The sequence below is a fragment of the Lampris incognitus genome, chromosome 6 (genome assembly GCF_029633865.1).
Source record: "Lampris incognitus isolate fLamInc1 chromosome 6, fLamInc1.hap2, whole genome shotgun sequence".
Taxonomy (NCBI): Eukaryota; Metazoa; Chordata; class Actinopteri; order Lampriformes; family Lampridae; genus Lampris; species Lampris incognitus.
The window spans coordinates 30,940,339-31,083,815 of NC_079216.1; the positions used below are offsets into that span (position 1 = coordinate 30,940,339).

At 43.3% G+C, this 143,477-nt stretch overlaps 1 protein-coding gene across 1 annotated transcript; it reads left to right on the plus strand.

Moving 5' to 3' along the window:
* Positions 1-3,131: 3,131 nt before the first annotated feature.
* Positions 3,132-99,801, plus strand: siah1 (siah E3 ubiquitin protein ligase 1). Its single transcript, XM_056281793.1, has 5 exons — positions 3,132-3,252; positions 61,554-61,610; positions 90,196-90,377; positions 91,749-92,045; positions 96,909-99,801. Exons 2-5 carry the CDS (start codon positions 61,601-61,603, stop codon positions 97,278-97,280), a joined length of 861 nt encoding a protein of 286 aa, XP_056137768.1. The 5' UTR covers positions 3,132-3,252; positions 61,554-61,600; the 3' UTR covers positions 97,281-99,801.
* The last annotated feature ends 43,676 nt before the right edge of the window (positions 99,802-143,477 follow it).

Genomic DNA, 143,477 nt, shown 5'->3' on the forward strand with positions numbered 1-143,477 from the left:
TACAGCATTGCAGACCTTTGGCATTCTAGCTGTTAATTTGTTGAGGTAATCTGGAGAAATTGCACCCCACGCTTCCAGAAGCAGCTCCCACAAGTTGGATTGGTTGGATGGGCACTTCTTTGAGCAGATTGAGTTTCTGGAGCATCACATTTGTGGGGTCAATTAAACGCTCAAAATGGCCAGAAAAAGAGAACTTTAATCTGAAACTCGACAGTCTATTCTTGTTCTTAGAAATGAAGGCTATTCCATGCGAGAAATTGCTAAGAAATTGAAGATTTCCTACACCGGTGTGTACTACTCCCTTCAGAGGACAGCACAAACAGGCTCTAACAGGTACTATTTAATGAAGATGCCAGTTGGGGACCTGTGAGGCATCTGTTTCTCAAACTAGAGACTCTAATGTACTTATCTTCTTGCTCAGTTGTGCAACGCGGCCTCCCACTTCTTTTTCTACTCTGGTTAGAGCCTGTTTGTGCTGTCCTCTGAAGGGAGTAGTACACACCGGTGTAGGAAATCTTCAATTTCTTAGCAATTTCTCGCATGGAATAGCCTTCATTTCTAAGAACAAGAATAGACTGTCGAGTTTCAGATGAAAGTTCTCTTTTTCTGGCCATTTTGAGCGTTTAATTGACCCCACAAATGTGATGCTCCAGAAACTCAATCTGCTCAAAGAAGTGCCCATCCAACCAATCCAACTTGTGGGAGCTGCTTCTGGAAGCGTGGGGTGCAATTTCTCCAGATTACCTCAACAAATTAACAGCTAGAATGCCAAAGGTCTGCAATGCTGTAATTGCTGCAAATGGAGGATTCTTTGACGAAAGCAAAGTTTGATGTAAAAAAAATCTTATTTCAAATACAAATCATTATTTCTAACCTTGTCAATGTCTTGACTCTATTTTCTATTCATTTCACAACATATGGTGGTGAATAAGTGTGACTTTTCATGGAAAACACAAAATTGTTTGGGTGATCCCAAACTTTTGAACGGTAGTGTACATACATGCATATATAATCCAGTTAGTCAAGTACATTTTCTATGAGACCGTACAAACCTGTTTAATGCTATAAGAAATCATCAGTTTGATATTGCTTATAGCATCAACTTTATGGCAATCTAGCATATATATATATATATATATATATATATATACTCTGCCAACCCGTCCTTTTTCCCCAGCCTCCTCTTTCAAATAATTTCATTCTATGCTGAGTCAATAGAGTTTGTTGCTCTCATAAGCTTACATTTCATACTGCCAGTACAAGTGAGGACAAAAGTACAATAGTGTTACATTTGAAAGGTGGGTGTAGAGACTCTCTCAGTCTACTTTCCCTTTGTGTATTCAACTCTAATAAGAGCTTCATTAGCAATATAATTCTGTGTCTCACACTTTTAAAACAAACAGTGATGACATTGCAAAATCATTAAATATACAAGAGTCGAAAATCAACTTTTTTCTCTGCCCCCCCTCCCCAGGCTGCTGCTGGTTTACTGTGACAATACGTTTACATAACCAATCCTCAGTGTGTAATCCTGCCTATGTAACCCCCTTCTCTCTCTCTCTCTCTCTCTCTCTCTCTCTCTCTCTCTCTCTCTCTCTCTCTCTCTCTCTCTCTCTCTCTCTCTCTCTCTCTCTCTCCCTCTCTCTCTCTCTCTCTCTCTCTCTCTCTCTCTCTCTCTCTCTCTCTCTTTCTCTATAACCTCCTTGTCTATTCTTTTTATTTGAATATTTTGCTCTCTATATTAACTATTTCCTCCATTGCTCTCTATTTCTGATTTATTTCTCTAGCTTTCTTCTCTTTCCTGTTTTTGCCAACTGCTTGTCTTTATCATCAGACTATCTGATATGGTAAAGCCCTGCTCTGTTGCTGAATTTGTAAAGTCCCTTATGTCCGGATTACTATGGAAGCGGTGGCATGACCTCTTAATCTTAATTACATTCGGTTACATGTACACTCAACATCACGACGGCGTCACACTTCCGATTGCAAATGCTAAACCACTGATTTAGCCTTTAGTTATAGCTGAGAACATATATATCATGAAATTAGCATTTTCATCTGTATGAGTGCATTACTCAACAGCTGAAATTAAATCCCCTATATGGTAGAGTTCCAACCATACTCCAGTGTCCATAGGAAGGAAATAGTTTTTATGTTGCGTTAGCATCAAACTGTCAGCTAATTTAGTTCGACATCTCTGGTGTTCAGTGGTGGATCTAGAGATTTTTTCCTGGGGTGGCAAAGGGGTGGCAAGACTGTGTCCCAGAGGTGGCAGCTGCCACCCCTTGCCACCCTGTAGATCCGCGCCTGTGAGGGGGAGTGGGATTCTAAATCGGCGACTTCTGTTTGAGATGAGTTTGGTGCGGGTTTCATTGACCTTCACCATGCATGTACATAAAATATACTTTAAAAACATATTATCTGATTTATAAATGGGGTGGCAACAGGGGTGGCAAGACTGTGTCCCAGAGGTGGCAGCTGCCACCCCTTGCCACCCTGTAGATCCGCCCCTGCTGCTGTTTTATTCTTGATTAATTCCGAGGCAACTTTAATTCCTGGGAGTTTGTATTTTAAACTTGTAATTTTGCTCAGCTTTCGTTGTCTTTAGCTTTAACAGGACGAAATGGACACCCCTTTTATTTTGCGTACTCAGTGGTTGCATTTTACATACAGAACAAAACTCCTATAAGGATCGCACTTTGAAACAGTGCCCTGTTTGTAATGATAGTGAAAAGGAAGTCAAACAAGTGAAAGGGAAACAACAAAAACAAAATCCTTATTGTATTCAGACATTGCCCAGATTTCTGTTGGTAAATCTATTCAGAAAATGTCAATTCACTACGATGAAAACGATTAGACATGGAGTGGGAGTCTGATTTTCGCCAGTTTTAGACGTGAAAGAAAATATCACATTCGACAAAAAAAGGTTAAAAATGACGATGTGATAGGATTATTACGATAATAACGATACGATGAGGGTTCTTTATAACTTCCACAGTCCCCGAGCTATGAAACCTCGGAGTGGACTTCCACATCCGCGGCCAATCGCAGCAGTCTCGGACGCGTCGTGCGGAGCTCGCTCCCGCGACAAACTCAACTACCGTGCGCGAGCCCGACCGTTCCAACACCGAGCGTCTCTGTGGACGACACCAAGCTAACGCGTTAAACACGGCACAGAGGAATCCTTCGCGAATCGCCTCGCTAAGTAGCTTAAATTTCCTGTACTACAAATCGAGGGATATTTCATCCAAGGTGAGCGGGGTTGCGACATAATTCGTTTTCCAAGTGCGCTGTATGTTTGGGGAAAACAACAACCGCGCTGTAGCTAACGTTAGCTTCCCTCGTTAACGTTGGGCTAATGTTTTCTTTTAAGCTAGTTTTGCTTGGCAACAAGCTACCGATTACGCTAGCTTTTTGGGGGTCTTTCGGCGCTACCCCCTGAAGGTGCACAGTTGTTTGCAGAGGACATTGACTGTGATGAGAAGTGATCAACGGGGGGAGGTTAACTGATGTTGAAACTATGCACTCTTAACATTTAGATGTTGGTTTCTCCGGCTGCTTGGTTACTTGCTAAGCTAACTGGCTACACTACCGACTATCAGTCGGTTTACTGGTCTTCGGGAGTACGAGGCCTTGCTTAACTGCAACGTTAGCTAGGTTATGCTGTTGTCGTTTCTGCAAGACTAGGCCATTTTGCTTTCGAATCAGATTAGTCCAGATCAAAGAAAACCTAACGTAACATTCTAATGGTATCGTAACGGCACTGTGATTCCTAGACGAGCTATGGGAAAATTACAAATACTGTTTGGTTAAAGTCACACTGGTTGATGACTGCAGGTGAAGCTTTCTGTGTATGTGAGAGAAAGCGAGGGTCAAAGGTAGTACAGCAGAAATCAAGCTTTCAGGTGTGTTTTTACATTCATGCTCCAAGCCATTTTGTTTTTTCTCAGTAAACACCAATAACTGTTTCATAGCAAGTAGGTGATTTCCATAGTAAAAACGTTAACAATCCTGGACAGCTGGAGAAATATTTGTTTACGTACATGTAAGTTACTACTACAGTCTCAAACTTCATACATGTGAAATTTGGATGATTTTCAGATTGCCCTGAAAACACTCCACAATGACATTGATGGAGCTTGACTTTCTGAATTTATATATTATTTGTCTGAGGTTTTCAATCTAAATGAGTGTAACATCAAACGAGTACTATCATTTACAAATGCTAAGGTGAACCAGCATCTCCCAAAATCTTTGAGCACTTCCGTAACCACACATTCCATCATTTCCTGTTCATTTTTATGGACTTTTAGGGCTCCATTGCTGTAATGTTTTAGTTTTGTAGACTATGGAAACTCTAATGCCAAGTTTTCAATTTTCATTGGCTGTGGGGTGCCAAGAATACAGCCCTTGCAAGTTTCATTTTGATTGGATCTGTGGGATTTGGATTGCTCAAACAACGATCTCGTTGCATTCCATTGCCCGTAGGTTTCAGGTTTTGTATTGTGGTGACAAGTTGGCTCTGGCAAAGAGCACAAATTTGAGTTGCAAACAGAAATGCACATTTCACATTTTTAAGATGGAGAATATCCATTTGAGGATTCAATTTATGGTGTGCTATGTTGGTCCATTAAATCTCTTTGTGTATTAACAGTGCTGTCCTCATAACATTAAGGCAGAGAGAGTGCACTTCACTGACTTGCACAGTTTTACCCTCAAAAAAATCTAATTTCTAATAATTTCAGCAATTTTATTTGATTTTAGCCTTATCTGTCCATGTTCTTTATGATCAGGGAAGGAGTAGAACCTCACTTTCCAAAACTATTTATTCCTGTTACCTCAGCAATTTAAAATGTGGTTTCTATGGTGGCTACTCTTACAATAATTTTTTTCCACATTATACACAAATGATTGTACGAGAAGCCACCCTAGAAACCACATTTAAAAATTTTCAGATGACACTGCTATCCTCAGCCTACAGCACAAAGACATAAATCCCTCAGCCCATTTCACTGAAATTAAGTTTTGTGCTGTGGTGTGATGCCAACCATCTTGTTTTAAATATGAGAAAAATTGAAGAGATGGTATCACAGAAAGTTGAATCAGTTCATCTGGAAGTAACGTTTATTGGGAGAAATGCTTCATCACTCATCTAAGTGATTTCTTCAGTCTCCACTGACTGCAGGTATCCCCACCCTTATAAACAGCACAATTGCATAACGACCAAACCAATGATTTGATTCATATGCAAATCGCTGTGACCATTAACTAGAGTTACAATGGCCATGTGTACTATTCGCAGAGGATTGGGGAATAGTTGCAGTCACAGCATAGTTCAGTGGCGACAGATGTACTTCTATGTTGAAAGTTTGTGTTCTCGTTTACAGCAGAGATAATACCACAGAAAGTTGAATCAGTTCATCTGGACACAACATTTATTGAGGAAGTGTGGAGGATGAAAGAAAGGAGATGAGACCATTTCTCCTTTTGACCACACATCCGTGGGGTCGTTTATTTCCTCCAACAAACTCTAAGTCCACAGTTCATTATACTCCAAACCTCAGCCTTGTGTCTACCCACAATATCCCTTGCTGACCCCCTCCCACTGTCTTAAAGGGACCGTCTCTGGCCGGCATGGTGAGTACTTAACCTGCAAGTAGGTCACTACAAGAGAAACGTTTCATCACTCATCAAAGTGACCTCTTCAGTCTAAACTGATTGCAGGTATCCCCAACCTTATAAACAATACAGTGGCATAACAACTGAAAAAAATGATCGGTTTCATATGCAAATTGCCGTGACTAGAGTTTCAGTGGCAATGTGTGTTATTCACAGGGAATTTGGGAATGTTTGCAATCACAGCATTGTAAGATGACGACAGATGTACTCTTAGACCCCCCCACCCACCCCCTCGGTTCAGTGGTGGTTGTTCCCTCTTCCAATAGATGGCCTCTTTGACTCCCTGTTCAAATCAGCGTTCCTCCCTGTCAAGGATGTGCACATCCTCATCCTTGAAAGAGTGGCCACTAGCCTGTAGATGGGTGTAAACTGCAGAGTCCTGGCCTAACGCGTTGGCTCTTCTGTGTTGTGCCATCCTCTTGGCTAGCGTCTGTTTGGTTTCCACGATGTACAACTCACGGAAATCTCCCGGCACTTAACATCATATACTATATTGCTGTTTTGTGCCGGGGCACCTGATCCTTGAGGTGGACCATTTTCTGGTGCAGCATGTTTTGGGGTTTGAAAGCAACTGAGAAGCGATATTTGGAAAATACGTATCTCAATTGTTTGCCACTCCCAGCACTTATGGAACCACCCATGGTTTATGCTTCGGCAGCTGTTGTCCTTTTGGGACATTCATCACTTTGATGAATGATGAAACGTTTCTCTCAATAAATGTGTCCAGATGAACTGATTGAACTTTCTGTGATTTTCTTACCTGGGTTATTGAGCATGCATAAAGACAGCAGAGATTGTACTTTTTATGTAGACTCGGGGTGTTTGGGGTGGATCAGAGGATTATGTTTTTAGTCCATCAGTCTGTTTTACATAGGCATGGGATGTCCACATAGTATGGCAATCTCTGTACAGTTAAAATCTAAGCTTGCTCATCTGGGAAAGACTGCAATGAAGTAGGGATTGGTATCGTTGAGGTTTTAATGGTACTACTACTGTTACCGATACTGCTTATCGATCTGGTACTTTAACGGTACTCTTATCGGTTCTTTTTGTTTTTTTGTTTTTTTTTTAAGAGAAAAAACCACAAATTAAGATCAGAATTAAAGTTGCATTATTTTCTAATGTCTGGATAAAGCGTTACTGTAAATCATTAACCCATGTTTGTATAATTTAGTTAACTCCGTGTGGGCTCAAGGCTGCTAGCATACATAACATACCTGATGTGGATGGGGCAATGAGAGATGAACTACGAGGTAGGCAGTCAAACTGCATTTCTCCATCTGTATTTAATGCACTTTTGGTAGATGTTTTGAAAGATTGCTTGTTTCCGCCCTTGCCTGCAAGAGACTTGTTGCACTTAGTGCAAGGAGCATTGTCAGCATCTACTCTAGTGAAATATAACCAGACTTTTGACCGTTTAGTTCTGTTTGGCATTGTTACTAAGAGCTGTGTGTGTGTGTGTGTGTGTGTGTGTGTGTGTGTGTGTGTGCGTGCGTGCGTGCGTGCGTGCGTGCGCGCGCGCGCGCATCTGAGAGAAAGAGGCGGCGAACTGGCTCCGCCCCTCTGTTCGCACATGCGACAGGCTCTGAAAGGGAGATCTCTCTTCTGGGTTGGGAATAACGAAAATGCATCATAAACGAATGTCTTAATCTTATTGCAAGTTAGAAACGGAGCTGGTGAGATAAATGGTGCAAGATAACGTTTTTGTAGCCTAGATAAATAAGAAATTATTTTCTTATTTTCTCCAATGCCGATAGCAGAACTGTTGACGTCGGAGCTTGTCAGTACTACAGTCTTTAATAATTTAGCATCGGTGCTTGTTTAAGAGTGGGTTTCGGTACCCATCTCAATCATGAAGGTTATGGGGAGGAATGAACACCACTCCCTCCAGTCAATATATTGGCAGTCTGTTCTCAGGCAAGCACAGACAATTTTGTCTGATCCATCTCACATTCTCCACGCCGAGTATGTGTTTTTACCCTCTGGCAGATGATATTGAGTACCCCAATGTAAACGCAACCATTTTAGAAACTCATTTGTACCAACCTCAATTAAAATTTTAAATGTTACTGGAGCTGCAGAATTGTGCAGTAACTTTTTAAGCAGACTTTTATGCAAGAGGTGTGTAATAGATTTTTTGATATGATGCGAGGGGTTGTGCAATATGTCGCTTGTGTAATATGTGCACAGTGTTTCCCACAGGTCTGAAATATACTTGTGGTGGTAGCTGGCGGAAAGGGCCGGCACAAAAATGGTCTACTGCTTGTGACAAACAACAAATACGTGTGACCTTTAACACAATATTATGATTAATTGAATATTTCACAATACCTGTTAGGGCTGGGCAATATGACTTCAAATCAATATCATGATTATTTAAAACTTTTACCTCGGTTACGATTAATGAACGATTATTTATTTTATATGCTTTTTTTTTTTACACTGCCCTCATAGTTCTCTGACAAGGTCTGTACTGTAAATATGTTGAACTGCTGGGAAATTTTTTCTAATGAAGCATATCTTATGTTTGTGATTTTTAAAGAGAGACAGACGTGCCCTTTCTGAGCACATTTTTTAACATTGGGAGTTTGAATCATAACCGAAAATAGGTGTGGTTTTATGAATTCAAAGCTATTGGCTACTGTCTTCCTGGGTTGGTGGGGCTCGGTACCGCTCGTCACTTGTTATTTACAAAAAATGTCGGAGAGCGAGAGGGAGATCCTCTGCGAGGATTACAGTTTCGAGGAGGAGGATTCGGTGATACAAATAACTGTTAGATAGATGATAGATATTTAGATAGATAGATAGACGGATAGATATATAGATAGATAGCAATACGTCATAGCAAGATCGATAATAAAGTCTCAGCAAAATAGCACAAACTCGAGCCAAGTAGTTAACAGGAGGGGGTGAAAGAACGGCTTCTCCGTGGTTTTATAGCATCTCACTACGGACACACCCTATATTGACTGGTGTCTACATATCTACCGGCACAAGTTGTCATTGGACACCATCTACAGTCAATCACAGATCTTTCTCGGGTGGCCGCAGACGCCCCGTTTTGGCCACTGAATTTCTCTGTGTTCACATTCCAACTCGGAACATAGCCTATCAATAGGAATTTTCAGATTTTGATGTCAGTATCACTTTAAATAATTTAAGGAAACACACACACATGAACTATTTATGGCTATTTATTGAATATTTCAAACAGTTGAAATCAAAATCAGTTGACATCGCAGGTTCCGTTCATCGTCAATGTAGTGCAATGTAAGGCTCAAGTATGGCTCCATCATTCTCCCTGACCAGAGATCAGACGTGGCTGCAAAGTACCGAAAGGATTTTAGTTCAGCAACTACCTTCTCATGACTTGTTTTGTTTGGGAAAAAAATTTTCACGATGGCACAGCGTATCTTTTGTCAAGGGTTTTAACGAGATGTTTAAACCTACTATGTTCCACAGTAGCTATGGGAGCCACATCCTTTGCGATATAATATGCAATGGCATCAGTCATTTCTTTCCATCTTCTTGAATCCTTTGCATATTATGTGGCATTTGTAAATGCTTGTGTTAGCAACAGCTGCTTTGTGGAAGCACTTTGGTGTTTGTCGGTCTCTTTTCTTTTTTTTTTGTTGAGCCATGCACTCCTCATATTCGGTAATGTGATTGTGTTCCAAGCGATTAAACACATTGGTGGTGTTACCTTTGGTGCTGAAATTGTTTTTCCGCAGTGTTTACACTTGACTTTTTTTTGTTCTGTGTTGTCTTCACTGAAGCCAGAATGTGTCCAAATGATGGAAACCGCATTCTTTGTGGGTATAAGCTGCTCAGGTTGGGGCCTATTTGTTGGCTCATTGTTGGCGCGTGTGTCATCCATGCCACCAGCTTGCTTTGAGTGACTGAACACGACGTCGTATTTTTTTACAGGAACAGTTCATGAACGCACGCATTAGGGAAATTATTAACCGAATTAACCAACATGAGCAAGATTAAGTCGGTGAGACGTTCTCAGTGTTGGTTTCGATACATTTTCAGTTAATTGTCCAGCCCTAACGCCTGTGCATTTGGGAACGCCTCTGGTGCTGGTCCATTTATCGATATTTGCAGACATGCAGCCAGGTGCTCCCCTTTCAGTCTGTTTCTCAGGTCAGTTTTGACCTGAAAAACAGGCACTTGTCTTTAAATTAACTATACAGAAATTAGATGCAAAATATATTTAGTGCTGAAAGAAAGATAAAATTCATTTACCCTACTGAATAAATGCATGAAAAATTAGTAGCCTAACCTTAACTAAATTTAGTCTGTCTTTCTAACTGCCATAGCCTGAAGAGAAAACAAATTATAATCTTTCTTATATTTGGCCAGGACAGCTTTGCTGCATGTTGCGCAATGGTCAAGTTACATGTGCTGAATACACTCTTAAGTCTTGTAGCTACCAAGTTAGCATAGTTGCTGCCTTCTCTCATAGAATTCGAAGCGACTACCAAAGTCAGAGAACAATTACACAATAAGGAGAAAAGGGAGCTGGCTTACCCGGTCCATGCTTGTAAAATGGCCACCGTGTCCGCGTCTTTTAACGTAATACCAGAAAACCTCTCCTTTTCTTTGCAGAGCATGTGCGAGATTGTCAGATTGTCTCGTGATGGTAGAACAAACGGGTAAGAGAGGTAATAAAAAGTGATAAAATGGGTTGCCAAATATACTTTGGCGGCCATTAATATACCTGGGTGGCCCGCCCAAGTAAAGTCTGTGTAAGAAACACTGGTGCAACACTATGTAATTTGTGGTTGTGATGTAGTTAAGTATTTATGTTATGTTATGTTGTTTTTCATCATTATTAATACCATGGAGGCAGCTTACATGATGTGCAGCACTGGATTCCAAGACATTTACCTATGGGGAAAATAAAGTATATCACATCGCATCACCAATGAATCCCCTCATCTGGAAACTACAGGGGAAAAAAATTTAATTAAATGCGAAAATTCATTACCTGGCTTTTTGCAGGAAATATAAAGTATGCAAGTTGTAATGACCCACTTTGTTGTTACATGACTTCTAGAGCTAGATGATATTGATTGGTGACAAATATTGCATCGGTTGCTTTTACTGATTGTTTCAATACCATAGGAATTGCAGTAAATGTGGCCACTGTTATTCTACGCTTATAGTTTAACATTTAAAAAGTCAGATGTAAGTAAATATAATTTTATCCTCTGTGCAACTTGATTTGTGTTCCAGACATTCTTTGTAGTTTCAGAGTACATTGTTAGCCATGAAGACTTTAAGCACTTGCAGTTTGGAAACTAAATTGCAAATATCGCAGTCCAGATTATACAAAATCAATCTTGGAACCCAGAGGCTAAATTGTCTAGTGACGATTTAGCTCTGGGTATAATGGCCAACATCATACTCAGAATCATGTTAATTGGCCATGGAATTTGACTCCAGTTTCATGGCTCTCTGTACTTAACATGGATTAACAACACTACAACGCAAAAATCTTCCGTTATACAGTGCATCCGGAAAGTATTCATACCCCTTCACTTTCCCCACATTTTGTTATGTTACAGCCTTATTCCAAAATGGATTAAATTCCTTTTTTTCTCATCAATCTACACACAATACCCCATAATGACAAAGTGAAAAAGGTTTTGTAGAAATTTTTGCAAATTTATTAAAAATAAAAAACTGAAATATTGCATGTACATAAGTATTCACACCCTTTGGTATGACACTCAAAATTGAGCTCAGGGTCATCCTGTTCCCACTGATCATCGTTGAGATGTTTCTACATCTTGTTTGTAGTCCACCTGTAGTAAATTGAATTGATTGGACATGATTTGGAATTGCGCACACTTGTCTATATAAGGTCCCACTGTTGACAGCGCATGTCAGAGCAGAAACCAAGCCATAAAGTCAAAGGAATTGTCTGTAGACCTCCGAGACAGGATTATATTGAGGCACAGATCTGGGGAAGGGTGCAAAAAAATGTCTACAGCTTTGAATGTCCCGAAGAGCACAGTGGTCTCCATCATTCGTAAATGGAAGAAGTTTGGATCCACCAGGACTCTTCCTAGAGCTGGCCGCCTAGCCAAACTTAGCAATCGGGGGAGAAGGGCCTTGGTCAGGGAGGTGACCCAAGAACCCAATGGTCACTCTGACAGAGCTCCAGCGTTCCTCTGTGGAGATGGGAGAACCTTCCAGAAGGACAACCATCTCTGCAGCACTCTACCAATCAGGCCTTTATGGTAAGAGTGGCCAGACGGAAGCCTCTGTTCTGTAAAAGGCACATGACAGCCCGCTTGGAGTTTGCCAGAAAGCACCTAAAGGACTCTCAGACCACGAGAAACAAGATTCTCTGGTCTGATGAAACCAAGATTGAACTCCTTGGCCTGAATGCCAAACGTCACGTCTGGAGGAAACCAGGCACCTCTCATCACCTTGCTAATACCATCCCTACAGTGAAGCATGGTGGTGACAGCATCATGTTGTAGGGATGTTTTTCAGCGGCAGGAAGTGGGAGACTAGTCAGGATCGAGGGAAAGATGAATGGGGCAAAGTACAGAGAGATCCTTCATGAAAACCTGCTCCAGAGCGCTCAGGACCTCAGGCTGGGGCGAAGGTTTACCTTTCAACACGACAACGACCCTAAGCACACAGCCAAGACAACGAAGGAGTGGCTTCGGGACAAGTCTGTGAATGTCCTTGAGTGGCCCAGCCAGAGCCCAGACTTGAACCCCATTGAACATCTCTGGAAAGACCTGAAAATAGCTGTGCAGCGACGCTCCCCATCTAACCTTACAGAGCTCGAGAGGATCTCCAGAGAAGAATGGAATAAATACCCCAAATATAGGTGTGCCAAGCTTGTAGCTTCATACCCAAGAAGACCTGAGGCTGTAATCGCTGCTAAGGGTGCCTCAACCAAGTACTGAGTAAAGGGTGTGAATACTTATGTACATGCAATATTTCAGTTTTTTATTTTTAATAAATTTGCAAAAACATTCTACGAAACCTTTTTCGCTTTATCATTATGGGGTATTGTATGTAGATTGATGAGGGGAAAAAGGAATTTAATCCATTTTGGAATAAGGCTGTAACATAACAAAATGTGGGGAAAGTGAAGGGGTGTGAATACTTTCCGGATGCACTGTATACACAAGAATTGACATAAACAGGTGAAATAAGAGGTGATGAAGTGCAATGGTGCAGAGATTATACCAAGAGATGCTGAAATAGATGTTAGCAAGTTACTTACATTCATGCCTGATGTAGATAGACATGATAGAGCGTACCAGTTCAAAGTACAGTACAGTATATACAAAATGGATTTATTGACGGTGTTAAGTGTTCATTTGAATTACTGGCCGCAGAAAGAAACTGCTTTTATATCTGGTTGTTTTGGGGTACAGTGCTCTGTAGTGCCTACCAGAGGGGAGGAGTTGGAACAGGTTGTGACCATGTTGCCTGCCCATTTCCAGAGTCTGGAGGTGTATACGTCCTGAAATGCGGGAAGGTTGGCACCAATATTTCTGGGCTTCCAATGTTGCTGCTGGCTGCTCACGTCCGTTTGCTATGAAGATTTCCTCTTCCGCACGCCTGTCATTGTTTACAGTCGGATTAGCAACTTGAGACGTGAGAATGGAGTTGAGAGACGACGTCTACGAGTGGATTGTCAACACAAGACGGAATGATTCTCCACACAATACACAAGGCTGAACGTTTTCGGTTTTTATTTTTCAAAGCCATCCAGCATGCCGAATTTCGCCAGAAGAGGACACTGTTACATAACCTCACACGAAAAGGAACAACTTTGGATCTGTGGAAACATATAATCCGGGTGAAAATTAGTTTAAAAATCTGGGTATTTTTCTGTGAAATTCGGTAAAAACCGAAAACGCTGAGCCTTGAAAATACACAAACAGCGATACTTTTTGTAGACGTTTTAGCTCCAGATGACATTTCAGCCAGTGGGTTCCGCCTCTTTCGCTCCCCTCACAGACTGTTACCAACATGCAACCAAAGAACATTCCTGTAGAAATTCGCCACCTACTCAAATGTGATTGGTCAATACTCAATAATAATAATAATAATAATAATAATAATCAATTGGGTGGCACGGTGGTGCAGGGGTTAGAACTGTCGCCTTGCAGCAAGAAGGTCCTAGGTTCGAACCGCATGGTTGTCCAACATTGGCAGGTCATCTCAGGCCCTTTCTGTGTGGAGTTTGCATGTTCTCCCTGTGTCTGCGTGGGTTTTCTCCGGGTGCTCCGGTTTCCCCCACCACCAAATAGACGTGCATGTTAAGGTCAATAAAGTCTGTGCCCCTGACCGAGGCAGAGGGTTGGGTATCATTTAAAATTTTCGATACCGATACCAAACCCAATACCTCCAATTCGATATGATACCTAAACAATGCTTTCTCGATACTATATATTATGAAAACCTTATAGGATTATCAGCAAACTACTTTCTATACAGCAAGCACCGTAATTCATTGACACATTGTGTTATTTTGGTTTTGTACTCTAGCACTTTGAGATTGAAATGATACGATGACAATGAGGTCAACGTGCAGGCTGACATCTTTAATGTATGTTTGCTCGTTCTCATTCAGCATTCTTATGCAGGAAGATAAGCATATCTGCCCTTTCTGGCAGGAGACGGCCCCTTTCTACACTAATTGTGTCCCCAGCTGTTGAGAATGTTCGCTCAACCGGAGTGGAGGATGCTTGGGGACACAAGTACCTAGCACTTAGACCAAACAAGATTGGTAAAATCTCCTTTCCTCTCAAACCACTAGATTACTGGATTTGTTGAGGTCAACACATTCGGTAGGCTTCTATACAGCTCCAACTCCGTTCTTTCCCTCTCTGCTTAAGTCTGCGCATTTGTGCTGACACCCTCCACATTTCCGCTGATGGTTAGGGCCCTGTCTTCGTCCTCAAAGAGTTCATGTATTTACTGTTACTTTTCCTAGTAGATCGTTGCAAACGTAACTTACCTAAAAGATGGAGATTCAACTGTATTGAAGGGCTGCAACCCCTTAACTATGAAGCAGGTTACAGCCCGGTGACATTCCTCTCTCTTTTCTTTCCTCATCTTAGCATTGGTACTAGCCAAAGAGAATGGAGTCACGGAGACTTGACTTGGCTCGACTTGGCAATCTACACTACTGCAGGCTTGGAGCAGGGACGAATGAAATTGGAGATAAAGTCAGGAAAATGCAGAGCTAACATTATCTTTTTTCTTTTTTCTTTTTTAACCTCAGACTGCTGTTAACTAAAGCTAGCCACGTTAGCTTCATTTTTATAACCTAGCGTAGCTAACGTTCTATGATGTTAGACTAGCTTCATTTCTTTTTTACCTCAGACATGCTAAGGTTAGAACCAGAAACTCTTGTCAGAACTGTCCTTACCTGTTTCATCATTACTAGCAGTGGCACCAGAAGACCCAATGGCAGTCGTCCCAGAGCTAACGTTAACGTTGGCAGCATTGGAACAATAACGTTATCAAACACCGAGCAGTTGTCCACTTGTAAATTTATCTCATGCGTGACCAGATGTTTCATCATATTTGACGTATTCCCAGACTTGCATTTGATGATCGCTTTGCAGCGGTTGCATTTTACTGTGTCAGGTTTGCTGTTTATTTTTACAAAGTGTAGCCACGCTTTGGAACGCATCTTGCCCACGAGTTTCAGCTCCAACCAGTCACGAGACACACGCGCGTACCAAATAGCTTCATGCTGATTTGTCAGTCTGTGTACAACAACACCGTCAGTGATTGGCTGGCTGCGATAGCGTTCACATCGTCTACCGTTAAGTATCTAAATTTGGCACCGTTTTTTTCCAAAGAGTTTGATACTTGGTAGGACCGAGATATTTTGGTCGGTGTTTTCGATACCCAACCCTACCGAGGCATGGCAAGATGAACTGGAGTTGGTCCCCGGGCGCTGCACGGCAGCTGCCCACTGCTCCTAGCTACACAGCTAGGGTGGGTTAAATGCAGAGGAAGAATTTCCTCACGGGGATTGACAAGTAGTACAATAAAAAAAAATATATACATGCTACTCGGACTAAAATGGAAACCCGAACATTTCCAATGCTAAATTCTTGTCCCAGGCCTGCAGATCATATGTGTGTGTGTGTGTGTGTGTGTGTGTGTGTGTGTGTGTGTGTGTGTGTGTGTGTGTGTGTGTGTGTGTGTGTGCGCGCGCGTGTGTATATATATATATATATATATATATATGTGTGTGTGTGTGTGTGTGTGTGTGTACATATGTATGTATATATATATACACAGACGTGTGTGTGTCATTGTATATATGTGTGTGTGTGTATATATATATATATATATATGTATATGTGTGTATGTATGTGTGTATAGAGAGAGAGAGAGAGAGAGATTAGGGATGTGCAGAGAATCGATTCACATAAGAATCGCGATTCTGTCTATGTCGATTGAGAATCTATTCACAAATTCCAAGAATCGATTCATAGTTTTCCATCTTGCAACAACACTGGTTTCGATTTTTTTCCCGACGTGTTAGCTCGCTAAATCTTATAGACAGTGCAATGATGCTGCGCGGTTTCCGCCCAGACACACCTACTTGGCATGAGCAAAATGGAAGTGATGTGTGTAATGGAGAGACTGCGATCAATGGAGTACTTGAGCGAAAAACATACAACCTGCCCCATCGGCAATGAAGGCAATGATTTGGACATACTTTGGATTTTATGACTCAAGGGGGGGAAGAAGGGGCTTGACAAGACTAATGCAATATGCAAGCTTTGCAAAGCGAAGATGAAGTATTTTGGAAACACTACAAACTTGAGGACTCGTGTGGTACGCCGTCATCCAGAAATAGATTTGAAACAACAACCCCCAGCAGCAGCAAGCATTTCGGTGAACCAATGCACGCTGCAACAATGTTCTAAACTTCCAGCCAACTCAGAACGGGCAAAGAAAATAACTCAGTCTATCGCCTATTTCATTTCAAAAGATCTACGACCCTACAGCATCGTTGATAATGAAGGTTTTCGGTACATGATGCACACAATTGAGCCCGAGTATACTATACCTCTAATACATAATATACTACGTATACCTCGATACTATACGTTGCCTTTTTACAGAGAAAGTGGTGCTTTTATTGAATATTGAATATAAGTTATTATTTGAAGTTTGAATTTAAGTTATTATTTGAAGGTTTGCACTTTGCAGTTTATCTTTGCAATCATTTTTATTTGTGTATTAAGTATTCATTTTACTTACCCTTTGTCTCAGGGCTGCCTTGGTTTCCTATTGACTGAGTGGACTAATGGAAATTAATCTTACTCAGGGTTGACATTGAGTAGTAAACGTTTACATTTGATTTAGTGTGATGTTTTTTTCTTTGAGACCTATCAAAGTGTCTACCACAGCCAAAAGGGAAAAGTAACTCAAAACGGCAATCTAAAATCAAATCTATGAATGTATGGGCTTGAGAATTGATTTTGAATTGCAAATCGTTTTGAATCATGAATCAATTTTGAATCGAATCATGACCGCAAGAATCAGAATTGAATTGAATCGTGAGATTTCCTGAATCGTGCACCCCTAATATATATATATATATATATACACTACCGTTCAAAAGTTTGGGATCACCCAAACAATTTCGTGTTTTCCATGAAAAGTCACACTTATTCACCACCATATGTTGTGAAATGAATAGAAAATAGAGTCAAGACATTGACAAGGTTAGAAATAATGATTTGTATTTGAAATAAGATTTTTTTTTACATCAAACTTTGCTTTCGTCAAAGAATCCTCCATTTGCAGCAATTACAGCATTGCAGACCTTTGGCATTCTAGCTGTTAATTTGTTGAGGTAATCTGGAGAAATTGCACCCCACGCTTCCAGAAGCAGCTCCCACAAGTTGGATTGGTTGGATGGGCACTTCTTTGAGCAGATTGAGTTTCTGGAGCATCACATTTGTGGGGTCAATTAAACGCTCAAAATGGCCAGAAAAAGAGAACTTTAATCTGAAACTCGACAGTCTATTCTTGTTCTTAGAAATGAAGGCTATTCCATGCGAGAAATTGCTAAGAAATTGAAGATTTCCTACACCGGTGTGTACTACTCCCTTCAGAGGACAGCACAAACAGGCTCTAACAGGTACTATTTAATGAAGATGCCAGTTGGGGACCTGTGAGGCGTCTGTTTCTCAAACTAGAGACTCTAATGTACTTATCTTCTTGCTCAGTTGTGCAACGCGGCCTCCCACTTCTTTTTCTACTCTGGTTAGAGCCTGTTTGTGCTGTCCTCTGAAGGGAGTAGTACACACCGGTGTAGGAAATCTTCAATTTCTTAGCAATTTCTCGCATGGAATAGCCTTCATTTCTAAGAACAAGAATAGACTGTCGAGTTTCAGATGAAAGTTCTCTTTTTCTGGCCATTTTGAGCGTTTAATTGACCCCACAAATGTGATGCTCCAGAAACTCAATCTGCTCAAAGAAGTGCCCATCCAATCAATCCAACTTGTGGGAGCTGCTTCTGGAAGCGTGGGGTGCAATTTCTCCAGATTACCTCAACAAATTAACAGCTAGAATGCCAAAGGTCTGCAATGCTGTAATTGCTGCAAATGGAGGATTCTTTGACGAAAGCAAAGTTTGATGTAAAAAAAATCTTATTTCAAATACAAATCATTATTTCTAACCTTGTCAATGTCTTGACTCTATTTTCTATTCATTTCACAACATATGGTGGTGAATAAGTGTGACTTTTCATGGAAAACACAAAATTGTTTGGGTGATCCCAAACTTTTGAACGGTAGTGTATATATATATATATATATATATATATACAGTGCTGCTTGAAAGTTTGTGAACCCTCCAGACACGGTCACTGTTTTTGTAAAAAACATTAAAATAAGCTTATTACACATACATCCAAATCCCAATTTGTAAAGCACACCTTCCAAATAATGGACACACACACAAAAAGAGATATATTTTCATTATTTAATTCAACAAAGGTGGTTTATTTCACAAAAACTGAAAATTTAACATGTGCAAAAGTATGTGAACCCTTGTATTAGTAGCTTGTGGCTCCTCCTTTCGCAGCCATTACTTCAACCAAACGTCTTCTGTAACCACTAACCAGTCTCTCGCATCTGCTTATGGGGATTTTTGCCCAATCCTCCTTGCAGAACTCAGCCAGTTGAGAGAGGTTGGAGGGACATCGGGTATGTACCAACTTCTTCAGGTCTCGCCACAACATTTCAATTGGATTAAGGTCCGGACTTTGACTGGGCCAATCCAGAGTACGAATCCTCTTTCTCTGAAGCCATTCCTTTGTAGTTTTGCTGGAATGCTTTGGGTCATTGTCTTGTTGCATAATCCATTTTCGTCCCAGCTTCAACTCCCTGACTGATGGCAGGAGATTCTGATCAAGAATTTGTTGATATGCCAGAGAATTCATGGTTCCTTGGATAATATGGAGTCGTCCAGGTCCAGAAGCAGAAAAGCAGCCCCAGACCTTCACATTTCCACCACCATGCTTCACTGTTGGGAGGAGGTTCTTTTCTTCATATGCAGTGTTGGCTTTTCTCCAAACATGTTGGTTTTGATTGTGACCAAATAATTCTATCTTGGACTCATCTGTCCAGAGAATGGACTTCCAGAAGGCCTCTGGTTTGTCTAAGTGCTCTCTGGCAAAGTTGAAACAGGCAGCTTTGTTCTTTTTTGAGAGCAGAGGCTGCCTTCTATTAACCCTCCCATGAATGTCATGGCTATTCAATTTCCGTCTGATTGTAGACGCATACACATTTGTCCCAGATGCTACCAGAGAGGTGATGTGTGGGTTGGCCTTTACCTGATTTATTATTTTTCTGGTGCTTCTGGGTGATATTTTTGATGGGCGTCCACTTCTAGGCAGAGTTGCTGTCATGTTGAAGGCCCTACATTTGTAAATTATTTGTCTTACAGTGGATGGATGGAGCTGGAATCTTTTGGAGATGGTCTTATAGCCCTCCCCAGACTGATGGGCTGTCACTACCTTCTTCTTCATGTCCTCGGATATCTCCTTTGCTCTCGGCATTGTTGATTTGTATGGGACCACAGTGGTTTGGTTGGTTTCCTCGGTCTTTTAATTAGTGCAGGCCAAACCCTTTCCCAAGGATGTCTCATTTCATTGGTCTGCTTAAATGATTAATTAAGCACCCAAATGTGTTTCACCTCAGTCTGTTACCTGCTTGACTTAACCAATGCAGCTGGGGGTTCACTTACTTTTGCACAAACACTAATTCCATGTTTCGTGTAGTTTTTGGGCTACTTAAACAAGTCCCACTAAACAAGCACATGCAATTGATAAACATATATCTTGACATTTCATACATAAAAATTGGTGATGATAAAATAAGGAAATCGTGGTAAAACAACAGAAACATCTAAACTGCTCAAGGGGTTCACATACTTTCAAGCAGCACTGTGTGTGTGTATATATATATATATATATATATATATATATATATATATATATATACACTACCGTTCAAAAGTTCGGGATCACCCAAACAATTTTGTGTTTTCCATGAAAAGTCACACTTATTCACCACCATATGTTGTGAAATGAATAGAAAATAGAGTCAAGACGTTGACAAGGTTAGAAATAATGATTTGTATTTGAAATAAGATTTTTTTTACATCAAACTTTGCTTTCGTCAAAGAATCCTCCATTTGCAGCAATTACAGCATTGCAGACCTTTGGCATTCTAGCTGTTAATTTGTTGAGGTAATCTGGAGAAATTGCACCCCATGCTTCCAGAAGCAGCTCCCACAAGTTGGATTGGTTGGATGGGCACTTCTTGCGTACCATACGGTCAAGCTGCTCCCACAACAGCTCAATGGGGTTCAGATCTGGTGACTGCGCTGGCCACTCCATTACCGATAGAATACCAGCTGCCTGCTTCTGCTCTAAATAGTTCTTGCACAATTTGGAGGTGTGTTTAGGGTCATTGTCCTGTTGTAGGATGAAATTGGCTCCAATCAAGCGCTGTCCACTGGGTATGGCATGGCGTTGCAAAATGGAGTGATAGCCTTCCTTATTCAGAATCCCTTTTACCCTGTACAAATCTCCCACCTTACCAGCACCAAAGCAACCCCAGACCATCACATTACCTCCACCATGCTTAACAGATGGCGTCAGGCATTCTTCCAGCATCTTTTCATTTGTTCTGCGTCTCACAAACGTTCTTCTTTGTGATCCAAACACCTCAAACTTGGATTCATCCGTCCACAACACTTTTTTCCAGTCTTCCTCTGTCCAATGTCTGTGTTCTTTTGCCCATCTTAATCTTTTTCTTTTATTGGTCAGTCTCAGATATGGCTTTTTCTTTGCCACTCTGCCCTGAAGCCCAGAATCCCGCAGCCACCTCTTCACTGTAGATGTTGACACTGGTGTTTTGCGGGTACTATTTAATGAAGATGCCAGTTGGGGACCTGTGAGGCGTCTGTTTCTCAAACTAGAGACTCTAATGTACTTATCTTCTTGCTCAGTTGTGCAACGCGGCCTCCCACTTCTTTTTCTACTCTGGTTAGAGCCTGTTTGTGCTGTCCTCTGAAGGGAGTAGTACACACCGGTGTAGGAAATCTTCAATTTCTTAGCAATTTCTCGCATGGAATAGCCTTCATTTCTAAGAACAAGAATAGACTGTCGAGTTTCAGATGAAAGTTCTCTTTTTCTGGCCATTTTGAGCGTTTAATTGACCCCACAAATGTGATGCTCCAGAAACTCAATCTGCTCAAAGGAAGGTCAGTTTTGTAGCTTCTGTAACGAGCTAAACTGTTTTCAGATGTGTGAACATGATTGCACAAGGGTTTTCTAATCATCAATTAGCCTTCCGAGCCAATGAGCAAACACATTGTACCATTAGAACACTGGAGTGATAGTTGCTTGAAATGGGCCTCTATACACCTATGTAGATATTGCACCAAAAACCAGACATTTGCAGCTAGAATAGTCATTTACCACATTAGCAATGTATAGAGTGTATTTCTTTAAAGTTAAGACTAGTTTAAAGTTTTCTTCATTGAAAAGTACAGTGCTTTTCCTTCAAAAATATGGACATTTCAATGTGATCCCAAACTTTTGAACGGTAGTGTGTATATATATATATATATACACACACAGTGTATCCGGAAAGTATTCACACCCCTTCACTTTCCCCACATTTTGTTATGTTACAGCCTTATTCCAAAATGGATTAAATTCCTTTTTTTTCCTCATCAATCTACATACAATACCCCATAATGACAAAGCGAAAAAGGTTTTGTAGAAATTTTTGCAAATTTATTAAAAATAAAAAACTGAAATATTGCATGTACATAAGTATTCACACCCTTTACTCAGTACTTGGTTGAGGCACCCTTGGCAGTGATTACAGCCTCAAGTCTTCTTGGGTATGAACCTACAAGCTTGGCACACCTATATTTGGGATATTTCTCCCATTCTTCTCTGCAGATCCTCTCGAGCTCTGTAAGGTTAAATGGGGAGCGTCGCTGCACAGCTATTTTCAGGTCTTTCCAGAGATGTTCAATGGGGTTCAAGTCTGGGCTCTGGCTGGGCCACTCAAGGACATTCACAGACTTGTCCTGAGGCCACTCCTTCGTTGTCTTGGCTGTGTGCTTAGGGTCGTTGTCGTGTCGAAAGGTAAACCTTCGCCCCAGTCTGAGGTCCTGAGCGCGCTGGAGCAGGTTTTCATCAAGGATCTCTCTGTACATAGCTCCATTAATTTTTCCCTCGATCCTGACTAGTCTCCCACTTCCTGCCGCTGAAAAACATCCCCACAGCTTGATGCTGCTACCACCATGCTTCACTGTAGGGATGGTATTAGCAAGGTGATGAGACATGACTGGTTTCCCCCAGACGTGACGTTTGGCATTCAGGCCAGAGTTCAATCTTGGTTTCATCAGACCAGAGAATCTTGTTTCTCATGGTCTGAGAGTCCTTTTGGTGCTTTCTGGCAAACTCCAAGCGGGCTTTCATGTGCCTTTTACTGAGCAGAGGCTTCCGTCTGGCCACTCTACCATAAAGGCTTGATAGTTGGAGTGCTGCAGAGATGGGTGTCCTTCTGGAAGGTTCTCCCATCTCCACAGAGGAACGCTGGAGCTCGAAAGGAGTTGAATCAAGTGCAACTGGACTTGGTATACATCCATGAAGACGTTTCACCTCTCATCCAAGAGGCTTCCTCAGTTCGTGCCTTTCTGACCAGACCAAGCTAGTCTGACCGGCTGGTGATGAGACTCAGAATTTATCCTCTAGGAGTCGTTGTCAGAGCTGTTGATATCCGTGGCTCTTTGTGACCCGATCTTTACCAACGCCCATCGCTAACAGAGCCATAGATATGAGTGGCTCTTTTGTGTACCAATGATTGGCCGCGCCTGTTGTTATCGGAGCTATTAATATGCGTGGCTCTCCTGTGCTCCGATGTCCAGCCGCGCCCGTCGCCATCTTAGCTATTAATTTGCATTTGTTTAGCAGGGACGGTCGTTGGGGGTGTTAGTTTCGACTTCATTATTCAGTGGTCATGAGGGTCGTTGGAGCCGTTAGTGACCGACTGTTGTTCTTGGAGGCTAGGCTTCTTGAGTCTCCTAGGTAGAGATGAAAGGACGGCATTGTAAGTGGGAGATAGTTGGTGTCGCAGACCTCCTCCTCTGTTGAGGGATCGTTTTTCCAGGTTCGCATAGATGGCTTCCTTCACCCCTCTTTCAAACCATCTATCTTCTCTGTCCAAAATGTGTACGTTGCTGAAGGAGATGGTTTGAAAGAGGGGTGAAGGAAGCCATCTATGCGAAACTGGAAAAGCCATCCCTCAACAGAGGAGGAGGTCTGCGACACCACCTATCTCCCACTTACAATGCCGTCCTCTCATCTCTACCTAGGAGACTCAAGAAGCCTAGCCTCCAAGAACAACAGTCGGTCACTAACGGCTCCAACGACTCTCATGACCACTGAATAATGAAGTCGAAACTAAAACCCCCAACGACCGTTGCTGCTAAACAAATGCAAATTAATAGCTCCGATGGCGACGGGTGCGGCTGGACATCGAAGCACAGGAGAGCCACGCATATCAATAGCTCCGATAACGACGGGCGCGGCCAAACATTGGTACACAAAAGAGCCACACATCTATGGCTCTGTTAGCGACGGGCGTTGGTAAACATCGGGTCACAAAGAGCCATGGACATCTATAGCTCTGACAACGACTCCTAGAGGATAAATTCTTAGTCTCATCACCAGCCAGTCAGACTAGCTTGGTCTAGTCAGAAAGGCACGGACTGAGGAAGCCTCTTGGATGAGAGGCAAAACATCTTCACGGATATATACCAAGTCCAGTTGCACTTGATTCAACTCCTTTGGATAACCATGACCTGGATGAATGAGAATATTCACAGACAACGCTGGAGCTCCGCCCGAGTGACAATCGGGTTCTTGGTCACCTCCCTGACCAAGGCCGTTCTTCTCCGATTGCTCAGTTTGGCTGGGCGGCCAGCTCTAGGAAGAGTCCTGGTGGATCCAAACTTCTTCCATTTACGAATGATGGAGACCACTGTGCTCTTCGAGACCTTCAAAGCTGTAAACATTTTTTTGTACCCTTCCCCAGATCTGTGCCTCGATACAATCCTGTCTCGGAGGTCCACAGACAATTCCTTTGACTTCATGGCTTGGTTTCTGCTCTGACATGCACTGTCAACAGTGGGACATTATATAGACAAGTGTGTGCCTTTCCAAATCATGTCCAATCCATTGAATTTACTACAGGTGGACTCCAATTAAGATGTAGAAACATCTCAAGGATGATAAGTGGAAACAGGATGAACCTGAGCTCAATTTTGAGTGTCATAGCAAAGGGTGTGAATACTTATGTACATACAATATTTCAGTTTTTTATTTTTAATAAATTTGCAAAAATTTCTACAAAACCTTTTTCACTTTGTCATTATGGGGTATTGTGTGTAGATTGATGAGGAAAAAAAGGAATTTAATCCATTTTGGAATAAGGCTGTAACAAAACAAAATGTGGGGAAAGTGAAGGGGTGTGAATACTTTCCAGATGCACTGTATATATCGCGGGGAAATTGGGTAATATATATTGGATTTTATATATATATATATATATGATCCAGTGATTCAAGTAAATTCTTTATGAGACGGTACAAGCCTGTTTCATACCATAAGCAAGATGATTGCTTATGGCATGAAATACTATGCTTGTACTGTCTCATAAAGAACTTACTTGAATCACTCGATTATTTTGCTCCCTATTTGTTGAGTACTTTTCCCTTTTCCTATCGTCGAGTGTTTCGTTTAACAAATTATATATATATATATATATATATACACACACACACAGGAAAAAAAAGTTTTAATACATTGCAGTACAGGCCTGTTTCGTGCGTCGCGCACTCATCAGCTGATGGCCCTCATCAGTATTCAAATATGAAAAAAATAGGAATGAGAACAGCAGGTAGAGGACATGGGCTCCAGAACCAAAGTGAGTGAAATTCTGGCAAATTTCCTCATCTTCTCGTCTTCAGGGTCCTTTATTATTCCCCCCAAATTGGCCTTTGCTTTGCTTCAACTGCCTGTGCGCAGTCAGTTGTTGGTAGACTGTACTGTAACAGCAGAATTGAACCTGTTTTGACCCCAGGGCTTTCCCTAGCTTTTAAAGACTTACTTGGTAATGTAGCCAGTGCAGTGGGTTTCAAAGGGAAATTGATGTTTACAGATCCTGAGATGACACAGTATTGTACAGGAAATTAGAGCTAGCATTAGGCCATTAAAACTTTGTGTGGAAAAGATTTGATACAGACCCATTATGAACCCTTTGTGTATGATATAATTGAAATAAATAGTTTGGTTCACTTTTCCACATTTTTATTTGGGTTGGAAGAAGAAACATCGGGTGGGCTGAGCTGACATTATTTTAACTACCCAAACCGAGTGACTGACTGTAATGTGCATAAGGTGGCAGGCTTGTAAGACTCACAAAACAAAAGCTGCAGCAAGTAAAAAGGTACTTAAGTCGCTGGGTCTGTACCCTTTCATGATTTGTCTGCTAAGTATATAGTATCAGCAAAAACATCTATCTGTGCCTAACCATCAAGGGGTACATTTATGCCATTTTTGTAGCCTTTTTAATGGAACGTAAACCTTTTTACTTATTAGCTATCTGGCTACACATACACTCACTGGCCACTTTATTAGGCACACCTGTCCAACTGCTTGTTAACGCAAATTTCTAATCAGCCAATCACATGGCAGCAACTCAATGCATTTAGGCATGTATACATGGTCAAGACGATCTGCCGCAGTTCAAACCGAGCATCAGAATGGGGAAGAAAGGTGATTTAAGCGACTTTGAATGTGGCATGGTTGTTGGTGCCAGACGGGCTGGTCTGAGTATTTCAGAAACTGCTGATCTACTGGGATTTTCACGCACAACCATCTCTAGGGTTTACAGAGAATGGTCCAAAAAAGAGAAAATATCCAGTGAGCGGCAGTTCTGTGGGCAAACATGCCTTGTTGATGCCAGAGGTCAGAGGAGAATGGCCAGACTGGTTCGAGCTGATAGAAAGGCAACAGTAACTCAAATAACCACTCATTACAACCGAGGTATGCAGAAGAGCATCTCTGAACGCACAACATGTCGAACCGTGAGGCAGATGGGCTACAGCAGCAGAAGACCACACCGGGTGCCACTCCTGTCAGCTAAGAACAGGAAACTGAGGCTACAATTCGCACAGGCTCACCAAAATTGGACAATAGAAGATTGGAAAAATGTTGCCTGGTCTGATGAGTCTCGATTTCTGCTGCGACATTCGGATGGTAGGGTCAGAATTTGGCGTCAACAACATGAAAGCATGGATCCATCCTGCCTTGTATCAACGGTTCAGGCTGGTGGTGGTGGTGTAATGGTGTGGGGGATATTTTCTTGGCACACTTTGGGCCCCTTAGTACCAATTGAGCATTGTGTCAACGCCACAGCCTACCTGAGTATTGTTGCTGACCATGTCCATCCCTTTATGACCACAGTGTTCCCATCTTCTGATGGCTACTTCCAGCAGGATAACGCACCATGTCATAAAGCTCGAATCATCTCAGACTGGTTTCTTGAACATGACAATGAGTTCACTGTACTCAAATGGCCTCCACAGTCACCAGATCTCAATCCAATAGAGCACCTTTGGGATGTGGTGGACCGGGAGATTTGCATCATGGATGTGCAGCCGACAAATCTGCAGCAACTGCGTGATGCTATCATGTCAATATGGACCAAACTCTCTGAGGAATGTTTCCAGTACCTTGTTGAATCTATGCCACGAAGGATTAAGGCAGTTCTGAAGGCAAAAGGGGGTCCAACCCGGTACTAGCAAGGTGTACCTAATAAAGTGGCCAGTGAGTGTATGTAACAATTGCCTAACTACCATCTCGCAAATTGTAAATATTGTTGTGAAGAAAAATTCTAATTTTAAGCATCTTTTTGGCCTCAAATTTGCAGCGTGTCATGGCACTGAGGGACAATATTCCAAAACCAAATAGCCTACTTGGTGTTGCGCTGTTGTTACTTGCAAACTCGTATTGTTTTTAATGGTGGCATTTCTATAAGCAGCGTTGATATGTAGCACAAAGCTTTTTAAGGCAAAATGTGTGCACTGGCATTTGGCACAATGATACACCACAATGATAACATAGTGGCTAATTAGTGACAAAATTTTAAACTCCAATTTGTGTTTTGTTGCTTCCCTTAATGATGACTAAATTAGTTTTGTTTGGTGGGATGTTGGTGTAATACCTAACCTTTGCAAATGTTGCTAATGCCTGTGTTTTGAGCTGTGTGTAAGCTGATCCTCAGTTGTTCCAAATTAAGGGGATGGAATGTCCTTTATGACAAATTATTCGAATATTGTTGCCTTGTCATGCTGCCTGCAGTGTTTTTTTTTTAAGAAAACTAATTTCAAGGCTTTCTTCTTTTTTCTTTTTTTTTGTAGGGTGATGTTTCAAACAGCAGAAATAAGAAAAAGTACTGTATTAATATCCAGTGTGGGGAGATAATTTGGGGAGGGGGACTTACATAAATTAAACAGTGACTGTAAAGGGTTATGGTAAAAGTTTAAATTGAAACCAACATGTGACAAAGCTTTAATCGAAAGCACCTTCCTATCGCCTTGCATTAGCTAGCAGTGAAATAAAACTGCTAAAGAAGAGATGATTGGTGAGACGCTTTATTTTGAGTAAGCCTAGTTAGGGAAAGATGTGGTGTTTGGTTGGCTCTTGAAAAGCAAAAACTAAGCAAAATAAGTACTGCTACTGCAGTGAACAAACTGATTTTCAGCAGTTAATTTAGGCTTTCATTTGTTTTTAACAGAATGGCTTTTCTGCATTTTCCACACTAACCTTGTTATAAAGATGACTGATTTGATGTGCCTTATGTTTCTATTTGTTGGAATTAAAAAGAAAAGCTGCAGTTAATGTAGTTGGTCTGCTGTGCTTCAGTCTTGGAGCAGCCTTGTTCTGTGTGAATAAGTGCTCATGCACAATTGTGTGCCTAGCTTGCTAGCAGACTGCCCCTTTGTCAGATATTCCTCACAAGAGTGACAGCTGTCTCTGCCAGCCTGCTGCAGGAAAGGTGTTTGAGTGAGAGGGAGACTGACTGGGAGTGACTCATTTGCTTTAGATCAGTGAGGTAATTCTAGATCTGTTAGTGATGCTGAAGGGAGTCCCTGCTTGCTTACTTTCTGTGTGTGGGTGCACACGTGACACACCAGTGTGTGTGTGTGTGTGTGTGTGTGTGTGTGTGTGTGTGTGTGTGTGTGTGTGTGTGTGTGTGTGTGTGTGTGTGTGTGTGTGTGTGTGTGTGTTAAGAAACATGGTGTGGAGGTGGCCTTGCTTCTGCCCTGAAGTCCCCACTGTGTGGCTTTTCCATGGTAAAAAGCCTCTGCTGCCCCCTCTTTCGTGGTTGTTGTGGAAATGGGGGTTACTGCTTATATTTACATAAACAAACCAACATCTTTACCCATGAAATTTAAGCCGTTCTTCGTTTTTTGAAAGCACGGAGTAAGTTTGGCAGAAGGGTTAACACTTGAATCCCTTACCACTACCCGACGTGTCGTCCACAAACCTGAACCAGTGGCTAGGTGGTGTCCCTGGATAGGACATCAGAGCCTTTTTTTCCCAGTTCCTCCATATACAAGTTGGCCACTGTAAGGTGAAACTGGGGAACCCATAGCACACCCATGCTTCTGCCTATAGTACTACCCACAGTACAGGGATAGACGCTAATATTTTTAAGCACTGGCCCCATGGGCCACCAAGCCCCTCAATTTGGTGGCCAAAGTACATTTTTGGTGGCCCAAATGTAAAAACACAGAAAAGACAATTTAACACAACTTAACACTGTGACACATCAACAAACGAAAAGACATCAACAAAATGAAAATATATAACTATTTATTTAAATTGAAAACTCAAGTTCATTTGTAAACATACATACATAGTCTCTGTCTCTTAGTTCAGTCTGTTTTTCGCACACACCCCCTCCATGCCTCTGCCTCATACACACTCTCTCTCACTCCCTCCATCCCTGCCTCCCTCCCTCCCAGCATTGTGCCTGTCAGTCATGTCTGCAATAAAAACATTACAAAAAGCAGTAGAAACCCTATAACACATACTTCTAACTGTAGCCAAAATTGTCAAAATACATGGACAGAATGAAATTTTTTTTGATAATTATTTAAATTGAAAACTCAAGTTTTTGTAATGGTACATATATTCTCTCACAGTCTCAGTTCAGTCTTTTTCGCATCCCTCTACCTCATACACTCTCTCGCTTGCTTGCTTGCTCCCTCCCTCCCAGCATTGTCCCGGCGTCAGTCATGTGTGCAATAAAAACATTACAGAAAGCAGTAGAATTATAATCTGCAAGAACCGAAATATAGCAGGCTTGGTACAGCTTCTTCAGTGTTGGTTCCCAGATGTCATTGTAGATGTGGCGAATGAATCTACAGCAGTAAAGTTGCCGACAACGTTGACACCATTAATAGTCCATGAGCCAGACGATATTTCGGTACACTCAAGGTGGCAAAACTTACTTATAATTTTTGAAAGGATCCATGTCTGTAGATGATATTTTGGTATGATAACCATTCCTGAGTGGCAGCTGTATCACAGTTATCAGCTCATGAAGTTAACCACCCGCTAAACTAAATTGCATTTTAGACGCTGGTGCATATCCTGGTTTAGCCTCATTGTCAAGACATTTTTCAATGTTCTATAATATTGTCTTTGGTATCATTTTAAAGGGGACCTTCTTAGCTTTCATTCAAGCCCTGTTGTGGATATTTCTCACAAATATAGAGGTCACTTGAGCTCTTCAACCCGTCAATAACACACATCTTTCTGCAATGTTCGCCTAAACTATATACTTTCTTTTAGCCCTGTGGCATCTAGGAATATCAGGGACACAAAACACAAAAACTGGAATACTCACAGGACTGTAAAGATTCAGGAAATGTATAATATACCCATACTATATCATTGTGGGAGGTGATTGTGAGCCTTAAATGAGTACTAGACCAAAGCCAGTTAGGTCACAAACTGGTCTCTATACATTTGTTTAAATACACAATCAAAATACATGATAAAAAGGAATACCATAGTGAGGTAATGAACTATTTTAATATTTTAAACAACATTGACATTTACATATACTTAGTCAGTGATACATGTAATCCCATATCATTAGTGGGTATATGTAATGGTAATGGGTAGGGTAATGGGTATATGTGAATATGGTTACATTATTGTTATCAAGCTCTGGGTAACCAAGTCCAGAATCAACATCCTGTGCATCAATAGACTACTACCACAGTAATACCATCAGAATCATCACACTGTCATTCATCAAACTGCTCGTTTCTCTCATCATCTGACTCCCCAAGTTCAAAGTCCAGTTCTGGACCATCCTGCTGTTTTTGTTTACTGCAGGTCTGTAACCTGCACATGTCTGTGCATGGAAGTCCATTTGACAGGCACATGCAGCTTGGCATTTTGCATGAATGCACACACTTGCATGTTAGCATTTCCAAGACCACATCTGGTGCAGGTGGGGAGCACATCCAGTAAATGGCCAGCTTGCCTTCATCGTCTGTCCATCCATACTCAGAAGGGCTTGGCACCACAGGGTTAGCCTGCAGACAGCACTTCCATATTGCTGCCTGATAGTTGGCTCGTTGAACATGCATAAAGAGACAGTCTCTACATGGTGGCAGCTGGCTGGACTCAACCTCTCCCCTTTTGGTGCAGAAGAGCTGGTAACGCAGTCTGTTCACCTCAGCAGTGCTGCTATTAGCAATATACATCCAACAGGTGAACTGCTCAATTTTCTGGAACGGCTCATCACTCACATTCCATGTCTGTCCCAGTTGACTAAAAGTCTTTTGGCAGGAAGTGTGCTTTCTCACTATCTTCAGGGCATTCAGCTTCCCTCGACCAGCGAATGCACTGACAGTGTCGCAGCCTGTGAAGGCATGTAAGCCAATTAGGCTGTCACAGATGCTGTCTCCAAGTGAACTTGCCAGTTTGGTGATGTCGACAAACCGTGTGCAGTTCTGAGTCCCACACTTCTGGTAGATGGGACAGGTGATGTCCTTCTGGAAGCCAAGACAAAGCACCATGACATCAGTGTCCTCAGCTGTGATGATAACTGACTTTGAGCCCGCATTTGCTGCATGCAATGCATGCAGGAGCAGACGGGTGTCAGCTTCTTCATGTGTGGAGTGCAGTTCTGCTGCTTCCTCACACCCATCTTCTGTCAACTTGTAGCAGGTTTCCTCACAGGTCATGTACAACACCTTGCCATGCAGCATAGCTCTGTATCGTGGGAGTTTCCACTCTTCCACCAGAAACTTGATGAGACTGGTCTTGTTGGAGGAACTGCACAGACATTTTCTCCACTGCTGGACGTGGTGTCCCCCTGCAAGATTCTTGTACTGGAGAGTGATGTCTCCACCCCGGTTCAGTCGTTCAGCATCTTTGATCGAAGTCTGGTGATAGACATCAAAAACAACATCAATCCTCCCACTCTGTGCTCCCTCATGGAGGACCTGGGTCAAGGCTGACTCTGCCACCTGTGCAAAGGTTTTGTTGTTGCCATTCATTTTTTGGACCAGGCTCATCCCATCAATGATGGAAGTAGATGGGATTGGGATGTCTTCTGCAGGAGATACATTCTTTTCAAGCTCTCTGGCAAGTGCAGCCTTGTTTGTTTTTCGTAAGGACCCATCAGCATTTGCCAGTGCCCATGGTAGTGGGCCCAATGGGTAGGCAAGGACATCCTTCAGATTCACCTTCCTGCTTTCAGCCACCAGGATCATGTGACTGAAAAGGTTTCTATCTGCCTTCAGAACCACATCCTGTGCTTTCTTTCCATGAGCTTGTTTTGTGCTGACATTGGAGAATGTTTTCAGACTTTGCTTGGTCATCTTGTCGTGGAATTTCACAGGTGGTGGGTCTGCATCTAACCTTGTTTGCTGGAATGCTTGGTAGGCCTCTTCTCCTTTCTCAAGAGCTCTCAAGAGATCTATGGTCACATCAGGTGGAGCCATGTTGCCAGTGGAGAGGCTAACCAAATCAATCTCATCAGGGGACATAGGATTGAGCCAGTTATTCTCCATAAGGTCCATGAGAGACTGGACATCTGCTTCATCTCTCTTGATCCTTGGACTCTGTAGATCTGGATGAGACCATTTGCACCTGCCTTGACCCGTCAGGTCTCTCAGCTGTCTGAGGTACATGCTTCTATACTCAGCTGTGAGATAATATTTGGTCACAGCTCCTGGCTTCAAACTGAATCCCTTTGTCCCTCCAGCTGTTTGGGTGTCTTTGTTCACCGTTTCTTCTATAGCTTGGTCAACAGGGATTCAGCCAAAGGGATTGGTGGAGCCCAGTTGGACTGAGAAGCCTCCTTCCATGAATTCTGTGTACACATCTGGGTGTGTGATGGGCAGCTCAGACATCTGGGCGTAATAGTAGGGGAAGTAGCGTGCATAATTCATCCTGTCATAAGCAAAGCACCATGGGATCATTGCTCGAATGCTAGCCAAGTGTAGCATCCAGTCTCCCTCTCTGGATGCTCGGATGAGCCCCAACAAGATTTCAACCATGTCCAAATAGGACATCCAGAAGTTCGAGAGGCTGCCGTTTCCACCTCTAAGGAACTCACGGTAGACTTCAAATAGATCCATGATGCGTGTACAAGAGCTGTTCTCGAGGACCTCCTTCAAAGCATGTTGTGAGACTTCTTTCCCAAGGCTGTCAATGGTCTTCAGTGTCTCATTCAGGTGAACCATGTCATTCCTGTGAGTTTCTTCCAACCAGGACAGGAAACCATTCAAGGTCAGTCGCATGAGAGCCTCATACAGGAGCTTGTGTAGTCGCACTGCCCTGTTGTACTTGCGGCCATCCATAACATCAGCAATTGAGCCTTCTGCAATCATGCCAGACTCAATGCAGAGGTCTTTGAGTCCAGCATCTTGGAAACGCTTTCCTATTATTGCCAGCAGTGTGCAGATGGTGTGGAATACCCCAAGCCTAACGATGATATCATGGAACTTGTCATGGTGTTTCCATGTGATCTCAACAGCCTTCGCATACAGGGCTTGGTCAAAGACACAGACAATCTTCCTCAGGCCTAAGCACTGCATGATGCTCAGTGACTGGTTAAGCACCTCGTTGACAGTAGACATTTGTGTCGCTGGAGCATTGATGGTAGGCAGATAGCCTATATTGTCGGGGATGACCGTCATCTCTCCTCGAGTCAGGATGTTGAAGCCTGTCCAGCTGCTGACTGACTGTTCTTCTTGTTGTGACATGCGTGCTAGGACCCAAAGAAGGTTTTTCTCTCTGGCAAGCTTAGTATTGGCTGCAGTATCGGCATCTGACTTTTTGCTTTGTGGTGGCCCTACCCGTTGTCCAGCATTGTAAGTTGGTAACATTGGTGGGGGTCCATCAATGCTTCTCTTCTTTGTTTTGGGAACAGTGGGCATGGGTTGGACAGGAAGTGGGTTGACTGGCTTTGCTTGCACAGCAATCCCATTGACTCTGTGAGATGTTCCCTCACCACTGACAGTTTCTTCAAGACGGTCGATATTGTCCCAGGCTAAAGTTGTGAATATGCCAGGATGGATGTTAGCTGGAAGGGCAATGCCACTCCCTGATGATGAGAGTTTCTGGAGACACAGGGCAGTGTTGATCTCTTCCATCTGTGAATAGGACACGCTGTGACCAAGTCGGTTGAGGATGTTTATCAACTCTACATTTCCTGTCAACGATTTGACACTGAATGGCAGAACAATGTGCTTGGAAGGCTTGGTATTTCCACATGTCACTGCATATACCATGTCATGGCCAAATGACTGCAGAAGGCACTGCACTCTCTGGGATGCATGATCAGGATCATTTGAGCCTGTGAGTAGAGAGTACAGGAAGATAATGAGCGACTCTGGAATGGTAGGACATTCTGCTTCTGGTTTGACTTCAGGCGGCCAGGTTTGAGGAACATCTTGACGTTTAATGTCTGCTCTCAATTTGATGGCTGCTTTGGCTATAACATCTTGTGCACTGACACTTTTCAGGGTCTGCAGCTCCCTTTTGAGAGACTGATTTTCTTTGGCAAGTTCCCTCATGGACAAGTTATCGGGATAGAGGAGGAATTTTCCTTTCTCATCAGGGAATATCTGCAAGGCTCCAGCAAACTCACTCTCCAGGTTTCGCCTTATGTGCTTCTTGGTTGATTCCTTGACTTGGGCAATGCCTTGGGAGTTCATTGAAGCTAGCAGTCTAGAAGAGAGATCAGTCATTGTCATCACTTGAGGATTGCCAAAAAGCTCCATCCTGATGAAGAGGAACAGCTCATTGTATGCCTTATTCACAGCAGCTTCATACTGGGCTGCAGCATCATCATCTTCATTGCTGGCAACCTCTCCTTTGGAAACCTCTTCTTTGGTGTAAAGTCTATAGCATGACCTGTGGTAGTGCCCTTCAGCTGCTACAAGGTCTCTACTCACAATGGCAAGGATTCTGCTGTCCCTTTTCTTTGTGGCTGCACTCCTGATCTTTGCATCAGCTCGCAGTTCTCGACACTGCACCAGTACTTCTCTTGTATTCTGTCTCTTGGAATATTTGCTGTTTTTCTGACAAAATATGCACTCTGCATCATAAGTCCTAGATGTACTTGGAGCATGTCGAGCTACTCTCTTAGATTGTTTCTCTTCAGCAGAGACACAACTTTTCTTTTCTTTTGCAAGGAGGCCATCAAGAATTTGCTTCATAGTGAAGATACTGCGACACTTTCTGTGGTAGTAGATTGCTGGAATCTGTCCCTCAGGAATGTCTTTTGCCAGTTTCAAAACTGGTGCATGATTTCGTATCTGAGCTGCCCTGAGCAGAGTTCTCCATGAGTCGACACTTTGTAGTGAAACCAGCTTATCTGTATCATCAGAACATTGGATAATGCACTCCACCCGTGGGCGCTTTGGTATTGGGTAAAAACTTGCTTGTTCACCAGTGGCCATATTCAGTCAGTTTTCACCTGCCACATACAAACAAATACATGTAACTTAGGTGTATGAACACTACTAAAACAAAGTTTACTTTGCTTCACCAGCGTCATATTACCATTATTTATCTTACATAGCCACAAATAGATACATTACCTAGTTGCTATGCAACAGCTGTATTTTGTCCACATGAGGCTGCTAAAATCAACACAAGATGAAAGTTCCTCGTAGCGACTTTAACTAATCATATTAACATATACATTAAAAGAACATGCTAACATTATGGGAAATTAGCTTACAATCTTCTCCAGAGTGAGACAAGAAGATAGATACCAGTTTCCTCTATATGTGTTTAGTAGAAAGCTATCTGGCTGCACGTTAGCCTAGCTTAGCACAATGAATGGAAGTACACAGTACTGGTTATCCTTGGTTGTTGGCCAACTAAGAACTGTCCCAGAGTTTAAGCTAGGCTAATCAGTACCAGGGATGTTGAAATGCTATATTTGTAAAAATCTGGGCAAATACACAATCGTGAGAGGCACAGAAACAGGTTTCCTGAAAGAAAAATGAAATAGCTGCTCATTTGGAAAGGTTATCATGTATTATTTTACTTCTGTTAGTGTACCAAATAAAATGGCACCAGTGAAGTTGTGTCACCTTGGGTGATATCGATATCTGGTCTGACCCATGGACTAACTGGCTTTGGTCTAGTTAGTTTCTTAGTAATAATGCCCTTCTAATTTAAGGTTCACAATCAACTCACACAATGAAATAGTATGGGTATATTATACATTTCCTGAATCTTTACAGTCCTGTGAGTATTCCAGTTTTTGTGTTTTGTGTCCCTGATATTCCTAGATGCCACAGGGCTAAAAGAAAGTATATAGTTAAGGCGAACATTGTAGAAAGATGTGTGTTATTGACGGGTTGAAGAGCTCAAGTGACCTCTATATTTGTGAGAAATATCCACAACAGGGCTTGAATGAAAGCTAAGAAGGTCCCCTTTAAAATGATACCAAAGACAATATTATAGAACATTGAAAAATGTCCTGACCATGAGGCTAAACCAGGATATGCACCAGCGTCTAAAATGCAATTTACTTTAGGGGGTGGTTAACTTCATGAGCTGATAACTGTGATACAGCTGCCACTCAGGAATGGTTATCATACCAAAATATCATCTACAGACATGGATCCTTTCAAAAATTATAAGCAAGTTTTGCCACCTTGAGTGTACCGAAACAGGAAATTTTGGGCTCTGGCCCATGGACTATAACTATGAGCAACTAGCCGCAATGCAAACAGAAAATATGCTACGTGAGCTAGCCAACAATAGCCAGTGCTGATGAAGCGTAGCTCACGTTACATTATTTATCCAATAAATTTAGGTAGCTGCTCTACTTAGTAGCATTAGCACTACGTTAATTTGCAGCATATAAAGCTAACCAGCTAGCCAGCTAACTAAATTAGAATTAAACCAACCCACCTTGTTGTGGCATGTCGTTTGCATGTCCATGCACCATGTCCTAGCCGTTCTTGATATGGAGTTCGATAAGCTCAGGGAAAGCATTGAATGCGATTTTGTTGCGTACAGACGAGGCTCAACGTTTTCGGTTTTTATTTTTCAAAGCCATCCAGCATGCCGAATTTCGGCACAAGAGGACGCTGTTACATAACCTCACACGAACAGGAACAACTTTTGGATCCGTGGAAACATCAAATCCGTGAAAATCAGTTTAAACCGATCTGCTTCTTTTAAAAAAAAAAATTGGGGTATTTTTCGGTGGAAATCGGTAAAAACCAAAAACGCTGAGCCTTGCGTACAGAATAATATGCAATGTTGAAATTTTTAATCATTTTCTCCCATTATTCGCTCAGGTGTATTTTCAGGCGATTTAACTGCAAGTTGTGCAACTGTGCACCTAAAGTGTTGTCCACTTTTTCCATGAATTGTGATGTGGTGTTTCCTGAAGGCATTGTTTCCGATGAAAAATGAGCTAGACTTCTCGGCTTGTTGAGGAAATTGGCGGCACACCGAGGTACATTACGTCCTTAGATGTGTCATATTCTAGCCACTTAAACTCTCGCTTACATCCACTCCTAAATTTTTGTTGCCATTCCATTTTTTCATAGTCCACATTTTGTGTTTCTGGTTCTTCTGTAGGCATCGTGTTCGCAGCCTGAGTAACGTTAGGCTTAGTAAACCCATATTTTAGCAGCCCCGACATATCGGCAGCTAGCCGATGATGAGTAAAATTAAGTTATTGTTAGCTGTTTTCGTAGAATGTTGAATTAAAAGGCACAAATGAATCGGGATGTTTGTGGAACTGTGACATTGCGTTTGCAAAGGGTAATGTTTTTTTTATTTTTATTTTTTTTATTTAACCTTGACTTATATCCCCAGTAGGTATATGGTGGCCACAGAGTAACTTTTTATGGCCACGGGCCATCAGGCCATGGTTAATGTCGAACCCTGCAGTATGTGAAGTGCATGGACTGAAGACACAGCTTCAGGAGCGGACACACTTGTTCAGTGTTAAGGGTGGTGCGATTGCTAAGGGTGTGGCTGTTTTGTAATTTCATATGTATTACCTCCACTGCTTCATCAACAGGAATGCATGAGAATTAGAGCAAGAGTTTTGTCCAGATTAACTGATTCCACTTTGTGATTTTCTTACCTGAATTTTTGAGCATGCATGAAGATACTTTGCTTCAAGTTAAAAGAAAGTTGAATCTGTTCATCTGGACATAACCTTTATAGAGAGAAACATTTCATTGCTCATCTAAGTGACTTCTTCAGTCTCAACTGACTGTAGGTATCCCCACCCTTATAAACAATACAGTGGCATAATGACTGAAAACAACGATTGGCTTCATGTGCAAATCACTGTAATCATTAACTAGAGTTACAATGCCCATGTGTACTATTCAGAGGATTGAAGAATAGTTTCAATCACAGCATTGTAAGATGGCAACAGATGCACACTTAGTCTCCCCGCCCTCCCCTCCGGTTCAGGGATGGTCATTCCTTCTTCACATAGATGGCCTCTTTGACTACCCATTCAAGCAAGCATTATCCCTATCAAGGATGTATGCACATCCTCATCCTTGAAAGAGTGGCCACTGGCCTGTAGATGGACTGTGGAGTTTTGGCCACACGTATTAGCTCTTCTGTGTTGTGCCATTCTCTTGGCCAGTGTCTGCTTGTTTTCCCCGATGTACAAGTCATGGCAATCCTCACGGCACTTAACAGCGTACGCTATATTGCTCTGTTTGTGCTGGGGTACTCGATCCTTGGGGGTGGATTCATTTCTGGCACAGTGAGTTTTGAGGTTTGAAAACAACTGAGACGTGGGGTTTTGAAAATACGAGTGAATGGGAAAAAGAAGTACATCTCTCAATAAACGTTGTATCCAGATTTCCTTACCTGGATTATGGAACATGTATAAAGGCAGTTTGCTTCAAAGTGCCTTGTTGTCACCATTTAGACAACAGAACCCTTTGCCAAAGCTTACAATCTGTATATCCCTCAACACTTACTTCTATTGACCTGACTCCTGTCAAATAATTCACGGATCAAGTAGTGGACCCACGACCAGGCTCAGCAAGCATCCACTGTGCTGAAGTTAGCAAGACATTGAATCCCTACCAGCTAGCTGACCCTATGCTGGGCCCTCTCTTGGGAAATGAAAGTGCTAGAGTTTGTCATTTGCTTGGTTAATTGGCTTACTCATTTTTTTAGTAGTAGTAGTTAGTTTTAGAAAGGAACTTGCAATAAGGTTTAAAGGAAATGTTGATGCAAAAACTACATTTAAAACAACCTTTTTTCTATCAAGGAAAAATGTAATGATTCACTGTTGAATCATTCAGTTGTTCATTTTAATTGTTGTACACACTGTAAAGTTTAGTGTTCTCAATTTAAAGTAAGATTCAGACATGGTTCACAATTACAGTTCAAGGTCGACTGATCCCACGTTTCCCAGTCCAGTCCTCAAAGTGCCCCCTGTCCTGCAGACTTTTGTTGTAACCCTTCATAAGTTGGCCTTATAAACAGCTTTCAGACTCTTGATATCATTCAAATTACCTTAGTGTCTATTCGGATGGGACTAAATTGATCAGGTCACCCAAGAGTTTCCTGAAAAACAGTATTACTGGCTGGAATTATTCATTGGATAGAAGGGAAAAAACATTGACGTAACCCATCTGCAACAGGGGCAATTTTATTGGGACTGCATTCTATCTGTTGTAGGGAACAGAAATCCTCAGTTGCAAGACTTTGAATGAACTGTCCGTGCCACAATTTACAGGTGACCATGTTATTTGTTTGGGGTGCTCCCAAAAACCTGGTTCTAAATGAGAACATATTCTAAAGTAGTAAAACCCAGAGTATTGATTAAGGTCTGGCTTTATTGTTTCAACAATGGAGAAATTATGGAGTGAGATCTCCGAAGCTGCAAATATGGTTTTCAAAGGAATTTATATAATGTTGGTTTTTCTCTCCCTCTCTAGCTCTCTGCTTGTCTTTTAACGAGGGGCAGAGCTGTGCTGTTGCACACAGACAGTACCCAACTTGAGAGGTGTTTGTATCATGGCAGAGAGAACCAAACACCCTGAAGTGTGATTGTTACACTTAAAGCAAGTCAATGATGATAATGCTCATCACAAGTGAAAAAGTGAGGGAGGCAATAGGGGCAATTTATCCAAACATCTGCTCACCAAGCTTAACATAAATCTGCAAAAATGTGCAGTTTTGACTGCTATGCCATCCCTCGCATCTTTCTCATCCACTGCAGGTATGCCAAACCAGAACTGTAGATACAGAGTTTGATATGGTAATAAGAAAATATCATGAAGAGGCAATTTCTTAGCTAATTGTCAAGCTGTGAATATAAAACAAAAAAATAAAAGAAAAAGTTTTTTGTAGCTCGTTAGGGTGAGGCTGCTGCAGCCACTATGATCCAACCCACCCCTCCTCTTTCCACCACTTATCCCAAAGTCCCTGTACACTTGCTGCTAGAGAATGATCAAGCAATGTAGATTTTGTTTAGTAAACTGTCTTTTCTTCTAAAATATTGTAAAAGAATCTATAAACAGTATTAATAAGGGTGGTAGTATTGATAAAATTCTAACTATACCATATACTGTGGGCTATGGTCAAGATGTTCTGTTTTGTCAGATGACTTGCAGTTGGCACAAAAAATCCGATTTCATTCTTTCTTTATCATCATTATGGATTTTACCTCATCTAGCTGAATTGAATTGTGTAACATCTTAATGTTAATGGCAAAATGTTCATAACTTCACTTTTGGGCTGGCTATAAATCAATTTTCCTATCCAGGCAATGGAAGCTGGAATTAAATTTCTAAATGATAAGAGGAGAGTCGTTTCAGATGTAAATGTAACCCTGTTTTGCCTTGATCCCAGTTAGTCATATTTTATAACCTCTAAGCAAAGGCTCCCCTTTGCTTTTCATCCTCCTTCTGCTTTGTAAAGCTGTTGTTGTAGGTAATTAAGTGTTTGGTTCTCTATTAGCATTGTGATGAGCTGCTGCCTGCTCCAGATGTCTCATTGTTATTGTACTTTTAATAAAACTGTGCATTGACTAGGGTCACCAGAGCTGTTTTATAGCAGTCCATGTATGTGTTTACATTTTGTCTAGATTCGTTTGTGATGTGGTCTGGCTTGCCGTGGCCATACCTTTGACTGTGTGTGTATATTGTCTCGTGATAATGTGAACAGATGCAACAGAGAGGCACTGAACATAATATAGTGGTGCCGCTGGCTGTAGTAATAGAGCCAAGATGCTCATTGGAATGGATAACTGGTGTGCTTTTATTTTCCTAATTCAAAAATGATAAAACTCTGTTGCAAAAACCCACTGTAGTCTGACCTAAGGGGTTATCTAAAAAAAAAATGACTAGCCAGTGTAGCTTGTCAAAATATCTAAACCTTCAAATAGTGGTGCCTTCAAGCTTAAGTTGAATGTATGAAGAAAATGACCAGACAGCTGCTACTGAAAGGTCTTGGTTTTAATTCAGTAGGTCCTCCCAAGGAATGTTTTATTGGAGTGGAGTCCCTTATTGGTTAGTTGATTAATTGCCAGAGCCTACATATTTTGGCAAACTAATGATGACATTCTTCATGTTGAAATATGAAGGTTATACTGGACCTGCCATCTTCTAGAGAGCAAATGCAGTGAAAATAAGGATGACCTGGTAACTAGTGGGAGCCAACTGCTATGTTCAGGTTGGATGTTTAGGTAGGATGTTGGGTATGTGTAGCCATGTGTGTTTGTGCCTAAGTTGTTGTATGTGTAAATAACTGTTTGTGTGTGAGATGTAAAGAAAGAGAAGGGGGCAGTGCAAGTGATACGTTGGCTCAAGAAACTGAGAAAAAAGTGAAAGTGGGCTAGCTTGGAAAAACATGGAATGAGAAAGGAGAGGGAGGAAGGGCTGCTTCTTAAATGGAACATGGTGAGTCAAGTTGAAACGGAGAGAAAAAGAGGGAGGGAAATGTGTCAGTGAGGGCAGCTGGTGGTAAAAGCCTGCTGCCAGACAAGGCTGAAATCTGAGACCAGCACAACCAGAGCGAGGGGTGCTGGGATGAAGCAGAAAGAAAGAATGTAAGGGATCATGCAGAGCAAGAGACATAAGGACAAGAAGCTCAATGTGAATATTTGGGGCGAAGGGGAAAGAAATGAGCAAAAGATCAACAAAGAAAGCATTGGTTAAGTATTGATGGTTAAGTTTGGGGGCCAGTGAGAGGGTAATGAATGTGTGGAAGAGAAAGGTGTTGTTGAAAAAAAGTGAGGTAGAGAGAAGAAGAATGTTGGGGAGGGGGGCATTGTAGGTCATGAATGAGCATGGTCTGTTAGCTGACATCGGACTCCGGCTTGGCTCGTTCTCCCTTCAACAAACAGTGCAGTGATGACACCTACCACGCTACAGGGGAGAGAGGGACTGTCCCTTGAATAAAAAACTGATAAGCAAGACAGGAAACTGTCATGTCCATCCACAATCTTAGTGAGTTTGCTGAAAGCTACAGGTCGAAAACCATCTAAAGGTTAAAAATATGCCAGGCTGGTCTTGAACTCTGTTATGTTAGCATAGCAGGATACACACAGCTGCAGATAATAACACTAATAATGGATTTGTTGGATTTAGGTAGTCCAAAAACTAATATTGACAGTACTTTTGACACTGGTTAGTGCTGGCTGTCTTTCAGTGTTGATAGGTGTGCTGGCACATCTAAAAAAAATGTCCATTATTAATGTTCTTAGCTGCAGCTATGTTTATCCTACTATACCAATATTACAAAGTACCAAGACCAGCCTGACATATTTTTAACCTTTTGGATGTATTTTACCATGTAGATGTTAGACATCTCACTAAAATGGTCTAGGATTTAGTTACAATCAACTTTTTGTCTCAGAGTTTCTCTTCTCTTCCTCATCCCTGCACTACTGATTTTTACCATTTTATCTCTTCCTTCTACCTGTGAGAGCAGCACAGGTGGTGTCTTCTAATCAGTTAAGATTATTTGTGTGTCTCACAACCTAAAAAGCGAGTTTTTCTCCATGGAAAAACTTGGTGGTGGGATTTTTTTTAAAGCAGTGCTGCAAACTTCAGACTTAAAAAAAAAAAGTCCTCATGCGTTTTTGATAAGTCACACGTGAGCAAAGAGAAACTATTTCCCTTTCCTGTTGCTCTTGCACTGTGGAGAACAAAGTTGTTGTCATGTTGAACTTTTAAAAGGATAATTATTCAGTGTTGGAATATTTTAGCTTAGCAGCTTAGTTTAACTGTTTCATATTATCTGCTAAATCCTGTATCTAGGTCCCTTCTGGCTGATTTGGACACATCCAGTGTGGCAGGTTGGCCACATGCTATTCAGACTCATTGCTTACAGACTAGATTGTGCTGGCATAATTCTACCCAAAACTCCTAACAAATGGCATTCTTTTTGGCCAGATAGTTTGTTTGCTGGTTAGGTGCTTTACAGGTGCAGGTCTATGACAGCTTTTCTGGTAAGCAGAATGACTTTAGGATCAAGGTACTGTTCATAATTGTCTTTCAGAAAACTTTGGGAATGCAGTGACATGCAATCTTAAAATTTCCTTTATTTTCTTATCTTCTCTACCTCCAAACTCTTGTCCCATCCCCTCTGGATTGCTCTACATTTTGCTGTTAAGGCTGCCCATGTGCAAACACAACAACTGTTCCTTTAAAGTGGCCTGCCCTGGACTTTCAGTTTTTGTTCCTCAATGGGACAAGTCACAGAAGAAAGAAAATATGATGTAGGGATGGGAAGGTATGAAAAGTTAATATCATGGTTATAGTGACCAAAGTTATCAAAGTTTACAATATTATGGTGGTATCATTTACACATGCTGAAAATGATTAAAAAGTACTACTAATATACACTGAAATAATTTCCCCAAAAACCATATCGAAACCATTTGTTTCTTGTAATTTAGTGTAATGCTAGCAAAATGTCAACAATTTGGGAATGTTTTACACTGCAAAACCCCACCAGTAAAACAGCAACATGTACAGTGTGCAAAGGCTCTAATTTCAAGGGGAGGCACGAGTGTTGCCAATTTCAACACCAGCAATCTTATAAAGCATTTGAGGACGCATCACGTGAAAGAGCATGATGGTGGTGCACGAAAGGCTACTATCACAGCAAAGTGAGCGATGCGCTGGCAAATTCTAGAAAGATAATTGGGCACTTTAAACACTCTCCACTGGCTACTACATGCCTGGAAGATATCCAGCAAGATTTCCAAATGCCCAGCAAACGTCTGCTCCAAGACGTAGCAACGAGGTGGAACAGCACGTTTTATATGGTCGAGAGTCTACTGGAGCAGAAGCAGTCAATTTCATCATATCGTAGCGAATTTGGGGGGCAGCCGGGAACCAACACAGCCGGGACGTGAACCCGGATCTCCCACACCACGGGCGACTACGTTAACCAGTCGACTAAAGGGTCCGACCCATTAGCCAAGGACTAGTGAGTCTACTTATCCATGATCCTCGCATTTCAGCATATCAGCTCCTTCACGCCTCTGGGCGCATGCGCTTCCAATGGCCTCACGTTCTCACCATCCCACTTCTGACATCAATGTAGCAAATTCAGAGGCAGCCGGGAACCGCCACAGCCGGGACGCGAACCCTGGTCTCCCACACCACGGGCGACTACGTTAACCAGTCGACTAAAGGGTCCGACCCATTAGCCAAGGGCTAGCGAGTCTATTTTTCCATGCACATTACAATATGGAGCTGACCACAACCTGCCATTGACCCTGAACAATATGGAGATGACCACGACCTGCCAGCAGTGGGCTTTGCTGGAGAAAACCATTGCTGTTCTGGCACCATTTGAAGAACTGACCAGACAGATTAGCTCCGCCACCTCCTCTGCAGCTGAAGTTATCCCCTCGGTCACGTTGCTATAATGGCTGCTTGCTCGGGAGAACCGGAACATAGCTATAAAAACGCTGAAAACTACTCTTCTTGAGGCTGTCAAGAAAAGCTTCGGAACCATTGAGGATGAGCCATTGTATGCAGTTGCCACTCTCTTGGACCCGCGTTTCAAAGACAGGTATGTCTTGTTTATTTTTGAACGTTTAGTTTTTTTAAGTTGATGTTGTACTACTGTTTACTGTTACTGCGCGATTTTAAATTTAAAAAAAAATTATTTTACTAAACTGTGGCTGCACGTTAAGAGTGTTTTTAAAGGAGTTATTTATTCCAAGATTTATTTATTTGTGCTCTTTTTCAGTTATGACTGTCAAACTAGATAATAAAAGAAAGTTCTATGGCATTCATTCTCTGTATGTATGTATGTATGTATGTATGTATGTATGTATGTATGTATGTATGTATGTATGTATGTATGTATGTATGTATGTATGTATGTATGTATGTATGTACACTACCGTTCAAAAGTTTGGGATCACCCAAACAATTTTGTGTTTTCCATGAAAAGTCACACTTATTCACCACCATATGTTGTGAAATGAATAGAAAATAGAGTCAAGACATTGACAAGGTTAGAAATAATGATTTGTATTTGAAATAAGATTTTTTTTACATCAAACTTTGCTTTCGTCAAAGAATCCTCCATTTGCAGCAATTACAGCATTGCAGACCTTTGGCATTCTAGCTGTTAATTTGTTGAGGTAATCTGGAGAAATTGCACCCCACGCTTCCAGAAGCAGCTCCCACAAGTTGGATTGGTTGGATGGGCACTTCTTTGAGCAGATTGAGTTTCTGGAGCATCACATTTGTGGGGTCAATTAAACGCTCAAAATGGCCAGAAAAAGAGAACTTTCATCTGAAACTCGACAGTCTATTCTTGTTCTTAGAAATGAAGGCTATTCCATGCGAGAAATTGCTAAGAAATTGAAGATTTCCTACACCGGTGTGTACTACTCCCTTCAGAGGACAGCACAAACAGGCTCTAACAGGTACTATTTAATGAAGATGCCAGTTGGGGACCTGTGAGGCGTCTGTTTCTCAAACTAGAGACTCTAATGTACTTATCTTCTTGCTCAGTTGTGCAACGCGGCCTCCCACTTCTTTTTCTACTCTGGTTAGAGCCTGTTTGTGCTGTCCTCTGAAGGGAGTAGTACACACCGGTGTAGGAAATCTTCAATTTCTTAGCAATTTCTCGCATGGAATAGCCTTCATTTCTAAGAACAAGAATAGACTGTTGAGTTTCAGATGAAAGTTCTCTTTTTCTGGCCATTTTGAGCGTTTAATTGACCCCACAAATGTGATGCTCCAGAAACTCAATCTGCTCAAAGAAGTGCCCATCCAACCAATCCAACTTGTGGGAGCTGCTTCTGGAAGCGTGGGGTGCAATTTCTCCAGATTACCTCAACAAATTAACAGCTAGAATGCCAAAGGTCTGCAATGCTGTAATTGCTGCAAATGGAGGATTCTTTGACGAAAGCAAAGTTTGATGTAAAAAAAATCTTATTTCAAATACAAATCATTATTTCTAACCTTGTCAATGTCTTGACTCTATTTTCTATTCATTTCACAACATATGGTGGTGAATAAGTGTGACTTTTCATGGAAAACACAAAATTGTTTGGGTGATCCCAAACTTTTGAACGGTAGTGTATGTATGTATGTATGTATGTATTTGTTCATGTTTTACAAAGGGTTTAACCTGAGCCAGGCCATACAACAATGACAGCAATCATTACATTCATACAGGGTTAGTAGTATACAGCTGTTAAAGACAGAAAAAAATATATATATACACGCACTGGTATGAGATTGGTACTCAGTATCAGCAGATATGCAAGTTCAGGTATCGGAAATCGGTGTCAGGACAGAAAAAAATGGTATCAGAACATCTCTAGTTGGGGCCATTTTAAAATTTGTGCAAAAGTTAAAAATATAAGAGAAAATAACCGAAACTGAAGAAGTAGCTTTTATTTGTCAAGTATTGCATTAATTAGCAAAGAATAAGCATTGCCATGTGGTTATTTTGAATCAAAAGCAGCGTTTCTCCTACAACTGTATAAGCATAGTGCACCGCTGATCCAACAACACCCCACCACTAGGGCAACAAAACTTCTGAGAATTTTTGAGGTTGGATGCAATGATTCAAATTTGTGAAACTTCTTCATATTATTGTGAAACACAGTCATAATAGAAAAAGAGTTGTTGTTTTTTTTTTGCCCCATATCTGATGGATGCAGACTACGCCAATATGCCATTCTGCATGCAATGCCTGCTAAGAGGGTTTTGGTTCACACCACTGGGCCTGAAATAAAATTCAAGGGGAAATACTATTAACAATTTCGTAATTGAATTTACAGAAAAAATATATTGTGATATATATACTGCTACAATGATATCAAATATCCTATACCATGATAAAAGGTTTTGGACATATCACCCATTTTAGATCATTAAAAAGAGTAGTAGTATCAATAAAATTCTAACAATGCACATTCTTAGCTGCTACCTGATAAAATTTTATGTTGTATTGGAGGTGCTTGGCCTGCACCAACCTTATTCTCTAGGGTTATTTCTCGGGTCGTGCCTTTGTTTATATCCGTGTTGGCGACCAACGTGACTGTGGCAGAATGTCTGAAAGTGCTTGTGTGAAGTCTGAATGTTTTTCTGTGTGTGTGTGTGTGTGTGTGTGTGTGTGCGCACAATTGTGTTTGTCTGCTGTGAATATGGGTAGCTTGGAGAGATGGATGCTGCACATGTGTTGAAAACAAAGGATAGTATGTTTGGGAAGCCTACTTTTCTGCTCTTCCACTTTTATCTCTCTTCTCCATTTTTTATCACCCTGTGTACATCTGCACACCACCAATTTTTATTTTTCTATCTTAGACTGGTTTATGCAGCATGTGGAATGGCTGTGAAATTCAGTATATGGACATTATAAGCCTATGCACATCATATCATAGAGCCATACAGTGCATCCGGAAAGTATTCACACCCCTTCACTTTCCCCACATTTTGTTATGTTACAGCCTTATTCCAAAATGGATTAAATTCCTTTTTTTCCCTCATCAAGCTACATACAATACCCCATAATGACAAAGCGAAAAAGGTTTTGTAGAAATTTTTGCAAATTTATTAAAAATAAAAAACTGAAATATTGCATGTACATAAGTATTCACACCCTTTACTCAGTACTTGGTTGAGGCACCCTTGGCAGTGATTACAGCCTCAAGTCTTCTTGGGTATGAAGCTACAAGCTTGGCACACCTATATTTGGGGTATTTCTCCCATTCTTCTCTGCAGATCCTCTCGAGGTCTGTAGGGTTAGATGGGGAGCGCCGCTGTACAGCTATTTTCAGGTCTTTCCAGAGATGTTCAATGGGGTTCAAGTCTGGGCTCTGGCTGGGCCACTCAAGGACATTCACAGACTTGTCCTGAAGCCACTCCTTCTTTGTCTTGGCTGTGTGCTTAGGGTCGTTGTCGTGTTGAAAGGTAAACCTTCGCCCCAGTCTGAGGTCCTGAGCGCTCTGGAGCAGGTTTTCATCAAGGATCTCTCTGTACTTTGCTCCATTCATCTTTCCCTCGATCCTGACTTAGTCTCCCACTTCCTGCCGCTGAAGAACATCCCCACAGCATGATGCTGCCACCACCATGCTTCACTGTAGGGATGGTATTGGCAAGGTGATGAGAGGTGCCTGGTTTCCTAACGTGACGTTTGGCATTCAGGCCAAGGAATTCAATCTTGGTTTCATCAGACCAGAGAATCTTGTTTCTCATGGTCTGAGAGTCCTTTAGGTGCTTTCTGGCAAACTCCAAGAGGGCTTTCATGTGCCTTTTACTGAACAGAGGCTTCCGTCTGGCCACTCTTACCATAAAGGCCTGATTGGTGGAGTGCTGCAGAGATGGGTGTCCTTCTGGAAGGTTCTCCCATCTCCACAGAGGAATGCTGGAGCTCTGTCAGAGTGACCATCGGGTTCTTGGTCACCTCCCTGACCAAGGCCCTTCTCCCCCGATTGCTCAATTTGGCTGGGCGGCCAGCTCTAGGAAGAGTCCTGGTGGATCCAAACTTCTTCCATTTACAAATTCTGGAGACCACTGTGCTCTTCGGGACCTTTAAAGCTATAGAAAATTTTTTGTACCCTTACCCAGATCTGTGCCTCGATACAATCCTGTCTCGGAGGTCCACAGACAATTCCTTTGACTTCATGGCTTTGTTTCTGCTCTGACATGCACTGTCAACAGTGGGTCCTTATATAGACAGGTGTGTGCCTGTCCAAATCGTCCGATAATTGAATTTACTGCAGGTGGACTCAAATCAAGATGTAGCAACATCTCAAGGATGATCAGTGGAAACAGGATGAACCTGAGCTCAATTTTGAGAGTCATAGCAAAGGGTATGAATACTTATGTACATGCAATATTTCATTTTTTTATTTTTAATAAATTTGCAAAAATTTCTACACAACCATTTTCACTTTGTCATTATGGGGTATTGTGTGTAGATTGATAAGAAAAAAAAGGAATTTAATCCATTTTGGAATAAGGCTGTAACATAACAAAATGTGGGAAAGTGAAGGGGTGTGAATACTTTCCGGATGCACTGTATAAACCCAGGCTTCATACTGTGCCATCTAGCACTCTGTACTTGTTTCTTCTTGTGGTTATTTGCCGTTTATCATGACAAGTCTCCAGACTAACAGTTTACACTGATGGTACTGGCACCACTAAGTTTTTCAGTTAGTGCCACATTGCTTATTTAGTCACCCGAAAGATTTGTCATGGCACCAAAGGTGCTACACAACTTAGTGATGGCATCTCTTGAGTGTGCATCTGACCCCCCCCCCCAGTTACCCTGATTGCACACATGCCATTACATTATTTTATGTTGGATTTACCGTAGGGCTGAACAATTTGGGAAAACAATGTAATTGCAAAAAAAAAAATTTAGACCAAGATTGTGATTTAGTACACGATTTTTTTCCAAAGTTGATTATCTTCTGTTTTATCCACTAAACACAGCAATAACAGTCAACATATAAACTGCTCTTTCTTGTAGACCAGGCCTCCGTGTTATGATGAAATGAGATTAATTGATGCATGTATACGTGAGATCAGAATGTTTGTAAACAAAGAGCGCCAAGCTACTTCCGGGTGGATTCTAGTAGCTGGGTAGTGCCTGGTCGCTAACGTACATAACGGTTAGATAGCACTAGTTGAACAGACAAATTAATTTTCAAAATGCCGAAATCGTGCTGTGTGTGGGGCTGTAATGCCAAATGTACCCCGGGAAACAAGTTTTTAGGCTTTTTCCGTTTTCCATCAGATAAATCTAAATCTACCCAGTGAAGTCTGTTGGTACAGGGAGTAAAACGGACAAAGAGCACTGCTAACGTTACAAAGTTAGTGAAATTGCCAGGAGGACTTGCTTGTGCTGAACTGGGAGGAGGATGGAAACCATCCATTCATGACTGGACGCGTCATTACTAATGAAAACAACATATAATATTGCTCATGAAACACCCAGCTTTCTATAGCTAGGCCTACTACTTTATTTTTGTTTCAACAGAATTATTAATTAATTAGTCGCGAACACTTCCTTACCTTCTCATTCAGCTAGGCGATCCAAAAATGCCCCAAATGTCCGTTAGGAGCAAAACGTCCAGAGGTGGACAAATGTCTCGAGAGATATGTCATGAGAGGGGACATAGGCATATTTTGCTTCGAGACCGGTTTGAGCTGAATGTCCCACTGTTGGACTAGGCTCCAACACAAATAACGTTAGCTAGGCTAGAGAGCATAATCGAACAAACTTTTGTATTGATGTTTACACGTGTTATTCACAGCAAGTTGAAGATAAAATGAACACAAAAACAATAGTTTAATTTAATCTGCACTCAAAATTTCTTTATTATGCTCTTTATTTCATACACACATGGGACAAACCTTACAGACCCCTTGCTACAGACGCGTTTCGACTCTGCCTTCTGTGTTGTGTAAACATTGCACTCCGCAAAGCTAGGCATCCGGAAGAAGGTTGTTTGTTGTTGTTACGTCACGCTGATCTCTCGTATTGATATGAATAACATATCTTGATTTAACTGTTTAATTGTAAAAAGAAAAACCTTCAATCACAGTAGAATATTGACCGATTTAACTTTAAGCCTTGTATACATGTAATATAATTATCATGACGTAAAATCTGAAAGACAAACAACAAAGCACTGCAGAACCAGCAGGCCTGGTGTGAACATTGATGTGAAAATAAATACGAGTCTTGCTGAATTCCAGTCAGTAACTAACAAATCACACAAAGTGCAGAAATATAAAAAATAACAAATCTGTGGCTCTACTGCTCTAAAAATATTTAGATAACTCAACATGTAAACATGTGGATTGCAGTTTTTAATAAAAATTAAAAAGAAACAAACAATGTGTGAATATTAATATATGGGCTTCTTGCACAGTCCCGTTGCTCTTGACAATGTCATTTTCCGTAGCATTTTTTGAAAGAGAAAAACAAATTGGTGTACTTCATACAGTTTAAATTGATTGTTATTAGGCTATCATAAGCAAGCATGCACACACACACACACACAAACACACACACACACACACACACACACACACACAGCTACATTAGAAAATTATTAATTCAACCATGGTTCTTTATCTTTCATGTTTTTGTCTTATTGTCTCTCTCTCTCTCTCTCTCTCTCTCTCTCTCTCTCTCTCTCTCTCTCTCTCTCTCTCTCTCTCTCTCTCTCTCTCTCTCTCTCTCACACACACACACGCACACATTTTAAAAAAAACACAAATTTTCCCTTTTGTATCTGTCCAAGTTGGAGAGTACTGCTGGTGTCCTGTGTGGCTGCCGCTTCTCCCTCTCGTAGCCCCCCTTCCCATCCACCCCTGTATGTCTGTGCTATGTTTATCTGTTGTCTTGTTTCACCCCGTTTATTGTAAAGCAACTTTGAGTATTAGAAAAGCGCTATTTAAGTTTAATTTATTATTATTATTATTAGATATTGAAAACAGCTTAACAATGGTACGATATAATCGGTGGCCGAAACTTGTTGCTTGTTAAGCTTGTTAAGCTGCGCTGCCATTACCATGTTTGATGCATTGTCCGTCGTTAGGCAGACATGGTTTTCTTCATTGAGGTCCCAGTTGGCTAGCCCCTCTCTCAGGCTGACTGCAATATTCTCCCCAGTGTGGTGGCCCGGGAAGTAAGTAGTCTGAAGACAGTGAGCTTTGAGTTTGAATTCTTCAATGATGAAATGCGTGCTCAGACTCTGATAGGGTTCCACTGTACAGCTAGACCACATATCTGTGGTAATAGCAAAAAACTCCGCTGTTTTTAGCTCCACTGTGACTCTGTGCCTGCACATTTTACTCCAGTATGGCAACCTGACTAGAATATGTACACTACCGTTCAAAAGTTTGGGATCACCCAAACAATTTTGTGTTTTCCATGAAACGTCACACTTATTCACCACCATATGTTGTGAATAACTTCCTGGTTAGGCTCTAACAGGTACTATTTAATGAAGATGCCAGTTGGGGACCTGTGAGGCGTCTGTTTCTCAAACTAGAGACTCTAATGTACTTATCTTCTTGCTCAGTTGTGCAACGCGGCCTCCCACTTCTTTTTCTACTCTGGTTAGAGCCTGTTTGTGCTGTCCTCTGAAGGGAGTAGTACACACCGGTGTAGGAAATCTTCAATTTCTTAGCAATTTCTCGCATGGAATAGCCTTCATTTCTAAGAACAAGAATAGACTGTCGAGTTTCAGATGAAAGTTCTCTTTTTCTGGCCATTTTGAGCGTTTAATTGACCCCACAAATGTGATGCTCCAGAAACTCAATCTGCTCAAAAAAGTGCCCATCCAACCAATCCAACTTGTGGGAGCTGCTTCTGGAAGCGTGGGGTGCAATTTCTCCAGATTACCTCAACAAATTAACAGCTAGAATGCCAAAGGTCTGCAATGCTGTAATTGCTGCAAATGGAGGATTCTTTGACGAAAGCAAAGTTTGATGTAAAAAAAATCTTATTTCAAATACAAATCATTATTTCTAACCTTGTCAATGTCTTGACTCTATTTTCTATTCATTTCACAACATATGGTGGTGAATAAGTGTGACTTTTCATGGAAAACACAAAATTGTTTGGGTGATCCCAAACTTTTGAACGGTAGTGTATGGGATGGCATGCTATACAGTTTATTCGGTGTCTTTACCAAAGCCGCAAACCTGTCCTATGAACTCCGCTATCACCTGAGTAATTTTGCGATGTCGTGTTGAGATATAGTGTCAAACATTTCAGTCGGTGATCCCTGCCGGGGGGTATTTAGCCAACTTGACACATTAGTGGTCAGGTTTTTAGTAGGGATTGATCGATGTGTGGATGTGTGTTTTTTTTTTTTTTTTTCAGGACTGATCCTGATTATTGATAAGTTATGGAAGCCAATAGCTGATATTTGGGACCAATATTCAGTTGCGGTAAATGTGAAAAATGTTGTGCCAAAATTTACAACACAAACCCCAACATATGGCTGCCTTTAAATTAACATAAGTTTCATTGAATTTGTGTAAAACAGAAAATATTTGAAAAAAATAAAGTGCATGATATTCAAGGCACTAGATAACAATCTGAGTGGAATTATTTTTGAATTAAAAATAAATAACTTCCAAAACATAAAAGTAGAATGAATTAAACTGCATGGACGGCAGGAAATAAACTTTGATCAAACTGAATAACTATAATCTTAAAGTAACTCCACATAAATTGGTTAAAGTGCTCCCAGCAGGCTTTGACTGAACTGAATGGAAAAATGTACATTAGTGTCATTATTTTCCCCATTCTGTTATCTTTAAAGTGATAGTTTGGGTTTTTTGAAGTGGGATTGTATGAGGTACTTATTGATAGTCAATGTATTACCTGCAGTAGATGGGAGTCTGTGGGCCCCCAGTTTGGAGATTCAGCAGGAGTAGCCGGGACGGAAGCTGAGGAATGGGACACAGACAAAAAGCATTTTAGCCACTTAAGAAAAGGCTCACCTAAAAAAATAAAATCGATTTAAGTGTACGCTATGTTTCAGATATTTTCACCGCTTTATCTTGCCATCAAGCGGCCCTTTCATGTGGAACTAAATTCTCTCAACCACAATGTCCGTATTCCTTCACATAAGTGCACCTATGCAGCGCACGTTATTACGCCGTAGATCAGCAGAATCAGATGGACGTTCTGCAGTTGAGAGAATGTAGTTCCATGTGAAAGGACCATCTGACATGTTCATGCACAACACTGAAAATAACACTATATGTAACTAAAATATCACACATTAGCCTAGTTACATGTAAAGGTTAAGCACAGCAGTGGAAACTGTTCTCTGTTGTCGAGTTCATGTCGGACCGACGTTGTGCCCTTTGGTTTGTGTGTCGGAAGGGGAGAAAGACGAAGAAACTAATGTTACGGAGATTAAAGTGAACTAGTTCACATTCATTATTTTGAAATTTACACTAAGTTCACGTTCATTTCCTTTTGTCTTTTTTTTTTAAATTAGCTGCTCTTAGCTTTAAGAGCCTCCTCTTACCCATCCATCCCCAGCCTGCAATCACTGCCACCAGTACATAAGTAACAACATGTCCCTAATAGGATTTCAGCGTTACCAGCCGACCTCGTTGTCTGGAATTAACGATGTTGTATAGGACATTCAAATATGTTGTACATGATACCACGTTTAATGACCACCGCTCTTTTAGCAACGTGTGACCACCCAACGTCGTCATCTGGGATTACCGATGTTGTCTATGACATCAAAATATGTTTTACATGATACCATGTTGAGTCAGAATCAGAAATAATCTCTGTCACTCCCTCCAGGAAATATACAACACCGTGGTTCTTCTGTTACTGATGGATTTATTCATATTAATTGTACTTCATTCAAAATCACTGTCATCACATCCACCGTTGAATTGTTCAAATACATGACAATGTACAGAATAAACACGTCTTCATCGTCGTCGTTGGCGTCTCTCGTGTCCGAGGATCCATTCCAAGAGATTAGGTGTGTGCTTGAAATGAAGATGGCTTGATAGTCCAAGGCGAGAATAGAAGAGACGGGAACAGCGTGGACAGGAGATAGGAGGGGGTGGACCTGTTCCTGCGGCTCTTTGTTCTTGGTGGATTTTTCGGTGGTGGCACTTTTCTTCTGCATGCGTTCTTTTGTCAGTTTCAGCCTTAATGGAACCAGCCAGGCAGGCAGCTCTCCAGTATTTTCGATTTTCCGCTACTTTTTCCCAGTTCTTCGGGTTGATGTTGAAGGTGATCAGCGTTCCCTTGATACAGTCCTTGTAGCGTATTTTGGGAGCTCCTCTTTTTCTTTGACCTTCAGTCAGTTCGGAATATAGGGTTTGTTTCGGGAGTCTGTCGTTTGACATCCTCTGGATGTGGCCAAGCCACCTCAGCTAGTGACATTCAATTGTCGTCTCGATGGAAAGGAGATCAGCTCTTTTGAGAGCTTGATTGTTAGTGACCCGTTGTTGCCAGGAAATTCCCAGATTACTTCTCAGTTTTTGCTGGTGGAAGCGTTCCAGTTTACGGATTTGGTACTTCACAGCCGTACAAGAGGGTTGGAAGAACCACTGCATGGTAAACCATGATTTTGGTTGATGTCTTGAGATCACAATCATAGAAGAAAGGCTGAGAAAGTTGGCCAAAGGCAGTGTCAATCAATCAATCAAGCTGCATTTTATATAGCGCTTTTCTAGCTGGGCAGCTTTGAGTCTGGTGGTGAGATCCAGTTCTAGACTGCACGTTTCTTCGAGGATACTGTGTTCTTTGTTGTCGAGTTCATGTCAGACCGATGTTGTACTCTTTGGTTTGTGTGTGGGAGGGGGAGAAAGACAAAGAAACTAACGTTACGGAGATTAAAATGAACTAGTTCACGTTCATTATTTTGAATTTTGCATTAAAATCACGTTCATTTCTTTTTCTTTTTTTTTTTTAATGAGCTGCTCTTAGCTGTAAGAGCCTCCTCTTACCCATCCATCCCCAGCCTGCAATCATTACCAGCAGTACATAAGTAACAATGTGTCCCTAATAGGATTTCGGCGTTACCACCCGACCTCGTCTGGGATTAACGATGTTGTATATGACATCAAAATATGTTGTACATGATACCACGTTTAATAACCACCGCTTTTTTAGCAACACGTTACCACCCAACGTTGTTGTCTGGGATTAACGATGCTGTATATGACATCAAAATATGTTGTACATGATACCACGTTGAGTCAGAATCAGAAATACTCTATATCACTCCCTCCAGGAAATATACAACACCGTGGTTCTTCTGTTCCTGATGGGTGTATTTATCTTAATTGTACTCAAGGCTCAGTGTTTTCAGTTTTTATTTTTCAAAGCCATCCAGCATGCTGAATTTCGCCACAAGAGGACACTGTTACATAACCTCACACGAACAGGAACAACTTTTGGATCCGTGGAAACAAAATCTGGGTGAAAATCAGTTTAAACCGATCTGGTCCTTTTAAAAAATCTGGGTATTTTTCGGTGAAAATCGGTAAAAACCAAAAACTCTGAGCCTTGTTCATTCAACATCACCGTCTTCAAATCCATCATTGAACTGTTCAAATACATGAAAATATACAGAATAAGCACGTCTTCATATCACACACAAACTGTAGAAACCTACTTATAAATATACATAACGAAACTAAAACACGTAAATGAACATACCTCGCTGGCTGCACACAACCAAGAGGGAATGAGTCCACTTGAACAAACATAAAATCTTCAAACGTTCAATGCAATATCACTTTTAAACTTTTAAGTGGAGTATAAAAACGTCTCCCACTTCATGTTTCTTCTCGGAGGATTGCAACAACTAAATGTGTCCCTGTACAACATAGAATGTAAACGTACTTCCTGGTTAGTTTTAATACAAAACACATTAATATACATGAAAATAAACTACATAAACAATATATGCAAACAAAGCACATCAAACAATGACACAAATAACATTTTGGCAGTCAAACTTTTTTAATCCCCGAGGGGAAATTGGGTAGCAGTGACCACTGCTTTCTTAGCAACGCGTTACCACCCGACGTCGACATTTGGGATTAACGATGTATAAGACATCAAAATATGTTCTACTTGATACCACGTTTAATGAACACCGCTCTTTTAGCGCGTTCATGCACAACACTGACAATAACACTCTGTATGTAACTAAAATGTCACACGTTAGTTTTTTTCTTTTAGCCTCGTTACATTTGAAGGTTAAGCAAAGCAGTCGAAATTGTGTTCTCTGTTTGAATTGACAACCTGTTGTCGAGTTCATGTCGAACCGACGTTTTGCTCTTTGGTGTTTGTGTGGGAGGGGGAGTGAAATGGAGAAACTAACATTACGGAGTGAGTTTTGTAACTAACGTTATGGCATGCTTTTCTTACCAACCGAGTGGGTCTTATGGCATCTGACATGCTCCACTTACCTTAGAAAAGTGGTCTGACTCCTTGATGCTTGCTTCTCTTCTGTGTTTGTGTTGTTGGAGTGAGTGTCGTGCTGTACTTCGGGAGAGTGAAGGCTGCGTCGGAAGCGCGCATGTTGCGCAGCAGACTTTTTTTAATAGGCTGGCCAATAAAACATATGCCGATAATATGAAAAATGACGAATATCTCAGCCGATAATCGGCCATACCGATAATCTGTCAATCCCTACTTTTTAGCTATGCAGTTGTCATACATGGCCTCGTGATGCTTTCTTAAATGCTGGAACAGGTTTGTAGTGTTGCCCCTAAATGCTGGAACAGTTTTGTAGTGTTGCCCCACATTATAGCTACGGTAACAAGGCACGTTCTTGCACAATACCTGACTCTGTGCAGCATCTTCTTTCCTAAATCCAAAATAGGTCCAGACAACCAACGTTCTGCTCCTCTTTGACAATAAAGTCACCTTTCCATTGTTCGGTTCTGCTGAGGCCATTTCCACGAGATAGTAACAATACTGCTAGAATCAAAGCGTTGCGTGGCAAGTTGTTTTCTTCATTTGCTGCTCTCATTTGCATGTCACATGAGCATAGAGTAGCGTGTGTGTACACGAACCTCACATGGCCAGGTGTTTCCAACCCTCTGATTGGTTAGATTGTGTAACAAATTTTTTTTAAAAAAAACTTCTTTTTTTTTTAAATTGCAGCCTTTGCGATTTTGAAAATAGCATTCTATTACATTGCGATGTCGGTGTGAATTCGATTAATCGTTCAATTTACAGTCAGCCCTTTTTCTTTTTTTTCAGTGTTTGTTCAAAATTTTGTGAATTACTTTAATTTTTTGGTGATTTTGTATGCCAATTTAAACCTTTATCACCTCTGTCTCATGAGATCTGTTGGCCACTTCTTGGAATTGAAATTGGTATTGCATGTGCTTATGGCTTTTGTTATGAAGTTTTAGGGTCTCGTGCTTTTGACTGTGCAGACACAAATATTGAGTTGCCTACAACGGTTAGTCCTAGCTGGTAGATTATTTGAGCCACTTGGCTTTGAAAGGTTTAGCTCTACTTGAGCTTTTTAGTTGAAGGTGGCTCATCAGTTTTCTTAACCGACTGCCCTGCTGGCTGTGCTTTTTCCTCATGGTCAGGATCTGTTTCCCCTGGGTCTGGTGAAATATCAGCCTCCAGTCAGAAGTAAGTTGTGAAGTGGGGCCTCCATGGATCGGACTTGTTTTTCCAGCACATCCCACAGATGCTTGATCGGATTGAGATCTGGGGAATTTGGAGGCCAAGGCAACACCTTGAACTCTTTGTCATGTTCCTCAAACAATTCCTGAACAATTTTTACAGTGCATGGCAGACCACATTACCCTGTTGAAAGAGGCCACTGCCATCAGGGAATACTGTTCCCATGAAGTAGACAAAAGCCACTTTATTTTGTCATTGTACAGTTAAAACGAAGTTTGTTCTCTGCATTTAACCCATCCTATTATATAGAAGCAGTGGGCAGCTTCAGCGCCCGGGACCAACTCCAGTTCTTTTTCTTGTTGCCTTGGTCAGGGGCACAGGCAGGAGTATTAATCCTAACATGCATGTCTTTTTGATGGTAGGCAGAAACCCACACAGACAGGGGGTGAACATACATCTCCACACAGAAAGAGCCTTGGAAAACCTGGGGTTCGAACCCAGGACCTTGTTGCTGTGAGGCAACAGCGCTAACCACTTGGCCACCATGCTAAACAGTCAGCATGGGCACTCTGACTGGTCTGCAGCTACACAGCCCCATATGCTGCAAGCTGTTATGTACTTGTTTTCTGGTATCTGTCTATCATAGCCAGCATTAACCTTTTAAGCAATCTGAGCCACAGTAGATCTTCTGTGGGATCGAATCAGATGGTATAGCCTTCACCCCCCATGCGCATCAATGAGCCTTGGGCACCTATGACCCTGTAGCCGGTTCACCAGTTGTCTTTCCTTGGATAGCATATTTCCGAAACTTGAAATATTAAATATATTTTCACAGCCTGTCAACCGACAGATTTAATGCCAGATAAATACGAGCAACCAGCCTTTTATGAAGTTATGCTTATACATAGTAATGTTAGTGTAAGGGACCAAGCTGGTAGGCAAGAGGAATCGCAAGTCGTTTTTTGAAAAAATACGTTTTTATTTATCCAAAACCATTCCCCCGTAATAACAAAAACTCTGGGCCCATAAAAGAGGTCAACTAAACAGAACTTAACTCACATCATGCCAAAGAAAAACAAACTCAACATACCAAACTGAGCTAACAAACTGAACACAAGGGGGACCATATATACTGGCTGGTCAGACCATTTTGAAACAAAAAGGGTAACACACAAACAACACTACCAACTAAACTACAAATAACAAAAACAAGACAATTCTTCAGTAAGTTAACCCATTTAAATAGTAACCAAAGCAAAAGAACCAAAACCTATCATATTCCAGAGAAACAAACAAAATATCTAAATTTAATAAGAAAAGCACTCCCCCCTATGACATGGCGGGTAGTTGGTAGAGCCCAATTGACCACCCTGTATTTAACAGCTCTGCTTTGTGGAGTGCATCTTTTACTCAGGCCTGACAAGATGTCCTCCAGCAGTGACAACCAGCAGCGGCACCCCCAGCACTGGTAATTCAACAAATGAAAATCAAAACAAAATAAACTACAAATATACGTATGGCTGTGAATGCAGCCATTACAGTTAGTTAGTAGTTTTAACAGCATCACAAAAAAGATGACACCAGCATGTACAAGCAATAAACCAGTTTTTCCACATCTGCTCCCCATCTACCTTTCTGCTGTTTATTATAAATCTGTTATTCTAATAAAGCTAACATTACACTAGCTTTCTCTCTATCTCAAGCTGGTGTCTGTGACTGCTGCTGTTGTGCACCTGCTTAGTGCTGGACTCAGACTACACGAATTCAGCCCGATTTTGACACGATTTGGTCATCACTGACAAATTTTCAGCGTTGGGCCCAATTTATGAAAGTCAGAAGCAACTTAACAGGCGTCTTAACTCCGTGTACTATGACATTATCGAAGAACAGCAATCTGGCATCTGGGACACACCTCAACACCCTGATGAAAAGTCTTAACATGTCCGAATTTTTTGTACTGTCCTGCCTAGTCTGACAACTCCTACGACGTGTTCCTTGATGTAGACCAGGGGTGGCTAACCATGTGCCATGGAGAGCCATGTGTATGCAGGTTTTCATTCCAGCCGGACTCCACACCAGATGATTTCACTGATTAGCAACCTTCAACCAAAGAGGAAGAATGTATCAGTGAAATCACCTGGTGTGGAGTTGGGTTCATTGGCTATGGGCAGGTTAGGAAAGATTTGTATCCGCTTTCTTGATGAGCATTTGAAAATTTCTCAAGTTGCAGGGAAAATGTTCAAAATTGTAGCTGGCTGATCATTTGTAAAGCTGGCAGTCTACACTTATAGAGAACTCTGGGTTTTGTTAGTTTGGTCTAATGTATTTTGAACATTGAAGGACACTGGGTGAGGAAAGTGTTTGGAATTCAGTATCCGATGATGCTGAGCCCTTTTCTGTCAGTAGAATCAGCCTGGGCAGATAGGGCTACTCCTGCTGAGGACCGAGGGCTACTCCTGCTGAGGACCGACTATTGCTCTGAAGATATGAAAATAATGGAACTGCTCTGCAGCCTGTTGTAAAATGCTTTCATCACTGTTCAGTCATTTGATGAGACCACAAACTGCCCTCAAGCGCTGTGAAAAATGTAACTCTCAATCAAGCACAAGGGAGCACCCCACCCCAACAAAGTGTAATTACTGTGAAAAATAGATTTTTCAAAAAAATAACCCAAGATTTTGTAGATCAGGTGTTTTGTTGGGCAAATATTTAAGATGTAAAATGGCTTCTTTAGTGAAGCATCTGCCAAATGTGTTGAATTTATATTAACATCTTTATCCACGGCAAAGGAGAATTAAGTTGTAATTTTTGTTAAATAGATGTAATTTGTTTCATAAAAATGTCTGCACTTAATCTCTTTTTTGCTTGATTGCTAAATTAAATTGCCCCTCTAATGCTATTGCTACATGGTTGATTTTTATTACATTTGTAATCTGTCACATGCAAACATTGAAGTTAAACCTTGTGTGGATCTCTTAAAGGTAACAATTTTCAATTTGACCTCACGGTTGGTGTCTTTCTATGACAATATGCTGCAGCCCAGGATATACATTTTTAAAATTGTTGGTTTACCCAATATTTTTTTTTTCCCCAGTGGTCCCAACATTTCAAGAGGAGAAGAGGGTCTTATTTGGGAATCATATGGACGAAGGTGTGTATTTATTGCTCTTTCTATCAGTCAGTCTGCTAGTCCATTACAAATTTTGTTGAAGTGCTCCCCTTTTCTTTTTCTGCATGTCTTTGACATTCCTTTTAGTTGTCTTTCTTTGTCATATCTTTCTTCTTTCATCTCTCTTTTTGTCTGTTTTTCGCTAGCGTAGCCTGCTGGCGTGTATGAGCCAAAGCCTGTGCTGTTTCCTGTGTGCAGTCGGGTACTTCCAATATGTTCCACTAAAGCAGCACTTAGAACATTTACCCCTCCCAAACCACATGGAGCTTTGTGCCCACTGCCATTACTCCCTGCTGTTAGGTTTCTTGCTCAGGTTTTCGGCTGTTGTAGTAGTATATAAATTCCTGGTGATGCCTGAATGTCTCTTTTACACTTTCTCTATCTCGTCCCTCACCACAGAAAACTGTAATTACTTCCCCTGCCATCTGTCTCCATTTAGCTGCTCTTGAATGCAGTGCAGGAGGCCATGTTCCCACTAATCTTTGTCTATCTCTCTGTCTGTGTGCTTTTATTTTGTACATAGTCACACAGTTTCTTGTGTGCTGCTTTTCTTCCTACCTCCGATTGAACTATTCAGGATGGAATGTGTTTTTATGGTCAATGTATGAAGCCTTCATGGGGGCAGCATTTCCTCTCTAAAGGACCACAGTGTCTCTCTCCCATTTCAAAGCATTAAATCCCAGAAGTGTTAAAATCACAAATTCAAACCATGGCATCTATAAACCTTTTCAAAGCTTGACAAAATCTTGACACCAGAAGGTTCCCATGTCTTGTCTGTTGGTCTTTTTGTTGTTATTGTGATATCTTGTTTCATGTGTTCCACCCTGTCTGCTGCTATGTTTATCTGCCTGCATGCTCATTTAAACTGTACATGTTGGTACTTGTGTTGATAGCTAGCAGCCAAAGCTATTCCATTGTAAGCCAGCGAAAATTCAGACCTGGCAACATGTCCGCATTTTAAAATCAAAGTACGCTGGTACAATTTTTTTACACAAAAATACACAAAACAAATTGGCGAATTTTTTAGGAAGCAAGAAGGGTTTTATTGTCTGCCAAATGTGTTGAATTTATATTAACATTATCTTAATCCATGGCAAAGGGGAGTGCCTCCATGGATGAGCACATCACACAGTGCAGAGGTAAATGGGGTGATGGAAGGTTGATATGCTTCAGTATTTACATGTGAAATATATCATATCATGGTTTTATTTATTATGACTCACTTAATAATGTCCTTGCTCAGGTTATTTTAATTGGGTTATGCTAACACAGTCAAATCATCCAGCTTTTAGTAATGTCGGTTAAATTCATTAAATGTAATTAAAAGCACCATTTAACATTGGTTGGTAAACCATTAACTTTATAATCGTTGTGTCACAGTTCAGTTAACATAATTACTAAATAAATGTTTTTGCTTTTAGTTGGGCATGGAAGGAGGATTGTTATTTTAAAGGATAAATCAACAATGACTGACATAAGGCAGAAATGGGTGCTGCAGTGTCCTCTGTGGGTAAAAAAATGTCAAGCACGTTACACCTCATTGCCTTAGCCCAATAAGTGATGGTATGGCAGGTGTTTATTTTATGTAGCTAATGGGGAAAACTCCTGTAGCAGCAGTATTCTTCCCTTTATAATTCAGTGTTGATTTACCCTTTAATTAACAACTCTGCTGCATATTGCTGTCACTTGAGCAATAAGAACCACAATAAGTTATTTATCCAAAGTATATGCATGTACTGAAAGGCTGTTTGCAGAAGGCTCTGAGCAATTCGTGCAACAATGGATTCTGAGTCCTGCCTACTCAACCAATGTGGTACTTGAAAAAAATTGGGTTAGCAGGTCTGGAAATTATGTTTAATCATGTATACAAAGGGGCTATGTGTAATGTTTTGGCTTCTGACTAGTAAGTACCTGAAAAACTAAATGGAATTAGTTGAAACGTTATGAATAGATAAAATTATAAACATTAAATGTTGTGTCCAGATGAACTGACTCTACTTTCTGTTATTTCCTTACCTGGGTTATTGAGCATGAATAAAAGACAAACAGCTTACTGTCCCCATCAAACAGTTTTTTAAATTCAGAAATACTTGACCAGGGCTAGCTTGGTACACTTGCAGTCCTTAGTGAACTTTTCAGCAAAATGATATCAGCTGAAGCGTTAAAAAATGACAGGTGTCTGAAAATTTGCTGAGTATCCACTACCTATGTTTGAGTGTCCTCATCTATTTTGACTTGTATCACAGAAAGTTGAATCAATTCATCTGGACACGTTTATTGGGAGAAACGTCTCATCACTCATCTAAGTGACCTCTTCAGTCTGAACTGACTGCAGGTATCCCCACACCCTTATAAACAGCACAGTTGCATAAAAACCTAACCAACGATCAGTTTCATATGCAAATTGCTTGGACCATTAACTAGAGTTTCAATGGCAATGTGTACTATTCACAGAGGATTTGAGATTTGGGAATGGTAGCAATCACAGCATTGTAAAATGGTGACAGATGTACCCTTAGCCCCCTCCCCCCCGGTTAAGGGATGGTCGTTCCCTCTTCACATAGATGGCCTCTTTGACTCCTCGTTCCAACCAGCATTCCACACTATCAAGGGTGTGCACATCCTCATCCCTGAAAGAGTGGCCACTGGCCTGTAGATGGGTGTAGACTGCGGAGTGCTGGCCTGACGCGTTAGCTCTTCTGTGCTGTGCCATCCTCTTGGCCAGCGTCTGTTTGGTTTCCCCAATGTACAATTCATGGCAATCCTCCCGGCACTTAACAGCATACACTTTATTGCTCTGTGTCGGGGGACCTGATCCTTGGGGTGGATTAATTTCTTGCGCAATGTGTTTTAGGGTTTGAAAGGAACTGAGACATGGTGTTTGGAAAACTGTTCTGACACTCCTGCCACATACGGAATCACCACCAGTTTACGCTTAGGCAGCTGTTGTTCTTCTCTCTTCGATCGGCTGGTGCACTGATTGGGCGTTGGCGTCTTCCTGGCTTTGACAAACAACCAGTTAGGATAACACACGTAACCAGGGCTTTTTTAATGTGGGATTTCTTCCTTTCCCCAGCCGCTGTGTCGGTGGGGACATTGTCAGCTCGATGGTACAGCGTCCTGATGACTCCTAGTTTGTGCTCCAATGGATGATGACAGTCAAACCTTAAGTACTTAAGGTTTGACTCTCATCATCCATCATCCTGAGTATGAGCCCACATGTTGGTCAACCAGTAAGTTTATTTTTCTTTCTCTTTCGCCAGAGACTTTCTAAGGTGTTCAAAGCGTTTCTACCTAGCGGCGCATCTGAGTGTTTTATCTTTACAAGGTAGATAACTTGTCAGAGTTGGTCCCCAGGTGCTGCACTGCGGCTGCCCACTGCTCCTAGTGTACACAGCTGCCGACTGTTTCAAGTGTTTGTATAGAGGATGGGTTAAATGCGGAGAATGAATTTCATTGTATGCACAATGACAATAAAATTATCTTCTATCTACGTGGCTTAAAGTTCAACAACGGATTTCCGTCAAGTGGATTCCAGAGAGGCAGTGGATTCCAGTATGAGATCAGTGCAGTTTACAAGTGGCCCTTTCATACACAACGCGATTTGAGCTGCGCTGATGTGCGTTGAACCCAGTGGCGGGTTCAACGTACATCTGACTTGGTGTTTGGGGAAGTCGTGGACAACAGAGCAAAATAGGCGGAATTTTCAAAACTTTTAGCAGGACAAGTTTATTAATTATCTTTTTATTCATGTTCATTTTTTATATTATCATTTACAAATGTTTGATACTGTTACTTAGTTGGTCTTACTCTTGTTTTTGCTTTACCTTTTGGTTTTTTTGGTTTTTTTTAATCACTTTGTAACAGAAAGGTGCTACATAAATACAATTATCATTATTTCCTCCATTTTACCTTCCATGCCCAGCTGGCTGCCTCGTTTCTATTGGCTGCGTGGGTATTTGTCACAGCGTTTTGCGACTTTGGGTACAGTGTGAAGTTGGGGCACATTGCGCTTCGCCCATGCTTTGTTCGATGCCGCGTAAAGTCAACATGGCACGGCGAAAGCCATTGGAAATAGTTTGAGAGCGCAGCGGCGCTGTTGTCACATTGTGTCTGAAAGCCAGTGCAGCGCCTAAACCAAATGAACGGGGGGGAAAAAACTATGCTGAGAGTTTTCTACGCTCTGGGGAGAGAGGATACCGTTATGGGCCTAATATACAATATATTTTTTTTCTGAAACATAAGTTTAAAAAAGTGGGGGTTGTCTTATATTTTTACGTGTTCATTCATTACTTAAATATACTTTTCGAATGGAGAGTACCAGAGTAATTACGGTGTTTTACAGTGTTGCATTATGGGTTATTTGTAGCCTTAATGTTGCTAGGCTAGCGAGTGTTTTTATCAGAGGCAGTCAGCACTGGAAGTGTTTCATTAGTCCAATTTAACCTGCAGGAGTTTCTGAAGGTTGCTGTATCATGGTTTGCTGCCACAGAAGAAATACATTCATAACGAGTGAAAACTAGTTTGTAGCGTCTCCCGATGGCTTTACTGCAGAAATGAACCGGGGAGAAAATCTGTCAAACAGCCAAGAATTACGTCTGTCACAGACGATGAGCTCAAAAAGACAGTCTGAAAAAATGTTCACTGCCAGAGAAAATAATTATGCGAGAGGAATGAGAGTGAGAGAAATAGACTCATTACATTAACTCTGTCAGCTGACTTGTGGCTGCTGGGAAAGTGAGCTGTCTACAGACGTCCAACCGAACAGAAACTTTGATAAGCAGCCAAACGCTGTTACATTGTCAAATGGCTATGAGAGGATGAGAAAATTTGCAGTTCAAGTCCATTCACTATAAGTTTTGTTTTAACAGTGTTATTTTGTCCAAGTACAATTGGGGAGAAAAGGGGCAGGGGGGTGTGTCTAATTTTGTATCGCGCGATCACTCACAAAATGTGAAGGATTACTTAAGGACATAGCGCTTACTTCATCAGTGAGCAAATTTGTTTCGCGTTTCTTGCTAATGTCTGAGTGTATTGTGAAAAACAACAACGTGAGTTTTGTTTTTATAAATTTTGTCATAATGGTTCAAAATGATAATGCACAATGCCGAAATGCCTCGACCAGACACACCTCAACCACCACAGCACCCAAGCCCTCCAGAAGCATGTGCTGTTAGGTTCGTTGTTTGTTTTCTTTCCCTGTTGTGATGAGATTCTCACTTAAAACAAAAACTTTGTTTTGTATTATAAGATCAATTAAAAATGTGTGCACTGAATAGGAAAGTGACTTCGCCTGAATCCACACTGATCAAGATGACTGATAGAAACCATAAAAGGGAACCAATCTGGGATCATTTTTGGAATTGTATTACAATGTTTGATGATATGAAATATGGTTCCTATCTTTGTTTGCCTGGATGGCTTCTTTTTCATTTGATTGTGACTAGTGCGGTATTTTCTCTTGTACGGATCTCTTTTCTTTTATAGCCATTTTATTTCTACTACTGGCATCACTGGTGAAATGTCTCATTTGATATGTTAACTTGTCATGTACGAACCAGTCAATAAAAAATTTGAATTACAAAAAAAATGAAAATGACTTGGCCTGAAAAAAAATTTCAGCTGTGATTTTTGCTTTAATCCCTCAATCTTCGTCTATCTTATTTTCCTGAGCTGGCCAAATTCACTGCTGCACCCATAGGGGTAAATATAAATTAGTAAACCCTTTCGCTCACACTTCAGAGCGCTTAAATTCCATTCACATTTGGGTGGAAACATGATTGTGAAATCCAGCAATGATGCAAAATGATCGTGGTCTACCCAAATAATGGCGATCAGGCAGTGTCGGGAAGAGCTTAATTTTGTTTACAGTCACTTATTTCAAATTAAACACCATGTTCCCAGAGCCTGGAAATCTTTAATTTTGGTGCCTGTCCTGAAAAAATCATAATAGTGTTAGTTTTCTCAGTGAGGTGCAAAACAAATTTGACCCCCTGCAATTTGCATATGCAGTGCATCCAGAAAGTATTCACACCCCTTCACTTTCCCCACATTTTGTTATGTTACAGCCTTATTCCAAAATAGATTAAATTCCTTTTTTTCTCATCAATCTACACACAATACCCCATAATTACAAAGTGAAAAAGGTTGTGTAGAAATTTTTGCAAATTTATTAAAAATAAAAAACTGAAATATTGCATGTACATAAGTATTCACACCCTTTGCTATGACACTCAAAATTGAGCTCAGGGTCATCCTGTTTCCACTGATCATCCTTGAGATGTTTCTACATCTTGATTGGAGTCCACCTGTAGTAAATTCAATTGATTGGACATGATTTGGAAAGGCACACACCTGTCTATTCATGGGTTTCAGTCACGTGGTTTTTGTTGCTATGACCACCATCTTGAGGACCGCGGTCCCCGGGAAGTTTGAAAGACTGTCCAGAATCGCTCACTTAACCACGGAGGAGAAGCAGCGTTATCTGCAAAAAAATCGAGTTTTTAGAATTGGATCCTTATCTTCTATCCAAAGACCAATTAACCCCACTTCAGTCTGCTATAGAGCTTCCTAATTTTACGTTTCACGACGTTTACGTGTGCCTCGTCCACAATCCCTCGCCATACTCAGGTGAAGCCCTGAAAGCCTTCAAAAGCACTGAAGCCTACCGCTACTTCACCGCAGGATGGGTAAAGGACGTCAAAATGAATCATGTAAAGACGAAAAGACTGTTCGTCTTTACAGGAAGGGTAAGTGACAGTCTGTGGATAAATGTCATATTAGCATCAGTGCACAGGACACATCTATGAAGTTAGCTAGCCTTGCAACAAGACTGTCTTATTACAAGGCTATGAAGCTAACGCGGTAGCCAGCTAGCTAACGTTAGCTAGCTAACGCCAGCTACTTACCTGAAACAAAGTGCTCACTGCATAGCTGGAGTGTTCTGTGGGAATCCAGTGGTCCCTTTTGATCGCTGCGATCCATTTATTTCGACGATCATGGTTTTTAGGGATTCTGTAAAATTGTAATCCATTTGTCTGTGACTTTGTGGTCACAACCCACAGCACAATAGATCAAAGGCATCTTGGCATCCGTTGGTCCTCAAGATGGCGGTGTGACGCACCACTCAAATGACGTGAAACCCATGAATATAAGGTCCCACTGTTGACAGTGCATGTCAGAGCAGAAACAAAGCCATGAAAGTCAAAGGAATTGTCTGTGGACCTCCGAGAATGAATTGTATCGAGGCACAGAGCTGGGGAAGGGTACAAAAAAATGTTTACAGCTTTGAAGGTCTCGAAGAGCACAGTGGTCTCCATCATTCGTAAATGGAAGAAGTTTGGATCCACCAGGACTCTTCCTAGAGCTGGCCGCCCAGCCAAACTGAGCAATCGGGGGAGAAGGGCCTTGGTCAGGGAGGTGACCAAGAACCCAATGGTCACTCTGACAGAGCTCTAGCATTCCTCTGTGGAGATGGGAGAACCTTCCAGAAGCACAACCATCTCTGCAGCACTCCACCAATCAGGCCTTTATGGTAGAGTGGCCAGACGGAAGCCTCTGCTCAGTAAAAGGCACATGAAAGCCCTCTTGGAGTTTGCCAGAAAGCACCTAAAGGACTCTCAGACCATGAGAAACAAGATTCTCTGGTCTGACGAAACCAAGATTGAATTCTGGCCTGAATGCCAAACGTCACGTCTGGGGGAAACCAGGCACCTCTCATCACCTTGCTAGTACCATCCCTACAGTGAAGCATGGTGGTAGCAGCATCATGCTGTGGGGATGTTCTTCAGCGGCAGGAACTGGGTGACTAGTCAGGATCGAGGGAAAGATGAATGGAGCAAAGTACAGAGAGATCCTTGATGAAAACCTGCTCCAGAGCACTCAGGACCTCAGACTAGGGCAAAGGTTTACCTTTCGACACGACAACGACCCTAAGCACACAGCCAAGACAACGAAGGAGTGGCTTCAGGACAAGTCTGTGAATGTCCTTGAGTGGCCCAGCCAGAGCCCAGACTTGAACCCCATTGAACATCTCTGGAAAGACCTGAAAATAGCTGTGCAGCGATGCTCCCCATCTAACCTTACAGAGCTCGAGAGGATCTGCAGAGAAGAATGGGAGAAATACCCCAAATATAGGTGTGCCAAGCTTGTAGGTTCATACCCAAGAAGACCTGAGGCTGTAATTGCTGCCAAGGGTGCCTCAACCAAGTACTGAGTAAAGGGTGTGAATACTTATGTACATGTAATATTTCAGTTTTTTATTTTTAATAAATTTGCAAAAATTTCTACAAAAAATGTTTCTCTTTGTCAATATGCGGTATTGTATGTAGATTGATGAGGGGGGAAAAAAGGAATTTAATCAATTTTGGAATAAGGCTGTAACATAGCAAAATGTGGGGAAAGTGAAGGGGTGTGAATACTTTCCGGATGCACTGTACAAGGGGGAGGAGACCAGAAGATGCTCTTTTGTATGTATTGCATACAATTTACTGTCATCTTGATCAACCAAAACAATATATCCGCACTATATTTATGGACTTTTCATCCGCATTCAGTACTATGAGACTGCATGTTTTAATGGAAAGGCTGATACAGTTAGAGGTAAACAGCACAGTCCTCAGGTGGGTGGAGTCCTTTTTGACTGATAGATCAGTGTGTCAGTAAATGCTGCAGTGCCCTCCCCTATTATAACCAATGCTTGGGCCAGGCCAGTGGTTGTGGGGAAACAAGTCAAACCCCACAAAATGTAAACCTGGAGTCTCCTAAATGCCACAGTAATTCAGAGAAAGATAAAATGGCCATAGATGATGTCATAACTGTATCAGAAGGACATAGAGTGAGTGGCGTTAGTGGTGCTGTTACATGTGTAACTTCCCCGGCAGCTGCTGCAGCTGAGCCCAGGCAGGAGGCAGCGGACCTGCCTGTCACAGAGAGCCAGGAGAAGGAGGATGATGATGAAATGGAGTACAATTCTGACTCAGAAGTCACATTAACAAGATTCCCAGCGACCAACCAGTGAACTGTACACTTTGGAGGAAATCAGTGTTTTTTTCGGTTGAAACTTTTGGCAAGTCTGTCAAAGTAATTGATTATTTTCTGGACACAACTAAATTTCTCAAAACTGTCACAGCACTGCAAAACGTTGTAGGTGAAATTATTAGTTGAAAAAAAGTGTTGCCGTCTAAGAAAGCACTTCACCTTAAGAAAAAAGGACCTGTTCATAAGAAAGGGAAGGACACTAAATGACAAAAAACTAACAAATAATTGTAATGCATCACAGGGTGTTATTATTTTCTCTATTCGCTCAATTTTTGTCTTTCTGATTTTCATCTTTCTTTTCTCTATACAGACTTAAGTTTTGGGTCTTTAAACATTAATGGAGGGAGAGATAGGCAGATGAGAGCGGTAGTTTTTTATTTTTGCACTCAAACATTTAGGTACAAATTTTCTTCAGGAAACAAACGCAGACATGAGTGGGGATTGGAATTACACTAAAGATTTCACACTGGATATATCAGGTGAAGAATCCAATTTACATTTTTCCATCACTTTATCCAGGTTATTGTCACAAGTTGAATGAGTTGATGCTTGGAGAATAAAAAATTCAAACACGAGACTGCACATGGATAAAGGTTTCAGGGAATAGGTTCACTGCTGCCATCCTAGACAAGGGTGTGTATCACCAGACACCTTAACACCAGGTTAGTCAGGAGCAACATATTTCCAGTTGGTTTCACAGATAACCACTTAGTCAGTGATGTTTTATGTCATTCACCAAAAAGAAAAAAAAAGTATATATATATATATATATATATATATATATATATATATATATATATATATATATATATATAGTATATTAATCTGCCATTTTAACATGAAATGACTACGGGATAGATCTTTCTGTAAAGAAATATGCCTTTCATGCTAACAGTCAGTTTTGATGGCCTTGATGGTTATATCTGAAATCTGTAGTTCACAAAAGAGAATCTGTGTTCAAAGTTAAAAGGTGCTATTAAACATCACAAAGACCAAATTCGTCTTCACCTGCAGAAGGGTTCCAACTGCAGGCTCTCATCAACCACAACCACCTTGAGCTGGTCTCAACTGTCATGGCTATCTCCCCAATGGTTAGCTTCAGTTGTTTGGGTTCCAAACCCATCTTCTATAGGAAATAACGCATTGATGTTGCTATGAAACCACGGCTGCCAACTTCGATGGAGAATAAGGTTGCGTACCATCCTCTGATAAGAGCCTCATTGATCAAATCCTGGTACTTGGCTTTCTTCTGTTGGTGAGAAATGGCTAGCCTGTCCTCTCAGGGCACTGAGTATGGCTACTAAGGTAGTATTTGTGCTCCTGGGTAGAAGAACGATGTCTGGTCAGTGTGAGGTTACTGCCACCTCTTCCAGAAAGACAAATCTCCTTTTCTGGTCCACTTGCATATCCCAGTCGGAAGCTTGATGCAAAATGGAGCACGGGTTCTTGGCAGTTGTTCTTGCCCAAGGAGCCTTATCTCCTTCCCTTTGGAAACTGACAACTTCAGGTGGTAATAATGCCTGGTGTTTATTTGCAATTTATGTAAGGACCTTGTTGTGCCTCCACCTATATCGGCCTTCTCCCAGTGCTTTGGGACATCTTTTCAAGATTTTATTCAGGGTGCAAAGGGTGGCTCCACACTGCTTGCAGGATGAGTTGTCTTTTTTGCCCCAGATCTTTAGATTGTTTTGAGTTGGCAAGAGATCAGCCACAGCATGTAGGAGGGAGGTCAACTTGCCTGTCGGGCTTGCCCTGCAAAAATAGAATTGAAACACCACAGGCCTAAATAAAATGACAATAAATACCATGCAAGATACAGCATACAGGATGAAAGTGCATAGCACACATGCTATACATTGCCTATCCTACATCATGCAAGTCGATCAGAAGAACAGTTGTTGAGAAAATCGAAGGACAGACATGCAGACAGACTCCTTCCATTTTACTTAAGATTATTATTATTCCGAGGAATTTTGAATGGCCCTCTCAGGTAGTCCATGAGTGAGTAAGTGACCACAATTTGCGGCATAGCCCACAGCGGCAGTTGCGCGGCACCATGGGAAAATCAAAACAGACCAGTTGGATCGCAGTTATGGAACAGAATCGCATAACAATCATAACAAAAAAAATCAGTAGTAAATAGGGCTAGGGCCAGTCCTCATCACAAACACGCAGCTCCAGCAAGTAATTCCCTGATTCTTATCTTAAATGAGAAGCAACCACAGGGGCCTGGGTTGTTGTTCTGATATTCTGACTACTCATCCATAGACCGTTTAAAAATATCAAATAAAATCACCGTTCTAGTGATTTACCATTCACATACTGCATTTGCCAACATTTTAGCTAGCCATCTCGGTGAAGAGAGAAAGTTCAATTGCTGACGTGAACTCCCCCCAGAGTGCGCCGCCACGCATGGATGGCCGCAGCAGGAATAGACACTGCATTGTTTATTACAGTGGAGACAAATGTTAGGAAACTGGAATGTAATGAGCAAAAAAAAGAGAAACATTGGCATATTTTTACTATTATTATTCATTTAAGGAACCTTAAATTTCTCAAAGTAGGCTTTAAGGGGCATTCATGTCCCTTTCAGGGGGAGCCTAGCTCCCCTTAGCTCCCCCATAATTCAAACCTTGGCTACATCTAACTTCTAAATTCAAACATCATCAAACTAAATTAAACACCATTCATAAAGTTAACACTTCACATTTTCAACTCGATAAACATGACGTTAAACTATCTTCAACCACTGTTTCTGCTCATCTCTACAGCCAACGCCTCAACCACCGCAGGACAGGAGTGCAGAGAAGTTTATGTATAGGAAACCGTACAGGAGTTCACTCGATAGCTGGCATGTAGACACAGGCACAAGAGGAGATGAGAGTTGCTTGTTTGTGGCTAATGGTGGCCTCTGGCAACTGTCAGAAAAAAGTCATAAAATTAAAAAGTTAGTCATAATGGTGACCATTTTAGTCGCTATCTGGAGCCCTGCCTCTGACTGATCTATCGACATTTAGAATGTAAAGTCTCATCTTATTATTTAGAAAAACTACTGACTGTTAAAAGTAGTTCTTCTCTTGTTTTATCTATATTGGCTTTAGCGCCTGTTGGTTTAGAAGACACATGAATTCCCTCTGGAGACAATTAGACTCGTTATGCAGTCCACTCACTGTCCCAGCACAATTTGGTGAACAGGGAATGTGTGGTCCATAGCAAAATGGCTTGCGCTTGCACATTATAATCTCATGCATGTGCATTGTGCAGACAATTGAAGCCTCATCTGGAAACAATAAGATGCCTTCTAAAATGCAAGCACGGGGGACAAATCTTGCAGGAAAAAAAAATCCCCAAGTACAGAAGTAGGACTTTCTGGTCAATAAATACGTTCGCTTAATAAATATGTAGGAGATGATATTGCCAGAGCTAGTTAAGTTTAAGTAGCCCTACCCATCCCAAATCCCCATCTGCGTCCCCAGATGTCCTCACCTTTATGGTTCAAAACTAAAATTGGTACACACACATACACACAGGGCTGTGCAATATGGACAAAATCAAATATCAAGTTAGTTTTGACTGAATACCTCTATATTTTGATGATATTGTAGAATTGACTATTAGTGCTCTCAGAAAATATTTACACAATGACATTTTTGATTAACAGTTGTTAGTAATGTGGAGATGATGTCCAGACAGGTAGAGACAAATACTATAACAGCTAGAACAGTCTAACAAGTTCAGGAAATTGTATCTCTTTTCTGTAATTTAGCCTTTAAAACCAGGAAAAGACAACATTTTTGTTAAATCATGATGTTACAATATCCAAAATCACAGATATCTAGTCTTATATCACAATATTGATATATTGCCCAGCCCTAACACACGCACACACACCATAGCTATACAAATCTTTTTTTTTTCTTTTTTTTTTTTCTTTTTTTGGGGAACCACAACAGGGTTGGCCTTGAACTGGTAAATGTTTGTACCATTGGCTCTACGGGATAAACTACCATTGCTTGCTGCTGTTGACAAATTTTTAACAGGAAACAATGCATTGTTTGTTTTGCACCAACAGTTCTGATGAAAATATGGTAATGGCATCCTGCTTAGTGTAGTCATACAAACTACCAGGCACGATTAGCCCAAATAGCCATAACTGATGCCTAGCTATGCTAGACCTAATACACAAGGTTTTCTTGACACCAGGCTGTGATTCTGGCCTCAGCCTAGCTGAATGTTCTATGCTAATTTGAGTCCACTGCTACTCCCAGCATGCTTGTTGGCTAAGAAGTACTATTAATAGCTGGTTGGGCATTATCTCTATCTGAGCAGATGTGTTTATGGGCAGACAGGCAGCCACAGGGACAGCTAGCTAATATAGCCGCTCTGCTTCTTGGGGGGATGGTGGGGACAGGAAGGCTTTATCCTAACAGATGTGCTTACAGAAACAGCCTGCCTGCATGTTAGCTGCATTGCCAGCAACTCCACTACACATTTTGTGTTTGGTGGTGGTGGTGGGGGGGGGTGCTTCAATCTAACGATACTGCAGATAAAAGCACTAAATCTGGTAGACATGCTTATTGGTTAGCTCTAAAACATCCTATCCATGTTCAAAATGTGTCTCAAACAGGATATAACATCTTTGAAATCTCAAATCTTTCTTTCATTACATTTACATTTGTTTAGGAACATTGGCCAGTATTTCTCTACTGACAGTAGGAAACTTCACAAGCAAGTCACGTAAGAGAAGGCTCTACTACAGTTTTTCTCAACCTTTTTTGGGTAAACGCCCTCCTGCAGCATACCCAGACATCTTTACTGCCCCCATGAGAATATAGTTAAAAATCCCCATGTGAAGTTGTGATATTGTCAGTGTGTCATACTTGTCAACCTTGAGACCTCAGAAATTAATAGTTTTCAACCAAAGCAAGGTTCTCTCCCCCGAGGTGGGGGAGAACCTAATAAATCTGACTTGATTCGACATCTGACTAGCAAGGGTACATGTCAGGGTTATGTCAAAACTGCACCACAGCCACTTTATGGAAGGAATTTTGTCAGCTTATTGAAAAGCAAAAAATGTGATGGCAAATAAATTTGAGGACACCATATGGAAACCGGACTAGGATGTTACCTTGTGTGCTGAAACAAACATGAGTTTAGTAGGCTCATTGGGAGTACTCTAATCGCTGCTGTGTTTTTCAGTGTGCTCTGTCTTTCGTTCTGTAAGAAATACTTTTTTATGGGAGGAAAAGCGACAAAATTAATTTTATTAGCATGAAATCCCATCAACATGTCGACACAATTCATTCATAAAGATGGAATGAAAGAAAAGATGCAGGGCAGGCTTGGAAAAACACAGCGGTGCTGAGCATATAACGAACCTCTACATACATTTCATTAAAAGCCTGTTATTTTGTTTTAGCATCCGAGCAAGCAGTTTTTCTCTTTTGCTCAGCAATTTGCTGTGTACTTTGTACTGTGTACAATAGAAAATCAATTTTCGTTTAACACCTGCACAACATAACATTGAGTTCTGGCCCCCATCAAGCACTGGTGTCTTTTGAAATGAATGACTGTTATGAACACCTCCTGAACAGGGCGTTACTGCCCCTGTTCAGAAACCTTACTCTAGAAATAGCCAATCTTATCCCGGTAGGAGCATACATTTGCCTCCAGAGGTGATGGACTCTTGACTCTCTTTGGGCACAATCAATTTATATCTGTCTAAAAGATATTAAGTGGTGGTCTAACCAATACAGACATGGACATCTTTGCTTGAGTGTTAAAAAATAGATGTGCCTATTATTTTTTTCTAACCCTGCCCAAGCCTTGGGACTCAAGAAAGCAGGTTAACTTACCGTTAGAATCAAAGAAAAGTTTTCACTTAATCTGACATTCTTCAAGCAGATTAAAAATGTTTGAAGTAGAATATGGAGGCTTGAGAGTGCCAGCCAGTAAATTATAGCCTTTTTCAGTAGATAGTAGTATTCATTTGATAAACTGATAGTTAAAATACAATTTATAAATCAGTATATTGAATATTCTTTAAAGATATGCAACTTAAAAAAGCTATTGCTAAAAAAGTCATAAAATCAAATGTCAATTGCTTATTCTATTTCATTTTTTTAACTTAAAATGATGAATAAATTATTTAATTTCTAAATGGATTTACAAAAAGATTATTTAAAAGGCATTTAGATTTTACTCTTGGATATTCCATCACTAATGTATTCCCATAATTTTCCACCACACAATTCATTTGTCTTCTGCTTTGCCATTCATAGTTTCTTTCGTCCACACTTTAATTTATAGATATAAAGATTTTACTCTTTAATTTAAAGACAGTCAAATATTCCAACTGAAAATTAAACAAGTTCCCACAAACAGAGAAGTAACAGGATCTCTCATTGGCCAGCTGTGACCCCACTCAGGAGTCCTGCTATTTTTTGAGTTACGGCCCAGTCACGCCAATTGCAGCAATGTGCAACTCGCAAATAGAACTTCTTTCAATTTTATTGAGAGATTCAGTTACCACTTCATCATAGCATTGTCTTTGCGGTATGTTGCATTTTGCATGTTCCATGCATTGGATTCTTCCTACTTTTTCAATAAAAATGCATGTTAACTAAACCAAATTTTATGAAACCGATAAATTCTTCGATGAAGAGATTTGTTTTCAATGCTTACAGAGATGTATAATCTATTGTAATGAATAGCCTTAATAAAAATTAGAATTTATTAAAACAAAATTCATTTCATTTTAGTCACCTTTTATTTTATTTTATTTTTTTACCTCCTCCCCTTCACAGGTGCGGGAAAGACTAAGCTATAAAAAGGGAAGCTATCCTACTTTTTATCTGTTCATTCATGAGACCCATACTGAGAAAACACCATGCCGGTGTGAGATTTTACAAATTTATTACGTCATGCTTACATGATCAAAGGAACCTGTGTGAACTGTTTTTTGGATCTTTTGATGCTGCAAGGCTCAGACTGGTGTTCAGCCAAAATCTGTGACCCGTAACATTATTTGACCGTTTTTAAAACATGCAACAACAAAAAAATCAACCTAAACATTCAGTAAAAATACTGTTGCTCCCTTATGGAACGGCGTTTATTCACTTCGACATACCTCTTCATATCACTCAATAATTATTGAGTGATATGAAGTAGAAGTGCAAAGTTCAAGATTATAATCTTGAACTTTGTCCCATTGGAAATTTAACATTAGTTGATTTCAAAGAAAACACTGATATGGGTGTATATACCCATATTAAATATCCAAAAGAATTAAAACTTATGTTCCCAATATATAACAGCTATTTTCATAAACTCAAAATTCAGAATAACACTTAATACAAGTTCCTTAATTTATGTAGTCATACAGTTGTAAAGCCAAGTTATTAGGTAGATATTTTTCAAATGTTGACAGTGATTTTGTCAAAAATTGAGTAGGTACATACAACTGGACTTTTCTCTACCACATTATGTTCATTTTGTTCTGAAACTATAAGACATTTCAGAATTGCACTCACACCAAGCTCCTTAATTTGACCCATCTATACAGCTGTAAAGGCAAGTTTTGAGGTGGACCTGTTGCAAGTGTTGACAGTAATATTAACTTTTGGCTGTTCCGGTTAGGGGTCGCCACAGCGGACCATCCGTTTCCATCTCTTCTTGTCATCTGCATCTTCCTCTGTCACACCAGCCACCTGCATGTCCTCCCTCAGCACATCCATAAACCCCCTCTTTGGCCTTCCTCTTTTCCGCTTAGACTTGTTGACAGTAACATTGATTGAATAAAAAATTTCCCACAGAAATGGTCTTGCTCTACCACCTAGTGTTCATTTTGTTGAGAGGTACTTAGAAATTATTTAGTCTTAAAATTATTTACCTATCCCCTGACCTCATTTTTTTTTTACTTGTGGAAAATTAGCAGTGAGAACTAGGAAACTGAAATGGTGAATAAGTAGTTTTTTTTTCTTTTCTTTTTTTTCCTCATATCAGACAATGGCAGTGGATGGTGAGATCATTGAAAATGAAGTGGCAGATAGTAAGGCCGCAGTAATCTGGGTTGGATGTATTATTTTGGGCATGGTGAGCCAGTGCAAGAAGAGTCTCTCGCCTCCACAATGCCATCACCTCGCAGCATTAAACTCGAAGTTGAAGAACTCATGTCAGGGGCACTGGAATGGGGGGGGGGCACTTTTACCCTCTTCCCATGTTTTTTTTAAAGTCAGGAATCCCTGTAGCCCCGCTAATGCCCCTATAGTACAACACTTACGTTAAAAAGATGGTTCAATCATTCCCGTCCACTCTTAAGAAATTAGGTCAAATAAAGCACACAGACATAAATCAGAAAGAATATTCACATTTTGGTGAGGAATGCGACGATGAAGCAGTAAGCGGTTTTTCTGATTTTTCTTTAAATATGGCTTTGGGATTAGATGTGCGCTGCTGAACACATGGCAATATTACCATTGCTATTGCTTGCTTGCTACTACAGTGTTGCTGTCTTGTAAACTCGTAGTTTAGGCTAATTGAACAAGATTTTTTTTGTATCTAATCCCACATACACTAGCTGGTTTATGTTTGAATTATACCGCTACCCTGTGGGCAGGCAGCAGAAAGAGTGGGATTTCAAAACTGAATACAATGTGTCACTTAAGCACTCAAGCGCAACACAGAACGCTACATTGAGATTGCCTAACTGCAACAAAGTAAAAAGACGGGGCGGACACATGTCTTCAGTAACGTGCTTTATTGTATTAAAACCGCAAATACAGGCATACGGAGCTGTGCTGTGGTGCGCTCTTATAGCGCTATACAGTACATCCCTGCACATGCATATATATCATTGTTGGCCCCCCCACTTCTGAAATGATTCTAGCGCACCTGACTCGTGGGGTCACAAGTCAACAGTTGGCCAATGAGAGCTCCTGTTAATCGTTTGTGGGTGGGAGCTCGTTTAACTTTAGTTGGCGCATTGGCCGGTCTTTGAAATAAAGGGCAACATCTTTAAATTAATTTCATTTCACTTGAACACAATTCATTGAAAGCTCACCGCCGTTGGACCAGCTAATTAAGGTGGCACGGTGATGCAGTGGTTAACGCGGTCAACTCGCAGCAAGAAGGTCCTGGGTTCGAGCCCCAGTCCAACCTTGGTGGGTCATCCTGGGTCGTCCTCTGTGTGGTTTGCATGTTCTCCCTGTGTCTGCGTGGGTTTCCTCCGGGGCCTCCGGTTTCCTCCCAAGAGATGTAAGTCAGGTGAATTGGCCATACTAAATTGTCCCTAGGTATGAATGAATGTGTGTGTGTGTGTGTGTGTGTTTGTGTTTTTGTTGGCCCTTTGATGGCCTGGCGGTCTGTCCAGGGTGTCTCCCCACCTGCTGCCCAATGACTGCTGGAATAGGCTCCAGCATCCCCGCGACCCTGAGAGCAGGATAAGCGGTTTAGATGATGGATGGATGGCTCTTTAAATTAAAGAGAGCTGTCTAAATTGAAGCATGGACAAAAGAGAAACTGTACATGGCAAATAAAGAGACAAATTAATTGAGATGGGAAATCAAATTAGTAAATGGAATTACAAAGTAAAATTCAAATTCAAACTGGATCCGCTTCTGGTGTGGGAAGATGGTGGCACAATTTCACGTTTGCAGCAGCCTCACCCAGTACTGGTGTGGGAAGGTGGCGGCACGAATTCATGTTTGCAGCGGCCTCACCCACTACCGTCCATGCAGTGTCTTTGTCCACGTCTGCATCTAAGTTTGTCTTCATTTGATGGCTGGGAGAGCTTGGTCTGCTGTGTCTTGTGGGCCCAAGGACCACAGCCCTGCCTGTAGCTGTGTCCGAAGAGGTAACACCGAGGGCGGTCAGACAGGATGCGGAAGCGGGGCAGGTTAAGCTAACTGCTAGCCCATGCAGACCAGCAGTTCTGATAACACTGAGGGTGGTCTGGTGGCGGCCTAGCTAGCCTTGACTGTATTTGTAGTGTTGTCGTGTGGAGTGCGGGGAGGTTTGTCAAAGGTGTCTGGCTGGGATAGCTAGTATTGTATCGGCTGAGGGAGCTTGATCTGATTCATCCTGTGGGCCCAGGGACCACAGCCCTGACCGGAGCTGCGCCCGAAGAAGAAACACCGAGGGCAGTCTTGACAGGACGCGGAAGCAGGGCAGGCTAAGCTAACTGCTAGCCCATGCAGACCGACAGTTCTGACAGTCATCCTGGCTGGCATTCGTTCTCCTAGACTGATTTTTTTTTTATTTATTTTTTTTAGTTTAGATATATGTGTTGGTTTTGATATATGTGTTCTTGTAGATTTTTGATGTTTTTGACTTTGTGTTGCACTGCTGTGGGCTAGGGGAAATGATGTTTCATTTCATTTCATGTGCACAAGTGCAAGAAATGACATGACAGTGTTTCTGATTTCAGATTCTGAAATGCCCTTTGAATAATCCTTTCACAGATTCATTTAGAAATCAGTAATTCATAATTTTAAGGCAAAATAGTGAGAATACTTGACTCATTTAATAATTATATTTTGTTTACCAGATGCTTTTTTTAATGTATCTATTAATTATTTTATTATAATTAACCACCGAAAAGGTCTGTAATTTACTGGCTGGCAAACCCCAGCCTTGATAGGAGACGAGTGCTGAGAAAAACAGATATAATTCTAGGGCAAATACTTAAAAGAAATTCATAGAACTCGGGACATTTTTCCCCCCTCTTCTTACACTGCAGCTTTTTTTTTTTCATATTCTATTTTCCCCAATTTCCTCTTGGTTAATATATCTGAACTCCAGTGGCAGAAACTTTTCTTTTTTCAAATTCACCAGTTACTTTCACTGAATAAACAGACCAGTTATTTTTCGGCCATGTAATGTTTGACCCGTAGCCAAATTTACCAGCAACAACCAGAGTGGCTACTAGCTACTCTTTCTTCCCTGTATGTTTTTGTGCACTAATCTCATATACTACTTACTCTTCCTTTCTCACATCATCACCTCTTTTCCTCACTCTACTGTCTTCTCTGCCCTCTTGTTTCCACTTTGAATCTTGCTGTGCTTTTTCTGTTTGTTGAGAAGGCTATAATAAGAATGAACTCTGTTGGGCAGCAGAGTCAGGGTTCAATGACATTACACACAAATGCTCACAGACACGCAGATGGACACTGGTCCTTGTGCACATACACACGCATCTGTCTTTAGTATCATCTCATCTTTCTTTTCCTTCTCCTTGCTTTCCTTCCATCTCCATCTGCTATGCATTGCCCCTATTTCTGTTGCACACATCATCTCTGTGCATTTCCTACTCAACACTATTTTTAACATTACCTCTTCCCATATCTCCCCTCCTCAATACTTACTTTCTCTCCTCTCCCTTGCCCCACCTCATCTTTCTTCCTCTTGTCCACCTCCCTGTCCTCTCTTTATTCCTGACCATCTTTCTTGCCTCTGTCCTCTGCTTTCTCCTTTTCCTTACTATTCCACATGCCATCCCATTCCTAGCCACAGACCTGTTACCAAGGCAACTGCACAGCATGATAGGAAACAGCCGCTCACCACACACACACACACACACACACACACACACACACACACACAAACATCTGAGTCCACTTTACTGTCTGGCTGTTTTAAGCACACTCAGGAACTCAAGACCTTGAAAGTTTTCACAGTTCTAATTTTTGCCGGAGCAAAAATACATCATGTATATGTATGTGTGAGGGAGGCAGAATGGGCATAATGTGTTCATCTCTTGCCCCCAGCAGTGCCGTTTTGTAATTGCAGATGAGACTCTTGTCTCTATATCACCAACAGCCCTAGAGGGACAGAGATTACGTCATCTGAGGGCTGCTAATGGGTCTTAACTATTGTGTTACATTTCACGTACTCCAAAATGGCTGAGAGGGTTATTGCATTGTGACATCATCCACAATAGCTCGCTGGAAAAAAGAAAAACGATGGAGGTGCATTCCCCGTGCCAATCCCGGACAATATGACCCCCTGTGGTCATATGTCCTCCCACCGACCCCGTATTGGCACGCCCACCGGAAGCGCTATTCCTCTTTCCATCTCCAACTAAATGAGATCGGTCAATGGCTGTTTCTCTCTCGCTGGGACCAAGAGTAAAACTGCAAATACGCAAGTAATCTAGTGATATACTGGTATATTAGATACTAACTTATAGTTAGCTTACCTTTTATCGCCAAGATGTTCGTTAATCCGGTCGATGTGGCCGGATTCTACGCTTGGTGCGGGTGTGTTAAACCGGCGACGCTCCAATGGGACCCCCATCCGGACTGTGTCTCCCATATCCCGCATGTTCACTACATGGGCTATTTGAGGGATGTAGACCGTAATGAGATCGACTGCAATTTCTGTAAAACCATCAGAGGATCGGGGCGCCAAAGGTGGGCTGCCCTGTACCGTCAAAGATGGGGACTTGCAGATCCCTTCGCACCTGCTAACGAGGCGGCTAGCATGGTGCTACCTAGCTATAGCCATGGGGCGGAGGCTAGCAACATCCCTCCGATGCTTCCTAGCTACAGTCACGGGACGGCGGCTAGCATTAGCATCCCTCCGGAGCCAGAGGCTATCCCACCATCCGGGATAGTTAGAGAGGACTGGATCAATGAGATCCTATCTCCCCCTGGTGAATCTGTGGCATGTTATTCGGCGGGTGCGGAACCCGAGGATTCACTGCCTGAGGAAGTAGACGATCAGGGCGTGGAAGACGACCAGCCAAGTTTGTCTCAACCAAACAAAGATGGCGACGCCATGCAACGTGGGTCCGAAACATTCCTCGCCAGTTTCCGCGATCTGTTCGCGCGAGCGGTCAAGTCTGCCGACATCGTTACCGAGCCGGGCAATCCTCAAGATCCGGTGGTAGCCGATTTTCCACGAATGGCAGAGAGGGTCAGGGACTCCACTCTACCACCTTATCCTCACATCGAACGAGCGTTTAAGCGGGCGGAGGCGGATCCGCTACTTAAATCATCCTCAAAGTTCAGTCAGAAGGGGGTTGACGTCTTTGCAGTCGAGGTTAGGAACCTGAACTACAAAGACTGGAAAATTCCGCAACCAGAGAGGGACGTTTTATCGTTCAACCCTAACACCAAGGTGGGGTCTCGCGATACTCCCAAACACCCTTCGCAGTGGGGCCAACAGGTGGATCGTTATGCGTGTGATGCATGGCACGCCAGTACATGCGCAGCTGGACTCGTCTCAACGGCTGGGATGATAACGGCGTACATGCGCAAGCTCTGCAGCCTATCAAACGTCGAGCAAAGCAAAGCCGCCATCGCTACAGCAGGTATCGACGGGGCCGAGTTCGGTGACGTAGTGGCCAGCGAAGCAGGTTGTGAGTACATCTTGGAAATGGAACGCATAGCTGACTCCCTGGGATTGCTGCTGTATTCCATCGCTCTAGAGTGCGGTTCTAGCGCAGCTGCCTCCACCCTTTCGCGCAGACGTCTCTGGCTAGAGACAGCCGGGGTAAAAGAGGGATTCTGCAAGGAGTGGATGGCCCACTCCTGCGCAGGGAACCAGGGCCTGTTTGGAATGACCCCGGACATTATCAGCAAATACAAGGCTGCCCAGGCCGAGCACGAAACCTTGCACAAGGAGCTTCTCCCGATGATGAAGAACCCGCCTACCCCTAAGCCCGCGGTGGGCAAAGGGCAGGGGGACAAGCCTGCGCGCAAGCAGAAATGGAGAGAGACTTATCCAAAAAGAGGTGGTAAAGTGGGGCGCGGGCGTGGACAGGGCTCACGTCCAAACTCCCAGTCTTCCACAGATCCAGCGGCCAAGGCGGCCAAGCCGGACAGCACAGACACTTCCAAGAAGGGAGCTGCCAAGTGACGTGTTTCGGCAGGATGTTACGACCCACACCAACAGACTGATTCCAGAGCCGTCTCCGGCGATATAGACGCTTGTTCAGGGGACACAGCGTGCGCAGGGCTAAACACTGCGCCTTTTATTTTGGTTTCTGATGCACAGTCTACTTGTTCTATTCCAAAGGTTGTGAATGTGAATAAAAAGTTTTTATGTTGGTGATGATGGTGATTGCGTTTTAAAAGGTTTGAAATGCAAGTCTGATTGTCTGTCTGAATCTTTAGGTAAAGATGATGATAACAATGTAATAACATCCCAGCTGGAAATATTGGATAATAATGACATGAGTGCAAATGAGCCCCTGGGAGGGGACTATGATGCGACGATGTTTAGTCTCTCTGATGGGTCAAATGGTAATTTGGAAAGGTTCAAAACGCCAATTCCCCCATCTGGGTCTCCTTTACAAGGACGAAGCCCCCCCATGGATGCAGGGCATGACGGGCGGGGCTTCCCCAGACCCTTTACGCGCAACTTACGCGCGCTACCTGAACAGCAAGGTACAGGAGGCAACGAGACCTCTGTCACGCATGTTACACAGGTGGAAGTAATTGGTCCCGTCGGCTTCTGTTTTGGATCAGATAGCCCACGGACACCAAATCCTTTTCGAGAACGGTATTGTACCCCCGTACTTGGGAATAGTGCATACGGAACCGGGGTCGGTGGCCGAAGCACAAATCCTAGACAACGAACTCACAGAGTTACTCTCGAAAGGGGCACTCACGTTGGTTCCTCCCCTAGAAAGAGAAGACGGGTTTTACAGCCGTTACTTTCTGGTCCCGAAGAAGGATGGGGGCATGCGCCCAATCCTAGATTTGAAACCCTTCAACAAGTATGTAGAGAAGGTCAGTTTCAAAATGCTACGCACACCGGTTCTGCTGTCAATGGTGACACAGTCCGATTGGCTAACTTCGGTCGACCTAAAAGATGCTTTCTATCATTGTCCGATTGCGGAAAGACACAGAAAGTATCTTCGGTTCTGTTACCGGGGTCAGTGTTACCAGTACACATGCCTCCCGTTCGGATATCGCCTCTCTCCTCTGACATTCACAAGGTGTGTGAAAGCAGTGCTCGGAGTGTTGATGCGCAAAGGTATGCGCTTGGCATGGTTCCTAGACGACCTGTTGGTGTTGGCCCGGTCGCTGGAACAAGCAATACTCCATACTCAGGAGTTGATGGAATTCATGGAGTACATGGGTTTCACTATCAACGTAAAGAAGAGCGCGCCATGGCCTTCGTGCCAGGCAACGTATCTGGGTCTGAGTTTGGATACGGTATCCATGCGCGCAACCCTTACGCAAGAGAGATGGCATTCCACCAGGACCACGTTAGCACATTTCGTCCCGGGGACATATGTCACTTATCGGATGATCAGGAGGCTGCTGGGCCTTCTGGCATCGGCTCACCAAGTTGTTCCTTTAGGTCTGTTGTTCATGAGGAGACTGCAATTGTGGTTCGCAGTTCACTTCTTGAAATACGGCAACGAACGCCGGTACAACAACCATCTTATCCTGGTCCCGCGCGTGGTAGCGCAGGACCTAAACCACTGGAACAGAGCCTGCGTGGACATGTCTGGGGTCCCTATGGGCCCCAGGGGACCCGAGGTAACGATTTATACGGATGCGTCCCTCTCGGGTTGGGGGGCCATCCTTGGCTACAAAACAGCGCGAGGAGTGTGGCCGTCTGGGGAGAAGGTCCACATCAACGCGCGCGAGACGGAGACGATTTGGCTGGCTATCCAGCATTTCGCTCAGGATCTCGTAGGCCGTCACATACTGATAATGACAGACAGCATGACGGCCAAGGCCTACATCAACCGCCAAGGCGGTATGAAGTCCAAGCGTTGCAGAGAGTTGGCCATGCAAATTTGGATTTGGGTCAACAGCAACGCGCTATCAATCAGGGCGCTTCATGTTCCTGGGAAGGACAACGAAGCAGTGGACATCCTCTCGAGAGGCGGCCCGCATGCGGACAATTGGAGCCTCAACCCAGCCATAGTGGCTATGATCTGGGAGAGGTTCGGGGTAGCTCAAGTGGATCTGTTCGCATCGAAACTCAATTACAAGTGCTCTCGTTGGTACTCGATGCTCCCGTCCGACCTAGCGCCGTTGGGGGTCAATGCGCTTGGACTAGATCCATGGCCCGAGGAGATGCTTTACGCATTCCCCCCGCGCAGGTGCCTCCTAGACCTGGTGGTCAAGTTCGAGCGCACAGGGGGTCGGTTAGTTCTCGTGGCCCCGTACGAACCGAGCACCCCGTCGTTTCCGCGAATAGTGCCCTGGATAGTAGGCGAGCGGTTCGACGTCCCGGAGTGGGCGGACGCGCTCACGCAAGCAGGAGGGCTGCTACGGGAGGGCCCCTGGATAGGAGGCTCCCGATTAGCGGCGTGGATGCTTACAAAGCCAGGCTCTTAGCTATGGGACTTAGTGCGCAAGTGATTCGTTTCATCTTAGCGGCGCGTAAAGACTCCACGTATTCCAGGTACCAGGGGTACTGGAATCGATTTGACCAATTTTGCGCTGAACGCGACATGGACCCTTTGTCAGTAGGGATTGGCCCTATACTGACTTTTGTGGAGGTCTGTAGGAGTGATAGACTATGGTCTTTCTCCTCGGTCAAAGTCTGTGTATCGGCTCTCACGTTCTTCCGGGGGGAAGATCGAGGGTAGCACGGTTTTCACGCACCCGCTCATGACGCAATACCTGTTGGGTGCTAAGAAGCTCTCAGCTAAGGAGCTTATGAGAGCTGAAACTTGGGATGCTTCCCTTGTTCTGCGCGCACTAGAGAAAGATCCCTTTGAACCCATGTCTACGGCAGACATGTGTTATGTCTCGGCTAAGCTGGCTGTGCTCTTGGCACTTACCACCGCAGCGAGGGGTTGTGAGCTCACTGCACTCGTCATCAAGGGGATGGTGTTTTCTGGTGATCTGATGGTCACGCTCTTTACAGACCCCAGCTTCGTGCCCAAAACTGTGTCTGTCCTGACGCGTAGGGCCCCGGTGGTGATACACGCGTTTCATCCGTCACTGGTGACTAGGGATGAGAAACGCTTGCACCTCTCATGTCCTGTACGGGCTTTACTCATTTACATGCGGCGCACAGCAGATATTTGTAGGTCTGACAGGCTGCTGTTGACCTACAGAGTGAGCAAACCAGGTTATGCCCTTTCCACCCAGAGGCTAGCACACTGGCTGGTGGATGGTATTACGGAGGCGTATACCAAAGCGGGTAAAACAGCTCCTAAGCTGAAGGTGCATTCTACCCGAGGGACTGCTACTTCGATAGCTGTGTTGTCAGGTATCGACTGGGAGGTCATCAGCCAGGCGGCGGTTTGGAGTGGTGAGACCACTTTCTTACGGCATTATTACCGGCACGTTAAGGTGCGGTTGGTTGCCGACGCTGTTCTGGAGCAGGCCTCTTAGGATGCTCTCATCAGAACGCGTACCCCTTCCCACCAGGGGTTTGAAGGGTTCATTGGACGGCTAGGGAACGGAGGCACGAATCCTGTCGTTCAATGCAATAACCCTCTCAGCCATTTTGGAGTACGTGAAATGTAACTTTGGGTTCGCGAAGCGAACCCTAGTTATATGAACAACGACAAAATGGCTGAGAATAGAGCCGTTCTCCTCCTACCCGGGCCACAGGTGTGGTGCTCATTTAGTTGGAGATGGTTCGACTTACAAAGAGGAATAGCGCTTCCGGTGGGCGTGCCAATACGGGGTCGGTGGGAGGACATATGACCACAGGGGGTCATATTTTCCGGGATTGGCACGGGGAATGCACCTCCATCGTTTTTCTTTTTTCCAGCGAGCTATTGTGGATGATGTCACAATGCAATAACCCTCTCAGCCATTTTGTCGTTGTTCATATAACTAGGGTTCGCTTCGCGAACCCAAAGTTTATCTCCTGCAGAGAACTTCCTACTCCAGCTCAAGTTAGCTTGCAAAATTTCTGCCCTGTAACCTTAAGCAAATGTGAGTGGGAGTGGCTTTCTGTAAGCCTATGTAATACTTTAAAAAGATGTGGATGAAGAAGGCATGTTTATTGGGAAAAAAATTGTAAACAATGGGAAATAAAATTTATAAAGTTTCATAACAAGCCAATTCTTTTGTTAAAATGAACTCTTCAAATGACCCTGTCATAACCAGAAACAAAACAAATCGGCCTAACAGTTGCTTGAATGCTCAAAAATAGACTAAGTTAGATTAGACCAAATGTTACTGGCTCTGTAAGCCACTAATGCTGTTCTCTGTTACATTAACACAATGAACCTACAATTGTTGAGAATACTTAATTCTGTTCACTCTTTGTTAAAGGCCATTAGAATTGCCATAACCAAGCACACAATGTGATTCCCAAACTGTATACAGGCATTTTGAAAATGGATGAATTAACAGAGCTTTGTGGTAAAGTTACAGCTAATTGCGTATACTTTTTAAACTTTTTACTCATTGTTGATGGCGGAACAAATGTGCAGCCAGGAGGAGCCTGTTGACTGTATTGGAGTCAAGTCAAGTCAATTTTATTTGTATAGCCCAATATCCCAAATTACAAATTTGCCTCAAGGGGCTTTACAGCAACACAACATCCTGTCCGTAGATGACATCACATGAATATTAAAACCACCAAGAATAAGCACCCTGTCATATTTTGGCATGACAATAGATGAAATGTCAGAAAACTCACAGATAAACTAACTGAATTAGGAGGCCTATAAATTAAGATGCAGAGTAAAGGGGGAGGGCCAATGAAAAAAAAAAAACATAAACCCTCAAATGAGATAAAATTACCAAAAGCAAAGCAGGAGCAAAGCTTGTTGGCCACTTGTCTTTAGATGCAAGAGCTGAACTACAATCTGATCGTCTCAAGTCAGGCTCAAATGGATTGGCGAGAAGTCCCTATGTGTGTGTGTTTTTAGACTTTTATGTTTTTCTTTTCTGTTTGCTGTTGACTGTACTGTTGGGGCCATTAAAATCAACACACTTTCCCATCATTCTCTGTCTGCCTATTTGATGGCCACATCTTCCCCAGGCCTTTTCCATCTGTATCTCTGGTTGACCTGTCTGTGGATCTGACAGATCTGTTGGTTTGTAGGTTAGTCTTTTTGCTGTAATCAGCTTCATTTTGTAGCCCCCACTAGTGTATTCACAGAAGTCTTACCACATAGATGTTTGGCAAATGGGATCATTGAGGAAAGTTACAAGGTCTACATTATAACTCAATTTGTATGTACTTTGTCACAAGGGCAACCTTCTTTTGGAATGTCCTCCATGAAAGGAACAAAGGCTCAGTCTCCTCTAGTTTTAGAAGAATGACTGAAGACTGCTACTTAGATATCCAAAGTTACACTCTAGCAAGTTATGGGTTTAGAGGTCAGAGATTTTACAGGTTACCAAAACAACCTTTTTTTGGAAGCATTCATTTAACTCATAGTCAGTTCTTACACTACCATAATCATTATATTGATGCCAGAATGCTGTATTGTGGACAAGCAGGATGAGTTGGTGAAACCATGCATTCAGGCTTAGAGTTTAACCTGAGTTAACCAAAGCAACACTGACAAAGAAAAACAAGTTACAAATATCCAGTGCTGATCAAATGTCAACGGCTTTCTCTCTTACCCCTTTCCCCTCACCAGAAATGAGTCGCCAGACTGCCACCGCGCTGCCCACAGGAACCTCCAAATGTCCCCCCTCTCAGCGCGTGCCCACTCTGTCAGGCACCACTGCTTCCAACAGTGACCTAGCCAGCCTGTTTGAGTGCCCGGTCTGCTTTGACTATGTCCTACCCCCTATCCTGCAGTGCCAGTCCGGACACCTGGTATGTACCATGTAGCCTGGAAAGGAACAAGAACAGTTCAACAATAATTGTCATTTACAAGTCAGGAATTTTTGCCATTTTCCCTCCAGGTATCTTGTAATATCCAGGTGATTATTGTAGTATGAGCTAGGTTGACATGGGCATGGGAATGGTAGTACTTACTGTAGGATTTCATTTCACAATCACTTAATTTCCATGACCTCTGACAGTGATTCATCAACCATTCAATTAGTGGTGCCCTTTTGTCATAAAAGACTTCCTATTTAGTTGATAACGACAGAGTTAAATTCATTTCAGATGCTTTTCTATGCCACCAGGACTGCAAATATGTGTTACTTTCATAATAGATTATTCCATTGATGTTCTTTTTTTATTAATTATTTATAATTATTTAGTATGTTAGATATCAAAAATACTTATAAATGCCCATCCTAAGTTTCCGGAGGCCAAACTGTTGTATTAAAACTGTTAACGCAGTCTGACAGCCAAAAAAAGCTCCATTCTTTTCATTATGATATCATAAAGTCCAGGGTTTCCCCCCCAGAAAAGTTGTTAAGCTCGACGGCAAGTGTCTTTTTTGAGGGGGTCCCGGCACAGGCCAGTGACAGACTGATGGCAGCATTAAGGTATTTGGTCCCTATAGTTTTTGTGATAATGGAATCAAAGACAGAATCGCGGAACTGAGAATTTAAAAAAAGCTCTATGACACAGATTCCATAGGGCCCTACATAAGTCAGTGCTAAAAGCTGACTTAGAGATTTGAAAATGACTAATGTGTTGTTATAAGTAATTTATTCAATACACTTAAATCAGTTACTATAGCAGAGTCTTTCAATGAATCTGATAATGTACAGTCTTGGAATGCTGTGTTTTCAACAACAAAAGAAATAAAAAATAATATCAAAAGTTTTTGCACTCTGCTGCTGTTTTTCTATAGTGCATTCACATTTTATCCAACAGATGTCAGTGGTGAGTTGTCCAACCAATATATCCTTTTCCAACCGAGCCGCCCCACTGTAACTGTAGTTTAAAAAACATCTTGAAAATACATTTTTTTTTAAATCACTGATGCTTAGCCCTGGTGGGGTGTTAGGCCCGGCAGGCTGCCAGGCTTATAATACACTGGCGGAAGCCATGAAATCAGAGGATGGCAAGCAAATCTTAGCATTTATGCAACTGCAACCAGCAAAATCTTTGATATTTTTATTTGATGAATGACTCAAAACAATTAACTGACTACCAAAGTTGTAATCAGTTATTTTTTTTTGTCAATTGACTAATCAGCTAATAAACTAATTGTTTCATCACTAGTCACTGGGGGGGGGGGGGGTTTGGTGTGTAAACAGACTAATATTATCCACTGCTCTGCAGGTATGTTCCAACTGTCGGCCCAAGCTCACCTGCTGCCCCACCTGCAGAGGTCCTCTGGGCTCCATCAGGAACCTTGCCATGGAGAAGGTGGCCAACTCTGTCCTCTTCCCCTGCAAGTATGCCTCCTCTGGCTGTGAGGTTACGCTGCCACACACTGACAAGGCGGACCATGAGGAGCTGTGCGAGTTCCGGCCGTACTCCTGCCCCTGCCCTGGAGCGTCCTGCAAGTGGCAGGGCTCTCTGGATGCTGTGATGTCCCACCTGATGCATCAGCATAAGTCCATTACCACACTGCAGGTTAGTCATAATCAATCACAGGTACTCTGCTGTCCGTGGTTTAGCCTGATTATCAAACATTACATTTTAACCAAGACAAAATAATGTCTTTTTTTTTTTTTACCAACACAATAAAATACAATACACACAACTTTATTATTCCTGTTAGAGGCTATTTGTTTGGAGCAACTTGTGCAGAAAAACACAGTAACACGCAAACAAACAAATAACGCAAACAATATCACTCCAGGGAGCTAAATGTGGAATAAAATTGATAAGATTTACAAGTAATTAATAATATTGGTAGGCTAGATAAACTTGATAAACATAAAACAGTCATATGTAAAAAAAAATTTAAAAAAAACACTATGGAGCATTTAGTATTCGAACTGCAGAGGGAATGAATGATTTAGAATAACTGTTAGTTTTATTAGCAGGTAAAACATAATGATGCCCCGATGACAACAGAGAAAATCCACTTGCAAGAACATGTCCAGAAGAAGCCAAAATACTTGCTGCTTACAGGAGGATTTGTTTGCAAAAAGAATTCAGATCTCTGTTTCACTCTAGTGATCTTAGAACAGATTTTAACAATGCTGTTCAGGCTGTTTCTGTCTTTTACCGCGAAGCTGTGAAACCAGCGTATAAAAGGAAAACTAGAAGACTCAATAAAATATTAATAAAAAGTAACAGAGTATGATGGGACTGAAAGAACAGCAATTTAATTTACGGAGAGGGTGAATTCTGTTGCCTCTGCTTCACATGAAATTTAAGGTGATCATCAAAAATGATACCCAAATATTTGTATGATGGAACCATTTCCACTCTTTCATGATGTATATGATGCACTCTTTGGCTGCATCTCTGTTGCACCTAAAATCAATAATCAGTTCCTTGGTTTTACAAACATTTAAGTCTTAAGAAGTTGTCATCACACAACGTAATAAAATCAGTGAGTATTCTGTGGACTGATTCTGAACCTCAGAGGACGGTCAGCAACGCAGTATCGTCAGAAAATTTGACCAAATGGCTGCCCTCCTTAGTGTTTCTGCATCCGTCAGTGTACATAAACAAAAAGTAAGGGCGACAGGTCGCACCCTTATGGCGAACTTGTGGACATAGCTACAGAGTCTGAGCGACAGCCATTACAGACGCCCCCTGCTGTCTGTCAGTCAAGAAGTCCAAGATCCATAATACAAGCTGGTGAGTCAAATTAAAATCACAACCTAGCAACCTATCTATTAAAACATGTGGTTGCATCATGTTGAATGCCGATGAAAAGTCAGCAAACAAAAGTCTGGCATGGGCTTGTGGCTTTTCTAAGTGCTTATATAGGTTATTAAGTATAAAAAGCTTTGCATCCTCCACACCTTTCCCCGTCTGGTAAACAAATTGCAGTGGGTCAAGTTTTCCATCCACAGTTAACAAAACACAGTTTTGAGCAATTTTTTTCAAAGATTTCATTATTAATGATGTTAGCGCGACTGGTCGAAAATCATTAACTTTTCTTGGATTGGTGTTCTTTGGGACAGGCATCACAGTAGGAGATTTCCAGATAGCAGTCAGAAGAGAGAGACTCTTAAGGGGAGAGATGTTTTCAGAAAAGTCCTGTTTTTCAAAGCAGGAATAAAAGTCGTTGAAAATATTTGGGGAGTCGATATCATTTATTCCCTCGATTTGAAGAGGTTTCCTGTCAGTCACTGTTTCTCTGAGTGATTGAGGACATTAATTTAATTCCCCTCCAAGCTACCGCAGATCACTGTTTCTGTACTTGTGTTCTATCATATCCTTATAGATTATTTCAGCTTTTCTTCTCTCTTCTCTTTCTTTCTCATTCCTTACTTCTTTGGCAATTTCCTTCTTTTTCTGGCTATTCCCTGTATAAAAAGTGCTTTTCTTGTTTTACATGTTTAAGTTCTGTAGTAACCCATGGTTTGTTATTAGGGTAAACTGTAATGTTTTTACAGGGAATGTTAAGAGTCCACACAAAAGGATATGTAGGAAGAAACAGTTTGTGCCAGTTCATTTAAGTCAGCAGGAACTATAGAAGACATCCCAATCTGTACAATAAAAGCAAGCTTGTAAGCTAGAAATGCTGTTTTCTGTCCAGCATTTCACCATTTTACTATTTGCTCTCGTCGTTTACAGATGGGCTTGTAGATCCGCAGAAGAAATACACTATTATGGTAGGATGCTCCAAAGGGAGGCCTAGGCAGGGATCTGAAAGCACCAGACACTGAGCCATAGCACAGGTCAATAGTGGGGGATCTTCTTAGTAGCTGCACAGGTGTACAAAGTATATTTTATGTATCCAAAGGAATTGAATCAAGTGCAACTGGACTTGGTATATATCCGTGAAGACGTTTCGCCTCTCATCCAAGAGGCTTCCTGAGTTCGTGCCTTTCTGACGAGACCAAGCTAGTCTGACTGGCTGGTGATGAGACTCAGAATTTATCCTCTAGGAGTCGTTGTCAGAGCTATAGATGTCCATGGCTCTTTGTGATCCGATGTTTACCAACGCCTGTCGCTAACAGAGCCATAGATATGAGTGGCTCTTTTGTGTACCGATGTTTGGCCATGCCCGTCGTTATCGGAGCTATTGATTTGCATTTGTTTAGCGGCGACGGTCGTTGGGGGTGTTAGTTTCGACTTCATTATTCAGTGGTCATGAGAGTCGTTGGAGCCGTTAGTGACCGACTGTTGTTGTTGGAACAACAGCTGCTAAACAAATGCAAATCGGCTGGACATCGGATCACAAAGAGCCATGGACATCTATAGCTCTGACAACGACTCCTAGAGGATAAATTCTGAGTCTCATCACCAGCCAGTCAGACTAGCTTGGTCTCGTCAGAAAGGCACGAACTGAGGAAGCCTCTTGAATGAGAGGCGAAACGTCTTCACGGATATATACCAAGTCCAGTTGCATTTGACTCAACTCCTTTGGATAACCATGACCTGGATGAATGAGAATATTCACAGATATATTTTTATTTACTTTGTACTCTTTTAATTATATTTTAGATATGATTTTTCCTATTTGTTTTTGTTAACTCTCTTTTAATTATATTTCATATGTGTGGTTGTTCCTTTTCTGTTTTTATTTGTGTAAAGCACACTGAATTGCCCAGTGTACGAAATGTGCTATATAGATAAACTTGCTTGCTCTCTAGGTGACATACCGTTCTGTTTTCAGTTACATATGTACCTGGCAGTGATTGAAATCTCCTAACATAAATTTTGGAGCGTCGGTTGAAAGAGCAAGATTAGGTAGTGATTTGTTCATGGATGTGGATCCATTGCAGTGATCAAAAAGTTGTGTTTTTAGCTAAATTTGACTTTGCTTCAGCTATAGAAACATTTTTGCATGTTGGCTTTTGTTTTATGTATTCAGGAGTATCAAGTCTACATTCACAACAAACCACAGGCATTATGGTTACAAATTTCAAATACTTAAATTGCCATGTGATATTTTTTTTAGGGTAAAATATCAACTTCTAATTGTTACATTAGTGTTCTAATCTGGCTGTTCAAGACACATCACATTCAGCTTAACTTGAGACTTTGGCTATTCTAATCGCTGGTGTGCTTGTAAGTAAACTTGCTGGAAATGTTAGTGTCACACGGGAAGTGATGAATTTTAAATTAACATCTTCTACCCTTTGAAGACAGCAGAGGCCTAATTTGTGTAGTAATTTAAAATGTCATCATCTTTTGCTTATGTCATTTATGAAGAACACAATGGAGAACACAAATTGTTGAATAAATATCAGTGTTTTCTTTAAATGAAAAGTAGAAAGAGCCTATGACGTGAAATTTCCATAGTGACAAGGTTCAAGATTGAGTGATATGAAGAGGTGTGTCGAAGTGAATAAACCCCATTCCATAAGTTATTGCCATTCCACTTGTTTGTGTTGATCCATGTGTTTTTCTGCCTGACATCATTGCACTTGTGACTACAGTGTAAGACTGCAGTTGCAAATTATGACCAGGTTTCTGCTATTGTAGCAAGTTATCACATGGACTTCAAACAGTATTAATGATAGATTTTATTTTTGGTCATTGAAAAATATTATTGACGTGAATAAGTTGCATTACCAAAGTGCCGCTAACTTGGTTGGCAATGTAATGATGATGATGCCCATGAGCAATTTTTCTGATGTGCAAGTATCTTAGATAGTGACAGTGTTGTCGCCTAACACCAAAGCGTCTTTACATTCCTGGTTTTAAAGACACACCCCTCTCTCACCTTGCTCTTCTCTCACAAGTAAGGCATTTTCAAATGTATGCACTAGATACAAACAAAATGAAACCATATATTCCATTACACTTTACAGCCAAAGACCACCCAGTCCCCTTTTCACAATTTTATGGCACTCCCATGTGATCAAACCCCCTTGACCAGGTGCTTGAACTCTTAGTGGCCACCAGCGGAGAACTGTGGTTGTGAAATTAATGTTGCATTCGTGAGAAGAAGCCCACTGCTCACATTTAAAAGCCTAAAATTTATCATGGTAACTCTGACTCCATTTGTTTTATAAATGGGGGAAATAATATATATCTAGGGTTTCACACATGATAATTTTGAGGCAATAAGCCCAATAAAATAAATAACTGGATTAAAAATATTTCAATATATATATTACATGGAAAAACCTGAAGTTTGGAACCTACTGAATATAGAGGTGAAGCACAGAAGAATGAAAGTGAATACAAAAAACATAGCCTTCTTGATATGTATAAGTGGTAACCCATTTGTGATTATCTGTCTGGTTTTCTTCAGAAGCTTGGGATGATCACATGGGAGTCTAATAGTTGGCTTACACTGTTTAGCTGATGTGTATCTTATTGACTTATATTTGCCTTTCTGTCTGTCTGTCACTCCAGGGAGAGGACATTGTCTTTCTGGCAACAGATATCAACCTGCCAGGTGCAGTGGACTGGGTGATGATGCAGTCCTGTTTTGGCTTCCACTTCATGTTGGTGCTTGAGAAGCAGGAGAAGTATGATGGCCACCAACAGTTTTTCGCCATTGTGCAGCTCATTGGCACCCGTAAGCAGGCCGAGAACTTCGCCTACCGACTGGAGCTCAATGGTCACCGGCGCCGGCTTACATGGGAGGCCACGCCGCGCTCCATCCACGAGGGCATTGCCACGGCGATCATGAACAGTGACTGCCTGGTGTTTGACACGTCTATTGCTCAGCTGTTTGCGGAGAATGGCAACCTGGGCATCAATGTCACCATCTCCATGTGCTAAGAACTCAGGGACAGGTTGCAAGTCATAGATTACCAAGGGGGATTTTCAGGGGTCAAATCAAAGCGTGACCCCTTACCCTGACCCCCTTCTTCTATACCCCACAACCCCCAGAACAGACTGATGCGAGGTCAAACTGGACTGTCTGATTGGACAGCCATGGGGGCAGATGGGGTTAGTTGGATGTATGGATGGGTGGATGGATGGATGAATGAATGAATGGATGGACAGACGTGAAGATGTAATTGTGCAGTGACAGCTATAGACTTGTACACACATAAATGAGAGATTTTCATGCACGAACGTGAAGTCTCTCGCTCTTCATCACAAACACAAAATTTAAAAGCTGTTGGGTCAAACTCACTTGTCAACTCTGTTACTCACTCTTGGTCACCGTCTCTTTTTGGTGTCTGAGTGCTTTAACCACTCTCACCCCCCCCCCCCACACACACACACACACACACACACGCACACATACACTCCTGCCATTTCCCACTCATGCATCTTTGTTTTGGTCTCATTTATGTTTCTTTAGTTTCTCTCTCTCTTAATCACTGTCCTCCTCCGTTAACCACACTTGTACTGACATTTCAGAAACTTCAGCTTTCCAGCCTTTAGCAAGTGATGTTGGAAGCTAGTTACCAATGAGCAACCCTGCACCCGGATAGCTGCCTACTGAGGATGGCTCAATTTATCATTCAACATGGACTTTTGGTCAGTGCTAGTTAGCTTCCCATCCCCGGCCACCCCAAGCCCCCACCCCTCACTGGAACAGACCTCATTACTTTATAGACCTCATGCATTTGGACGGTTCATGTGGTAGCAACACTTAGAATTAACAACCAGGACTACGTGTATGACTCAAATCTAGGACCGTAGAGACTAATATATTTGTGGAACTTTGCCCATGGGAATCCCACTACATCTGTTAAAGTTGGACCATCACTCTACTGACAACTGTGGAACATGGGCTATATCTTTCTGTTGAAGTTGTACCATGGGTGTCCTTCTCTGTCTGTTGTTAGCAAGGACTAGAACCACAGATATCCTTAACTATAGATAATGTATTACTTTGTCTCAAATTCACAACTGTGGATATTAATATAGCTGACATAGATGTTGGTGACTGAGATGTGAACCCATAGCCACAGGTTCCAGTGACTTGAGTCTAGAACTACACAAATATGGATGGTTGTAGCCTAGGCATCCAACTAAGTCTAGAGCTAGAACCCAGGATCTGTAGCAAAGCAACTTGGACACATGCGTATCTGTCTACATCTGTGGCCTGGACTAAAACGTTAAACATCAGTTTTGTCCGCACCGGCCCATCTGGTTTCCGTTTACAGCCCCATCCAGTCCAGTCTGGTCCAGATCATCACAACCAAGGCAAAGGACTGAGCTGAAAACTCTCAGTTAACTATTTTGAATAGAATTCTTACTATAAAACGGCTGCTCTTATGTGTGTATAACAACCATCAATACATCATACCTGGTATAACGTAGAATTACTGCTTCTCAGGTGGAGCAGACACTTCAGCTGCAATATGTGCATTAAAACACCTGTTCTGTAGACAGGTTGCAGCCTTCCCAAACACATGACCTTTCTGTACACACCTGTGCTCCTATGGTCCTTGGGAAAAGACGCAGACAAGACAGTGGTGAAAAAACAAGTGTCTAAATGCATTTTGGCCAACTAAGGGGTCATGCTATTTTTTTTCTAGGAAGATGAAGTTGCTACATTTGAAATGAGTCTAAGAAAAAAACTTGATTTGTTTCAATATTTTTTTTTTTAATTTTAGTTCAGTGTTTTTTCTTTTACGAGAAGAGAAGGTTTCCTGGTGTTTGGTGTCTGTGTGTGCATGCACAAGTGTGCCCGTGTATTTGTGATGGACACTTGGCAAGTGACAAGAGACACCATTCATTGTTTCTCTCTAATCTGTCTTGTGCTCACTTTCTGCTCTTTTTTCCTCTCTTTCACTGTCTCTCTTTGTCACTGTATTCTAATTTAAGCCTCAACCACACATTGTCTGATTGCTAACCCAACCAGGACCGAGGGACAGTTTCTACCATTGCAATGTTGCTATTGTTATTAAATGGAGATTGTTATTATCATAATTATTAGCATTTTTGTAATGACTTTAAAACAAACATGAAAAAGGCTATTGTAAAATTTGTGGCTTAACTTCAGTGTTTGTAGTTAAAAACAAATTGTCATTTTCTGAAGGTTGTTGAGTTGGATTTTTCTTTCTCCTTGTTGTTCATCTGTCTTTATGTACTTCTGTTTGTTTGGCAAATCTTTTTGTTTTTATGAGGAGGCGGGGATGTCAAGCCAATCATCTCTCCCTTTCCCTTTTTAAATGGAGGCTCAGTAATGATGCTGCTCCCCCTGAACTCCCTCAACTTTTATTTTTGGTTTTTTTCTGTTTTATTTTGTCATTAAATAAATCTATCTTTTTCATACCCGGTGCCACTTCTCCTCTGCTTTGTTTTTAGGGAACAGCATCTGACAATTGCAGAATTTTTGAGTCTGATATTTAAGAAAATGAAAGTGCCAATTTATCCGCCAATAAACTATTAGCCCAAAGATCATTCATACCCATTATTCCTTCCTGTGGCTCACTGTAAATTTAATCTTTAATAACAATAAGGTTACTTTTAAAATGTTTTTTCAATGCGTCAGATTGGTGCTTTTTGAATGTATGCTTAATCTATAGAAATGGTTGCATGTTCCCCTCAGAGTGCCAGATCAGCTGCAGAGCACTGGTCCCCAGACTAGGAGGCATCATGCTCAACGATTCTGAGTAATTATTCAAATGTAACTTCTCCCCCAGGTCTGAGCCCAACTCAACTCCACCCACTGCATAGCATAATTCTGAAAATTGCTAAAAAGTGGGCCACCCCGATTGGGATAAGCGGCTTGGATAATGGATGGATGGACTGAGGGGGGCGGTGGTGCGTGGATGTGTGAGGTAGGAGTAGCTTGGGATATCCTTGAGTGGGGCCCATTGCGAGTCACCGGCTCGCCACCCCACACCGCTACATCCAGTCACCTCCACCAGCCGACTTCCGGCACGGTGTCACCGCCCCGAGAAGACGCCCGGGGGCCCCACGCGGGGGGGGGACTGCTCCCCCCGCCGCGGTGCGAACCCAGCCCGACCAACCCAGTTGTCCGTGGTGCTTCTACAGCCGTCAAAAGTACAAGTCTAAACCATTGCGTAATACAAGCGCAAGCTTAGCGAGTAAACTGTGAATGATGAGTCTCGATCAGCATATATTTGAATATGAGCGTAGTTTACAGTCACACTCAAGGGCGGGGTCTGGGGAGGTAGGTCGCAGAGCGTTACCTCCGGATTGGTCGGGCGTCCCTGCAGGCACAATTGGCCGTGTCTGCGGGTGGGAAGCCGGATGTGGGTATGTTTCCTGGTCGTTCGGGGGGACTGGGAGGAATAGCGTGATCCTCCCACACGCTACGTCCCCCTGGTGAAACTCCTCACTGTCAGATGAAAAGAAGCTGCTGGCGACTCCACGTGTATCGGAGGAGACATGGTAGTCTGCAGCCCTCCCCGGATCGGCAGAGGGGGAGGAGCAGCGATCGGGACGGCTCGGAAGAGTGGGGTAATTGACCGGATACAACTGGGGAGAAAATCCAAAAAAATGTAACCAAGAGGTAAAAGGCAGCTATCACTAACCCAACAAACATGCCTCTTTGGGGCCCATGTGGGGCCACTGCGGGCAGGAACAGAGGGCCCACCGTGGGCCCCGTTACCGGCATGAAATGAGAGGCACGTGTGGGCCCCACACTAAAGGCCCCTGATGGGGCCCCAGTGGGCAGCCCACACTAAGCAGAGTGGGCCCTCAGTGGGACCCATTGTGGGCCCGCAGCATGCCCATAGTATGCCCACACTTTGGGCTGGGAGCAGTGGTCCCACACGGGCCCATAGTGCCCCATGTGTACCTGGTATGCTAGTGACGTTTATTGACAGCCAGCTCAAACAAAAAAATGAAGAAAATATAAATTATACGAAGAAAGAATTTATTGAAAATTGGAAACAATTGAAATTGAAAACAACTATATACCAAATTAAATGCTTTTACAAAACAGAACAACAAACATAGAACGACATTTGAACACAATAAGAACATTAAATCTAAATTTAAAAAAAACATTAAATCTATTTATTTTTTGCTCCTTCCTCCATCTCTATCCCTGGCATTTCTGAGCCACATTTTGATGGCAGCTTCCACCTCGGAGGCTGTGGCCCGGCTGCTTTTCGTCACAGCATGTGAAGAAAACAACAATTGAAATGTAAGTGCACAGTATGAGTTAGCCACAGGTGGAGCATTTAATCTAGCCTGGGATCAGAAGTTAAAATCAAGTTAGAAGTTAGATTACGATTACATTAGATTAATTTAGCTAGGCTAATCTGTCTTTGTATGCCCTTTTTCCCCCTAGTGTAATCAGAAACAAAAATTATCACAAAATGCTCTCATTTGGCCTTTACAATTAAATTCAAACTTTTGATTTTGTTCCCCTTCTGAGGTCTTATTGCATATGAACATTACATACTGTACCTATGACTGCTCTGCACACCAGCATATCCCCAAAAGCCAACTTCTGGCCAGAGCCCCGCCAGCACAGTTGCTGGGCCAGTGGGGTGGTTAGCAGGTGAACAAGGATCCGTCTTGTGTTGGAGGATGCATTCGCACCCCCAACTGTTGCCAGATACTTGGCCTAAATAGAGGTAATAATATATTAGTCACACACTAGCTGTGTCCCAATTTGAAGTCAACTGCCTTATAAGGCAGCATTTTCACTATTTTCACTATTTTGCACACTTGTAGGCATGTCCCAAACCGAAGTCATCAAAAAATGCGTCCTTCTAAGGTGCCTTATTTCGGTTAAATTTGAAGGCAGCATCCGATGCATCCTGAACCAGGTAGGATATTCCATACGTCTTTGCGATTACCTCAGGCTTCTCACTTCCCTTAAATTAATGGCTGCTGGCAATTTCGTGACCTTTTGAGGTTCCTTTTCCGTTAGGATGCTACCTCATGAAGAAGCTCACTTCTAAGGATGTAGGAAGCTGACTTAGTATTGGGACATGGCCACTATCTCATCCCTCATACACACCTTACACTGCTGATTCCAGTGATATCCACACCCCACGCCTTGTTAATGTTTAGTTAACCATTCAATTAATTTGCTTTTGTTAAATAAATTACTTTTGTCATAACGTTAATATGGTGTCTCCTACATTTGTCATGGTACAGAAGCCAGGTATTGACATTTGATAAATTGTTCAGTTTCCTTTACTTTCTTTCTAGAAAAAGCCAGAAAGATTACAGCAGCACCAAACAGCCCTGCACATACTCAAGAGCCTTGCCGTTTCCTACCATAGCAGCATGGCTGCCATAATGCTTACATTGGAAAAACTGGAGACAAGGGCAACCACTCACTTTCTTAAAGTAGATTTGATGCCTGTGCGTTATCATGGGCTGCCCTATATTACTCCCCTTCCCTTTGATACCCCACCTAAAGTTGAAATGCCAATTTGAAATGTTTTTAAATTAATTGGGGCTTGGATCAACCTATACAGGGTTAAAACACTGAATTATCGGCTCATGGTATCTAGCCATACAAATAGTTTTGATTTTATTTATGCAGGTTGAATAAAAAGATAGTTGAAAAATTCAGCAACATCTATGTGCTGGTTACTCAGAATAATCGATAGACCTCACTATGTACAGGTTTCACTGGAACTAATATGTACAGATGGATTATGGATGGATTAACAGATGTTCATTACTGTGAGTATCACAAATGAAATTCCATTCACCTGTTGAGGTAGAGGCAAATCTCGAACAGAGATGTCTCGAAACCTGGGCAAGTAAAGCCAAAATTATCTGTATGTGACCGTGTTTTCTTATTTAGGTAAACCGACAGTTTGATTGTTCCGTGGACTCAGGCGGGGCAAAATTCAAATTAAACTACCCAAATCCAACTTCTTGGAGTATTTAAAGTAACGAGGATTGGCACCACCTCGTGACCAAGCCCAAACTGAACCAGGGCTATAGGTTATATTTACTTGTGTACTGCTAGAGTGATGGAGTGTGTCAAGTTTATTACTGCACACATGCACAACACGTCAGATGTATTGCAGACTATAATAAACTGCTGTGTGTGTGTATGTTCGCTAAATTTCTTTTGGTTCAAAATTATAAAGTTGATTTAATCTGTAATTAAGTTGGTTAAAATAAAACAGCATGAGCTGCTCTATGGGAACATTTAAGGGACAAAAAATTAACAAAATAAACTAGCGTTCTTTCTCTTAACTATAATATGAAACAGCTGCGACAAACCAAAAAGTTGAGACGGTACTTTCCTTGTTGGATGGGCAGTTTTAGTTAAGTATGGGATGGACCGGTTAACCTTGGACAACTTGTTTACATTTTACTGTCATTTTTGCAGAGGTCTGACTATATGCAGCACTGGGCATGGGCGGTAAATAAAAAGTTTTAGTACAGCTTACCCTAAAGCAGTTGTAATCTTAAAACGTTTTAACTGTACTGTCAACAAGGGGTTCACCTCAAAGGTCAAAATTGCTGTGGGCCCCGCAGGGGGCCCATGTGGGATTAGTGCGGGTTTGCCCCTGCCCACATTGCCCCACAGTAAACCCACACCTACCCACAGTGGGGCCCGCACGGGCATGTCTGCTGGGAAGGTCCACTAGATGGTGACGTTAATCCCCAAGAGTGTAGGAATCTTTTTTTTTTTTAATATCAAACTTTTACACAACTGAACTTACAAAATGGTCAATTTCAACAAGCCAGGGCATGCTCGAGGTCTTGATAAATCATAATCCATCCATCCATTATCTGAACTGCTTATCCTGCTCTCAGGGTCGCGGGAATGCTGGAACCTATCCCAGCAGTCACTGAGCGGCAGGCGGGGAGACAGCCTGGACAGGCCGCCAAGAGGATAAAGAAATAAAATAAATGCAGACATAAACAAAGTTAAATTAAAATAAATTACAAGTCAAATTCATTACATAAGGCTCTAGATGTTATGCTCGCGCACCAGAACCCGACCCGTGTGGCGAAACCCAAGGCAGACAGACACAGGATGACTTCGAAATCCAAAAAGGTGGTTTTATTGGGGGAGGGGAATGTATGGTGCAAAAGCGTTCTGTTAGTGGGATGTGTGAATAAACTATGTGTGGTGCCCCGTGGTTTGCGTGTATAACTATGTGTGAGTATTCTTAGCCTATGTGTGGTGCGGTATGTAAATGACAAGGGGGTGTTGAAATAATGTGCGTGCACCTGGCGAGAAAGTCCAGTCCGTGATCCAAGAGGGGTTGTCCGAGGAAGTCCGGGTCCGAGAGCAGGGAAGTCGAGTCCGAAAGGGGGGTCCAGGTAGAGGGACGCGGGGGGAGATCGCTGGAGGTCCGGGGAAAAACGTGAAGGTCGCTGGGGATGAGGGAGACGCGGGGAGCCGTGGAAGTCGCGGAGGGAGAGTCTTGGAGAAAACAGAGACACGAAGATAAGACACTGGGAAATAAACAGAACGCTGGAGGGCTTGTCAGAGCTTTACCGCAGGGTTCAGTACGTCGAAGCACGGAGTGGTGTTCTGGGAGACTTCTTGTAGAGGGCTGCCTGATTGCCACAGGTGTGCCTGATGGATGATGGCAAACACCTGGTGCAGTGCAGCGCTCGTCTCCTCAGAGCGCGAGCCGAGCGCTCGGATGTTTCCGGCACGTCCGAGCTGGGGGAGTGGCTTGAACGTGCCGGGGAGGCAGCTCGGGGCGGTACAACCACAACACTAGATTTCACAGCTCTTGGGATTGTGCAGAATTTTATTGTGTCCAGGTAGGACTCCGTGATCCTGTTCAGGTTCAGTGACACCTTTTTTTCTCTGTTTGAGCGAGTTGCTGACGCTAGGCAGTGGCCTGACGCGGAGCGCACTTTGTTATTGCAGAGCGTCATGACTGATAAGGCGCAAGAGGCATATGCTGCTCTCAGTTCAGTCGATAGTTGTAGCTATGATAAAGTGAAGCCCGCTGTGTTAAGGGCGTATGAAGTGGTGCCCGAGGCTTACCGGCAGCGGTTTAGGTCCTGGAGAAAGGGAGATAAGCAGACGCATGGCGAGTTCTCTTGGGATCTAGCCGCTCATTTACACCGGTGGTGCGCCGCTTTAGAAGTGGAAACGTTTGAGGGCTTGGCCAATCTTATTGTGCTAGAACAGTTCAAAGACCCGGTCCCTGGCTACAGAGCCACCCACATTAATGAGCATAAAGTTGAGACTGCTGCTGTCCTAGCCGACGAGTATGTTTTGACGCACAAGAACGCGTTTGGAGACGTGCGCACTCGCGGGCAGTGTATGGCAGGTGGTTCGCATTCCGCGAGGCAGGATGGGTTGAGACAGGAGTTCAGTATATGCAAAAATGATCGTGGGTCAGGTGGGAAGTTTGATCCCAATGGAGTTTGTAATTACTGTCGGGGGAAGGGACATTGGAAGGCAGAGTGTCCTGTTCTTAGAGGTAGGAGTAAGTCATCAGGAGGTAGGGGCAGGGGAAGGCTGTAGCGTTGGCCACCTTTATCCAAATGGGTAATCCTTTTGTGCAGTTTCTGGAGCAGGTGCGTTCACCAGCAACCTCGTGCAGCTCTGCCGGACCTGATTATACCGATTTCTCACCATTTATTACAGAGGGTCATGTCTCACTCGTGGGAAGTAATGTGAAAGTCCCAGTTAAAATCCTGCGGGACACTGGAGCTGCGTGGAGTCTTTCATTTTAGAATCAGTGCTTCCTTTTTCTGCTAAGTCTAATACCGGTGATAGTGTCTTGGTACGGTGCACGGGCTTAACCACGTTGTTTGTCCCACTTCATCAGATGATGCTCATGTCTGACCTGGTGCAGGGGGAAGCGGTGGTTGGTGTTGGCCCAGCGTTACCGGTTGACGGGGTTCACCTCATTCTAGGTAATGGTCTGGCTGGGGGATGTGTTTGGGCTAATGTGCCGCCGGCTCCAGTAGTTACCTCTTCACCGACACTCGTGAGGGAGGTAGATGAAAGTGTAGAGGTTATCACAGCCTATGCTCTGACGCGCGCTATGAGCCGTGCTATACCTGATCCACAGCTTGAGCTAAGTGGTAAAAAAAGAGGACCGCAGAATGCCATTGTTATCCTTGCCAGATCGGTCCGACTTTCCTTTTTCTGTTTCCCTAGAGGACGTGGCTAGTGCACCGTAGGCGGATCCCACCTTGAAGGAGCTCCTTAATGGTGCCTGCCCTGTGGATGAGGGGTCCAGCCTTACGCGTGGATATTTCGTCCAGAATGGGCTGTTGGTGAGTAAATGGGTGCCCCGTGGGGAGAGTTTTGTTGGTGATGCTATTGTGCAGATTGTAGTCCCTGAGAAATTCCGCAAATTGGTGTTGGAACTCTCTCATGATATGTCGGGACATTTGGGGATGAGAAAAACGTACGATCATATCCTGAGTTTTGTTTTTTGGCCTCGTGCGAAGAGGGATGTTGCCGCTCATGTCAAAACATGTCACACTTCTCAGTGGACGGGGAAACCAAATCAAAGCATAAAACCTGCACCTACCCTGGGTACTGGTGTTTGGAGTAGGAACACTGCTGTCGCCTCTACTCATGAGGGGGTGGATGGGGACGAAGTCGGTATTGGTCCTGTGTTTTGCGTGGCCGGTTGAAAAACTCGGAGTCCAAAGGAATTGAATCGAGTTGTCAGAATGGGCTGTAGCTAGGTTGGAAAGGTTGCTTGGTCATTTACCTGAACAAAAGTGCATTGAGTTGGCAAAGTTAGCAGGTCTTATCCTGTGTTGTTTGGAGATACGCCATCACGCACACATTTGATTGAACACGATATAGATGTAGGGGACGCTCAGCCAATCAGGCAGCGCTTTTATCGTGTTTCTCCAGATAAACGCAAAGTGTTAGACTCAGAATTTCAGTATATGTTGGAAAACAGTATTGTGGTTCCGTCCTCATCCAGCTGGGCTTCCCCATGTCTGCTGGTCGTTAAAGCGGTAAAACGCATAGATTTTGCACTGACCTCCGAAAGGTTAATAATGTCACAAAGCCTGATTCATTCCCTCTTCCACGAATGGAAGACTGGGTAGACCAGATTGGCTCTGCTAGATTTGTCAGCAAATTCGATCTGCTCAAGGGCTATTGGCAGGTGCCTTTGACGGCAAGAGCAAAAGAAATATCATCCTTCATCACTCCCTCTGGTCTATATTCATCTACCGCTATGTGTTTTGGCTTGCGCAGTGCGCCAGCAACCTTTCAACGTCTTATGAATCGTGTTGTTGCGGGTCTAGAGGGCTGTGCTGTGTATTTGGACTATGTAGTGGTTTACAGTGACTCGTGGGACGCACACCTCAAACGTATCTGTGTGCTGTTTGACAGGTTGGGGAGGCGCACCTCACAGTAAATTTGGCAAAATGTGAGTTCGCCAAAGTACCTTGGTAAAGTATTGGGGCGAGGTCAGGCGCGAACGGTACAGGCTAAAATACTGGCCACACAGCAGTATTCTCTTCCAACCACAAAAAAGGAGCTCATGTGTTTTCTTGGACTTGTAGGCTACTATCGTAGTTTCTGCCACAATTTCTCCCATGTCATTGCCCCACTCACCGACTTGCTGAAAGGCAAAGCTCAGTTTGTTTGGTCGCCTAGCTGTCAATTGGCTTTTGAAAATGTCAAGTCAATTTTGTGTTCAGAGCCTGTGTGTGTTAGCTGCTGCTCAGCTTGATAAGCCTTTCACCCTGCAGGTGGACACCAGTAATGTAGGCGCTGGGGCTGTCCTCCTGCAGTGAGATGCGGAAGGGGTTGAGTATCCTGTCAGTTTCTTCTCTCGCAAATTCAGCTCGTGTCAGTTGAATTATTCAGTGGTGGAAAAGGAGGCACTCGCTCTCGTTTGGGCCTTGCAACATTTTGATGTATATGTTGGTTCAAGTGCGCCTATTGTAGTCTATACAGACCACCATCCCCTGACTCCTTACAGTGTCCTAATCAACGGCTAATCCGTTGGTCCTTGTTGTAGATATTCGCCATGTCAAGGGCTCAGCAAACACTGTTGCTGATGCCCTGTCTCGGGCTCCTTGCTCCTAGTAACTCTATGCCTTTTGTTCAATCTGTTCTCCTCTCGCCCTGTCTCCTCCCGTACTCTTAAAATTGCTTCTTAGGAAGGCCTACTAGGTGGCTGATGTGGGAGGGGGGAGAAGCGGCCAGAGACATCAGGTGGTGTTTCTTTTCCTATGTAATTTGTTTTCATTTATTCGTTATAATTAGTCACTGTTATTCATTGTAATATGGTTGGGTTTTCTGGTAGAAATCCCATTTCATGGGAGGAGGTGTGACGAACCACTCCCCCTGGTGGATTGGTTGTTCTGTTCACCTTTATTGTGTTTCAGGTTGGATGGTTCGTCAGACCTGAGACGGCATGTCCTTCAGCATAAAGCTGTAGCCAGCTTTCAGTCTGGGCACTCTCACTGCCACCCATTTTGCTTTGTGTGTTGGTTTTGTTTTGCACTTGACAACACGCACTACATCAGCAAATACACCCACACGTGCACAGCCTTACATCACTGATTTACTGACACACACATCCATACTTTATTGTATTAAGTTTGTTCTTTATTTTGTAATAAATTATGGTTTACTGAATGGTTTTGGTGTGTCCCCGTTTTGGTTGCACCCTGTAGAGCCAGGGTTGATTTCAAAGAATCTACCCTTCAACGGATTGTGCAAGCAAAGTGATTCTTCCCCGGACTTCCTTAATTATCATTGCATAATTCACCAACAGGCGCTGTGTGGGACGATCTTAAATATGAAAGAAGTGATGGATATTGCTATGAAGTTTTTGTGCTCGGTTAGAGGAGATGAGGCTATTTCGCGCACATGTGGAGGAGACAGGAGCAGAACACACAGACCTGGTGCTGAGCAGAGGTCAATTTTTGGAGATTCAGTGAGTTGTTGCCTGAAATTAAAGATTTTCTCAAGCTCGCTAAATATGCCGAATATACGTTGTGACGGAACCAGATTTTTTTGTTTTTTGTATTTGCCACCCCCTGGTGGTTTTCCTGAGTAGTTCCTTTTGTTACCCGGAAACAAGACGAGCTCCACTGCCTCTCGAGATCTTGCCAGTGACGGTCGCATGTTACTGCCGGCTACAACACAACGCAATCTTTTCCTTCATAGCCTATACATGGCATCATCTGTAAATTGCACATTTTATTGGTATAAAAGTAACACGTATGCATCATTATTTGTTCTTTGTTGTTTAGTACGGTAGCGTCATGTTTTCATTTGAATATTCTCGTTCTTTGTCCACAGTTTCACACTTATCCTGATTAAACTGCCAAATTCAACACATCTGTCTGTTCCTTGTAGCATGATTAGGAGAGTGTTTAGCTGTCTGTATAGCTGAGTACACGTTCATGAGGACAACACTTAGCGAGGACAGAACACAGATAGAGGACATCAAGTGGCTTTTGGATTTTGCATTCCAAACCGATCTCACCAGCGTGTTGAATGAGCTGAATTACAGGGAAATTGTAGAGGAGCTCAAGCAGGAGTCGTGACAACTTTCTCTTTCGGCTACACAACGTGCACCATTTATTCCTTTCACCATTACAACAACAACCCGCGCAGCGGAAGTGTCCCACTGTCAACCCGAACCGAGAAAACAGCAGCTGTAAACTAATGTTCCCCACCAGCTCAATAAGGGGAATTATGTGGCCCCATAACCGCCACACACGTCCCCCCAGAATTCGCCTTAATACGAAAAGTCAGTGTGGCGAGGGGGGCGGATCTCTCTGCCCCAACGGCTCCGCTGAACAGGAGCTGGGGGCTGGTTAACCGCAGGCGAAGCAGCAGAGTCCTCACAGCTGGACCGGGGAAAGGGAGGGGCTGGGGAAGCAGGGGGCGGCTCGCCGGGGGAGGGGGGCAGGGCCGGGGGGCGCCCCCGCCGTGGGGGCAGGGCAAGACCAACAGGGCGGTCTAAGTCCAGGTGAGCAGGCTTGAGGCGGTCCACAGAAACCCGCTCCAGCCTGCTGCCAACCTCCACCACAAAGTGCTTATCTCCAGTGTCCCGTACCCGAAATGGGCCGTCGTAGGGTGGCTGCAGGGGACCGCGGTGCGCGTCGTGACGGATGAAAACATATTTCGCCGACCGCAGCTCCGTGGGGACATAGGACTGAGAGCCGCCATGCTGAGAAGTGGGGACCGGTGCAAAAGCCCTGGCTTCCTCCTGCAGCGCAGTCCTTTGGCAGCTGGCGGACCAGGGAGCTGTGGCGGTGGGAAGGAAATCCCCCGGCACCCGAAGTGGCTGTCCGTAGACCAGTTCGGCGGATGAGGACTGGAGGTCCTCCTTGGGAGCCGTCCTGAGCCCAAGCATGACCCAAGGCAGTTTGTCGACCCAGCGGTCGTCCTTGAGGGTAGCCCGCAATGCAGCCTTCATCGAGCGATGGAACATCTTGACCAATCCATTCGCTTGAGGGTGATACGCTGTGGTGTGATGGAGCTTCACCCCTAAACTCGCGGCGATCTCCTCCCAGAGCGCTGACGTGAATTGCGGCCCTCTGTCCGAGGAGAGGTCAGATGGGGTGCCAAAGCGGGCGACCCAGGTTCCGACGAACGCTCGGGCAACCTCAGGCGCTGTCGTGGACGAAAGCGGGACGGCCTCTGGCCATCGCGTGGTCCTGTCGACCATGGTGAGCAGGTATGTGAAACCACGGGAGGGGGTAGGGGGCCTACCAGGTCCACATTCACGTGGTCGAACCTCCGCTCGGGTACCGTGAAAGGTATCAGGGGCGCTTTGACGTGCCGGAGCACTTTGGAGCGTTGGCACTCCACACAGGTGTCATTGAGCCGACGGTAGTCACCACATGGACGCCACCCACCGCCAGGCTTAGGTACTATGTGGAGGGGTGAAGCCCACGGGCTGCTGGAGCGACGGATTATGCCGAGACGCTCCATGTTCTCAAACTCCGCCTTGGCGACAGAGAGCTTGGTCGGGTCGAGGCGCCGAGCTCGGGCGTGCACCGGCGGGCCAGTGGTGACGATGTGGTGCTCAACCCCATGTTTGGTCGTAGATGACGAGAATGTGGGCTGAGTGAGGTCAGGGAACTCGGAGAGAAGATGGAGAAACACGTCCTCGTTGGAGAGCATGCTGGACAGCCTGACGGAGCCTGTATCGCTGAGTGCACACGCGTGTGAAGCGAAGGTGACGGCGTCAATCAGGCGTCGATTCCTGACGTCCACCAGCAGCCCATGAGCACAAAGGAAATCTGCACCGAGGAGGGGAAATGCCACGTCGGCGGTGACAAAATCCCAGCTGAACCGCTGTCCGTTAAAACACATGTCAATGTGCCTCGTGCCGTACGTACGGATGGAGCTGCCGTTAGCAGCTTCCATGGGAGGGCCGTGAGCGCCCGACAGGGCGCCCACACTCGATGCAGGTACGACACTCCTCTGCGCCCCAGGGTCGCATAAGAAACGCCGCCCCGAGATGGAGTCTTGCAGGAAAAGTAGCCTGTTGTCCTCCACGCCAACGCCCATGGCCACTAGTGAGCGCCGGCCTTGGCGTTTCCCGACGAGCTGAAATTGCACGGGGAGGTGCACTTTTTCGCCTTGGCCCCGAACTTTGCATGGTAAAAGCACAGGCCGGGCTCCTGTCGCCGACCGGGGGTTGCCGCGGCGACCACCATTGAGTCACCAGGTGGTGGCGTGTGGGGGTGGGCAGGGGTGAGCGCGGACGCGCAGTGTTGCTGTTGGCTGGCCAGGAAGAACTTGTCAGCTTCTTCAGCTAGCTTGCAGTAATCGGTAATGCTGGTGTTAGCCAAAGCGGCCCGCACCTGAGCAGGCAGTTGTCGCAGAAACAGTTGGACAAAGAGGAAATCAGGTGTGTGCGCCGGTCCCAGCAGAGTCATCATTTTGTCCATGAGCTTGGATGGCTTGAGAAAAGAGACGGTGGGCCCTCTCGGCGTCGGAAAGTTCAAAAATCTTCAAGAGGTGATCTTTGAGCCCCTTGTATTTGTCTGCCGCCGGAGGATTTGTAAGGAGACTCACCACTCTAGTTGCAGTCGAACACCTGAGCGCCAATACCACGTAGTAGTATTTAGTAGCATCATCCGTTATTTTGCGGATAGCAAACAGCGCTTCCGCCTGGGCGGACCATGTCGTTGCCGATGACTCCCAGAACTCTGGCAATTTGAGAGAAACCGCGTTGATTTCGTCAACCATGTTCGTTCGAAAGATTGTCTCTGATAACTACCAAGAGACAAACGTCGGGGTCACCAGTGTAGAGGAGCTCAAGCAGGAGTCGTGACAACTTTCTCTTTCGGCTACACAACGTGCACCATTTATTCCTTTCACCATTATAACAACAACCCGCGCAGCGGAAGTGTCCCACTGTCAACCCGAACCGAGAAAACAGCAGCTGTAAACTAACGTTCCTACTAGCTCAATAAGGAGAATTATGTATCCCCATAACCACTACAAAATGATAAATATGTAATAAACATGATCAGCTCAGTGAACACGTTTAAAAGCAAGCTCCAACTGCTGTCAAGTGGGCTGCAATTCAGTGACCTGCGAAACTTTGCTCACATGCAGGCAGAACTTAAACGTCAAGGTAACGACACAGCACAGCTTGATAATGCACATTATGAGGAGCAAGTTCAGAGCATCTTGTCAGAGTTTGATAGGCGCTTTACTGACTTTACATCCATTGAACCTGTTGCCAGCTATCTGTGTTTTCCATTTGGAAGTATTGGTGCAGATGACATTGCCTCCAAACTGGCATCACTGTTTCACCTGGACAGCACTGCTGTGGAAAATGAGATCCTCACACTTCAAACTGACTTTGAGATTAAATCCAGGGCAACACAAGGGATGAAGGGAGCATTCTGGGAGCGACTGTCGCAGATAAAGTAACATACTCTTTGGCAAAGTCCTGAAACTCTTTGCTGCTGTAGCATGGTCCATTGTCACTGTCGACGATCTGTGGGATTCCGTGTCTTGCAAATATTGACTTCATATGTCTAACCACACAAGTAGGAGACATGCTGGGAAGCAGCGCCATCTCTGGATAATTTGACAGGTAGTCAATCACCAGCAGGTAATTCTTTCCATCCAGGTGGAACAGGTCAGTCCCAACTTTGTGCCACGACTCATCTGGAAGGTCTGTGATTGTCATTGGCTCTTTTGGCTGTTTTGCGTGATACTTCAGACAGGTCTCACAGCTTGAGACCAGCATATCGATGTCTGCATTGATTCCTGGCCAATAAATCGCTGTTCTGGCCCTTCTCTTGCATTTTTCCATACCGAGGTGCCCCTCGTGCAAGCCTTGCCAGCATCTCTGGTCTCAGTGACTGAAGAATGACAATTCTGTTTTTTTCTGAGTAGAAGCCTGTTGACGATGCTCAGCTCAGCTCTGATGTTGTAATACTGTTGACATTCACCCCTAAGCCAACCCTCATTTAGATTATTGATGACTTTCTGTAGGCCTGTGTCCTTTTCTGTTTCAGCTGCAATCTGCTTGGATTTCATGTCAGACATGGGCAGTGATTCAGTAATCAGGTTCACGTGGAGAGTCACATCCGTCTCTGTGGTGTTCCCGCTGCGTGCTTCACTCTGTGTCGTCACCCTGGACAGAGCATCAGCGAGCACAATGTGCTTACCCGGTATGTAGAGCAGGTCAAAATCACAGTGTTGTAGCTTCATCATCAGTCTTTGAATTCACGGTGACATCTCGCTGAGGTTTTTCTTGATGATAGCTATCAACGGCTTGTGGTCTGTCTCTGCCATGAATTTTGGTAAGCCTAAAACATAATTTTTCAAAGCCATATACCAGTCCCAAACACTCCTTTTCAATTTGTGCATAGAGACATTGAGCCATGGACATTGTGCTTGACGCGTAGGCGACTGGCCTCCATTTTTCTCTGTAATGTCCATAGACGCTTTATCTTACTGACATAAGAATAATTCAAGAATGAGCCGACTTCGTAGGTTCTTAACTGTGTAGCTTTTACTAGCGTCCATTCAACATACAACCTTCATAACATCTCTGTGGGAATGACGATACGACTCCCTCTGATGACTAAACCATCTACCTCAGATAACTCCCCGCTCACCTGATAAAAGTCTCTGACTGTCTCCGGCACTTTATCGACATACCCAGGCCAGCCGTGTCTGATGAAGCCCAACACTGTCTGGAGCTGCAGATCCCCATCCGTGCTCTGTTTTATCTCCTGCATCCTTTGAGGTGTGGCAGGCACCTGGCACACGATGGCATCGATGTGCGCCGCAACATCATCATGAGAAGCACCATCTCCGTAGCGCTGCTCTGAGCCTCTGGAGAGTGCGTCAGCCAAAGCTAACGTTTTGCCTGGTGCGTATTCAGCCACTGCATTGAAACGCATCAGCCTCATTAACAGTCTCTGGCACCTAATGGGCACATTATCCAAGTCTTTGCTGTTCATGAGAGGCACTAGTGGTTTATGATCGGTGACAAGTCTGAAATTGTCAAGCCCAAACAAGTACTTCTCGAACCTTTCACATGCCCAGACGCTGGCTAAGCACTTCTTTCTCGATCTGTGCGTACTTTGTCTCTGCGTCACTCAGCCGTCGGGAGCAGTAGGCCACGGGCTTCCAGTGTTCCCCGTGCTGCTGGAGCAGAACGCCCCCCAGCCCGTAGCTGCTGGCATCTGTCGACACCACCGTAGCCTTAGTGACATCATAAAAGGTGAGTACCGGGGCGGTGGCGAGTGCTGCTTTAAGGTCTTGGAATGCTGTGTTCTGTGCAGGTCCCCACAGTCACTCTGTCGTTGCTTTAAGCAGTCCATAAAGCGGCTGACCTACAGTGGACAGCCCTGGGACGTATTTTGCCAAATAGTTCACCATCCCGAGGAACCTCTTGAGTTCCGTCACGTTCTGGGGCTGAGGAAAGTTCTCTATTCCGGGCACTTTGTCCGGGTCAGGTCTGATGCCTGCCTCGTCGATGACGTGACCAAGGAAGCGGACTTGTTTCTGTTTGAACTTGCATTTCGCTTGGTTCAGTTTGAGACCTGCTGTTTCAATGACCCCCAGCGCCTCTGCTAGGCGCCGGTCATGGATTTCCTCAGTCTCTCCATGTATAAGGATGTCATCCATGTACACCTCTGTGCCCTCTAGCCTGGTCAGAGTTTCCGCCATCTTTCTCTGGAAAATCTCTGGAGCACTCGTTATACCAAATGGAAGGCGGCTGAAAGCATACCTCCCAAATGGGGTGATGAAAGTGGTGAGCCCCCTGCTGTCTTCATGCAAGGGGATCTGGTAAAACCCACTTGCTGCATCCAACTTTGACCCTGCGAGCCTTGGCATTATTTCCTCCATAGTGGGCAGCATGTATTTCTCACGTTTCACCGCTCGATTCAGCCTCCTGAGGTCAGCGCAGCAGCGAACCTCTTTCTTGTTCAGTTTCAGCACCGGCACCATAGCGGCGCACCAGTCTGTGGGCCGAGTCACTTTTTCAATAATGCCCTCATTTTCCATGCGCTGCAGTTCTTTCTTAACCAGTGGTACAAGTGGCAGCGGTATCCGTCTGGCTGTATGCACCGCGTATGGCTGGGCATCCTCCACCAGAGCTATTTTCACTGGGTCTGTTTTCAGCAGTCCACTTGAACCGCAAACTCCACTGACCTCATCCATCCGCTTCACTAGACCCATCTCCACTGCCTCTGGACGACTCAGCAGACAGCTGCCTCTCCCCTTGATCACATACACTGGAAAGGAGTATTGTTTCTCCTTGTAGTTGGTTGTGGCTTGAAACTGTCCTATGCAGCTGATGTTTCCACCTGGGCTTATGAAGCATGTGTCAGGAGGTCCCAGTTTTATGTTTGGCTTCAGCTTTTTAAATGTCCCTTGGTTGATAACAGTAGCGTCAGCCCCCGTGTCAATTTTAAAGGTTATTGGTACATCACTTATTGTTAAACTAACAGTCCAATCTTCCTGACTGCTCTCTTTGCCAACTTCTCCCAGAAAGTACAGCTGTTTAACCTCTTCAGTGACTTCTCTCACCGCTTTAGAGTGACATACACGCTCCCAATGTCCCTTTTTATGACACTTGTTGCACTTACTGTTCATTGCAGGACACTTCCGCTCATCGGTGTGCTGCGTCTTGCCGCACCTCCCGCATTCATCTACTTTGTTGGTTGCAGGACTGCTGCCACCATGACGCTGTCCGCCCTTTTTCTTTTGGTGTCCGTCCCGCCGTCGGACAACATTAACGTTAGCCAGCTGGGCCTCTGGTTGGTTAGCTTGGAGGCTGAGCTGCTTTGTTATTGCCTCCGCCTGGCGCACTTGTTCAATGACTTTCACCAGAGTAAGGTCCGCTGTGAGCTGGAACTGACGGGAGAGCACCTTATCTTTTGTGCCCACTACCAGGCGATCTCTGATATGTTCATCCCTCTTGTCCCCAAACTCAGTGTTCAGATAGCTCATACAATGCCCGGATGTACATCTCCGCTGTTTCTCCTGGCTGCTGGCTATGTTGATAGAAGCACGCCCTCTCATGTATGATGTTACGGCGGGGAATCGTCGAACTTTTTCAGTACGATATCATAGTCCACTTTATCATCCTCCGCCGCGAAGTCAAACGAGCTGAATATCTTTTCAGCCACGCTTCCCATTGCATAAATCAGCGAACTCACTTTAATCTCCCCGTTGTCTTTATCCAGCTTTGTCGCTAGCCTGAAGCGCGAAAACCGTTGTTTCCACTCAACGGTGCAGTCAAACTTGAATTCACTCGGCGGATTAAACTTCGGCATGACCGCTCGTGTTCAGATACACAGACTATTCTGACACCATGTAATGTCCGTAGACGCTTTATCTTACTGACATAAAAATAATTAAAGAATGAGCCGACTTCGTAGGTTCTTAACTGTGTAGCTTTTACTAGCGTCCGTTCAACATACAACCTTCATAACATTCTCCATCAGCCTGTAGTAACACCCCTCCAATCTCATTTTTCGATGCATCAGTGGTGTAGATCAGTGACTGTGTTATTGCTGATGCTTATTGAGCCACTGCAGACACCGTACTGAGGAACACTCCGTTATACAGGTTACCGGGTGAGTGCCCGCGAAGCGATAGTGCTGGATGCCAGCTACACATATGTCGTCTTATTGCATCCTCGTCGTGTTGGTTAATAAACCAGGTTATGCGTACTAACTCTGCGTCATTCATGAGAACACGAAACAAGTGGATATCTTTATCTTTTTGGATGGGTCGAAGAACATCAGCACTGGTTCTGTTGTGAGAGTGGTTTTCAGTCATGTCCATTCCTTTTCATGATCCTCAGTCCACTTGAACTCAGTTCTGTCGTGCAACAGCTCTCTCAGGTGCGCAGTTTTTGAGGACAGGTTTGGTATGAATTTGCTGATGAAATTGAACATTCCCAGCACTCTCAACACACCTTTTTTATCCTCGGGCCTGGACATCTCCAGTATTGCCGTCACCTTGCTCCTGTCTGGCTCCACACCTGTTTCTGACACCTTGTCCCCCAGAAAGGTGATTTCGTTCACACCAAACTGACATTTTGCTCTGTTCAGCTTTGGTCCATACTTCTGGATGCTTTGGAGCACTTTGATGAGCCTCTCATTGTACTGCTCCAGTGTGGATCCCCATAGCAGAGGAGATTCCAAAAGGCAGCCTTTGGAAAGAGTAGCGGCCAAACGGTGTATTGAATGTACAGTACTTTGTGCTATCCTCATGTAGTTTTATCTGCCAAAAGCCATGGGATGCATCCAGCTTGCTGAAGAACTTTGCACCAGCCATCTCACTTGTTATTTCCTCTCTGATTGGAATTTGGTAATGCTCCCTCTTTATGTTGGCATTCAGGTCTTTCGGATCCATGCACACAAATAGGTCACCGTTCTGTTTGTTGATATACACCATCGAATTCATCCACTCTGTGGGGTCCCCCACCTTTTTTATGACTCACGGTGACGTCATTCGGTCGAGTTCTTGTTTCAGCTTGTCTCGTAGAGGCGCTGGAACCACCTGGGAGCATGGACGACTGGCTGCGCATCATCAATTTCAGGTAGGAGCAGAAGGATAGTGTTTTGAGAAGATTTCTTTCTGCAGCACAGCGTCGCCTGCCACTCTACTAATGGTGAGTAGGCTTGTATTTTATGCAGGCTAGGCCTTGTGTAGACATTGTGAAAAAATGTGAGAGTCACTTAAAATAAAGCATGCCAAAAACTTCCAAAATGCATTAAAAAGGTAAACCTATAGCTACAGGCTATAATGACAATTAAATGGTTTAAATACATGGCCTATAAAACTCATGTTTAGGCTGCTTCTAGGATGCTTTCATATGGCTCAAGGGGTAGGCCTACGTTAACGCAATTTTTCCTCGTTGTTTTATCCTCTGGTTCTGCGCAATGGTTGTTGTCCATAGGCTCCGTTTTGGATTTATCTGATTCAACAGCAAATCAAATCTTAATATGAGGTCATTTCAAAGACAATTAATGTTATGCAATGAGATTGATTTAATTTGTGCCCCCCTGAAAAAAATGTAATGCCCGTCCGTGAATTTGTGTCTGGTGCCGGGTCTGCATCAGGGAAACCAAACAGACGCTGGCACAACACAGAAGCGCTAACGTGTGCGGCCAAGACTCCGCAGTCTACACCATCTACAGGCCAGTGGCCACTCTTTCAATGATGAGGATGTGCACATCCTTGATAGGGAGGAATGCTGGTTTGAATGGGAAGTCAAAAGAGGCCATCTATGTGAAGAGGGAATGGCCATTCCTCAACTGGGGGGGGGGGGGGCTAAGAGTACATCTGTCGCCATCTTATAATATCTGTCACTTATTATATTAGCCTAAATAGGGTTTTTGCCATGGTGGTCAAATCTAATCTTGATTGCAGCCTGTGCCTTCCTCTTAGTCCTTGTCACACAAAAAAAAAAAAAAAAAAAATCTTAAGATGTAAAATCCATCCATCATCCAAACCACTTAACCTGCTCTCGGGATCACAGGGATGCTGGAGTCTATCCCAGCAGCCACTGGGTGGCAGGCAGGGAGACACCCTGGACAAGCCACCAGGCCATCACAGGGCATCACTGGCCGACAACAGCAATGAATAAACCAACGCTCAGTTGTAAGTTTCGAAGTGTGTTTTTTTTTAAATAGCGGTGAACAATACAATACTATTGGTTGCATTTACAACTGTCCGCAATTTGGAATACGTGGCCATATTGTTTGAATAAACCTATCAAAATTGTCAATGGACACAACTGCTGGGCATGAGCATAAACATCATGGATTTTGGCTGAGCTGAATGGACGGTTTAAATATGTGACGTTTAATGCAACATATGTGATCAGGAGTGATTTGCGACAGAAGGGTACCAGCAAGAGTTAAAGGGAAGGTTTACAAAATGGTTGTGAGACCAGCTATGTGATATGGTTTGGAGACAGTGGCACTGACGAAAAGACAGGAGGCGGAACTGGCGGTGGCAGAGTTGAAGATGCTAAAATTTTCACTGGGAGTGACGAAGAAGGACAGGATTAAGAATGAGTGTATTACAAACCCCAATTCCAATGAAGTTGGGACGTTGTGTAAAACGCGAATATAAACAGAATCCAATGATTTGCAAATCCTTTTCGGCCTATATTCAATTGAATACGCTACGAAGACAAGATATTTAATGTTCAAACTGATCAACTTTACTGTTTTTTGCAAATATTCACTCATTTTGAATTTGATGCCTGCAACACATTCCAAAAAAGCTGGGACAGGGGCAACAAAAGACTGGGAAAGTTGAGGAATGCTCAAAAAACACCTGTTTGGAACATTCCACAGATGAACAGGTTAATTGGAAACAGGTGAGTGTCATGATTGGGTGTAAAAGGAGTATCCCCGAAAGGCTCAGTCGTTCACAAGCAAGGATGGGCGAGGTTCACCACTTTGTGAACAACTGCGTGAGCAAATAGTCCAACAGTTTAAGAACAACATTTCTCAATGTACAATTGCAAGGAATTTAGGGATTTCATCATCTACAGTCCATAATATCATCAAAAGATTCAGAGAATCCGGAGAAATCTCTGCAGGTAAGCGGCAAGGCCGAAAACGAACATTGAATGCCCATGACCTTTGACCCCTCAGGCGGCACCGCATTAAAAACCGACATCATTCTGTAAAGGATATTACCACGTGGACTCGGGAACACTTGGGAAAACCATCGTCAGTTAACACAGTTCGTCGCTACATCTACAAGTGCAAGTCAAAACTCTACCATGCAAAGCGAAAGCCATATATCAACAACACCCAGAAACCCTGACGGCTTCTCTGGACCCGAGCTCATCTGAGATGGACTGACGCAAAGTGGAAAAGTGTGCTGTGGTCTGACGAGTCCACATTTCAAATTGTTTTTGGAAATCATGGACGTCGTGTCCTCCGGGCTAAAGAGGAAAAGGACCATCCAGATTGTTATCAGCGCAGAGTTAAAAAGCCAGCATCTGTGATGGTAGGGGTGTGTGTGTGTGTGTGTGTGTGTGTGTGTGTGTGTGTGTGTGTGTGTGTGTGTGTTAGTGCCCATGGCATCATGGGTAACTTGCACATCTGTGAAGGCACCATTAATGCTGAAAGGTACATACAGGTTTTGGAGCAACATACACTCACTGGCCACTTTATTAGGTACACCTTGCTAGTACCGGGTTGGACCCCCTTTTGCCTTCAGAACTGCCTTAATCCTTCGTGGCATAGATTCAACAAGGTACTAGAAACATTCCTCAGAGAGTTTGGTCCATATTGACATGATAGCATCACGCAGTTGCTGCAGATTTGTCGGCTGCACATCCATGATGCGAATCTCCCGGTCCACCACATCCCAAAGGTGCTCTATTGGATTGAGATCTGGTGACTGTGGAGGCCATTTGAGTACAGTGAACTCATTGTCATGTTCAAGAAACCAGTCTGAGATGATTCGAGCTTTATGACATGGCGCGTTATCCTGCTGGAAGTAGCCATCAGAAGATGGGAACACTGTGGTCATAAAGGGATGGACATGGTCAGCAACAATACTCAGGTAGGCTGTGGCGTTGACACGATGCTCAATTGGTACTAAGGGGCCCGAAGTGTGCCAAGAAAATATCCCCCACACCATTACACCACCACCACCAGCCTGAACCGTTGATACAAGGCAGGATGGATCCATGCTTTCATGTTGTTGACGCCAAATTCTGACCCTACCATCCGAATGTCGCAGCAGAAATCGAGACTCATCAGACCAGGCAACGTTTTTCCAATCTTCTATTGTCCAGTTTTGGTGAGCCTGTGCGAATTGTAGCCTCAGTTTCCTGTCCTTAGCTGACAGGAGTGGCACCCGGTGTGGTCTTCTGCTGCTGTAGCCCATCTGCCTCAAGGTTCGACGTGTTGTGCGTTCAGAGATGCTCTTCTGCATACCTCGGTTGTAATGAGTGGTTATTTGAGTTACTGTTGCCTTTCTATCAGCTCGAACCAGTCTGGCCATTCTCCTCTGACCTCTGGCATCAACAAGGCATTTTCGCCCACAGAACTGCCGCTCACTGGATATTTTCTCTTTTTCGGACCATTCTCTGTAAACCCTAGAGATGGTTGTGTGTGAAAATCCCAGTAGATCAGCAGTTTCTGAAATACTCAGACCAGCCCGTCTGGCACCAACAACCATGCCACGTTCAAAGTCACTTAAATCACCTTTCTCCCCCATTCTGATGCTCGGTTTGAACTGCAGCAGATCGTCTTGACCATGTCTACATGCCTAAATGCATTGAGTTGCTGCCATGTGATTGGCTGATTAGAAATTTGCATTAACGAGCAGTTGGACAGATGTGCCTAATAAAGTGGCCGGTGAGTATATGCTGCCATCCAAGCGACGTCTTTTTCAGGGACGTCCCTGCTTAGTTCAACAAGACAATGCCAAGCCACATTCTGCACATGTTACAACAGCGTGGTTTCGTAGTGAAAGAGTGCAGGTACTAGACTGGCCTGCCTGCAGTCCAGACCTGTCTCCCATTGAACATGTGTGGCGCATCATGAAGCGCAAAATACGACAACGGAGACCCCGGACTGTTGAGCAACTGAAGTCGTACATCAAGCAAGAATGGGAAAGAATTCCACCTACAAAGCTTCAACAGTTAGTGTCCTCAGTTCCCAAACACTTATTGAGTGTTGTTAAAAGGAAAGGTGATGTAACATGGGGGTGAACATACCCCTGTCCCAGCTTTTTTGGAACGTGTTGCAGGCATCAAATTCAAAATGAGTGAATATTTGCGAAAAAAACAATGTTTATCAGTTTGAACATTAAATATCTTGTCTTTGTAGTGTATTCAATTGAATATAGGTCAAAAAGGATTTGCAAATCATTGTATTCTGTTTTTATTTACGTTAATGTCCCAGCTTCATTGGAATTGGGGTTTGTAGAAGGACAGCTCCGGTTGGACGGTTTGGAGACAAAGCAAGAGAGGCAAGATTGAGATGGTTTGGACATGTGTGGAGGAGAGATGCTGGGTAAATTGGGAGAAGGATGCTGAATATGGAGCTGCAAGGGAAGAGGAAAAGATGAAGGCCAAAGAGGAGGTTTATGGATGTGGTGAGGAAGGACATGCAGGTGCCTGGTGTGACAGAGGAAGACGCAGAGGACAGGAAGAAATGGAAACGGATGATCTGCTGTGGCGACCCCTAACGGGAGCAGCCAAAAGTAGTAGTAGTAGTAGTAATGAAACGTACATGATTACTTAAAACGTACAGCGTGGATTGTCAAATGGCGGCCTGCAGGCTACATTCGGCCCACCAAAGCTTCCCATCCAGCCCGCCGAATATTAATTAAGTCAGAAAATATGAGGAGGAAAAAAATGCTTTCCAGTATTTCGAATATCTAGCATGTTTTTCTTCCCCCAACTCCGGCGGCATGATGGTGCAGTGGTTAGTGCCGTTGCCTCGCAGCAAGAAGCGCCTGGGTTCAAGCCCTGGGGTAGTCCAACGTTGGGGGTCGTCCCGGTTGTCCTCTGTGTGGAGTCTGCATGTTCTCCCCGTGTCTGTGGGGGGTTTCCTCCGGGGGCTCCGGTTTCCTCCCACAGTCCAAAGACATGCAGGTCAGGTGAATCGGCTGTACTAAATTGTCCCTAGGTGTGAATGTGCGTATGTGTGATGGACTGGCGGCTTGTCCAGGATGTCTCCCTGCCTGCTGCCCAATGACTGCTGGGATAGGCTCCAGCATCCCCACAACCCTGAGTACGGATAAGCGGTTTGGATAATGGATGGTTGGATGGATTTAAAACTTAAATTGTGTTTCATATTTACAGATTTACAAAAGTTACAATTAAAAATCTCATTACATGTTTGCAAATGATTTACAATAACAATGTATTTAATTTTTACAAATGAAAAGTGGCAATTACAAAACTTGTAGTACATATTTGCATTTTTTGCTTTTTTGAATATTTGATTTTTCATTTTCAAACCCATTTTAACCATAGAACACAAAAAAAAAATCCTTACCCTCCCCATAAACCGAAGACGGGGGGGGGGGGAAAGTCAGCGCTAAGAGTGAAATACAGAGACACTGTACTAACACAGTGTTATATCCTTCAAAGAGGCCTTTTGGCTAACCAGAAATGATCACATCTCAATAATGGCATCAGTGATGTGCCTATGTGTATGCTAGGTAAGGCTGCCAAATTTTCATAAAGGTGTTGTATCCTTTTCTAAGACTACATGTGATCTTTTCAAAAGGAATACAACTGTTCATTTCTGAAGACCATCTATCAGTGAGGAGAGGGGAATCAGATTTCCATGTCACTGTTATACAGTTCCTGCCCACACATAAAATGATTTCCATAAATTTAATTTGGGAAGTGGTTTGAGGAGGTACTGACACTTGTGAAATTCCCCAGTAAGCAAAGCTCAGGATTTAATGGGAAGGTAACTCCTGTGATCTTTGTCAATGTGTCACAGAAGTCGTACCAAAAGGGCCTCACCTTTGTACAAAGCCAAGTACAGTGCAGGAAGGAGCCAACCTCTATACCACATCTGAAGCACATTTCTGACAATTCAGGTTTGGATTTATGTAGTTTCTGTGGGGTGAGGTACAGTTAATGGAGTAAATTATAGTAAACGAGTTTGTACCATGGTAGCTGACAAACTGCCTTGACATAAATCTGACCAAAGTTGTTCATCAATTGCTATGTTCAGATCTGATCTCCATCTTGCTCTAGGTTTGTGCAGACCTGGTTTATTCAAAGATATACCATTTTGACGCTACTTGAATGGGCTCGTTTGCTGATACTCAGTGAAATCAAAATTTGTAGTGAAATAATTTCACTTTTCCCCCAGTTCACATTATATGCAGAAATAACATCATAAGCGTTTAACAGAGTCTGTAGTTTAGTGAGGGAGTTAACATCTATATGTACAAAATTATCTCATCTGCCAGGAGATTCATTTTATGATTTGTTTGCTCTACTTTGAAACCCTTTATATCAGGATCCTGTCTAATTGCTTCGGCTCATATTGTTGTCATTATTATGGCCTCATATTCACACCACTTCCCCATGACACACACACACACACACACACACACACACACACACACACACACACACACGACAGCAAATGCAAACCTTCACATGGACACTGACAATTTGTTCAAGCAACCTCACAATGTTGCTTTGTTTTCCACATCTGGTACTCACCTGTGCTTTTAACCTTCTCATGCTCCATACATAATTTTTCCGCTTACTACAGCAGCACTGCTTCTCTGAAACAATTCTTACTTTTGGATTTTGTTCCCATCATGTATTTAGTTACCAGGGTCAAAGCCCTTATTCAGTGTTTCTCTGGACCAGGGTTACAGTGGCAACTGGCCACACAGAGGAGCACAAGACATTCTTCTCCAGCTCAGACTTCCTCCTGCCCCTCCTGGGAGAGACCCTGGCATTTCCAGGCCAGCTGGCTTATAATTCTTCCTGTGTGTTCTAGGTCTGCTTCCAGTTGGTTGTGGCCAGTACACCTCCAGAGGGAGGTGCACTCTCACCAGATTCTTGCACCATCTCAGCTGGATCCTTTCACTAGCTCACCACTTACACTTGGAAAATTAAAAACAACATGGAAAGCCTAGGACTAGATAGCAGACAAGATGTTGTGTAATTGAATTCTCTTTGCGGTTACTATCAAAGTAAAAACAGTCCATTTACGAAAGCCCCTCTGGAAAGCTGGATCCCAGAGTAAGTGGTGAACAGTGCATGGAAGCTAAGACTTTCCTGTCCAAACCTGAGAATTGTGAGGCAGTTTCCCAAACAAAATATCTATTACCGGATATTCACAGGTTCAAAGTTCCTGGAGTCACATTCATCAAGTTTCTTTATATTGGTTAAACAAGTTTCTTTTGTGCAAAGCTTGGGCACAAGAAGAAAATACAAACCTAAGATGTGGTTTGTAAAACAATATCATTTTCAAAGTAATAAGTGTAAATTGATATAAGGTGGCAGGGTACGATGTAAGAGAATTGGCCTCGTGCTCAGAGTCAGCAGTTGATGTCCCAGACTAGTGGCAGTAAATAAATGAGTAGTGCGCCTTCCCTGTCCATAACCACTATTGAGGTGCTCAGAAGCTAACAGTATGATTGCAACAGAAATAATGTATCCTCATTAAACAATTTGAAATGTAAACTTTATTCTTTTTGTTTTGATGGGTGTCCTGGGGGCTCAGGCAGTTGAGCACAAAGCTTATAGACTCAGACCCAATCGCAGCAACCCAAATTTGATTCTGACCGCAGGTCCATTGCCGCAAGATTTCCCTTCACCCAGTGTTCCCTGTTTATGTTCCTGTCTATAAGAACAAATGCTAAAAAACATTATTTGTTGAGCCACAGTTATCTCCTTCACACACATTTTACCTAGTAAAGACTGAGACTTGTAAAAAGCAGATATACTATGAGAATGCGCTGTATAATTGTTTCACATTAACATTTGAAATATTGTGTGTGTTAAAGTAAAGCTACTAATAAATACATGAGAAACACAAGAAACATAGGACCTGTCTCTTTCTATTGTGGGCCTAGTTATTACTGGACTAGACTGTTAATTGCAATTATTTCAAAGAGTTTAAGCATGGGCCTTTGTGATGTACTGACACTGATGTGTGCATACTGTAGGTGTTTGCCTACATACTTGCACAAAGCGCTCACATCCATCCTAGATGGCATTGTGTCCCGTTTACAAAACCAAACTATTATAGGGATAGCCCAAGAAATTTTGTAAGGAAAATGAAAGCAAAATAGAGCACCAAAACCCTGGGTATATATATATTTTTTGTTTTGCTCTGTTCTGTGTTGTCATTTCGTATTTTGTTCTGTTCATGTTTGTGTGTAGCCTGTCTTGCATATAACATCTGGGTTTCATCTGATCCCAGTTTTTGGTTCCTATTCTATGGTAGCTTATTCAAACTCTAGCCAATTCTAAAAAAGAAAATAGTTGCATACCCATATAGAATGTCTGCTTGAATATACTATATCCATATCTCTGGGTGGAAGTTAATTTTGTGTGAAAATAGTTGAATTACATTCAATTTTTATTTTCCAAAAGCCATGGGTGGCGCCAGGAATTTTTCACTGTAGTGGCTTAGCAGTTGCTATATAATTTCATGGGGTTGCTTCGGGTATTGGGGTTTGGTGATCGTTTCTATTTTCATATTGTCCAGTCATGGCTACTCAAGAGGAGATCCAATGGCCAGTGGGTGGGGGGAGTAGAGATGGCAAACCGGTTTGTAGTAGTAGTATATTAGTTTTTATGAAGAATTTATACTCTGTTTAGCATTTTTAAATTTCTATTGAGGTTAGAATTTAAAGATTACAGATTGTGAATAATCATCTTGGCTGTGGCTCAGTGTCTGACGGAGCTTTGAAATAATCAAACCTTTAAACTTTCTGCAAGCAATACAGTTAAAGTTATGCGAATACATTTATAAGAGTGTGAACATTTTATTTAAAATATAAATCTATTTAATAGTAATGTCTCCTCTATTCAAACAACGGCTTCCTTTTAAAACTCAGTGTGTCTGTGCTTGGTGCTACAATATCACAGCATCATGTTCCATTTAAAATTATTTTCTTATCCAAATCATATCCATGATGTTAACTACTCATATGGAGCGCAGAACAAAGTTCTGGTGAGCAAGCATATGGAGAACAGATATGCGGGGAGTCAGATCAATTACAGAGAGAATTGTGCACTTTTATTAAAAGTGACTTACAGAGTGAATACAATGCTCTAATTGTAATTTTATTTAAAGTGACTAATGGAGTCATTCATTTATACTAACAACCGCACATGAGCACCAACATGTGACTGCCATCACACACTGAAAAAGTAATGTGACTGTCTAAGACATAACATGAACATTAAACGTAGCCTATTGCCATCATTTGCCAACATGGCAATCTCTCACACAAAACCCATCACAATACTATGAATATTATCGACAAATATGCCTATTGTCATTACCAACACAACACGTACCGTTACTATAGCATAGATGTCACATGTTCAACCAAATAATATAACTTGAGGTTAGCCTATTCACCAATGGATTTCTGTCATAGCGGAAAAATTCACCTGTTGTTGTGGTTCATGGCAAAAGCATTAATAAATCAATAATGTCCTGCACATTAAGGGCCCTAGCTCATCTGGAGTTGATGGACAACAAAGCCAGGTTGCCCTTTCTAGTGTCTCCACTGTTGCTGCTCGTGTAATTTTTTTGACACGGCGTGAACAAGAAACGCTGCATTTGCAGGTCCCCGATGTGATGGACAGTGTGACTAGTACATATAACAGTGTGCAAATCAATAAACTATGGGGTGCCATTAGTAAACTTGAGTAGGAACATTTTCACAGGCCTTTTTTTTTGCAGATTTAGAAATCTGGTAAATACTTTCTTTGGAAAGTTTTAATTTATAAATCTAACCCTTGAGAGAAGACATTTAAATCCATCCATCCATCCATTATCTGAACCACTTATCCTGCTCTCAGGGTCACGGGGATGCTGAAGCCTATTTCCAGCAGTTGTTGGCGATACCACACCTACCTGTACGGGAAGTCATTCATAGTGATAACAGATCACAAATCGCTCTTCATCATATGTGCAAAACCACTGCATGCTGCACCACCACGATGTTAACTATGGAAACTATCGCATAACTAGGATTATGAGATAACATCTTGTGACTAGAAACCTTATATCTTCCTTATTTTTCATGTGCACCTTTCTTAACGATGTGGTTTAAAGTGAGAGGTACGTGCATTAGTTGAATCGTTCCAATGATATGTGGACAAATTGTGTTTAATGCATTTGATAGACACTGCATTTGAGTTCTTGTTTATTACACAGGACTGTTAAAATATGTTTACCTTTGTTATAGTCTGTCAGGGACTTCAGCTAAGTAGGGGGAATGTTGTGATATGTTAATTAGGACAGGATGCTAGGTGCAGAGCCCTAGAAAGAGAGAGTTGCGTCAATGAGGGGTCAGAACGCGAGAGGGTCACGTGGTCCATGTAGCCGCCGAATAGTTCCAAACGAAGCTTTGCGGGTCATTTAAATGAACTGCTTAGCCGCGATTTCTGGTAACTACTAACCAATATTTTTATTTTTTTACATTTAAATATATAGATATATTCCAATGTGACAAATATTCTATGCGCATGTGTAGGAACATTAAAACTAAGATTTGGTTTGAAATTGACGCTTTAAATTACATCGTTAATTTGATTCAAACGTGCTTGTAAAATGGTCATCATTAAAATGTCAACTGTAGCTTCTTACCTGTAAATTAATCTTTGATTAAAGCGAGAAACATACCTTCGCCATTGAAATCCTATTGCCCCGGGTCGCACTATTTGGAACTATCCGGCGCTCCCATGATCCGCCATTGCTGTTAAATAATTGGCCCATTGTGGTCTACGGAGTTGACGTAACTCTCTTTCTAGGGCCATTTGGTGATGGCTATCGGACAGTCACGCGGTGGTGGGAATTTAGCCACGCCCCCTTCTTACTCAATCGGAAATCAATGCAGCCGGGGCCAGCAGCAAACATGGTTTGGACTACCAACCTCGAGCACCTACCGTCATTTACCACAATATGAAAACTAAGCTGGATCTTTTCTTTTTCAAGTACTTTCTGCCTCTCCTGTGCCAGTGAGGAGAGACACACACACAGGGCTGTATTCAAAGAAGCTGTTTAATCACAATAAAATAAAAAATAAGATACATTTCATTTTTATATTGTACATTCAATATTTATACATTAGATTGTCCCATCTACAATATTTTCATTCTTTGTCCCTTAACTTTAACAAAACTGTTGGTTCATTTTAAACTAAAATATGTTCGGTCAACTGTCATTCTGTTGTAGCATAAACTGGAACTCGCTACCAACTCAAATCATCAATTGTTTACTAAACTAAGATAGTGATTGCTCATCTCAAGGTGTGGGCTAAAAAAATCGGACTGTACTGAAATGAAGTTAAATATGTTTCAATCTATCTAAGGTTTGTGTGCACTATTTTCTTGTCAGCTGAATTTAACAAAGGGTTAAAACAGTGGTCCCTGAAAATTTGTTAGGAGAGCACACACAGTCCACAGTTGGTTGACTGTTCCACTTAGTGAAAGGGGTATGACTCCATCAAAAATGTGGTACTCCTTTATGCGTCTTATTGACCGTTTGACGTGTATTCTCAAGCCAGCAATACTCTGTGTGTCTGTGAGCTCATCACAGCTAAACTGTCCACTTGGGCCTAAAAATGCAGGGATGACAAGTTTTACATCTATTTCATTGAGCAGGTCTTTGATAAGGAAGCCCTTATCGGCCATGACCTCATCACCTGACTCTAAGAGGTCCAGAACACCTGACCTTTTAGTTATCTCCTTCTCAGAAATACATCCTGTGTATGGATTACTTACCAGGCTAACTGACCCTGAGGGAGTGATCCCAATTAGGGATTTCAGTGTAGTGTTACTTTTATAATGGGAGTATGTCATGGTGTCCAAAACCTTAGAACTAGCTGTCTCGATGCGGATCTCTGTGCAGTCTAGTATCACTCTTGTGTTTGGGTAGAATTCCCTGAATACTGGTGGCATTAGCTCGTCTACTGCTGCTCTACTAGGCCATATTGGGAGGGTCCCTAACATAAAGAGCAAATAGTTGGCCCACGTCGTACAGTTCCTGCTGACTGTGGCTGGCGACACATTGAATCGTACAGATAAATCCAGAGCAAAAAAGCCCTGCCTCACACGGCACAAGAACAGGAAAAACTGATCAATCAGCGATAAATGCTCTGCATGGAAGCCAGACACAGAAATGTGTTCTAGGTTATGGCTGTTCCTTTGCATTTGAGTCCATCGCACCATGGACTCTGCAGTAGGCTGTAAAGCTAGGAAGAGTGCTTTGAGGGTGTGGTAATCCTTAAAACCAGTGTAAACCTGATCAGATTGGGCGCACACTGGAAGCGTTCTAGACCAAAACGCTCACTTTTCAGCTTTTTATTTTCGTCCTCCAGGAAAGCGATGCGTTTCTTTACTGCGTCAAGCTGGTCTTCCACAGAAAGGGGCTTCACGTCGTAGTCATGATTGGGTAGAGTCGCCCAAACCTCACCGGACACATGAGGATATGTCATACATGTGGGAAGCAATATAAATCCACACATTTTCCTGTTATCTAGATGATGTGTCAGAACAGAGCTATCCACTATTGAAAGATTAGTGAATATATATATATACACTCACTGGCCACTTTATTAGGTACACCTTGCTAGTACCGGGTTGGACCCCCTTTTGCCTTCAGAACTGCCTTAATCCTTCGTGGCATAGATTCAACAAGGTACTGGAAACATTCCTCAGAGAGTTTGGTCCATATTGACATGATAGCATCACGCAGTTGCTGCAGATTTGTCGGCTGCACATCCATGATGCGAATCTCCCGGTCCACCACATCCCAAAGGTGCTCTATTGGATTGAGATCTGGTGACTGTGGAGGCCATTTGAGTACAGTGAACTCATTGTCATGTTCAAGAAACCAGTCTGAGATGATTCGAGCTTTATGACATGGCGCGTTATCCTGCTGGAAGTAGCCATCAGAAGATGGGAACACTGTGGTCATAAAGGGATGGACGTGGTCAGCAACAATACTCAGGTAGGCTGTGGCATTGACACGATGCTCAATTGGTACTAAGGGGCCCAAAGTGTGCCAAGAAAATATCCCCCACACCATTACACCACCACCAGCAGCCTGAACTGTTGATACAAGGCAGGATGGATCCATGCTTTCATGTTGTTGACGCCAAATTCTGACCCTACCATCCGAATGTCGCAGCAGAAATCGAGACTCATCAGACCAGGCAACATTTTTCTAATCTTCTATTGTCCAATTTTGGTGAGCCTGTGTGAATTGTAGCCTCAGTTTCCTGTTCTTAGCTGACAGGAGTGGCACCCGGTGTGGTCTTCTGCTGCTGTAGCCCATCTGCCTCAAGGTTCGACGTGTTGTGCGTTCAGAGATGCTCTTCTGCATACCTCGGTTGTAATGAGTGGTTATTTGAGTTACTGTTGCCTTTCTGTCAGCTCGAACCAGTCTGGCCATTCTCCTCTGACCTCTGGCATCAACAAGGCATTTTCGCCCACAGAACTGCCGCTCACTGGATATTTTCTCTTTTTCGGACCATTCTCTGTAAACCCTAGAGATGGTTGTGCGTGAAAATCCCAGTAGATCAGCAGTTTCTGAAATACTCAGACCAGCCCGTCTGGCACCAACAACCATGCCACGTTCAAAGTCACTTAAATCACCTTTCTTCCCCCTTCTGATGCTCGGTTTGAACTGCAGCAGATCGTCTTGACCATGTCTACATGCCTAAATGCATTGAGTTGCTGCCATGTGATTGGCTGATTAGAAATTTGCGTTAACGAGCAGTTGGACAGGTGTGCCTAATAAAGTGGCCGGTGAGTGTATATACATATTATACAATACAGTAATCTACATGTTTGAAAAATTGTATTGTACTGACAGTAACAACTCACCTATCTCCCTCATGTTCCTCTTCATGTTCCTCTTCATCTTCTGCCGCTTTTAAGTCACCAATGCGACTACAAACAGGAGCAAACATTTTTCAACGTCAAACTCCTGTCTCCCTTCTGTAACCCACATAAACTATGCAGTCACCAAAGGGTTAACTAATTGAGCGTCAGTTCGCATGACGCTAGCAGAGGGCGCATACGCACCATTTTTACGCCAGTCGTGAGAGATTGTCCTTTGTATAAAGTTGCATGAAAGAGCTCCAGCTCATTTGGCGAAAATAGACAGAAATAAATGAAGATATTCAGTTAATTATTATCAGGAGTTGTGTGTAAGATAGTCTCCTGTTAGTAACTCACGTGCTGCATCGTGAGAGCCCGGTTTCCTTCTGGGTTTACCGTGTTTTCCCTGCCGAAAACTCCGATTGGTTTTTTCTTTATCCTGGATTTGGTTTGGTTCAATACCATATCAACTTCGATGGCGAGCCTGTCCCAGTGAGCGACACTCCACAGAAGGAACGTTTGGACGCAGTGTGGCCAGCTGTGTCGGTTTCCATCCTGCGGAGTGACTGAACTGATTTGCGTCAGGATATCGGATACTGGATTCCAGATAAGGAACACTTAGAGGTGTTTTGTGTTACTACCCGGGTAGATTGACTCTCAACTTTATTTTCAAAGACAAACCAAAAGACAATTTATTTTCATTGTTGTTTTTCCTAAAACAAAGAACTGTATTTTATTTTGGGGTATTTTCAGTTACAAAAGAAAACATTATTGTGAATGGTGTGTTGCAGAGATTGTGCAATAAACCTGCCGGCTGTTCTGTTATAAAAGCGACGTCTCCTTGTGAGTCTTGTCAACCACACTACTCAGAGCCTAGGAAATTTATGTATAGCTATCCTTTCTAATTCAGAATAGAGGTACTACATATATCTTGGCGAGCTAGCCAGGAGTGGTTTTATTCATGCGTGTATATATAGAACAGCTTGGCACGTTTGTTCACAACTTATTATTATCCCTCAGACTGTAAATTGTTGTTTAATTTTTTTTGGTTGTTTTACAATTTCACTTACTGCAACATGGATGTTATTCAGTCTGAGAATATTAAGGTGCCCAATTCAGTCCTAGTCGGTGGACTCTCTGGCACTAAGGTAGATGAGGAAGTGATTGAGTTTTTGGGGCAATATGGGTCTATAGCAAGAGTGGTTAAGATTGAAAGTTCTGATGCTGATTTCAAGAACACAGCTGTTGTTGAGTTTCAATTTGGCTCAGCTATTCAAACACTCCAGCGTGACTTACCATGCCACAGACCCTCTTCTGATCCCAACATTACCAACCACATCCAGTTTTTGTCTAGCCTTTACACTGCTAGTGCAGGCTCAAGCCTAACCCAATCCTACCTCTGAGTTGAAAAATGTTGCAAAAATGAGTGGTACAGATTTTGAGAAAGTACTGCTAGAGTAGTTGGCCAGAATTCAACATTCTGCAAAACAGGACCTCCCAGTTGAATATGAAGAGCTTACAGTGGACAAAACCCCACCATATTCCCCTGATACAAATGCAGTGGCAGCACTGGCGACTGACCAGACCCCAAGTGACCCAGCCACTCACTCCAGCGTGTCTATGAATATTGATGGTATTCCGTCCCCACTCAAACAGGTCTCAGTGGCTCCACCTAATGGTGGCAGATCACCCTACCAGTTATCACCCGAACAACTTAGTACACCTGTAGTCCAAAGAGTGGTGGTGGAACACGTAGTGAAGAGTAGTGACACGTCTTCAATACATTACGGCTTTTCCAAGTTGAGGCCTTTCTCCGGAAAAACTCCTTGTCCAAGCCTGGAAGTTGATTATGACACCTGGCGTAGTAACGCCGAGTTTTACCTCACAGATACCACAGTCTCTGATAAACAAGTGGTCAGAAAAATTGCAGAAAGCCTGCTTCCTCCAGCTGCAAACACTGTGAAGCAGCTAGGGCCTCAGTCCAGCCCCCGCGATTATTTGAGTGTTCTTGACTCAGCTTATGGTACTGTGTATGATGACGACGAGCTCTTTGCAGCATTCCTAAATACCAACCAAAACGCAGGTGAAAAACACTCTGCTTACTTACATCGACTACAGGCTACATTGAGCACAGTAGTGAAAAGAAAAGGCATTGCTGCTGGAGGCTCAGATCTCCAACCGCTGAAACAGTTCTGCAGGGGATGTTGGGACGACTGCTTCATCACAACTCTCCAGCTGGAACAAAAAAAGGGTGACCCACCCTCATTCCCTGACTTATTGCTCTTACAACGAACCAAAGAAGGCAAGCAAGCTGCCAAGTCTGATCGCATGAAGCAGCATCTCGGGCTTCCTAAAACTAAAGTCCAGTCCAACACCTTGAATGTGTACGACTCTGGCACAGATACGAAAGACATGGCAGCAGCTGCTGCAAATGATAACCTTAATGTGGTTACAACAAAAATGAAAAAACAAATTGCGCAACTTCAAGCCCAATTGGCGACCCTGAAAGTGTCTATGGATGGGTCTTCAACAAAGGCTACCACCAAGACCGTCAAGTCAAAGAACTCTAAGCCGAAAGAGTCTGTAGAGAAATCACCACAGCAAAATGTGGGAAAGCCAACAAGAAACCTCGGCTGTGGTATTGCTTTAACTGTGGCGAAGATGGACACATAGCCCCATCCTGCAGCAATGAGCCCAACCCTGAGGTTGTTGAGGCTAAACGAAAAAAACTTCGAGAGAAGCAGCGGTTGTGGGAAGAACAAACTTAGCTAGCTTTAAACTAGGTTCTGTTCCTGTTGAGGGGCAAACAGGAACAAAGACTAACAACACCTGTCCCAAACCAAACGCTGAACAAAATACCTCAAGCTACTCACACAGCACAAAGCACCAACCTAAGGTACCGAAAAGGCTAATAGGAAAAAAATGCACTAGCAATGTGACTGTGTCAGGAGTAAGCTGTAACTGTCTTCTTGACACCGGGTCTCAGGTGACCACCATATCAACCTCATTCTACAAAGAACACTTGTCAGAGCAGCCAATCCAGCCCTTTCATCTTCTGGATGTAGAGGGTGCTAATGGTCAGTCAGTTCCATACGTAGGGTACATAGAAGTCAGCATTGGCTTCCCAAAAGACTTCATTGACACAGCACCTGAAGTATCCACTCTAGCGTTAGTTGTCCCTGATCTACGCTCCAACAGTGACTTGCCTGTTCTGATAGGGACTAACTTACTTGATGTGCTATATGATGAACACTGCCAGCACAACACTCTAAAGAACACTTCAACTGCCTGTGGCTATAGACAAATCCTCAGGGCACTTGAGCTCAGAAAAGAGCTGAACACCACTGGAGGAATAGGTTTAATGACACTTAAAGGAAAAACACAGCAAGTTATTCCTGCACATGAGAAAGTCCCTGTGGAAGGTTATATCAATGTCAATCCGGCTAATACTGAAAAATGGGCAGTTCTGGAGCAGCCAACAACATCTGCCTTACCTGGTGGGATTTTCGTTGATTGTTGCCTAATCACCCTGCCGCAGCAGCACCAACACAAGTTGCATGTTTGGATCAGAAATGAGACGGATCACGATATAACAATCCCCGCAAACTGTGTTATTGCAGAACTACATGCTCCCGATCAAATTTTTGAAAACGGTCACTTACCTGACAAAAACTCTGCTACTGTGAACTGTTGCAGTGCCACTTCTCCTCCATCAAGTCAAGCCACCAACAGCAACCTGACGTTTGACTTTGGCGAGTCCCCTCTGCCAGAGGAGTGAAAAAACAGAATCACAGAGAAGCTCAATGGTTATGCTGATGTTTTTGCACACCATGACCTTGATTTTGGCCATGCCACCAAAGTCAAACACCATATCAAACTAAAAGATGAGACGCCTTTCAAACAGCATCCTAGACCCATCCATGCCAGTGATTATGAAGCTGTGAGGAGACACCTTCAATCACTGCTGGAAGCTGGAGTGATACGGGAGTCGGAGTGCCCCTATTCCTCACTCATCGTTGTTGTGAGGGAAAAAAAAACGGTGATGTCCGCCTTTGTGTCGATTATCAAAAGCTGAATATGCTAACCATAAAGGATGCTTATGCATTACCAAACCTCGAAGAAGCATTCTCTGCCCTTACCGGGTCAAAATGGTTTTCGGTGATGGACCTTAAGTCAGGCTATTACCGAATCGACATGGAGGAGTGTGACAAAGCCAAGACTGCTTTTGTGTGTCCCTTGGGGTTTTGGGAGTTTAATCGGATGCCCCAGGGAATAACAACTGCACCTAGCACCTTCCAACGGTTAATGGAGAAATGTATGGGTGACATTGACCTGAAGGAGGTGCTAGTGTTTCTTGATGATCTGATCGTGTTCTCTGACTCCCTGGAGGAGCACGAAACCAGGCTTCTGCATGTACTCCAACGGCTAAGAGAAAATGGTCTCAAACTCGCTCCCGAGAAGTGCAGATTCTTTCAAATTTCTGTGCATTACCTCGGACATGTCGTCTCAAGAAATGGTGTGGAGACTGACCCTGGGAAGGTCAGTGCACTGAAAACTTGGCCGAAGCCCCAGACTCTAAAAGAACTGAAGTCGTTTTTAGGCTTTGCGGGCTATTATCGCCGCTTCGTGAAAGACTATTCCAAAATAGTGAAGCCGCTAAATGACCTCACCTCCGGATACCCACCTCTCAGAAAGGGTCAGAAAATGACGACATGTAAAGGGAAGTACTTCAACCCAAAAGAGCCGTTCGCAGAACGATGGACACCTGCTTGTCAGGAAGCTTTTGAATGCATCATAGGGAAGCTGACCTCCTCTCCAGTCCTGGGGTTTGCAAATTCAGAGCTGCCCTATACACTGCATACAGATGCTAGCACTACTGGCTTAGGAGCTGCTTTATATCATGAGCAGGACGGACTAACACGGGTCATTGCCTATGCCAGTAGGGACCTTTCGACTAGTGAGGCGAGATATCCAGCACACAAGCTGGAGTTTCTCGCTTTAAAATGGGCAATCCTAGAGAAATTTCAAGACTGTCTCTATGGTAATACCTTCAGTGTCATAACGGATAGCAATCCATTAACCTACATACTCACCTCAGCTAAACTAGATGCCGTCAGCTATCGTTGGCTAGCAGCCCTTTCCACATTCAATTTCAACATAAAGTATAGGGCTGGAAAGTGCAATCAGGACGCCGATGGTCTCTCTAGGCGACCCCGTGGCATGTCAGTTGATGATGACGCTTCCCTGGAAGAGAGAGAAAGGATAAAACAGTTCACGTCGCATCATCTGGCATCATCACCTGACCATCTAAACTTACCTGCAGATGGTGTTACAGCTCTATGTCACAGACACCTTCTAAGAGAAACCGACAACAACTTACCTTCCATCACGTTGGTTGAATCTCTGGCTCTCCATGCAGACGCCGTGCCCGACATATATGGTGATGAGGACTTATTAGGACATGTAACTGTACCCACCTTCAGTAAAGGGGATCTCAAAGAACGACAGGAAGCTGACCCTGTCATCAAGCATGTCATTCACCTCTTAAAAGCTGGAGGCAAAGAACCTTGTTACATCAGTCCTGACTCCCCTGAACTACAACTGGTGCTCAAGGAGTGGAAGCGCCTTGAGATGCGAGGTGGTCTTCTGTACAGGAAACGTCAGTGCGAAGAGCAAACTGCCTATCAGCTCGTACTTCCAGAGTCTCTCAGGGCAATTGTACTTAAGTGTCTCCATGACGACATGGGGCATGTGGGGATAGAGCGTACCATTGACTTAGTAAGGTCAAGATTCTATTGGCCACGAATGGCTGCCGATGTCGAGCACAAGGTCAAAACATGTGGCCGGTGTGTTAGAAGGAAGACTTCACCTGAAAAAGCAGCACCACTTGTCAGCATCCAGACAACTAGGCCAATGCAGTTGGTTTGCATGGATTTCTTATCCCTGGAGCCTGATGCCCACAATACTAAAGACATCCTGGTCATCACAGACCACTTTACAAAGTACGCCATACCTACTAAAGACCAAAAGGCTACTACTGTTGCAAAGTGTCTGTGGGAGCAGTTTCTGGTGCATTATGGGTTTCCCGAAAGCCTGCATAGTGATCAGGGCAGGGATTTTGAGTCTCACACTATTAAAGAACTGTGTGCTATAGCTAGTATCAAGAAAGTGCGAACCAGTCCCTATCATCCTAGAGGCAACACGGTTGAGCGGTTCAACCGCACCCTCCTTGGCATGTTGGGCACACTAAAAGATAAAGAGAAGAGTCACTGGCGTGACTTTGTGAACCCGGTCACACATGCCTACAACTGCACTAGAAATGAGGTCACCGGGTTCAGCCCCTATGAGCTGATGTTTGGGAGACAACCCAGACTTCCAGTGGATATCGCATTCAGATTACCTGTCAGAGAAGGAACACCAGCATCTCATTTGCAATATGTACGGAACCTCAAGTCTCGTCTAGAGGAGAGTTATCAAACAGCCATTGAAAACTCGCAGAAAGTGGCTGACAGAAACAAACGACGCTTTGATAAAAGTGTCCGAGAATCTACCCTTGAAGTGGGAGATAGAGTCCTAGTGAGGAACGTCCGGCTGCGGAACAAGCACAAACTCGCAGACAAGTGGGAGTCTGCTGTGTACTGTGTCCTAAAACAGATAGGAGACTTACCTGTTTACATGGTTCAGCCGGAGAATGAAGAGGGTCCGATCCGCACTTTACACAGGGATCTCCTGTTAGCATGCAGGCATTTGGCTGAAGCTGAGGAAGATGACCCAGACCCGCCAAGGCCCATTCATCGTCCCAGAACGAGACAAAGTTCCCCGCAGCTCCAGGAAGAGGAACATTCTGAGTCTGAAGATGAGTATACAGTCCTTCCTGCGGAACCCTCAGTTTTCACTGAGGAGAGGTTCACAAAAGTTTACGACATTCAAAAGGAGCTGGATATGTCTGCCAATCCTCCCAGAGAGAGTGATATGGGCAAGACATTACCACCCCAGTCTCAAAGGGAGCCCTCTGCAGGTGATGAGCCAGCATTTCCGCCTGGGGAAGTGGAGAGCTTGCCTGAGCCAGGCAGTGTGATGCCAGCTATTACTGTGGAAGATGGTGATGATGTACCCCTGCTGGATTTGGGTGATCCGGATGATGGGAGTAATGAAAATGGAGTAAAAGGAAATTACACTGCAATTTCTGAAGTTTGTGCTAAGCAAGATAAGGAAGCGAATGAAGTACTTGAACAAATTGGGGAAGACAATCCTGTACGTCGATCTGAAAGGTCACGGCGAGCACCTGGATGCTTCCACTACCCACAGTTGGGAAAACCCCTCATCTCCTTTGCTCAAAACCTTTTGGAGAGTTTTAACCATGCACTTAGTTCATTCAGTGACTATGAGAGTCAAGAAGTTCTGAGGATCTGAGCCAGAATATTATAGTACATGAAGGGACTCATGCTGATTTCAGGGGGGAACGTGTAACCCACATAGAATATGGAGTCACTAAAAGGTTAACTAATTGAGCTCAGTTCGCATGACGCTAGCAGAGGGTGCATACGCACTATTTTTACGCCAGTCATGAGGGATTTTCCTTCGTATAAAGTTCCACGAAAGAGCTCCAGCTCATTTGACGAAAATAGACAGAAATAAATGAAGATATTCAGTTAATTATTTTCAGGAGTTGTGTGTAAGATAGTCTCCTGTTAGTAACTCAAGTGCTGCATCGTGAGAGCCCGGTTTCCTTCTGGGTTTACCGTGTTTTTTCTGCCGAAAACTCCGATTGGTTTTTTCTTTATCCTGGATTTGGTTTGGTTCAATACCATATCAACTTCGATGGCGAGCCTGTCCCAGTGAGCGACACTCCACAGAAGGAACGTTTGGACGCAGTGTGGCCAGCTGTGTCGGTTTCCATCCTGCGGAGTGACTAAACTGATTTGCGTCAGGATATCGGATACTGTTTCAGTAGGCTATCTTATAAAGAATGACACACACACGAGTTGCTCAGTGCAGCCAAGTATATTCAAAGTGATGTAACATGTTCCTGAGCGCGGGTCATGTGTATCTAAGGTAAACTAGTGGATAGCCGATGGCATCGATCTATCTAGACCCGTAACATCCTCCTTTTCCAAGTATAAACACATACACATGAAGTTAGTGCAAAATAAAATTACTTTCATATACGAACAACCAATAACAGTGCAACAGCCGTAAATCTCTTCATATCCCATACCAGTGTAATAACCACAGTAGCGTATGATAACATTTCTCCTCTTTTCCCCCTCTCTCCCACATAGCAACCATCAACATTATTCAGATTACATAGTGAGTTTCAGTGGAGGTTTAGACAGCCGTCCAACCCTTGTGTAAGTGCGTCCATCCGAACGCGGAGCGCCAACAGGAGTAGATGGCGCCTTGGGCATGGACCTGATGGGGCTCGGCTCGAACACAGCCTGAGGGGTCTCAATGACAGTTTCTGTAGCTGGATCCCCGTCCGGTGTGTGTGCCGCAGCGGGTTCAACAGGATCGTGCGCGGCTCGTGCAGCTGGCTCAGCCACTCTGAGATCGATCCTGTTACGACGGTACAGGGAGCCATCAATGTCCACAAGATAAGACCTCGGCGCAACCCTGCGGAGACAAGTTCCGACTCTCCAGCGGCCAGTGTTATCACCTGGCAGGGGCTTCATCCGTACGACTTCCCCAATTTCAAGTGCCGGCAATTCACGGGCAGATCTGTCATAGAAGGATTTGGCGAGTTGCTTCCTGTGGCGCAGCTTTTCAGTGACGCCCACGACAACAGCTGGTTCCAGGAGCTTGCTTGCCGCCGGGATGGACGTCTTCAACCGGCGGGACATGAGGCGTTGTGCTGGGCTGCTGCCCATGTTTTCCGTAGGTGTATTCCTCCAGTGAAGCACGGCTTTCCAGGGGTCTTCACCATCATGCGCGGCCTTACGCAGAAGATTTTTTACAATCTTCACGGCCGACTCGGCCTTGCCATTCGCTTTCGGGTGTCTGGGAGAGGAGGTCACGTGCTCAAATTCCCACTCAGAAGCGAACCGTGTGAACTGAGCTGTGAACTGAGGGCCGTTGTCTGTAATAATCTTCTCTGGCTGACCATGTCGGGCGAACTGTGCCTTACATCGCTTGATGACTGTCTCTGCAGACATGTCGGGTAGAAGCTCAATCTCCCAAAAATCGGAATAGTGGTCGACTATTAGGAGATAGTCTTTCTGTCTGAAGCTGAATAGGTCCATGCTCAAGACCTGCCATGGCCTGGTTGGTACTTCGTGAGAGAGCATGGTCTCCTTTTGCTGATTGTGGGCGTACACATTGCAGGTCGAGCAGCTGCTTACAAAGTCCTTTATCTCTGACTGCATGTTGGGCCAGTACAATGTCTCTTGAGCGTGTCGGTAGCATGCATCACCCCCTATGTGACTTGAATCTATGCGCGTCAACATTTCTGGGCGGAGTGACTTTGGGATGATGACTTTTTGCCCCCGGAACAGAACTCTGTTCTGCACACTGATTTCATCCCTGAAGGGCCAGTACTCCCTAGCGATGAGGGGCGCTTCCTCCTTTACATCTGGCCAGCCCACGAGAACAGTGTTCTTCAGTGCCTGTAAGCATTCATCTCTGTCGGTGTGTCGTCTGATCTGTTCCAGCCGCTGGTTAGTCACATTCAGGTACTCTGCCTGGTTCACGTGCTGTATGTCTTCCTGCTCTTGTTGCAGAGAGCAGATAGCGTGTCGCTGATATGCAGTCCCTCTGCCGGAGCATCCAGCCGTAGCTCTGCTGAGCGTGTCGCTTATGAACATCTCTGGGCCTGGTTTGTAGATTACCCTCAGGTCGTAGTTCTGCAGAGTCATGAGCATGCTCTGGAGTCTCTTGGGCGCATTGAGAAGTGGCTTGCTGAAAATAGAGATCAGAGGCTTATGGTCCGTCTCTGCTGTGATTGGGTCGCGGCCATATAGGTAATGGTGAAACCTCTGGCAGGCGAAGACGATACTGAGACACTCCTTCTCAATTTGTGCATAGTTTTTTTCGGTGGGGGTAAGAGCCCTCGAGGCAAATGCGATGGGCTGACCTTCCTGCATGAGACAACAACCGAGACCGCTCTGGCTGGCGTCGCTCTGGATTGCGATTGGCTTAGTTACATCATAGTAGCGCAGGACGGGCATGGCTGTCGCCAGCGCCTTAAGCTCATGAACCGCCGCCTCGTGCTTAGGCAGCCAGTGCCAGGGTGTGTCCTTGTCCAACAGGCGTCGCAACGGCTCGCAGACAGTAGATAGATGAGGCATGAACTTGGCTAAATAGTTAGCGAAGCCAATGAGACGCTGCACGCCCTTGGCATCTGTTGGGTTCGGCATGTCAATAATGGCTCTCACCTTCTCTGGATCGGGCTTCAGTCCAGCAGATGAGAGAATGTGGCCATGAAACTGCACCTCAGCCACCTTGAACTGCAACTTCTTCAGGCCGAGGCGAAGCTTGACCTCGCGGCAGCGTTCCATCAACGCCGCAAGCTTGACGTCGTGGTCGTCCCCAGCCTCCTTGTCTGTGTCCCCACAGCCGACGACCAGGATATCGTCTGCAATGGGCTCAACGCCCTTCAGACCGGCGAGGAGCTCGTGCTGCTTGCGCTGATATACCTCGGGCGCCACCGATACTCCAAATGGTAGCTTGAGCCACCGCTTCCTCCCCCAGGGGGTCCAGAACGTGGTCATGAGGCTACTCTCATAGTCCAGTTTGCATTGCAGGAATGCATCCCGAGCGTCCACTAACGTGAAGACTCTGGCCTTGGGAAATTTATACAAAATGTCCTCCAAGGTAGGCATGATGTAGTGAGAGCGCTTTAGGGCTTTGTTCAATGGTTTAGGGTCAATGCATATTCTCAGCTTCTCCGGTTTTTTAACAATCACCATGTTGCTGATCCAATCTGTAGGATCTGTGACAGGCGCAAGGTGGCCGTCAGCCTCGTACTTGTCCAGCTGGGCTTTGACTGCTGCTTTCATTGCGATTGGGACATTGCGAGGGGCACTCTGTACTGCAGCAACACTAGGATCAAGGTCAAAATGGACCTCCCCAGGCACGGATTCCACAGGGGAGTTGAACACGTCAC

Excerpts from the sequence above, each read along its gene's own strand:
- siah1 (XM_056281793.1), top strand. Across the intron at positions 90,378-91,748 it reads AGTGCCAGTCCGGACACCTG|GTATGTTCCAACTGTCGGCC; the intron begins GTATGTACCATG and ends ACTGCTCTGCAG. Across the intron at positions 92,046-96,908 it reads AGTCCATTACCACACTGCAG|GGAGAGGACATTGTCTTTCT; the intron begins GTTAGTCATAAT and ends CTGTCACTCCAG.